General features: G+C 42.3%; 2 protein-coding genes across 2 annotated transcripts; one reads left to right on the top strand and one right to left on the bottom strand.

The window, feature by feature from the left end:
- The first annotated feature begins 1,204 nt into the window (after nt 1-1,204).
- On the top strand, nt 1,205-21,679 carry pdlim7 (PDZ and LIM domain 7). The gene is made up of 17 exons (XM_068740789.1): nt 1,205-1,302; nt 1,473-1,488; nt 4,664-4,815; nt 8,160-8,187; nt 8,976-9,172; nt 9,705-9,750; nt 11,236-11,252; nt 11,718-11,759; nt 12,349-12,503; nt 12,874-12,910; nt 13,308-13,373; nt 16,333-16,385; nt 16,624-16,867; nt 17,288-17,468; nt 17,596-17,716; nt 19,693-19,808; nt 20,084-21,679. The coding sequence occupies exons 1-17, from the start codon at nt 1,205-1,207 to the stop codon at nt 20,168-20,170; spliced, it is 1,656 nt and encodes a 551-aa protein (XP_068596890.1). The 3' UTR covers nt 20,171-21,679.
- Nucleotides 21,680-25,252: 3,573 nt separating this feature from the next.
- unc5a (unc-5 netrin receptor A) lies at nt 25,253-138,899 on the bottom strand. Its single transcript, XM_068740084.1, has 16 exons — nt 138,812-138,899; nt 78,518-78,733; nt 61,806-61,949; nt 60,194-60,297; nt 58,855-59,035; nt 55,933-56,100; nt 49,810-49,974; nt 42,317-42,547; nt 41,282-41,581; nt 39,281-39,368; nt 38,734-38,902; nt 36,334-36,567; nt 29,655-29,804; nt 27,700-27,864; nt 27,371-27,549; nt 25,253-25,418 (listed from the first exon to the last, which is right to left on the bottom strand). Exons 1-16 carry the CDS (start codon nt 138,897-138,899, stop codon nt 25,253-25,255), a joined length of 2,748 nt encoding a protein of 915 aa, XP_068596185.1.
- Between the last annotated feature and the right edge of the window lie 5,280 nt (nt 138,900-144,179).

The following is a 144,179-nucleotide window of genomic DNA, read 5'->3' as shown; positions in this document are numbered from 1 at the left end:
GTTGAGTTTCCTGTGCCGCGCCGGCAGATGTAGGACCCGCTGGTGCCCCCACAGGCCTGTCTCCCTGGTTCTGTTGCAGAGGTGGATGGTGCGACTAATCTAAGCCTGGGCAGTGCGACGGCAGAGGAAATTAGAGATCCTGACATGTAAATTGCTTGGCTGACCGGGGTATAGGTCGATCCATCTAGTAACCGGTTCCCTTCCACGCATCATCAGGATCGCTGGCACTCAGGGGTCTGACAGTTTTATCTAGTGAAGTGAATAATTGGAGGTCTTGGGGGGCCAAAATGATCTCGACTCAGCCTCAGACTTCAAATGGGCAAGAAGCCTGGTTTGAAATAAAAATGCAAATCACAAAATGTTCAAAATCCGGATGATTTTGTGAAACGGGCCCTTTTTGACGAAGCTGATTTTCTGAGTCAATCGGTCTGTTTTTTATAATATAAGATAAATCTTCTGCAAAATTATCGTGAAATACCCAAAATCTTATTTTTGATTTGGTCACTCCAGGGCCGGGGGGGGGGCTGCTATTTATAGTGAAACATGAGGGCAACTACAAAGATAGGTCAAAGTAGCTGATAAGTCACGTTGATGTGTACACAATTCAAAAGCGGTTTATTTTATTTTAACTGTTGTGATTACGACATAACAGCTTCATGGAAGGACTGCCGACTCCCTGAAACCTTTGACTTTAAGAAGTCAATATTATACACAGGACACAATTAATACGAAATATATAAAAAAAGTATGCTGAGAACATGAACAGAAGTTGATTGTCTTCCCATATGAATGTGTCTCGTCTGGGTTCAACATCCAGCAGGCCCTCTTCAAACATTTCCATCAATGAAAGCTGACCTCTGAAAATCTTGAGACTGATGTGATTTAAATCCTTCCTCCAGAAATGTTGTCTGTGACTTTATCCTTCTCAAAGAGTTCTTTTATCATCTTTTCTTTTCTTTTTTCTTATTTCCACATCTGTGACCTTGGAAGATGAGATCTGTAAAATTGTATCGCTGTCGGCACATCTTCCCAGTTTCAACCAGGAAAACCCAAAGGTTTGGGAGCGGGGCGCCGGCGCCGTCTCATTTGAATCACCCCCCCAGTGTGGAGCAACGCTGCAACTCGTCGGAGGACTTCTTCAATAGATCTGCCCCAGATCTCATGCCATCTCAATCCCATCAACGTTACAGTTTCGTAACCGAACATGCCGGGCACCATCTGGTTTCCGTTGGCGACCGCATGCTATCATCCTGAAATCAAGTGTTTGGGGGAAGTCACGGATGATGTCATGTCGATACATGAGTGAGATAATTTCTGAATCTCTTTCCACAGCCACAGCTGGATGTGTCTTCAGGTCTCTCTCTCTCTCTCTCGCCCTTGTCAGAGGGGTTAATTAATAATTCAGTACTTTACTGATAGATTACCCACAGGGGACATTATTGTTGGTTGCGAATGTGTTGTGTTGTGATCAGGGCAGCCATGTTTGAGGTGAATTATTACTAGCTGCTTCATCGCAGTCTTTATGGGGGTGGGGGGGGGGCACATGCTTGCAGGTTCAGTTTTCCATTTCTCAGAGGGATATTTATGGCTTTGCATCAGCTGCGCCGTGTGAATGATGTAAGGACAGACTGTCTCTCAGCCCTCAAATAGCCGTGGAAAGAATAAAAGGGAGCTGGTGCCGGAGTTACACGGTTACTGATGACCTTTCGTGCCTTCATAACGCAACAAAAGGAAATTGGCTTGTCTGGACTAAGAGGCCTTGGCACACTTCAGTAACGTACAAACACAGTTCTGTACCTGCGGTCTGCAAATCAGGCGGACCTAAACGGGAAGGCTGACCGTGCAGTTGCAAATGTCTTGCTATTAATGTGATGCGACGTACCCGATTCGTATTTGCGCAGGATCATTTGTAACAAGATGCGTCTGCTTCACGGTTGTTGCGCGTGTCGGATGAATTGTCCACATCAGAACGCCATCTCTGCCGCCTCGGCGCTACTGTCGACCGCGGCCGTGCCGTCACGTGATCTCCCTGCTTGTTGAGAACGCTGCATTCAACATATTTTCCGATGTCCTTCGGCATATTGACAAACTTCTGGGGGGGGTATTGGGTTTCTGTCGGCCCCCTACCAACCAAAGGTCTGAGCGCAGCAACTTTAATTGCTGCCTTCTCAAGTGAGGGAGCAGCTGCACTCTGAAGCCGAGCCAGCAGCACAGGTGTCTGCGTCCATCAGGCGCTCGGCTCGGCTCGGCTCGCACGCTCTCCAGTCCGTGCACCGTCTGCAAAGCTCTTCCTTTTACCTCGTGGAGGTTGAGGAATAGAGTCCAGTAATGGTTTTCTATTTTATGCGCTCTCTAAGGCTCAATCTGTTTGCCGCTCAGACAACTGTTCATTGATTTTAGTGTCTTTATGATGGTGTGAGTAATCGCCATAATCTCACGTAGGAGCTGCCTGATGGTTTTCCTTATTCACCAAACCCACGAGAGAGAACCTGTGGAGGGAAATATGGAAATGCACATTCCGGTTTTCCTCGCTTTCCTCTTTAGCATCCTATTCCTTTATATTTCTGTAGTTTAAAAAACAATAACAGCTTCAGCGTTTTCCCGTTCGCAAGATTACACAAAAAACTACCAGAGACGTTTCTAAAAGTTTGTAGTGAGGTTTGGGGGATATGACTGGAAAGAACTTACCAAATTTTGGAATGGATACAGATTTCATGGAATTGGAATGGTTTGTATCAAATACAGACTGGGTATTTTTAGCATCTCCCTCTTTTACGTATCCATTACTTGAAGGATTGCCATTAAACTGGGTGGAAGGGTGGGGGGCATGTTCCGTGGAAGAATTCATTACATTTTGGAGTGGGTCCAGATAAAGGGACCAATCCAGGACCGACTGATACTTCCACTGAAAAAGCGCTTTTCCAAAATGTTTTTCACGTATATAAACTACAGCACTTCATGGATTTTTTTCAAATGTGGTGAAAAGTGGGACAAACATGTATTTTTTTTTACTTTACAGAAACCTGAGGACAGCTGTCGTTATTGTGCGCATATATTGTAATTAGCATTCGGGTTTCATTTTAGAAGCACTGTGGAAGTACGAAATTTATTCCAGCTGTTGGTAAAATAACGAGGTACTAAGGTGTTGTACCAGGGGTTGGCAAAGTTTTTGACTCGCGGGCCACAATGGGTTCTAAAATTTGACAGAGGGGCAGGGCCAAGACCAGATGGATGGAGTGTTTGTGTGAGCTAATATAAATGACATGTAAAATACATTAAAAGATTTGGCATTTTACAGGTAGCATTACAGGGAAAAGGTCAAATGAATGAGGTTTAATTATAATAAAATGTAATTTAATGATATAATTTGGACAAGTTCGGCGGGCCGGATTAAATAGCCCAACGGGCCTGGGTTTGCCCATGCCTGTGTTATACTGTAGTCCAGTACAAATATTCCTAGTCTGTGAACCCTCACTAACAACGATAATAAACTGATTCTGAGTACAGCAGTGAAAAGGTGGCTGCACTTCACTGTATTTAAGATCATTGTCATTATGCCAGGGTGTCTCCTTTTTTTTTTTTTTTATGTCACTCATTTCCATTCACAGTTGCTTTTCAGCGACTTTTAAGTTTGTTCCATATTGGAGAAATGCTCTTCCTTAAGCCTCCCAATCGCTTCCATTGTGTGAAAATCAAAGGCAAAGCTTGAACTTGGCTGTAATGGAAGTGCTCGGAATGCATTCCCCCCCCCTTCTGTGTTTTCATTCACGGCAGGCCCGTCTTTGTTTCCTTTGGCGTGCAGAGTTCTGAGCCAGAGTCTGAGCTGTCATCAGTTTACAGAGCATATTACCTCCCTACTTTATTGTTTAATGTGCAGAATCAAAGCGGCACGCGCGATAGCTTAGCCGAATATGGCAGAAAACTATTTATTGAACCCGCCGAGTCTTGGGAGCTTTTGATGAGCTAACATTTTCAGGGATCCGTGACAGCAGAGTAGTCCAAATAACGTGTTTTTAATTTTTTACGGTGAAATACACAATGTAGCCTTAACACGAATCCAGACCTTTGCTCTGATTCACTGTCTGCAGAAAGGATGATGTCATTTTCTAAGTGAAACTAGTCAATGACTTACCTGTGCCGATGAGGCTGGAAAGGCCATTCCGGTAATTCATGTGATTATTTGGAACATATGGCCCCCGTCTGCAGCTCGCGAGAGTTCCTTTTACGTCTGCAGTAAATCACATGCTGATGACGGATGACATCATGATGACCTATAATTCCTGTTCCCGATAGAGTTGAGTGAAATATCTCGGCTGGCTTGTCAGATCCAGACACTCAGACTCTCCCAGTTGATCATTAAGTGGACTTAAGAGACTGTGCTTTTTTTGTGAGATTGTATTTCCTGTGTTTTGTGGGAAATTGCTGATATGTCAAGATTATAGGAGGTGATGCAGTCACACAATGAAAAGTTAAGTACTTTGTTCCATCTTTGAAACTTTCTTTTTGCGACCTGGCCTGCCAACGAGGCAACTAACAAAATAAAACGTTTATATTGCAGAAATGTAAATGTAATATTTTTCTGGACTGATTTAAAGGATTGTCATCTTCTTTCAGGTACCTGTAACCTTTGTCTGGTGCTGTCCCCGTGTTTTCTTTTCTCCAGCTGACCCCCGGCGGGAAGGCAGCTCAGGCTGGCGTCGGGGTGGGAGACTGGGTGGTGTCTATCAACGACTCCAATGCAGAGGACATGACCCATGTGGAGGCGCAGAACGAGATCAGAGCAGCAGCAGACTCCCTCACCCTCGCCCTCAGCAAGTAAGTCACCAGCAATGCATGATGCAACAAAACACTACATAATCGCTCACCCTCCGTTTTTATCTTGGTCAGACGCAGCCACATAAATCACCAAAACACATATCCTCCTTCGTTCTCTAGAGAGATAAAATACCTTTAATATCCTTGAAATGTCTCTCCGTATCACAGATTGTCCCCAAAACACATTGGTATTCAAGTTATCATCACACACATTACATTATTTCATTCCTCCTGTGACTTAGATGGATTTTTGCCTGAGATATAGGCTTGAATGTATTTTTACACACAAGTCACAGTCCCAATACTAAATGCTGTCATAAAGTAATTATTTCCACTGGTGAAGGTTTTAATCCTCTTCGTCTCATTGCCTGTTACAATAGTTACCTCCGCCGAGGCGAGACAGCGTTTGTCTGTCTGACCAATAGCAAGATGACTCAAAAAGGTCTGGACGGATATTGGTGGAAATGTCGGGAATGTTAACAGGAACAGATTATTGCATTTTTGGTAAAGACCCAGAAGAGATCCTGGATTCCAGATCGCTTTGAAATTTTTCGTTAACATTGCAGTCAATGCAGCTTCAACATTTGTTCCGTATTAAAATAAACACAAGTGTAAAAAAAGAATGTCTCTGCCGGGGAGCAGTAAAGTATCATAAATCTTAAATAATGATGGTCATAATTAGTAAACCAAGCAGCATGAACGCTCTCCAAGCTTTTATCTGTGTCAGTGAATGTGTTGTGGTGTGTTTTCAAATCATTACGGACGCGTCTCGAATGAAGGAAATGTTTTGCTGCATAGGAGATACCAAGCGACTGCGTTTCTAGCTTGGTATTACAACAGTACCCACAGCCTTATATTAAGATTCAGCTTTGTAGCAAAATGAAAGCAAAATGTTTTCCCTTCTTTGTTTTGAAGAATGAGTTTCGGCGGGGGGGGATCAATGTCCTTAATTCACTGGATAACCTTCACACAGGCAGCCGAGTCACTCGCATGATTTCTGCCAGAATTTCCTGACTGCTAAATTACCTGGAGTACAAGCTAAAGCGTTTTCATCAGGAACGTAATTATAAGAAGTGAGGTTCCTCTGATGTCGTTCAGTGGCGCTGGATTATTGCATCAGTGCGCCACAACTCGCACGAATGTCTTTGGAGACGTATTTTAGTGTACATTTTGGCTGTAAAACAAGACGCTTTATGTCCAGTCAGCGCGTCTCATTTTGATTTTGTGACACTCTAAGGTGAAGAGGTTGTGTTTACAGCTGAAGCACCTCTACTTTCACATCGCCTTTATTACCTGGAGCCTGCCCAGAGACTGCTGTTTAATTCTGACACATCTTCTTTGTTCATCGCGACTCAAAACAGCTGCAGGATATTTACGGTATTTCTGGGAGACCAGCCAGAGCGTAAATTGACAATGGCAATATTCTGATTATAGGTTCAATTGCAAATCATTACATCCTCCTTTATGGTTTATGCCATGTTTTTTTTAATATATTTTTTGCAATCAGGGTTGTTTGATGTTGGAAAAAGGCGAGTGTTGTTTTTCCTGAAACACTTCCCAGAGGAAAGCGATTGTCAATTTTATTTATTCCTGCCATGGCTGCAATCTTTTTTATTTTTTTAACATCTGTAGAGGAGGACAGCTGCACGGTGATAAGATATATGGTTTAGTGCTTAGTTTAGAGCCTCATTTTATTCAGTGCCGGTGATCATCCTGTCATTGTAAGGATACAGTTTAGATTTATCCAGAGCCCTTTGTAGGGAGTGGAATGTAGAGAACATGGGGGATGGGCAGGAGGTTGTGTTCCACCTACAGGGACACACCAGGTCCACATTTCAAAGCATACTGCAATTTTCTTCATTGCAAAAATATTAGATTTTTTTATCTAGCATCAGCTCAAAGCTAGGCCTGCATCAGCTATAATAAGCGACCCGTGAAATGAGGCAAGCAGGAAATGATCTCAGAGTATGGCTATTCAGTTTCAGCACAGCTCAGACTTGCTCCAAACAAACTCATTTATTCCAAGAAAAGGTGACTTAATCAGCCTCATTTTTCATGCGAGGCTGATAAAATAAATACAGCGCACAGCAGCTCTCACGCACATCTGTTTTTTTTGTTTGTGTGTGTGTGACTCATCGAATTGTGAGGTGACGTTAGCCGAAACGTTGAGTGTCATGTTTACTCGTCTTCCCAAGAAATGTGACGTGCACCGACGTGTCTGCATCCCTTCTCTTTGCTCCCGTCTGTATCTATAGAGCGCCGCTGTCATCGCTCCATAGCGTCGCTCTATCAGCGCTTGAGCAGATACTCGTCCAGCGTTTACTCATTTGTCATTGCCACAGGAAGCTTCCATCGCTTTGTGTGTGTGTGTGTGAGACAATGGACTACTTACTGCAGGGCTGAGTCATCCTTCCTCGCATCTTTGTGTTGCACGCAAACGTTCATCGGGTCCTGGTAGCGGCTGATGTTTACACTTGCTGTGAGCCAGCAGCAATGTGAAGCTTCCCGGCTCCATGTTTTAATGCGTAAAGACATTTTAATGAACCGTCTGTCGTCTTGTGCCAGTCGGCGAAGTGAATCCAGGGATTAGAGTTAAGAAGCGTGCAGCGCTGTGGCACTTGTGGTATTCCTATCCCAGTGGATGAACCAGCCGGCGGTGGGAAGCTGGGAGCGTTTGGTGCTTCTAACGACACCACAGAGAAATGATCGAGCTCTTCCTGATTCAGTCCTTCTTCTCCCATCGCTCACGTTGAGACGTGAGCCTGAGAGGATTGTGTGTTTGCACTTGTTCTCAAGCAAACAAGTCTAGTTCAAGTTAAACGCCGGAGCCACATGTGGAGCGCAGATGAATCCAACAGTGCAGTTTGCAGGGCTTCAGCTCATTGAGCTTTCTGATGCATCGGATGACTTTGTATAATGATATCAGTCAGTAAATTACATATTGAGTGCTTGTATCTGTTTAGTGTAATTTTATATGTGTGAGCCCAGCAATTTGTCTCTGTGTGATATGAGTTTGACAATTTACATACACACAGGTGTAACCACATCTTGTCATTTTAATTACAATTAACAAAAGGCATAATTATCTAGAGTGTGTGAGAATTGTGTTGCAATATTTATTTTTGTAAATCTGAATAAAAATTTCAATCCTGCTTTAATATTTAGATTGTTCTATATAAAAACACACATTATTTTGAAAGGACACTTATCTCAAACAGCCATGCTTTTCCACTGAGACGGTGCAGACTATTTTTCTTTTTTTAAATGTCATTGCCCTGTTTCGCATGTTAAATGAGATGCGATTATTGTATCTGCTAATGACGGCCCGTTTCTTCTTTTCACAGAGCTTTCAAAGCAGGCGAAGACCAGAAGGTACGACTACATTCATCCCAGACTTTGCGCTCTCTCCCCTGTGTGAACACTTTGGCATGGTGACTATAGTAACACTGATTAAAATGTCCTTTAACCATTGCTTACAATCGGCCTGAACAGTGTGTTGTGGTTTGTGTTTCACCTGAGTCCCCCACTCACAGGCCATTAGCTAAACCAGTCACCAAATAAGTCATTAGCTCGATGGAGTGAATATTGTGTTTGGAATATTTTTTAGTGAACAATCTCTAACACCAGAGTCACTGTGTTTATACCAAATCAACAGGATTCATTGTTAGTACTCTTAAGAGCCCAACTGACTTGAACAGTACAATGATCATGAACTCCTTTATGCTTCACTGCTTTAAGAAAGCCAGCAACGAGCATAAAGTTGTTGTTCCAGTTCATTGCGTGCTCTTTTGCAGCTCTTTTGCACAATGCTCCGTGTGAAATCTCACCAGTGAGACGTGCCAGTCAAATATGACAATTTCTCACTGAGTCTTACCAGAAATCGCTGATTACTTTGGCTATTCTGTGGCAGACTGCCGACACAAATAAATTCACACTTCTTACTGTCCGGAGAAAATCCAACAGGCTTTGATAGAGCAGCTGCTGCAGGCCGGAGTAATTTTTTTTACGAGGAAAATATTTGGCCAGACTGGAACCTCTCTGAACAAAAAGCTCGGGATTATGCAATAGCTGAAGGATCTTAACTTTTACTGTGTCCGAAACGTCTCACTGCATGTTGTGCACTGTGCTGCATTGTCTCCCTCTCCCACGCCTTCTTGTAGGACTCACTTGGTCCAGCTTCTGCTCAGCCAAAGTACTCCTTTGCTCCCAGCACAACAATTAACAAGCTGGCCAGGCCCTTTTCAGCAGGGGCCGGGAGTGACTCCTCCGGACCTCCCATTAGACCTGTGGCCTACTCGCCTAAAATTAACGCCGTGTGCTCACAGGGCCGTGCCGGCATGCAGCAGCCACAGAATGGGTAGGTGGAGAAATAAATATTCTTACCTTTTTGTTAACTTTGTTTTAAAGGTACAGCCGGTCCTCACTTAACGACGGAGTTACGTTCCGAAGACCCCGTCGCTAACCGATTTCGTCATTAAACGAAACCCCCGTTGGCCGACACGTTGCATGCTCAAAAAAACTGTTTATATTTGCATACATGGATGCCATTTATACTGTACATATGTACGTACTCACTCACAACGCTGCAGCCAGAGCATTCCGCTCGCCGTGACGGCGATTCCTTGTCACTAAACGCGTACTTTTAAATGTCTGGAAGCCCGTCGTAACGCCGAGTCATCGTTAAACGAGCGCGTCTTTAAGTGCGGCCCGGCTGTGTTCAAATTAGAATCCACAGGATTTTCGCGGGTTTTTCCATAAACTGACTGTAATAAATATCCGCCGACCTGCTGCCGAGGACAACTTCATTACTCTCCCGTTTGTCGGCGGTTTAACAGAAATAATTTGACAACTTCAGTATGAAGTTGTGCTTTTTCTTAATGCGCTGGCAGTAATAAGTCTCCATTGTACTTTGCCTTGATAGACATCAGCAGCAGCGTAATTTAAAGGGAACAGGAGGAGTTTGTCAGCCTTTTGTCAAAACAGAGCTAATTAATATAGCCGCCTATTATCAGAGAGGAGACGGCAACCACTTTGTTAGCACAGCAGGGTATGTAGATGTTGTACTGAAGATCCCACCCACCCCCGCCTTTCTCTTTTTGCTCCCATCATGCTCACTATGAGAAATAGACAAATATTGAAGTGATAAATTAATGTTAAATGGCAAATACAGGATGACATTCACACTTTGTTTTGAAACAATCCATCATATTTCTCGGCTTCTACAAACGGTTCTATTTTTATTGCACTTGCTCTCCAGGATACATTTAATTGTACCTATCTCTTGGATGCATTTGTCTTTGTGGCGACGTCACCATAAATTTTCATCCTATCTCAAATGTATTTTTCAGAACCGTCCGTTTTACCAAACAGTAAAAGGTTATTTAGGCCATTGCTGCAGTGATGATGGAAAGTCTTCATCGTAGTACAACTTCTTTTTATTGAGTTTTTTTTAACCACAGTTGGAATAACATTTTTGAGAAACATATTTTAAAGTGATGTCGTGCCGGCTCTAAGATTAGAGGCCTTCTTCTATGTTATCATTTTAGTCTGTTGTGTTGGAGAAACGGAATCTTGCTTTTAAAGCTGCTATCTTCTTTTGTGTGTGTCAAGATGAAGTTCATGGCTTCTTGACCACTTTTCAGGTTTTGTGAAGATTTCTAGGACTGGATCATAAACTCATTTGAAAAGATTTTGAAAGTAGTCCTATAGTTTGGATCATGGTAGCGGCCTTCCTGCTTCCAGTGGTGAGTTCCTGTTCTTGGCCTTGCTCATAAATTGTGTTCCTACCCTTCTGCTGAATTATCGAAGCAGGCTTGCTCTTCGTTCTCACGAGGGAACTCGCATTGGTTGAGAAGTTTCGGTGCAGATGGCCAAAAACCACATTCCATCTCGGCGAAGGCAAGAGCGTAATTGTAACTGCCAGCTGCCTATTGATGGAGACATTGTTGGTTTTCTCCAGAGAGCTCGCGGTTCGATGCAGACAGCATATGTCTAATGTGTCGAGGCCCGTCGCGTTGAAACCGGTTTCGCGTGATCATATTTGTGCAGGGCTTATGCTGACAGCTTGATGCATCTCTGCCGCAAATCTGCAGAACATAAGCTACAATTTAATTGGGGAAAATAAACAGTATTTTAGGTAAATGCTCCAACTAGATTCACAAAAGCGTTCATTTGTGAAAGCATTCATGCTCATCCACGAGAGGAGCATTGGTCAAAGGATAACTGGGTCATTTTGGGTCAAGGCGACTAAACAATGGGGTGTTTCTCTCACACTGACAGCATGTCCCGTGCCGCTGCTCGCATGTTTCTGTTCTCCGACAGTCCTTTTGGTTTTCTGTTGCATGAAACAGGTTTCGCCTCTGTTAAACTCGCAGCTGAACTCTGACCTCTTCTGTTTCCTTTTCTCCTTTACTGCTGCAGATGGAAACTCTCGACAAGTTAGTATATTTACTGAATTCATTCACAGTCCAGTGCAAAAAGATGCTGGTTTGTTTGCCTTTCATTCCATTTCTTATTGAATTACAGAGGCTTTCAACCTTTTGTCTTGTGTACTCGTGAAACACTGCAGTGTATTAAACCTTGTGTGGGTTTCCTGTGTTTTCCACAGGGTATTCTAATAACATGTTATTATCCAATAAGTTACATTTTTATTTGTTTAATTTCTCTGTATCATTAATTATTTTGTGATCCTTTGTGGGCTGGTAAATACTGCTCTGCAATAATACACGCAAGTATCCGCTTGTAATTCAGATACGGTAAATGTAATGCCGTCGCATATATAAAACTAGTGACGTTACGACTCCTAAAAGCTTTTCTGCTTGCGAATTCTTCTCTATTGTCTGAGTTTTCTCTTTCGATGTCATGCAAGCTGTCTTCCTTTCTATCTCCAATCTGTTGTGCAGGAGTGAAGGAACTTACTATGATGATGTGTACGAACAGTCAAAGTAAGAGGCAGCTGCATGCGGGCTGGTTTGCCAGCTTTACTGGGTGAATGTGACTCGAGATGGGAGCTGATGCTTTTGGAGAGATTCAAAGATCGTGCTTTCACAGATGCTAATTCATTAGCCCTCGTTCCGCCTTTCATCCTCCACTTGATTTTTTTTTGATGAATGCGCGCCACGTTTAACCTTCAACTGGGTTGAAGTGATGTGCTGAGTGAAAAGCCTTTTTTCTGTGCGGCTTGAGTTGTTTATCAAATCAAATTCAATATGAAGTGAAATGTTTTCACATAATGTAGCCTGACAGAATTTTCCCCATCGACTTTAATGACAGTTAAAAACGCGATCGCTAATGCGGTAATGCTCATTTATGGGAGTTTATAGTGCTCCCATGAGAAATCTTAGTAATGGGTATCCATTAGCTCTCTTATTGCGTGAATGTGATGCTCACCGTTAGCTGTTGCATGATTTGCTCTAGATGTCCTCTACTCTCAAGGTCACTTGATTAGTTGGGTTGGTGTAAATGGGGGGTATTCCCTAAATGGGGTTGTTAACCTGCACCTGCCCTGTGCTGCTGCCGGGGGTGTGTGTGCAGGCACAGCCTCAGGGTGGAGAGCCTGCCCTGTTTTATCCCCAACGACCGCAGCAAGAAGAGGCTGATCCAGGATACTGAGGACTGGCAGCCTCGGACCGGCACCACCCAGTCCCGCTCCTTCCGCATCCTGGCCCAGCTCACAGGCACCGACTTCAGTAAGTCGGGGTCCAGACCTGACATGCTCAGAGTGAGGGGTTCAAGGGGTGGGCTTGTCTGGCCTTAGACTGAGCAGCTGATCTGATGTGATCTGTGAGGCATGCTAAAACGCTGGATAACAATGTCAGATGGGGGGGGGGGTCCATGTTTCAGCTGTGAAAGGGGCTTTAACTGCCTGCTGCCTTCACTGACATCTGTTTGGTCACAACCTCAGCCGATCTGACAAATTGACCGCTCATCTGTGCTTTGTTCACTACGAGAGGGGCTGTGTCGGAACGGGACCTTTTAAAGATGTTCCGTTTAGTGTTGTGGTTGGTTTGTGGTCCATCAGTACGACATGCTGATGTGTGTCTCTGCTGGATCTCTCAGTGCAGGACCCAGATGATGAAAACATGAAGAAGTCCAGGTAACGACTTGAGGGTCGATCATTTGTTGGCCGCCTTGGTGTTTTGTGTGTTTGTCCATTCGTGTGTTGCTTAAAAAAACAAATTCTTGATAAGAGGATTGGTTTGATCCTTGAGCCAATGAGCCTTTTCCAGCTCTAGCATGTGTGTTGTGATATGGACGTCCTTTTGTGTACGGTCTGTCCAGTACGTTCTGGATAGGCAAACCCTTTACCTTTGTGCTAACCTAAGCTAATTGGCTGATGCATGTTACCTACATATTTAAAAGACAGATGAGTTGTATAAGTTCATAATATCCCAAAAAAACTACACCTCTTGGTCTTCGCTGCTAATTCATTGTCTCCCCTACAATCTATTTCCTTCCTTCCTTTCTGTCTCTCTCGCATCTCTCGCCATCAGGGAAAAGTTCCTCACTGAGATTCAGAGTCCCCGCTATGCCCGCCTGAGAGATTGGCACCATGACAGGTCTGCTCGGGCCCTCAATATCAAATCCTGAGCGGCACCCTGGACGCCGCGGCATGCAGAGCCTGCTAGTAATAGCCTCACTGTGACGAAGGCGACGAAGATAGCCGGCCGACCAATGGCAGTTAGCAAATTCACCTTTCAGATTACAGATGGGGTGATGAAGAAGTTTTTTGGGAAAAATAGAAAAGAAAACTAATAAAAGTAGAGGAAATGTAGCTTAGAAGACAAAACCCAAAGTGGAACCTTGCATACTGAGCCGAAGTATAAGAGCGCCCTCTGTCTGGCCTGATGATTGTTGACTACGCTGTGGATGGGAAGGGAAAGGGGGGGGGGGGGGGGTCTCTCTGCGTTGGGAAATGTCTCTGTGTTTCTTATCCTTCTATGAGGTCGAACCTTCCTTTTGTCTCTGCCTCCCTATTTTCTCTCTCTCTCTGCCTCTTTTCATTTGAGTTATTCATCCCTCTAGAGTTTTCATTTCTGATCTCCCCATCTCATAGTCTTCTCCAACCATTACGAAAGAAAAGGAAGATAAATCTGTACTTGTGTTTTTTTTCTGCTGTCATCAAAGATATAAAACGTCTAAAAAAAAAAAAAAACAGCTCTTGCTTCGCTGTCCGTCTGTGTTTCCTTTCTTCTGCTTAATTCAGTATTCAATCTTAAACTTCTACTTCCTCTTATCTAGTTATTATTTATCTTGCTTCTCTTTCTTTAGCGGAGTCACAACCTACCTGGGAACTGAGGCCCTTCTCAAAGATCAGGGTTCAAAGTTACTTTTATTGCTTCTGAGAGAAGATTGTTGTGCATTCAGGCATAAAAGCATCAAGTAGGCACACATGAGGTACACATTCATAAAGTCCAGAGGTGCACAGTGAGAACAAACAGCCTTTAGTCGGTTTCACTTGCATTTAAACCCTAATTAAGTGACCAACATTAACATAAGTACTATTCATCCAAGTGCACTGGAGCCCTGTGACCCTCATCTGACAGAAAGATCATAGAAAACAAAATGCAAATGTTATAATGATAAGGCAGCATGTATTACCTTGATTTATACAAATGTACTTTTGCTTCCTTGTATCTGCTTTCATGATTTTTCAATACTGAACTACCAGTCATCGTGAACAAGTAAAGAAAAACAAGTCTGGTGTCTCAGGGAAAATGGCAGCAGCAGGGATATGGGAATCAAAAACTGCAAATGTTAATAGAAAAATGATCAAATATTACTTTTACAGAATTTCCTTCGGGATACATAAAGTATATTTACCGGAATGTATCTTTCAGCATATTTAACATTCATTGCCGAGTTTTTGTTGTTGTTGTTAGTACAGTGTACCTTGTGTATTAAAAAACAAGGATGACGGGAAGAGTTTGTTGCGTACATAAAAGCAGCGATGCCGCTCACTGCGCTCTCTGAGCTGTGACATTTCATCAGCTGTCAGATTCAGCCTCCTGCAGAGCTGCAAAACTTGTACCCTCCTCAGTGTGGAGGGTGACGCACGCCAGCGTCTTCTTGCTCCGTGCGAAATCAAAACCGGCTCCTCCCGGCAACAAACGTCCCCTTTTGGCTCAAATTGGAGGCATCCCAAAGGAGAGGAAGGCAAAAACAAAAGTAAGAAATGTGGTGAGTCTAAAATGTGTGAAAAGAATGGGGAGTTGATCTGCTGCATGTCCAACACCCGTTAGAACAGCCATTAAAGCTCCATCCTGTCCCATCTGTGATGACAGAATGCAGACTGGGACTGAGCCTCTCATTGAGCAGGTTTGGGGGGGGGGGGGGGGGGGGAATGTCAAGTTAACATCATCCAGGTTGCTCCATGAGGGGAATAAGCTTCTGTAAAGAATGCTCTCTAATTTGCACCTGCAACCTTCACCAGAGCGAGGTGCACTCAAACAACCCTCAAAGGTGTGTGAGGACGTGGTGCTGCTGGCCTGGAGTCATGTAGGGCGTGCAGCCGGGGCTGCTGCTGCTCACCAGGATGTTCTTTGAGCGTTGTTAGGGGTCCCTGAAGGCAAGGCCTGCTAGTGTGTGGGACGGAGGGCAGCTGACCCAGGATCTGGGTGTCAAAGAGGCTGAATCTGGTGTGTTCTGCCTTTGTTTGACACAAAGAACCGTCTCATCCAGCCTCTTCTCTTTCCCTTTAGTCTGGCATGCGTGGGATGCCTGTCTTTAATCTAGAAAGATTCAACTTCCTCTCCGTGACGAGACCTTCAAAGCCGTCTTCTTGCTGTACAGACTGTCGTCAACTTTTCTTGCATTCATCTTTTTGTTTGATTGCTCAAAGATCCCCCCCCCCCCCCCGGCGCTGTGGCTTGTGTTTAGTTGTTTGCCTACATACGGGTGATAATTGACGGGATACGACGTTGCTGTGGAACAAAGCTGTTACAGGATCATTTGTTCCTCATTTTCATCTTTTGCAAATGCAAACTTATTTAATCATCTTTCCGTAGTATATTTTCAATGCCACAGTTCAATACGGAAACACGATAAATGCCCCCCCCAAGATTAGACGTCTGCAGAGCGCACCGTCTTGGCTCAGAAGTTGTTCTTCCATGTTGGTAAACGGTTTGAAGATTTTCGGAGCATTGTGATTCTTGCTGTGGGTAATGGCACTTTGAAATATAGAAACAACTCTTTATTCCACAACTTCTGCACATGCAAGCTTGAAGCGAAACTCTTCTGCCGCCGATTCTGACAGCATAGAAAGTTTCCAGTTTCACGTCCTCTAACTTTGCACGTCCATCATTTGGAGACGTGCGGGCGCGTTATTGCAGAACCGTATTGATGCGTAGCTCGAATGTCATGCAGAACTCACAACGAGGTATCCGTTGCACAGCGTTGATCATTTGAACCGAATAATTGATTTTGTCTCACAAAGACTCAATGTCCCATAAATCAATTCAAATTCTATTCTGTGTCTTTTCTTCGACATACACCTGAATGGAACTTTTCTCTCCACAGCGTTGAGCCGGCTTCCTCACCTGCTGAGGCCCGGGCAGCAGACAAAGCAGATGGTGAGTTTCTGCTCCCGCTGACGCATAAGGAGATCTCAAACAGCATCAAGTAGAGTTTTGTTAATGGAATCTGATTAAGTATCAATACATGAGCATCAGCAGCAACAACATGACTGTCACAATGTACATCTGGCACAACCGTGTGTCTATCTCCCGTTGTGCACTTAATCAAAGTCGCAGCTTAGTGATGGCAATAAAAACCATCCTGTTGTTATTTATTATAATTTTTTTGGCTCAGGCTCCAAGACTTCGGCCGCTGCAGCAGGTCGATCAGGTCCCTTCTGTCGACCACCCTGGGTCACCGACCCTAGTTTTGCAGACCGTTTTCGCCCCGACAAAACCAGCACCGTTGTGACCCAGCACCAGCAGCTGGCCCAGCCGACGCCCATGCAGAACCGCAGCTCCATCTTGCAGGCAGCACAGCAGGCGCCGGAGCACAGCGGGAGGACCCCCGTCTGCGGCGCCTGTAACAAAATCATAAGGTGAGCCCACGGCGATTAGTTGTGATTCATTTTAACAGAATAAAATACTCAAAAGCACGACAAGAAAATAATTGAAGACAGTTAATAAACTCAATGACAGACTTTGTGTCAGCAGTATGCACAATTACACAGTTTGAGGACAACTTTTTTCATCAAGCATATCACAGGCAAGCAGGATGCTGAATTATTTAATCTGATTTCAGATATACAAGAGAAACCTTAGTACACAATTTATTTCAGTCACAAATGGTGGAACTTGAAGGTACAAATCTTCCTCAGTGTGAACTCGCATTTCTTTTTAACTGTTTTTTTTTTTATATATACTGTATATATGTTCAAGTGAAAAATTATGAAGCAGCTTTTGATGTGCTGAAGTGCTATTAACGTGTGTGTGTGTGTGTGTGTGTGTGTGTTTTCCAGGGGTCGGTACCTGGTGGCGCTGGGACGTTCTTGGCACCCGGAGGAGTTCACATGTTCACAGTGTAAGATGGTTCTGGAGGAGGGGGGCTTCTTCGAGGAAAAAGGGTCTGTTTACTGTACCAAGTGCCACGACAGCAGATACGCTCCAAACTGTGCCAAGTGCAAGAAGAAGATCACAGGGGTGAGAGCTGCGTTGTTGTGTTTTACAAAATCAAAGCGCAAACAGGAAACCTGGAGAATAATAATCTTACAGTTCATGCCCGAGGCTTTTTTCCCTCCCTTAATCTCCCTTTTTCTTCCCTAATCAGGAAATCATGCATGCCCTGAAAATGACCTACCATGTTCAGTGTTTCAAGTGTGCAGCCTGTAAGACTCCCATCAGGAACCAAGCCTTTTACATGGAGGAGGGAGAACCCTACTGTGAAAAAGGTGCGAAAATGAACCCCTGCAGTTAATGCATTTTCTTCCTGATTGACTTTGAAGCTTGTTTTTATGACTGGTGAAAATCAAACGCTGACGTTCATTTGGAAGCAGCACAACTAGTTCAGCACTCTATTTATTCCAACTTTAACAGAGAAAATATTCAATTTTTGCACCAAAATCTATGACTTTCTTACAAATTATGATTAAACTGAAAGAAAAACCTTCTGCTAGAACACAGTGTGTTAAAAGTGACGACTGGATTAGTCAGCCATTGTTTTACACGTAAATAAATCTGGTGCCCAGAATTATTGGCCCATTCAAATGCATCAGGCGCTCGTGTCGTGAATCGGTGTTGTTACCTAACCTCTCTCTGAATGAGTCACTCGAAGGAGGCTCGTTCTCACATTCTCGCGTTGCCAAACGTCATTTAAACGTCACTTCAACAATGTCACTGTGGCTGAATGAAGATTGGCACTCTCAGAAATCTGCACTAATAAAGATTGTAAATTCAAACTTGAGTTAAAGGCAGTTCTTAAAGACCACACCTAAGCATACAATATGAATCGCTTCTCAAAAGCCTCGGTGTACCGATCTAGTTCCATGTCACACTGATGATGCCAGGTTTATATTCATCTGGACTAGGCCTCATAAACAAATCGAGCAGACATCATGATCAAGTTAATCAAGGATTGTTGGTGTCAATGGATGCCGTCGCAATTATAGTGCAATTCATCATTTAATTCCAAAGCTGTGGTGCAAACCTCCAGGCTGCAGCCACTCAGAGGTCTTGCTGGGTCATGATTAGGCTTAGATGAAATAGATATGAGTTTAGATTGAATAATGACTACCGTAGTTTGATAATGGAAAGACAAAATGTAAAGCTGCCGTTTTACAGCGAGATGTTTGTTGTTTGCCAGTATCAGAAGAGATGCTGCGCATTCCTGATGCGTGGATTTTAAACTATTCACAAATAACATTTACAATGATTTGTGTTTCTATTAGTCCAATGAGATGTGCCATCTTATTAAGGCACTGTTTTGTGTTGCTCTAGCTTCGTCTTGATATTCTAAACGTGCTGTTTTACACTGGACATTATTATTCTTTTATTTACAATCTATCCTTCTTTGCATTGTTCTATTGTAGTTATCGGGGTTGTCACAGGCTTGCGTCATGAATCTCATGTCACATACACCAGCCAATCATAGAGCGACGTTTTCATCTGCTCTAATCAGTTTAGTTCCAGTTTCTCTGTTACTTTTTCTAAGAGGCGCTCGCTCTTCTACTGTAGTGTCAGTTATTTAGCGGTGCAGCGTGTTTTGCTGCGGCTTCTGAGGCCGACTCGGATCGTTGAGGCGAAGCCAGAACCTGAGTACTCATATTCTGAATAATGCCTTTAGCTCTGATAAACATTGTGCTGCCTCAGCATCTTTTCAGGGATTGTGCAGCGCTCACCCACTCCACTCTTGAGAAGCAGCATTATAACCTGACACTTTTTCCCAGAGTCCCTGTGATGAAAGAGTCTTGGCAAATCCAGTTAAGTATCTGGAGCAATTTTACCCTCATCTTAATCCCTCCCACAGACTCTGGAAAGGCACTAATGTACAGTGGGTGGACAAAATTACTTAAACAGCAAAGTATCGAATGTGCAGCGAGAAGAGGAGTCAATGTTTGGCTTCAAAACAGCTTTGTTTATCTTTATTGCCATCATTTAAGTCCTAAAGTGTGTAGTCTGATATCACTTCTACTTAAGAAGAAAAGCCTCCAGTTCTTAAAAAAGATGAAGGAGGTGGAAAACCATTTCACACTCTGTGCTCCAGAGCGTCCCATAAATGTTAAGTGATGTTTACATACGGTTATTGTCGAGGCCACGGAGGATGCTTGACCTGATCTCCAGGACGATAAAAGCTTTTTCAAATTAATTTTGTGGAGTTATTGTGACTGTCATCTCACACGTGTCTCTCCCATCCACTTTGTCTCTGCAGACTATGAGAAGATGTTTGGCACCAAATGTCATGGCTGTGACTTTAAGATTGATGCTGGGGACCGCTTCCTGGAGGCCTTGGGCTACAGCTGGCACGATACGTGCTTTGTCTGTGCTGTAAGTCATTTTGATTGAGGCTCTTTTTGCCCAGTGCCACCTGAAAAAACCCTGCCTCCATCTTTGGACCTCCAGCTTTCCGTGTCGCTCTTCTTTTCACCTGTCACCTGTCGTCTTTCTCTCCATGTCAAAACTGAAAATGCATGCAGAGGAGTGAATAATTTGTGCTTGCTCTGGCTGGTACAAAACTGTGTGTATTCACATCGGTAACGTCGAGGTCTGATATCTGCTCCGCAACCTGTCTGTGACTGTCTTGTCTCCTTTCATCTTTCAAGCTCTGCCAGATCAACCTGGAGGGGAAGACGTTCTACTCCAAGAAGGATAAACCCTTGTGCAAAGGCCATGCCTTCGCTCCGGTCTGAGCTTCATCTTCAGAGGAAGCGAGGCTCGCCTCTCTCTCTCTCTCTCCCTCTCCCTCCTCTTTACCTCATTCTGCCCTCCGGTCCGCGCACACACACCCGTTTAAGTCTCATCTTCACCAATCACACACCTAATTTAAACCTTTTCTAACCTGCAGACTTTGTTTCTGTATTCGAGGCGTCGTGTTAGCTTCATGTACTGTTATTCTACTCTGCTGTTAGTACAGTTAATATGATACTGCCTGTAATACCAAATGCTATGCTGTATAACTGGAAGTAGTCAAGGAATTATTCATGCCATCACTAATTTAATGACGTATAAGTGACTTTGAGGGCGTCAAGTAGCACATTATGCGCTGTACTAAACCTCCTCCTTGTTCAGTCTGAAGTTGGTATCCTGCAAGTTGAAGACGCCACTGATCCTCTAATATCCTCACGTACTGCAGCAATAATCTGCCGCTGTGCATCTGCCAGTGCAGAGAAGTGGTGGCCCCCATTCAGGCCCACTCACCAGCTCTTCCTGCATGCAGTGCCTATTAACATAATAGGGGTCTCGTTGAGTAGAGAAGGTGGTGTCCCTGCACCTCGACACAGAAACGTTAACTGCTCATCACTTCAGGTCTGGCAAGTCGACGCTCACACTGCAGTTAGTGACTGTAACTTTTGTGTCCCGTAATAATCCTTAATTGATCCAATTTTAATAGTGACGGAAAGAAAATGGATTTTTGTTTTCTTCTCCCACATCATTCTATTCAAATAAAGTGAATTGTTAAAGCTTTATCATTTATTGGACATCAAGTAGAAAACAAAATCTGAAAAGATTTTATGCATTTTATCCCTTATGCTACGATGATGTTGTGATTGTTCCTTAGATTACTTTCAGTATCTTGTTTAAGTATTTATGTTGCTTCAGAATGAGTCTGCAAGTGTTTTTAATCGCTGCTGGTCATTTGAAATAAAATTCATCCGTATTTTTGTGTTCTGTGGGCCGATATCTGTACTGAAGGTGAAATTATTTGTCAGAATTTCTTTGAACGGATGTTTTAAGGCTATCTTGTGTGTAGTATGTGCTTTAAGTCACGCTTCACACAGTCAGCTTTACTGCTGCCACAAAGATCCCACAAATATTACCTGGGGTATGTGTTTGTCTCCTGCTTCTCGTTGAATCACTGGAGACGCAATGATTACATTTTTAAAGTAGCTCCTAACTGGGAGAGTTGGGAGAAAGACAAAAAGTTAATGAGAGATCACTGGTTTTACTAGTAATGTAAAGCTTTGGTGCAAAGTGGTTTCAACACGAAGATCTGCTCTAAATCAGGACAGGAGTGAGATTCTGTTTGCAAGTAGCGGCAGAGATGCTGCGCAGTCCTGTTGGGTGGATTTTAAAACTATTAAACTGCCTCCAGAATCACAAATAACGTTTACATTCATTTGTCTTTCGATTAGTCCAATGAGACGTGGGATCTTATTAATGTACTGTTTTTGTGTTGCTCTAGCTTCGACTTGATATTCTAATCGCGCTGACCTTTTTCTGAAACTCCCCAAGAAAGTGATGAACAATATTTTCCTAAATGTCAGACGATTCATGTGAAGTAAATATTTTAGCACCAGACTCGTGTTAAGTCTTTGAAGCTTAACCTCACATTTAGCAGTTATCCTTTTAAAAATGAATCGAGAAGCACCACACCGTAATTACCAAGTAAAAAGATTCAGTCCTTGAATTAACAATATATAATTTATTTACAACAGTTCAGGCTGAATTACTATACATACCTTTCTGAAATGTCATAGATATATATATATATATTATACATAAGGCCAAGTAAATACTTGAAAGCACTTAGAAACGAATTTCCAAAATTCTACCCACAAATCCATATCATTGTCCAAAAAAGTACAGAAAACTTCCTTCAGAAGTTTTTCCATTGCCACAAAACGTTTTGACAACAATTTACATTGACAATAAGGAACACAAAAGGTAAAAAAAAAAAAAGGATTAGACAATTGCATAAGCGTTGTGGCATGTAATAAATACAGCATTTTGACTTGCAGAAAGGCAAGGAACGAAATAGAAAAAGTACGGACGTCTACTGTTCTTAGTTCAAAAAGAAAACGGCTCAATCAGTGATGGAGAATTCGATCATTCACACACACGCTCTCAACACGAAATAGTGATAAGTGACAAAAGTACAGGAGAGATGTAAGAACCCCCCCCCCCCCCCCTTAACGTCAGAACCGTTGAACAAAGTGTTTGCTACTGACGTGATACAGATGTGAGGCCAATATTTCATTGTGAAGGGCACTGTCTTCATCACGCACACACACACACACACATAATTGCAGATGTTTTGGAGAAGATGGATGGTGAACATCCTGGCGGCTGGTGAATTACATTACTGAAACGTGGTCAGACAACAAATCCCAGACAGTTAGGCGGGGGGGGGGGATACGAGTTTCACACACGCTCCAACTGTACAAACACACTGTTAACACTGGCTTGTCTGTGTCCACGGACTGACATCCTCACTCGGCCTCCACGCAGTCCACGTGTAGTGATTCACTAAGCATTAGCGACTATTTCCACCTTTTTAAAATGCTTACAGTTCAAGAAATAATCAGAAACGATATGCAGATTAAGGACGGACAAAATATGTATAGAAACTTCCTGCAAAACAGTCTCTAAACCTTTAACACTGCAAAAAGGTCTTCACCGCTAGATCGCCAAAGAACAGGATATAGGCAAACACGTCACTGTTTAGACTTGACAAATGCTGCGCCACTTAAGTGTATTTTTTGTTTTGGTTTCATATTAAAATATAATGTACATTTCTTTACAAAGTGATCAAATAAACGGACACACATCACTGCTCAAAGACAAAAGCGAGGGAACGAGATAAATGATTTAGACTTCGAGTCCACAGTATAGAAGAGACGGCAACTGACTGATTCTATATTCGCTGAACGTAAAGTGATGTTGAAATAAGATTACATGGATAGAGTTTGAGGATTTTAGTGGCCTCAAATGATATTCATAAAACTTTGGTTACCAATTCTGTCGATATACCATATGCCAAATGACAGCACAAGTTACAAAAAAACTATTTACATATTACATGTGACGAAGATCCATTTCAACATGAAAAGATTGATTTAAGGTGAGATCGCCATTTTTATCTGAAAGGGCCTTGATCCAAGGGTTTCTTAAAGTGAATTAAAAAGGTAACTTTTTATTTCATGGCAACTCTAAATTAAAAAGTACAAGAGTTTGTAAAACGTTTTTCATGGGATGGAGAATTTCAACGATGTTTAAAAAAAAAAAAAGCTCACTTTCTTCTTCCACGGCAAGAAAAGATATGAATACATTCTAAATATGTGACAATCATAAAATAGGCTCATGTTGGTGTTGAAAGTTGGAGCCACAGAGGACGGGCTGGGCTAACTGTTTGAATAACACGGGATCGACTGGAAAGGGACTCTGTTTTAAACTTTAACAGACTTCAAATGCAACCCTGAGGCAGGCAGAGGAACTATGGCTAGTTTCGGATTGCTCGCACCTTTCAAATAATAATTACTGAACCGCTGGACTTTAGAGATACGATGCGCATTTCATATTGCTTGACCCCTACAGAACCTTTCATAATGACAATAAAAAAAAAAAGATGCAAATGATTACAGACTAGCAGTGAATTTGTCGTAGGAATCTGCTGGATCATTTGTGCCAGCCTGGAAATAAAAGCACCAAAGAATGTTTCAGCTACGCTTAACTTTGAGAGACAGGCGCTTCTCTGATGTGGAAATACTGTTTAGCCACACAGAAAATAAAGAATCCCAACTGACATTGCTTTATAGATGACAAAAAAAAAAATCCAACTGAGCTGTACAGCCAGCCTTTCTACACCACTAAAGGAATTTGTTGTCAGATCCTCTGTGGGGAAAGTGCTCTGCATTATTCATATGGGATAATAACCCTTTTTGGTCTTGCTCTGCCGTCACCTCTGCGACAGAATTAATGTTATCAGGTGGAAAATGTCATTTTAGAAATGAGTTCTGATGACATTCAATGTTGGCGTAGCTGCAAATGCCTTTCGGCCCTATGGCTCCTTCATTAGCTGTGGAATTTAAAGCGGAAAAATGTCACGATGAACAATTGGGGCAGCGCACAAGTATAGTAATAAACTGGATGGATCATAATCTCACAATGTCCACAGAAATGGGCAGTGAAAGTGTTACTCCTGCAAAAAGAGTTCAAAGAGCTCAAGCTTTGTATGCTCAGAAGCAGGAACGCTGCAGAGCCTCTCACTGAGTTAAGATGTTACATTCACAGAAATGACACCAATACCAAACACAGGACATACAAACAAGTTGAAACTGGTTTCTGGGCCTCTGACTTACAATCTAGTTTTAACCCCGCGGGTCCCGGATGTGCTACAAGCCGTGCATTTATATTTTTAACAGTATGATGACATACAGGAGACGCCCGTCTGTGCAGCATCACTGAATTTGGTTGTGGACGGATGGGGATGCCGACAGACCCCGATGACCTTGTTGTTGAAGATGTGCTCAGTGTCTGAGATGACGTCGTATCACAAACCTGCCAGTTGCATACTGTTCTCCTGAACCGGGCACTCTTTCTGTCGCCGCCCCTTTTCATGTGGAAAGCATTTTCTAGGTTCCAAAATAATTCATTGAATTTGCAAGATTGGACTTTAGTACTATGCTTGCATATTGCTCCTCATTAGCCTAAATGGGCTATTTATAGAAAAGGTATCCACTTAATTTAATGTCATCTTTACAGTAGAACCATGGCGCATGATGGATTTAGCTTCAACCTTTTGATGAAAAATAAAGGGCATTTTCTTCTAACGAGTTCACGGATACATTTCCTCGCACGGCCAAATGCTTCCATCTCCCTCATTTGGTCTGTTTAAAGATTTTTTTGTTTTTTTCTTACACTGTTTGATGGGAATCAAATTCTTTACCATCCTCTGAAGTGAATAAAGGAGGACATTGAGCCAGCTCTGCTTTTTGATTCCTGCGGCAGTTCTTGTTTTGTGTTCCGTACTTTTCCTCTTCTCCTTTTCTGGGTTAGCACTCGCCATCAGAGACCAGGAATATCATGGCTTCCTGTTTGCCAATGTCAGCCATGACCGTGGCCAGCTGGTTGATGTTGCCGCTGTGGAAATGCTGTGCTTCCCACAGGTCCAGGATCACAGAGGTTGGGCTTGCTTTGGATGCAAAGAAACTCATGTGTCTGAGGAGAGAGGAGTGGAAAAAAGAACTGTGAGGGGGAGATGAGACATTTTTATTCAATCAGCTTTTGTTCACATATGAAAACAGCCTCTTATTCTGTCCTCAAATCGTGCCAATGGAAAGCTTTTCAGCTGGTGTTTTATTGCACTGCTGCCTCTTGTAACTCTGTCAATGTCAGTTTTATTGTGCTATATTGCTGCATCCAGATATGCTGTGTTGGAGCACAAAGTAAAAAAACATGATAAAAAAAGACATAAGAGACCAGTTCAGCTCTTCAAACCATCAAATACAGAATCTCTGGCAATTTCTATCGGAAGCTTAACAGTATAAGCTGCATTTCGCTTGTAGTTGATGTCAGATTTCACCCTAAATCCACCATATAGTAAATCCTATATGGACTTTCACAGTCAAGTCGGAAGTGACCTTTTCCATTTTAGGAGCAGAACCTTTATGATCAAACCCAATCAATGACAACAAAGCGGCGGCACCTGCCGGCTGCATATTTGATGTCGAGAGGGACTCGATCCGCGTGGTACCCGATGACGCTTGTTTGATTTTAATGGCCTTTTTCTGTTCTCCAAATGTCTGGGGCTTTAGCCGTTATGTAGAGTGCACACGGCATCAGAAGAGAGAGGAGCGTTGACTCCCGACACAAAGCGGGGTTGTGCTGCCTGAGTGCTCTTGTGCCGATGGGATGGGGGGGGGGGGGTAAGACAGGGAGCTCAAATGCCACCGAGTCCCTTTCACCTTGAGAAAGGTCAGAGGGCCATTACTTCCTTGTCTTTTCTGTTTGCCTTAGTGAAGCATTTTGTCGATGGTCACAAACGTGGCCAGTGCACAAGGACCGGGAACGCCGGGGCAATTCTATTTTGAGTCAAATAGGTTTTAAAGCGCAAACGGCACAACAAAGCAAAGTGTTGGTCAATAGACAGTCCAGGAACATTCGTCTGTGTCATTGTTTAGATAGAAAAGGCAGAGCTTAGTGTCTGACGTGTCAGCCCCGCTTACTCACCCCGGCGTGTGAAACACAAGCTTATCTCATGTGGCTCAGACGCAGCCATTTGCACAGTCTTAAGAGAAGCAGATCAAATGGAAAGGCACTTGGCATTTTAAGTTTTATTGATCGGTCTTGTTCCGCCTGGTCTGGACACTTTTACACACACACAAGAACCAACGCAGGAACAACAACATGACAGAAAGCCAACGATCCGCTCCCTTTTCAGGAAAGTATGTTGTTAAGGACAGCCCTTTCCTTCTTGATGGTAAAATGAGAATTGATTATGTCGAGCAAAAAAAAAATTTGCTAGTTTAACATGAAGTTAATTCAATTTGTGATTAATGCTGGTAAATAAAGCTGATTGAATAAATTAAGTGTACCTATTTAATTTCATTATGAGGTGAAAAATGGAATCGGAGGACAAAGGATCAATGCCTGGCTGCTCTCTGTTGCAGCTCGTCCCGTGAGGAAGTGCAGCGACTCTCTGTGTTTGGCACCCGACCAAACCTACTCCATATTTTTTCGTCGTGATGGGCAGCTATCTCGGCACCTGTCCAATTACAACTGTTAAGTGGAATGTAACAGGTACATGTTTCGCTGCAGACTTTAAGCTGCTTACCTGCTCCTGAGGGTGAAGAAGGAAGGAGGAGCTTGTGTTTTCGAACAGAAGTTATAGCGGCATCCTTCAAGTTCCACATAAATCCCATAATGTCTGCTGTGTCAAATTGGGGATTAGCTTGCCTCAGCAGATCCTTGTTTACCCAAACTTTAGGAAATGCAGACTTTAGTGATGCAATTAGCTTCCTATGAACCTCTATTGTCTGTGCATATTCATTATATGTACATATACCACCATGCTGTTTCTCTGGCCGGTAGCATTAAATCCTTTGTGTGTGTGTGTGAGCTGCCTGTTCCTCAGATCACATAAGGCTTCATAATAATGCGCACTTCTTTACCTCTCAAGTTTAAGTCTTTGTGCTAGCATTCTCCAGTCAGCTCCATTGGGGCAGGGGGCATCCAGGCTGCTGCAGATCTTCTGCCTGATCAGGTATGGGATCTGAAAGGCGCTTGGCCCCGCCAAAGCTGTGGCGTTACTGTCCATTAGCATGAACTCGGCGTCCACAGCTCGGGTGTCCTGGTTGGAACAATCGCCAGAAAGCACAGCCTTCAGAAAGCTGACCCATTTCTCAGCGCAGCTTAGAAACAATTCCTTTATGACTCATGGAAACGCTGAATAATGCACAGCACTGCCTTGCTGCAAACAAGCGGTTCTGCTGAACATTACCTTGGCGATGTTAAAGTCGAGGCTAAAGCTCTGCCCCTCCCCCTCCACCTGCCACACGCAGAGCTGGCAGGTGAGCTCACAGGTGCTGAGGCTGAGTCGCTCCAGAGAGAATGTGCAGTGCAGGTACCGCTGGGACCCATTCCAGATGTGGTAGAACGGGATCTCCTGCAGCAAAGAACATACAGCATGCAAAATGTCGGTAGCGGTATGTCTGAAGCACACCGTAACGAGACTGCCTGCCTGGAATACACCAAAAATAGCATTATTAGAGTGACACGAGCTGCCATTGTCATTTACGAATAGTTAAATGCATCCAAGATGTCAGACTGACAACATTCAGCTGTTTAAGGGAGAGAATGTGACAAAGGAAGTTAGAGCATTACCTCGTTGTGTGACACGATTACAGAAGCAATTTAACTTTATATTTTTAAAGACAACGTCGTATCTTTATCTCTCGTATGCATTTTCCATTCATGCTTTTTTCACATCCTTTCTTTTAGGAATGTGCTGTACACCCCTTTTTGCACAGAGCGACAAATGATGCATAATAAGACGTAATGCCAATTCAATATATGAATGCACAATGACAGCATGGTGGCGCAGTGTTAAGCGCTGTTGCCTTATACGCAAGTGGAGTTTGCATGTTCTCCCCGTGTCTGCGTGGGTTCTCTCCGGGTTCTCCGGCTTCCTCCCACCACCAAAAACATGCAAATTAGGGGAATATGTTACACTAAATTGTTCGTAGATGTGAGTGTGTGTGTGTGTGTGTGTGAATGATTGCCTGTCTGTGTGCGGCCATGTAATGAACTGGCGGCTTGTCCAGGGTGTACCCCTGTCTCTGCTGTCAGACTGCTGGGATAGGCTCTGACACGACCCACGACCCGGTAAGGGATAAAGCGGTTAAGAAGATGAATGAATGATGGTTTTAAATCGAACGACTGTATAGCCCTCGCTGCCTCGCAAACACCGACCTGAGTGAGTTAGAATTTATTCAAAGCTGACAATTTCTACATCTTCCTTTCTCTTGCTCCATATTCATGCCTCATTTGCATGTCCCAGGAGAAACGGAGGGGGTAACTCCTCACTTCACCCTAGGTTTAACAGCTGTCAAGAACTTCAGAGAAGTGGGGCTGCAGTACACACTGCCAACCAAAGAGGGGCGCTGTTACTCAGGGAGATGGATGAGGGCAGCAACCGCTTGTAACTCAAGAAAGTCTGGGGCCCTTGGAGACCAAAAGCCTTTTTTGACCGCACTGCTGAGCGGGGAATAACGCTTCCAAATGAACAGAGACAGTCCAGAGGAGTAAGCCTCGGTTCTGGGTGCGTTGTTGCTTGGCACGTCCTGTATGGTTCTCTTTGGGGACCCGGTGCTCAGCGCTTACAATAGATGTAGCCAGAACATTTTTCTAGTTCTCTTTGAACAGCCCACTTGTCTTTGTTGCAGGGCTGCAGTGCAATGGCCCATACAGGTTGGATGGGTGCAGTGGTAGTGGAGAGGTTCCAGATATTTACATACTGCTCCGTACTCTATCTGAGTTCCCTTTGAGCGAGAGAGGCAGCTAGGATAATCAATCAGTTTGCAGCACTGGGCTGGTGTGCAGAAACCAGCTTCCATACAGGGTGTACAACATCTTGCAAAAAAAAGCACAGCCTGATCTAAGCGCTTCACTCTTTCCAAGAGATGCAAAAACATTTACAAACAATAGGAAGATTATTGGACTGCAGAGTTTTGTAGTTGTAGTTTTGTAGACCGATAAATAGAGCATGAAGCCTCATTAAAAAAAAAAGTTGCTCCCAAGGAGCTACTTGGAAACATCACTTTTGCTGACATGTACTCCATTTTTCTAACCAAAGACAACATGGACCGTGCCCAAATCTGACGCCCATGCATGCACTCGTATTACATTACTGTGACACCCTGTTCTTGCAACCCCTGCGAGGGCCGCTCAACGCACCTGGTAGCCGGCGAGCAGTTTGCTCCTCCAGTGGGCCTGGGGCATGTCGTGGATGGACAGGCGCAGGTTACGGTAGCTGTCTTTGAAAAGCAAGATGTGAGGCTCATCAATCAGCCGCCCTCCGAGCTGACGCTCCATCTGCATCACCTCCTGAAGACGGAGAGAGAGAGAGAGAGAGAGAGAGAGAGAGAGAGAGAGTCATCAGTTCTCAGAGGAACAACATTTACACACACGGACAGACATTCACGCAGCTCGAGCTGGAGGCAGGGATACAGCACATCTTACAGGAAGATAGCTTCCCCGCATGCAGCTGCAGCGGGTTGGACCAACTCGTCTCCACAGCGTTTAATGTCACCACAAGGTTGATCCCCCCCCCCCCGCCTCAGTGTGTGCTCCCACCTATCAGCAATTGCATTTGCATGCATATACAGCAGCCATCCCAGCCTACTAGCTACCTGGGCTGTGATGAAGCAAGTGAACAAGCCATTAGTCAGCTGCTCATTGTTCTCGCATGGCGAATCCCCTTAATTTCATTTTTGTTGTTGTGCCAGGAGAGATTTGTAAATGCATGCTTAATGTTTTAATCTCAGTGGGACTTACTCGGTGGACCATTTGTTGCCATTTAAATGACCATCTGGAATGGGATAATAATATCTGCTGCACTTTGTTTTCTGATCTATTGCTTCATTCTTAACTGGATGCTTTGTGCTGAGTCTTTAAGAATCGAATACTTTGGGCAAAAAAGGATTTCCACATGTTTTACCTCCAACATCAGAGCAGTGCATGAAAATGGAGAAAAACAGTCTTACTGAAATTAGTAAGAAATAAGCAAGCAAAGAAGCGCGATATGTTCTCTGAATCTGTCTGACGGAAACAAGATGGCAGAAGGCAGTAAGAACACACGTTGGAGTCTCTGAGACGTCTCAAAGTTGCCAGCTCCGAGAGGGAGGCGTGTGTACTGATAGCGGCCATATGTTGGGCGCTGCACGCCACTATGGTTGCCCACGGTACGATTTCAGCAAAGACATCTAATTAAGGTGGAGAATGGCAGGCATTTCTCTCTGCACAGTACTGATTTAATGCGATGCCCTCTTCCCCAGGAATGGCTTCGACTGGTTCCAATTACAATGGAGAGGAAGCTGTTAATTATCCACCTGGAATCTCTACCTGTTTTTTTTTTTTGAGATTTGACATGCTCTCTGTTTTGCAGAATGCATGCTTTCCAGTTCAGCGTGAGAATTTAATTTCCATGTTTGCTCAGCGCTCATCGTCTTGTTAGCATGAATACTATGTCGCCCCGCGATTCCCCGTCTCAATTCTTGCATGTGCATTGGTTTATTCCTGCCATCCAAATGCCACGGAAGCCAAACCTGAACAATGCCCTGACTGTTTATATCTGTCTGATATATATTCCCATTGTACTGCCATACCAGAGCCTCGTGGCGCTACCCAGCTCACTTATTCGGAGTGGGAAGGTCAGACAATGGCACTGAATCAAAGCGTCGAGGTTTAATGAGTTAATGACGGGGGGGGGGGGGGGGGGGGTTAGGGTTAGCCCTTCTCTAATACTGTGTTACACAGGCAAAAGGTCCCATTAGGAGGGCTTCCAGAGAGGTTTATTTAAAACAGTTCCTTAGAACAATTATTTGCTGAAGGTGATTAGCATTGCAAATCGGGCTGTTGGACTTTGATCGGCTATTTGACCTATAACAGCAAATCTATAGGCCTGCTGGCAAGAGAGAGCCCAGAATGCCAATTATCTTATTATCAACATACAGCAACACAAATGAATACTAACTGCTGCGTCTAATGGTTTGTTTGGCCTCACAGCTGACGTGGTGGGATTAGGATCAAAGGGTCCAGGACACGGAACCGCCTACTACCTGACAGGGGCAATGAAAACGACACGACATGCAATGACGCACTTGGATAGCGTGTGTGCACGTGTCCTCACGTTTGAATGACACAGTCTCAGCTGTGTGAGTCTATTAGTGTGTGTTTTAGTGTCGGCTTTCGGCATATGTTCTGGACCGCGAGAATAATGGCCCTCTTTACGGCCCATTATCCTGTTAACAAATGACAGCGTGAGTGAGCTAATGGAGGAGATGCTAAATTTGACCGTATTATTTACTCGTTCTGGGGGAAAACAATGCACGTTTTTGAATTAGCTTATCAAATCCGATATGAAGCATCAACCCCCCCGAGTTAAATTGCGTTTCCATTTGAGTGGCGATAACAAGAGCAGCTTCCAGAGACACCTTTTGACCCTGTACAACTGTGGAAACATTAAGATGCATGAGATGGGGGGGGGAAAGTTCAACTGCTGCTAGAGAGCAAGACAAAAAAAAAAAAAGCAAAACCCTTTTGTTCTGTTGGAATTTCAGATAGCCTGTGGTGTGTGTGTGTGAAGACTGTGAATTTGGAGTCAGGCTGAGCCAAGACCTGCCCGTGACATTCAATGAGGCTGGCTAAAGAGAGTGAGAAGGAGCAGGGAGGAGTAAAAGAAGAACAGGAGAGACAAGAGATGGAGGCAGCTTAACATCCGTGTGTCCAGGTCAACCGAGTGGCCGGCTTCAGCGGGAGAGATAACAGGATTACTGCAATCATGGCCGCAGTTTTATGACTTCAAGCCCCTTCCCACACTCACTCATCTTCCGCCCCTATCCTCGCCCATCCCCTCTCCCTCCCCGTCATCCTCTGAGCTTGGACCAGAGCTGGAACTGTGATGGACTGAGGCCGGGCTCCACCGGGAAACACGAGACACTCCCACAGCTAATCTCTTATGGCTGGCGCTGACAGAAGGAGGTTAGCGGCTGCACCAAACTCCGGCAGCCAGCCATCGGAAGCAGGGCAGAAACACCGTGTCACAGTCTGAGCAAACAGCAAGGTCAGACTGCTACACGTGGACTTCAGCTTGGTACGTGGTGAAAGTGATTAATTCAACCGGCTCTGATGGGGATTATAACCAGCATTTGATCAGTTAATTAGTCAAACCTACACGCGATCTGAGGCACGGAACGATGCGGATGCTTTGATATCCTCACCCCTCCACTCTCAGCAACGCCGGGTCGTCGTGCGGTTAAAAATGTGCATTCATAACGACGATTCATCTTCAGACCTGCTTTTTTTTCCCCAGGCAAACGCATTTGTTTAGAGAAAGTAGACTTGGCTATGTGTGCTTCATAAATCTGTGTATCTGTCAGCAGGGGGTGACAGGCTTTTCCTCTCTGACTGAGAGTCTATCAGTCTGAGCTCCAGTGGGCATGCCCGCTACAGTCAACTCTGATTAATAACTACAAATAGAAGGGACTTGTCTGCTCAGTTATAAATTGGGACAGTGCTTTGCTAGGGAAAAGAGGAGAATTCTGCCTAATAAATCACAGCGCAGGACACGAGAAAACAGCAGCTGGGAACATAGAAATACAACGAGGAAAAGATTTCTCAACAGGACTAAATGATAAAGCTGACTGTCTTTTTTCTATTAAATGTCAACAATTACCATTAACCGCTCAGGTGTAACCTGTTTTGATTGCACTCCCACGTGCACTGACTTCCTCCTGTGGGGAATACAAGTATAAACTTCCTTCTCTAACGTTCCTTGCTGCTCAGGAGCCGGCGAGAACGCTTCACAGTGGAGGAAGCACATAAACAGTTTACGAGCCCCTTTAAAAGCAAATAAGAATAATAGCTAGAGGTCAAACGATGTATAAAGCGATCCAGGAGCTGCCATTTAACCAGTTAGACATCAATTAAACGCCCGTTTAACATTGGAACATACATTTTTACAATCAGGAGACAAAAAGGTGAATGTATTGGCCTCATTACATGAATATTGATGAAAGCATAAATTCCGTAGTCTGTAGAAATACAACACTGGGAGCACAAAGGTAGTTAACTCAAACATTATCCCACCATTTGTGCAAAGAAATTGAATTTGGAAAGATTTAAAGCTACAAAATGTCACTTAAACACATTACAATATGATAAAGGCATCTACAGCTTTGAGCTAAACGCTAACCGGCATGCTCTTATGCTGCTCCCATTGACATTGCCAACAAGCCGATGTGGATCAAATATTATGCCCACTGTGATAATCACCTGCATGTCACCATCCTAACATTCACTAATTAGCCTGATCGGTTTGCCTTTTTCCTTCTTCAGATTTTCAGTCATAAATCAAGCTGAAATTCTGACCTGGTTTTAACAGAGAAAATCAGGAATCATTGATCATCAGTGGGATTCCTAGCCCTACTATTCTAGCAATGACGGCGGTCCTCAAATCCCACAACCCCACAACAAATAAAAGCTTGCTTTGACTTCCACCTCTGTCAAAAAAATAAATGTAGCAGAAAGTGGGTGGATTATAAATTATTTAACATGTCTTTTAACCTCTACAAAAAAAAACCTCCACAAACTTGTGGGCGTAATAATTATCAATGAATGGCAGAACATTTTTTCCATTGCTTTACTATTCAAATGTGGATTATTGCTCAGAGGAAAACATTCTAGATATTAAAGCTGCACGCAAAATATAAAATCAGCTGCAAGCACATTCCACAATCCTGGAAAAGACAGCTTTGCCGGAACCCCCCCAGTTGAATTAGCTGTGGTTGTTATGTCTATCTCTGCTTGGAGTCAGAGCCGTGATTCAGTGCAGGTGTTTCAATCAATTCTGGGATGGCAGAACATCAGTGGTCCTCTCCCACAGGTCTCGCTGGGAACAATCGAGTGCACAGTGAGGGCACTACCAAATGCCGATCATGTACCCTTTGCTGCTGTGCCAGCCTTGGCTGGGCCCATCAAGAGTGGGATACATACTAAATATTAACTTAATTGGTCCCGGCAGAACCCTGATAACATACGGCAAGCATCAAATGGAAATGTCACTGTCTCCCCAGAGCCCCCCGCACACTTAGGATCAAAGACAATAACATTGGTTCTAATCTACTTTAATTGGGAGATAAGAGATTGCATGGTACAGCATGCACAAATGTAGTGTGTGCTTGTTTGTGTATGTGCATGCAAGTAATTCTCGCTGACGGGAGCTTGTAGGAGACTGACAGTCGGCAAGGCGACTGGAGAGGAAATCTCAGCATCACATTTGGTTTCTTTAGTTCCTCTTCCTGCCAGCAGAAATGCAGGGAAAGGCTTTTTTTTCTCATCTCCCATCAAAAGTACAGCCTGTTTAATGCATGGAAAGTTGACTCCTTGTCTGGAAAAATGAGGCGCAGTGCTTTAGCAAGCTGCAAGCCCTGTCATAAAATCCCTCAGTGCAAAAGGGATACTGTACGTCAACACGCACGTAAAAAACGCTGCTGTGCCACTCCACTGCACCACCTACTGCTGCTCCACCACTGTTACACGCCACAATTAAATTTAATGGTAGCCATAGTGAAAGTCTAATCATAAATGGTACATTTTAAAGACAGCGATTAGTGATTACGCCAAACCTCTCCTGGGAAGTTTAATCTCCACTCAAAGTGGTTAATGTAGTTGCTAAATGAACTGCTCCCTCCGTAATGGCACCAAGAGCAGTGTGAAGTCGAGATTACTAAACAGTTTGGACCACATTCTAAATCACTCGCTTAAAAACTACAAAGCCCTGGAGATGCCGTGGCTTACCACAGGCCCAGGTTGTGTGAGACACGGGGAGCTAATGCACTCCAGGGCGTCGAGGGAGTTTCAGAGTGTGGCAGCACAAGTGCTGGAGTCAACAAGCTCTGATGTGCTTTTTTTTTTAATTTTTGTTGTCTAAGAGAGTGGGAGAGAGGCAAAACACGAGCCAGTCACAGGGACGGGCAGAGACAGATTCAACAGGAGCAATCCTGCGTCCGGATTCACTCTTCCGCTTGCCACATTTTACGCTTATTTCTACAATAGAAATAGTTTAGTGTCAGCCAGCGATTTCTCTGAGCACACCTGCTATCACGCAAAAGCTTTCAGAAGCCAAGAAATATAGCAGCGGGGGGCAAACCGATCCACAAATATATGTAAGCTGGGAGAGTATTCCAGAGATTCTCTTCACACAGCTGGAGCATGTGCGAAGAATGGGAGGACGCTAATTTCACCCTGGGCCCACATTGACCTCCAGCGTTTATGTCCCATATAGCTATCCGTAGATCGTGCCGTCGGAGCGTCTCTGCACAAGGAGGGCAGCCATTACATCCTGCAAAAGTGGACTTGAGTGGGGTCACATGAAGAGGAACGGCTTGAAGAGAGAGAGAGGGGTGCGAGAGAAAGAAGGAGAGCACAGGGGTTGGTGTGAAAAGATTAGGGAAGACGCTCCTTTTAATTTACTAATTAGCCATGCAAATGTAATCTTAACAGGCTACTCAGAGGCATTCCTCGAGGGAGGGAGGAAAGCATTAGTGCTTGATTATGCTCTGTTTAAAGAGAAGCGAAATATGCTATTGAACAAAGTGATGGGAAAGTTCTTGCCCACGGCAGTCGAGCACGACTACTGACGGCGTGAAGGGAGAGAGTGTCTGCAGCCATTCACGCAAAAACACAATCAAAGATTGTACTGTATGTAATTATTAACGTGGAAGCGTGCATTGTTTCAATGGACACGGGGGGGCAGCTCCACAAATCACACATATGTTAATAAATCCTCTAAACATGCACTGATCCCTGCTAACATTTCAGTGGGAAAGGCAAAGCTGCATTTGTCGTGATTTACCTTGAACACGTCTTGTGTGTCATCCATGCAGTAGACCCTGATGTTGTACTCCAGTGTGGAGCAGTACGCGTCAGAGAAGAGCACCAGCCTCAGGCGCTTGGCAGCCCCCATGTGCAGGGACTCGCCCACCAGGGCAAGGGTGCCAAGCTGTTCCGAGAAGAGCCGGCACGCTTCGGCCTCGAGCTGGCAATAAAAGGGCTCCGACACCGACTCCTCCCCCATCAGCAGCACGTCCTGGAGCAGGTGAGGGTTGGAAAAGGGGGGGGGGGGGTGTACAAAGTGTGACTGGAATGATATTATCAGAATCAGAATATTTGTATTGATCCCTGAGGGCAATTCCGTTTGCAACAGTGCTCCACTTAACCGAACTGAGAAGGAAGAAATTAAGACGACGCGCGCAGTGGCAGAAATAATAGAAGGTTTACAATGATGCATTGCATATATTTTATTGCCACAGGAACGAAAGACATTCTATGGTGCTCGGTGTTTTAGGGTGGTGGTCTCAGTCTGTTTGCCCCTGTGTTGTACGCAGGGGATGGGTGGCTGTTGTCCAAGCTGCTTCGTAGTTTCAGAAGCATCTTGAAGTCTCTAAGATAACTTTACATACTAGCCTCAGGCAATATTGTTGATGGGCAATTATGCTATGATGCTAACGATATGGATCTAAATGACCGTCTCTATCAGATACAGTTCTTGCTTCAAATTCTCTTTTCAGTGCAGTGCATCTTGCCCATGCTGACATAAAGGCACATTCCCTCACACAAAGACACACATCCTATAGAACACCATCAATTTACTTAATAATGTATGAATGAGGTACTCAATTGACATGAGAGGAGACTCGAATAGATTCCTGGCAAGAGCAGACGGTTCTGGAGAAAGAAAAGACTGTGGAGGTGCAGCAAATATTGGATTATTGGGATTTCCAGATTTTCCTTCAGCCTTAGAGATTTGTCGAGAAAGGCGAAAACAACGTGCCAATTTATCTGCAAAAAAGAAAAAAAACACTGCTGCTGATGGTGGGTGGTGTTAAAAACCTCAACAAGCAGAACACGAATTAATTGGCTCTTTAATTTGCAGAGGGGAGAAAAAGACACGATTTAAATGTTTCATCTTTCTTGCTTTCTGCTGTTTCACAATTGCATCTCCAGTAAAAAAAAAAAAAATGTCAGGCACCAATATCCTATCCCATCACAGTGTGGCGTAGGTTTATGAGATAATTCGGCTGCTTTCACGGCTAATTTGATGGGATCAAATTGAACCCAAGGTGACAACATTTTCTCTAAAACCCCGTCATGCCAGCAGACTGACTCTTCTCATTAGCCAATCAAGCTGAAGAGAGCATTTTGCCAAAAACACAGCAAGACTCTGGGATCGATTCGACCAGACACCATCTACATCAGTTAGTATTGACAAAATTCATTTACTATGCATCTACAGAATACAATGGCGTCTCACTTTTTCCTCGTCCTAATAGCTCTTTGGCATGAAGCAGAATGAAGTGGCTCAACATCCCACTGAGTGCAACTGAATGTTCATGTTTAATCATCTGATTCTGATTCTGATCCGTCAAAGGTTCTTTCCTCAGCTGTATTTTCTACTTGTCCATCCTGCCTTTCGGTTTTGTTACTGTTCATTTTTCTTCTCTCCACAGTCTGTGGTTGCTTCTCGTCTCAAATCGCTTCGTCCACCTGGGTATCTTTCCTTTGGTGGACATGCAGTCGGGCCAGTCAGGCTATATTTGGTCCGGCCGATGATTAAAAGTGCCGGTCTAACCTCTGCCTCGACAGGCCAATCCATCCCACAGACACCCCACCGCCACCACGCACGGGGAGGCTGAATAATTTATGCACAATATCGAACATGAAAGAAGACCTACTACCACTCCAAAGCCCAAGCAGCACCCTTTCCAATCTCTCTGGATTGTGTGCCTCAAAGCTTGCTGCTTGCAGCAGGGTGTGTGTGTCTGTGTGTAGACTATTCTACCGTGGACTCTGGCAGCTCTGGCTACTTTCAAATTTCATGGATAGGAAAAATGGGGACGGAGCTTTGTAATTGGAAGCAGCGGTCAAAAATGGTCAAGGAGCACTCTGAAGAGTACTTTGAGCGTCAGTAAATTGCTTAGATAATTTCTGTTTCGATGTTGCCAAGCAACTCTTGAGCTGCGTAGAACCGGTTCTTCCAGACCGTTTTTCGTGTGCAGTGATGGTCGATGCTCTTAAACGCCGTGATGCTGATGGGAGCTGGGCCCGGACTACCACAGTTTTACAGCACTGAATGCTTTCTGGGGCAAGTTTTACATTTGTGAGGGGCAACTTTTTACTCGTAAGCTCGGTAAAAGAATCTGCTGAGTGGCAACTTTGTCTTCCTGTGGTGATTTTGTGTTAAGTGTGGCCTCACCTCCCAAGTCCCCTCATAGGTCTGCTTCTTGAGGCGGATGGCCCAGTTATCCAGGCATGCATCGGAGCAGTGGTCCACGCTGAGGATGACTGGCCGGCTCAGGACCACCCCTGGGGGGCCACAACTCACAACGGGGCTGAGCAATGTCTGGCAGCCAGCCAGGGGCAACCTACACCAGGGAGCGACGAGAGCGAGGTGGTGATGAATGGAGATGCTGTGGTTTTACTCACCTAGTTATTACACACAATTTACTGGTCCCTTGTAATCAGGATATAATGCTGCCTGCTCGACTCCCGGACTAGCCGACGCTACAGTGACTTCTCAGACTGAATGCAGCGGTCCAGATAAACAGCGTTATCCAAACAATTAATTTAACTTAAATAGTGCACATCCTGGTAAAAAGGCTACGTTATTTACGTGCACCATTCCTCCACAGCGCTGGCACGGACTCTTAAGCCTTCCCTAATGGAACAGCAGAGCATCAAAACAAAACAGCCTAGTGGCATCAAGGGAAGACCGCCAGTTTGGCAGCGTTAAAGAGACCCACCTTAAATCTTCCTTCCTGTGAACAGTGAGATAAATCTCATAGATCTTTCCTCTGGGGATGGCCTCGGGAGGAATGAGCAGACTGATTCCTAATGCAAATAACAACAAAGGGAGAGAGGGGGGGGAGGTGAAGAAGATGTGGGGGTGGGGGGGGTGGGCAGGCTCATTTGTTCAGACGGAGCAACGCTTTTGTCGTCTCACAAAGGGACCCGGCACGCTCGACAAAACTGTGCGACTGCAAAAACAAAAAGCCGATTTATTCTGAAGGTCAGAGGCAGCCTCCGTCAGGTACAGTAGATGCAAATCGCTGCGCCGCAGCTGAGGTGGCACGCGTCCCCGCGATCAACAATTAGCTGGGACAAAAGCGCACACTGTGTTGCAGTTTAAATGTCCTCCGTCTGCCACCGAGTAGATAATTAAGACTGTCGAACAGACGACTCCGGGAAAATTGTGCTACCCCAGGGGAGTGTAGGAACACACTTCATGCCTGAAGTGGATGGAGTGTTGTTGCTTTTGTCTTGAAATACACATGCCCAAAAAAATGATACACTTAGAAACCTATTTAAAATGTACAAACAAAGCAACACAATCTTAACATTCTCTGGACTGTAAATGGAGTCTTTTTCAGTGTGAACGCTGAACACTCACAGCCTTCTCTGAATCTTCGTCGTCGTTAACTCTCAAACTGTGCAAAATGACAATGAGTGGCTGCATACAAGATCAGTCTCCCGTTGGCAAGATGGATGTCGATGCGGGGTATAGTTAGTTGTGTTGACTTTATATTAATCCAGTCATTAAATATCTTTAAGAGGGTGGCGGAGGGAGTAAGATTAATTGGAATAATTTGTTTTAGGTTTTTTATTCAAAATTTGTGAAATACATTTAATGCACACTCTTGATTTTGAAATTATTCATCTGCACTGAACTGTCATTTTGTGTTTTTTTTCTTGTATTATTTTTTGCTGCCTTTACGTGTTGCATTATTTCCTGTGTTCTGTGTCTGACCTCTTTCCCTCTCGTTGTCACACCTGCTCTGATTGTCACACCTGCTCCTCATTCCCTTCGTCACCCGGCCTTCTTATCCCTCCCTCAGTGTTCGGTCCTCTGCCCGGGTTGTTGAACCTCACAGTCACGTTTCAGCCCTTTTCTCACGCCACAGCCATAGTTTCTGAGCTTTTGCATTTTGCTTAACGATTTGGTTGCCTTTGCTGCTTTCTGAGCAGGTACAGAATCTTTTTTCTGGGTTAAACCCTTCCGTTCCTCTGTCGTCAGTCTGTGCCTCTGCACTTTGAATCCATACCGTCATGTTCAGCGTTCTTGACATTTTTTACTTGTGTGTTTTCAGATCAACAAAGAAACATTTGACTCTCAGTCTACTTTAATCATTCAGCTAAAACAAGCTCATCATGCATTTTTTGGGCATCTCGATTTTTTTTTTTGTTATTTATAAACCATAACAATAAAGTGTCCTCACAAAGCCATTTTGTATGAAATACTGAAACCCTTTTATGCGTATAACCAGGGCTCTAACTTATTAGGCAACCCACATGCATGAGATTTAAGGGTTTAAAGGGTTCAGGCCAGTTTCAAAGAGTTTTATGGGACCCCTTAGTCACTGAAACTCTCCTTTTAATGTCAAATCAGATTAATCACGTCGTTAAAGAAAATGTAATAAAGATTTTATGCAACGGTAAGGACAATGAATGAAATATGCAAAGCAAAAACAGACACTTAGGTTCACACCATGTTCCTGGAACTTTTCTTGTTTGTTTGCTTCACAGTGGCAAACAGAACATTTAACAGAGAATAAATTAAATCCCCTTGTTTAGAATGCTGCGTCTACAGGAACAGCGCCAGAATGAAACTGCTTTTGCAGTCTTACCTAGAGGTGTTTTGGGCGTAGCCATCTCATAGGTACAGCACAAGGTGCCACCCCAAACCAACTGACCTGATCTACAGGTGTCGTATCTGAAATTTAAACGAACCAAACTGAGGAACCCACCTGTGTTAGGGATCGTCAGCCTCCCTCCCAAGAAGTTGAAGGTCCCATACGAGGTATTGGCTACATCACGAGGCAGCGTTTTGAAGTAGCTTTGAGTGGACAGTCTGCTCACAAACTCGTTGTTGTCCGAGTTGAGCTTGCCGTTGTGCAACGTATGTGAGCCGTTGGGAAGCGGATCCAGCAGAGGTCCGTTGGTCATTGAAAACTTAGCCGTGGCATCGTGGCGAGGGCGGAGGGTGCCTTGGTAACTGGTGGTGGTGGTTGTTAGATCAGGCTGAATAGTCAGCAAATGGGAATTCTCTGTTTAAATAATGCAGAAAGGGGAAAAAAACAAAAAAAAAACAGACAAAGGCAAATGTGTGAATCTCCATCAGTGGCAGTCACGGTGGCTCAGACATCACAGACAGACCACACACTCTAAAGCTGTCGCAACACACCCACAAGCCTGAAACAAACAGAAAAAGACACATGGTGCAGAAAAAAAGACACACACACACACACTTTCTCTCTCTCTCTCTTGATACATGCCAAAACACACATTTCTCCAGTGGAAGCCAGTCTATTCTCCTCTCCGTTCTCTATTTTTGACGTTCTGTCACTTTCGTAAACACACAATCAATTCCAAACAGAACTCGGATGCAGCTTAGCACTCGGAATGCATAAAGGCTTTTTTTCACCGGGAATCACAGGCACTGCAACCCAGTTCTCCATCTCCATCCAGCCCAGACAGTTGTATTTCTATTACTAGCTGGTGAAGCTCAGAGGCTCCACGCAGACTGTAAACAGAGTGGGCAAATGTTCTGACAATGAGGTGGCGGCTAAAAGTAATCTGTCATGCAGACAAATAAACAGCTCCTGTCCTACACATCCACAAACACGCACAATGTAATAAGTCTTGTTTAGAATGCAAACCACCATAAACAGTCACACCACTTCTACAACCACAAACAAATACATGTAGACGAGCGCCGCACGGTCACGGCAGGCAGACGGACAGACGTACAGAGGCGGGTAGAACAAAGAACAGTGTCCTACTGCTGTGGGGGGGAGGCCTGTGTGGCCGTGGCGCCCACACACCTGGCTTGCTGGGCTTGATGCCCATGGGCTGGAAGCCAGTGGTGAGGATGGAGGAGTCTGCCACGTCAGCATCCAGGCCGTCCTTCTTGCGCCGGTAGACCAGGACCACCACGATGAGCAGCAGTGTCAGACACAGAGCCACAGCCACCATGCCCACATAGAGCGCCACGTCCTCAGCGCCGCTCACGGCTAGAAGGGGAAAATGGTGGAATAATAATTAATCACGTCTGGGTGCTGAATGACAAAAGCAGCAAGTGCTGCTCTGCAATCTTTTAGCATCTTTGGTGTGAATGTCTGCCTTGAGGATCCGTTTAATAACATCCCTGTTGCCAACTGATGCATCCTTGCTTTTATTCCCTGGTTGTTTCCTGCAGATATTACATTAGCAAATACTATTAGCTGCCTTGATTTTTTTAAAGTCGAGCTTCAATGTCAACCTGTAGGCAGAGGGAACTGAGAAGGAGGCAATCTCTGCAGTAGGTTTTCAGTATTACCTTACTTCATTCTGTGCTGGATAAATATATCTTGTGCCACCGTGTCCTTTCACTCGCCTCTCTTTGTCTCCCTGTCTCTGTGTATGCAACACCCCCATGAGAGACAGCAGGAAAATTAGGGATTTGCTTATGAAATTCAAGCATGTCTTCGTCTTTCCACTCCCTCACCCACCCTTTGAAGCATAAAAGCACAATTCCTCCCGAAAGTACAGAATAAAGACGAGGGTGAATCGACAAGTGTATTCATTTTTGTGCAATTATTGTGCACGTGTGTGTGTTCGCAATCAAATGTGCCATGGCCTTCATCCAGGACTGGGGGAATTTGATGGCGGAGGTGGAGCATGCTTCTCGGGCCTTTTGTAGGGGGCCGTTGTCCCAGGGAACCGACCAGGGGGTGTTGTGCTGTCAGCTGAACATAGACGAGGAGGGGACGTATCGAGCTGCATAGCTTTGAGGGACGGCGGACAGCAGCAAAGGTTACAGTGCTGCAAGGGTGCGCTCATGGAGTTCATAACGATGGGACGGAAGCAGCGAGAGAAGTGCAAACATCAACGGAGGGAAATTTTTAATTAAAGAAGAACAAAAAACAGAACAAGTGTGAGACAGATTGTGTCCGAAGAGTTTGTTTAAAAAAAAGAAAAGAAATTGAGCTGATTAACATCAGATTCAACATGTTTTGATGAATATCTGCAGACTGTCATGGTGTTAGTTCAAGGCTGTGTAATCCTGCCACTTGACAGGAACTGTGTTCAACCTTGAAAAAAACAGATTTGACAGGTTTTAATTGGTGTTAGTAAATCTGTGACATGAGAATGGCACAATTAAATGAGCAGAATGCTTACAATGAAATTTGGGGAGAATCGTGTCTGTGTTCTACTATCATCTCTATTTGTGTTTTAGCTTCTCCTTTTGCCTCATGAAATCAATTTATCTGGACAAAACCACTGACATTCCCAAGTCTTTAAGATGAAGGCCAAAATCTATTTCCTGGGTGATTATCTCAGTACAATCTGATACCTTAAGTAGCGGGATTATATGCATCCAAGCGCTGCGGCGGCTGTTGTAATGCTCCAGATCTCTCGTCTTGACATGTAATCAATTGTGAATGACTGGCTGAATATAAACAGGAAATTATGTGTTTTGTTCTTGGAATGACACTAAGCGTTGGTTGCAAGACATACTTATGGCATATGAAGGCTCAATATACAATACAGATATGGCAATAACCAAAATACTGCAATACAGCAGTCGCGTGATGACCGCAATGGGCTTGAGCTCATTACTGTCACAGTTTTTAGTCAGTGTGTGTTTCTTTTTATGCCAGTGAAGGCTGAATATGGTGCATATGGTGTGTTCAATGACACACACACAACTCAACTGTCAGTTTAGTCTCCAATCATGATCTACCTGTTTATCGCGGTCTTCCTCATGGGCCTTGAGGGGTAGTGGGAATAAATAGCATGATAGTATAATGTGTATTTTGCATTTCTTTTCTTTTTTTTAAAGCTGTTATTTTACCATTTACTTGTTTACTCTGGTACTTTGCGCTGTATGAAGTGCTTTGCAATGACAATAAAGACCTATTCTATTCTATTCAATACTATGTTCAAGGTCTCTGGAGAGACAAAAATTACATTTATTATACTGGCTTGAATATTTGCTATAACCACAGAAAATGCTCAATTGCAAATACTGTGCAGCCAATATACAAACATAAAGGACAGAAGGATAAAGTACAGCTGGCATTGGCTTTTAAGTGCGTGTTTCTAAAGCAGCCTGTACAGTCGATGCTCGCTGATGGACATTACTGGACTCGGCATTGATCCTCATCAGTAAGACGAATGCTATGTATCGAGTTTGGACACATTTTGAATTTGAATCTGAAAACAAGGGGCAGCCATTGAATCTGGATGAGGCAACATGTCCCATGTCTGGGGTGGAGTACCTGCGCCAGGATTACTTAGAATTAGTTATCCTGCTGCAGGGCTTTGATAAACTTGTACTCCCGACCAAAACTGCTTCCCTCAAAAAGGGAGTCCTGAAATCATCTGACAGACGGAGGGGATCCTTCGGTGTGACAATGGCGATGTAGATGGTGTCTCCACTGCTGGGGGAAAAAGGAACAAGTGTAATATCTCCCTCTCCTCCTCAGAAACAAAGCAAAAAAGGTCCCGCAGACTTTTGCTCAGAACATTGCTACGGTTCCCAAGAGAACCACGCAGACTTTGAACTTCTAAGGAACGAGCAGGACGGCTCCATTTGCCTGCTGGTGGATACTCTGGTTCGATTGCCTCCCTCGGCTGTGAAAGGTTGCCAGAAATTATAAGAACGCTACGAGCACTCCCTCAGAGTGAGCGTTTAGTGCGGCTGGCAATCTTGTCTCTCCACTGAGAGAGCGCCTGCTTTTAACCAGACAAATTGAACATGTTGGCATCCTGGCAAGAGACGCGCAGAACAAAAATCCCTTACCCAAAGACAACCCCATACTGACACTCTAAATGCAAGTTCCATTTGTTGCACTTCGTTGTTGTTTTTACTGACTTACATGCCACTCCACTTGTAGGTATTCAGTATTCATGTTCCCTATTTATTAAACATGGACGGATGGTCTCATCCTGTCAATTTACCCGCCTGAGCTTCTCCCCCCTCAAAGGCCTGTGTCCGTCTCGCTCCTCGGGGAAGCATAGAGGTACTTAACTGTAAGCAGCGTTGCTAAACATTCCACCTTCCACAATGAGCTCTAAAGGGGGCGGGGGGGGGGGACTTAAGCTGAGCCTCTCATTAAAGTCCTTAAATCCAGTTGTCTTAGCGAGTCAAAGGCCACGCAAGACTCCGGTTGTTGGACTTGCATCTGGCATTGCCGTCTACCGAGAGAAGTGCAGGCTGACTAAAGGCAAAACAACGCTCGTCAGCAAGTGGAGGGGCCGACAGGGTTCTGTTAATTGGATAAGCATAGCCCCTAGATTGGCCGGTTGATGTTTACCTTCTAAGGTCAAACCAACGGAACCCGAGCAATCATCAGGACCAAAGATCCAGTATCTCTGCTCTTCAGTTTTCATTGCGCACGCCATTCTTGCACCCGGACAAAAAGGCCAGCCAATCAAACGGCTCTCTTTCTCTTTCATCCTTCCTCTATCCCTCTCTCCTTCCTCTCTGTGTGTAATCTCTGGTGGCTTATCGGGGCATCTGACCTACTAGGTGTCACAGCGAAACGATCCCAATGCTCGTTACAAACCTGACCAGGGACTGCTCTCGGCTTCCGCTGCCCCTCGCTCATTGATTTTCATGATGCCAGCCGATAATTGAAAGGACATCCATCACACTTTAACTGGCATAGCTAATCAGGTTTTATAATTGGATGGGCTTTACTTTTGGCTCTGCTCTTGTTCCTTCTTTTTAAGCATACACTTGACCCATCTATCTCTCCTTTCCCATCACTCCATCGTTCATTTTCACCTGACGTTATTGCCGGTGAGGAACTCCAGATACTCCATGACTGACACCTGCCTCCGGAGAATCCCTTGATGCGATGAGCTGATTTCCGAGTTGAAGATGGGATGGAGTCTCTTTTGCTCAGGCAGGTTTGAGGTTCCTCAGAGTCACCCCAGGGCTCCCTGGTTAGGGATGAGGTAAGCTCATTTGTTCTCTTGTTCAATTTTTGCAAGTTTCGAACACAACGTTTGCACCTGATCTCTACCTGATCCCTTTTCTCCCCTCCGCATTGATAAATAAAAGCTTTGCAGCCTTCTTTGCCTCCTCCCTGGACATTTATCAAGAAACCTGAGAATATATTTCATCCCATGGCCAATTCCAGTCACTTGCCCGAAGATGAATAACATTGGGGTTCTTAAGGTCAGGGAAATATAGCTACTAAAACTCTCAAAGCGAACGTGACCGTTACTATCTCCACAATACAGTCGTCCCATCCCTCAGCTGGTCCCAGTGAAATATGGTTCAAAATAAATGTTCAGCCATTTTTCACGAAGCCGGTGACTCCAGCTCTGACAAACAATCTCATGACAAAAAAAAAAATATGTTAGCAGCCTCGGCACTAAATTAGCCCTCTAATTCAACAGCTAATAGTTTGATGGCCTCAGCAGAATCATTTGTAAGACCCTAAAAATAAGATGCATCAGCAGAAAGTTCATTGCCTCCATTACACATTCATTCAAATAATTGTTTTATGCTATCCTAATTTCCTGTGCCTGAGAATGCGGGGAGTAATATAAACCAAGTTTTGTGCCCTCTAACATCCATCTGCCATTTAGGTTCTGGCTCACTGCCAGCACATTTACCATTTCCCCAGACAGATTTTTGCATTGAATCAGGCTTCACATATTTGCTTTACTGAAAACAATCCCGAATGGGTCAGATCAGTTTATTTTTTAAGCTGTAGCATAAAGTCCTGATTTTCATTCCAGCAATAGCCAAAACAACAACTATTCCAGTTTTAAAATGTCTAATCTCTTTCATTAACAGAGGACATGCATCTTCCGTGGCGGCAGAGTAACTGCGACTCACTCTACAGATGCAGAGTTCAATTACACTGTGGTGTGTGTCTTTTGTTTCAGGGGAAAGTTCTTCATCTCAGCTAATAGTCTGCAGACACGGTTGACGTATGAGAGTTGCTGACAAGCTAAAACCATCTTGCTATTTCGCTTCTTATAATACTTCACACAGCCATTGTCTATGGAAACGCATCTGCTGCTAACAGATTGGGACAGGCGTTCTTCAGAGGCCAGCGCTTCGCTCTGTGCAGTCAGTGCATTAAACACTGTGTGTGTGTGTGTAACAATGACTGGCGTCTCTGTGTACACAGTACATCACGCCTCTGTAGGGAGGAGCTGCTGACCTTTGATGATGGGCTGGCCGAGCTTCTTGGTTCACTGCGCCGGCCGATGTCAGCTAATGGCTGACATGCATATGCATGCACACACACATATCGCAAATGTAGCCCGATCTACCCCAGCATGAGTCTATGTAATCTCATCAGTAAGTGCATAATGCATGATTCAGTTTCTTTATTCAATGTCTGATGCCAACTGAATCCTCATTGATATGCCTTGAAAAGCAGCCAAAATGTGTTTTATGTATAACATGTTCTCTACGAGATGCCAGCCCGAGACTCATCATTTCTGCATGAGAAGCTGCAGCGTCTTTCTGTCTTGGTGAAGGAGCCCTCCCTACGTGTCCATCTGGTCATCAACGAACTCTGCGGTATCACATTCCACTCAGCTGCAGGCCCAGGCTGCACTAGCTCTGCTGTTTCTTATCCTGACAGTACCCACCAGACCTATTAATGACACATGGGAGCAGCAGCAGCAACAACGACATGGCAACGTACTATTGCAGCCATATTAATGTATTACCACAGAACAGTCCCTGCACATATTCACATTTGCCGTATGCCTTCTCCCTCAGCTCTAGTCGGTCAGGCATCACGGCACAAGCACATGAAATCATAGAGGCATCCAGAACAGCAGTGTTTACTAAACTCAATGAACTAAAAAAGGTCATGCAGGTGGAGACAAGTGAATAATGGTCATCCTGTGGGAATGATATATTTCATTTATTAATGTTTGCAGCATTTCCTAAGCTTCTTTCAGTGACGGCACTTTGTCAAAGAATGCAAAACCTCATGTCACCCTGAAGTAAAATGTATTTAAAGATTTTTCCATCCTGCATCTGACAGGCCAACACCGTCTTCATTGAGAATGGTTGCAGAATTGCTCGTGCGCCACTTGACACTGTTAGGCCCTTCTTCCCCTGAAGATATCCAGAAGCTGCACAGAGCCTGTCTCCAAATTTTCTTTTCAATGTGCACTCCTGCGACAGCCGTGGCAACTTCTCCTCTGACACTTTTGTACACTTCATTATCAGCTGCACTGTTTTGGATGTGCCAGCTTGTTTAAGTACTTGAAATACTGCGCGACCTTGCCGGCTCGTGCATCAGTTGTCTTAAATTTACGCGTAGCCATCGTTTGGTTTGAAAATACAACACGCCATTCACATCGACAGAGGGCTTGACCACAGGCAAAGTAGCAGTCGTCGACACGCCGTCATGTCAGAGTCTTGCTACCGGCTTCTATTTCAGTTCGGCTCCCGCTGGAAGGTGCTGCAGATGGCTGAGATGCAGATTCGGTCTCTTTTTTTTCCCAATCATTTGCATAGTAGCCACGCAACACTCCTAAAGCATTTGTGAAGAAAGTTGTAATACCGCCGCACTGATACTTTGAGATGGCCAAAGGCAAATGTAGCTATAGAAATCAGGTAATTATCTCCATTTCCATAAACAGTTCCCTGTTTGAATCAGGCGATGATCCACATTTTGCTAAAAAAAGAAAATGTCATACTCCTGTCAAAGCCAAGACAGCACCCCCCCCCCCCCCCCCACCCCCCGCTGAGAAAGGCGTTTCGAAGGTATATTCAAGATCTATCACTGACAGCTGATGCCTTACCGAGAGAAAAATGTTTACTTGGTTTGAGAAAAAGAAGAGCGTGAAAGTAATGCCTCCTCCAAAAGCAGAATAGAATAAAGCTTGATGGAGAAGGCCTTTCTCTCCTCAGCCTCTTACCCTATCTTCTTGGCGCAGAGGCTAATTGATTCTAATCCTGTACACTTGTATCACATGCATTGTTGGATATCTGCTTGTTGGATTTGATAAAGGTCTTGGCCTCGAAAGTGCTTCGCTTCTTTTTTTTTTTTTTTTTTTTTTTTTATGAAATAAGTGGTGATCGTCTAGCCACAGCTCTCGGGTGTTGCTTTGAGCACATTTATTGATTTAAAAAATGTCCATTTGCTGCTCATCAGCTATTTTATAACAAGCAAACGTATATCCAAGCTGCATCCCATGAATCCTTCACACACATATACACAAAAAGGTTTTTCCTCTTGTCTCACTGGGCTGAACGGTTGAGTGTGTGGTTTTGCAGTGTTTTGGGTTGCAGTGCACTCACTCTGTGGACACTGCTCACTGGTACAGTTGAGCGACTGGAGGTCGAGTCCCTGGCACTCCTTTCCTCCTGTGCCAGGTGAAGGCTGTGTGCACTCCCTGCTCCTCCACATGGAACAGTCTGCACCACATGCCGACCACTTGCTCCACTCGCTCCAGCCTCCGTCCACTGCGGACACACAAATACAAAGACATTCTTTCAGCACACACACAGGCAAAGCAGCAAAATGATGCAGAACACCTCTATTTTATTTCACAAGAACATCTTTTGATTGGAAAACATGCTAAAAAAGGCTACAAGATTGTAATAATAAAACTCTCAAGCGTGGACGTAACAGCAATGGTGTATTTGCGTGCAAGATGAGAAGAACTGGTAGAATACTCTGTTGCCATCGTGTGCAAATCCACTCGCTGTCAAATGGCAACCTGGTAGGGAAAGCGTCGTAAAGACATGCAAATCACTTGCGCACATTCAAATCCAGCAGACCCACGGGGAAACCGATGCGTGTAAACCTGCTGAGGAGAGCCATGTTATCTCTGTTCTGCTTTCTGTTTATATCCAACATGGAAATCAGATGCAACTAAGATAAGCCCCATTATTAGGAGGGCGCTGTGGCCTTGTAGCTGTCAACAAACTAAACCTGCGCAGGGGAAGGATTTCAACCCCAGGATGCTGGCCCTCTCACCTGATGTCAAACGCTGATGCACACGCAAATGCCCCTAGTTGAACATTTGTGAGAGGAAAATGAATCCGCTCATTTGATTTGTTTGCCAAAACAAGCAGTCACTATGGAAACGTGAGCATCGCCTGTGTTGTATTTGAATGCATGACACAACACAAGCATCATCACTCTGCACATTACTGTAGATGACACTTGTGCCCATTTGTGTTGACCGTCGCTTTAAGAACACACACCAGCAGCAGGAGCAAAATGAAACAAATGGAAATGGGCTGGTTATAGTTCTGAGGGGGCCTGCAGCAAGGAATATAAGCAGCTTTACCCCACGCAGAGAAGGGAGTCCATTTTGCAGTGATGGGGGGGGCTTTGGCACCGTGGCCAGGGTGGGGCAGTGGCTGGGAGTCATACCGACGATGACACACAGCCTGGCCTGGGGAAGGTTACCATAGGGCTAATGGGAAAAGGAGCAGTAATGAGCTCTCATGGGAGAAAGACACCAGCATCTCGCCCTCTCTCTCTCTCTCTCCCCAATGTAAGAGGACCAGGCAAGAATCACCAGAGCGTGCACACACACACACACGCACACCCACACATGTAAACCTCTAAGAGAGCAGTAACCCTCCTCCTGACTGACCTAGGGCCAGGAAAGCCTTAGAGCTCATTAATCCTAGCGATGAAGAGTGCAGAGGGCCTGACCTTGTAAGAGCTGCTGCGGGTCAGCAGCTTCGGTTAGTGAAAGTGAAACGTTTCTCAAGGTGGGATACCCGTCACCGCACAACTCTCCCAAGAAAAGATGATATTTTGTCTGAGAGTGAGTCGCAACTTGAATCTTGAATCTTGAATAGGAGCTAAACCCCACACAGATGTACATGGTTATCGATTGCGTGACCTCAAACAATTGCTCGGGATATGAACGTGTTTTTGCCTCTCTTTGTGAGGTTATAATGCTGACGCAGCAAACGGCTCTTTGCAGTCAGATTCTTTTGGCAGACAGAGCAGAACCAATCAGGTAAGTGTCCTTGTTTGGCATTGAGTGGACCCATCTCTGGGCCAGCAGGTTGATTATCCAGGATAGGAATGAAAATGATTGAATAGTGAATTACATCCTAATGAATATATTATGTTGCTTCTCGGTTTTTCCCACACCACTGTGAAATAAAGGGATGAGCTCAACATCTGCACTGATGAAATTCTGCTTTTACCAAAAGCCAAGGACTAATGGCCATGCAAATAAACTTGTCAAACAAGCAGGCTGCAGTGGAACACAGGGTGCTGCTCAGGAAATCTGTATGAGATGCAAGCAATGTGACCCTGAGGCCGAGGAAAATCAAAGGAAGATGGAGATGAAAAAATGTTCCTGATCACCTGTCTGACTCTGAACACATGTTGCAAATAATTTAGAAGCAGACAAGGCTTTCCTCAGAAGCGTACACCAGGCGGACCAGCAAAGAAAGAAAGATAACACTTGTCTTGATTTGCTTCCCCCCCCCCTCACACTTAAGGATAAATCAGAACCAAAACCTCACCCTCTTACTTTGTCCGAACACTCACGAGGAAATTGTCATCCACAGCCACAGCGCTCCTTATGAAATCCCCAGAAAGAGATTGTTAGTGCTGCTGCAAAAAAAGGGGTGCACAGCGGATTTTCAATCATGTAGCACCACAGGTTTTAGGTCAGGCACGTCTCTGAGGAGGGACACTGATACAATAGCCCAGTGGCAAGTCCCCATTTTGCTATTTTGTCAAGGGCAGACGCTAAAGGAACCCTGCCATTCTCTAACAGGCCAGTGGGAGGTCCTGTTTGAGGCTTTGCTGTTCCAAACAGCTATGGCTGCTGCCGACCATAGTCGGGAATCATCAAGCGCCTATGATTTTTGTGTCCTTACAGGGAACACAAAGCAGGAGAGACCAGCAGGTTGCCCGACTGTCCTGTCAACACATAGCGTGCACAGTAACCCCTCACAATATGTGCTCACAGGCTACATAGGAAACCACAGACTCATGCCAGGGGCAAAACACTTAGCCAAACACGAGGGTAATGCAGGCATTATTCTGCATTTACACGAAATGTTATAGTATTAAAAAACATTTTTATTGGCTGTTGTAATATAGTTTGCAATCAGTGACTGAAGAGAGCTGAATTTACTCTGTAATGGAAATGAAACCATGAGAACTAATTAGAAGGCAAGAAGGCAGAAGGGTGAGGCTTCTCACACCAAATGAATGTTTATCTCGCTCACATTTATTAGCCATCCGCTTTATTTATTCCTTGGACCAAATGCAGACTCTTTCTGACAACCCAAAACTCACAAATGCTCACTTCCAAAATAGAACTGCACACTTGCCTGCAGTGCAGGCAGCAGACATACGGGTGATAGCTTGCACGTTGAGGCACGTACATGCTTACAAGTACGCACTCACAAATAGCCTGAAGTCTGTTTGTTTTCCATCTAGTAGAATTCTCACGACTCCTCTGGCAAGCCTGAGGGATCAGCACGTTATTTAAATAATTCACACGAGTTAGAAGTCTTTTAAAGGTGTTTGCTGGTCTGTAACGTATCAGCAGCAACTCCTTTCATCCGTGTGGGGTAGGTGTCACTTCCAGGGTGGGGCTAACTATTTTACGTACAGCGTTTTTCACCAATGTTGGCATGTGCTGACATTTCGCCTCAAACGATGGCACTGGATCTTGAGTCGGTACAAGAGTGAATTGGAAAAGGATGGATTACAGATTCTACTGGATACTTCGACGGGATGTGAAGAGGTAAAGACAAAAGCAGAAAGGAGAAGATGGAGACAGGAGAGAGAGAAATGGAGATGAGCTCTCGCATAGTTTGACTTGAGGCCTTCTCAAGTGTTGATCTGCTCAGCTTTGAGCCTCAGGCTTTCGCCTCGATCCGTCCTCTCCTCCTCCTCGGCTGCCTGCGTCTCTCCCAGCATGGGGCCCATCTGATCTGCCACATAGGCCTCTGCCAACTCTCATTTAAACACTTGGGAGACTAACGCAAAAATACAGATGAGACTCTCTAGCTTCATACTTTCCAGATGAGAGGTGGGAGCTCACATTAATACACAAGACTCATTGTGGATATGCTATGCAGGACATGTAGAGGGGGCTACTGCCAAAAAGGCGTCTGTAGAAGCCTGTATGAATGGAAATACGTATCTGTGGCTGTAGATAAGAACTGCTCCTATGAGCAAATGTTGAACGACAAATGGCCAATGACATTTCAACAAGCAATATATATCAACTAAAGTGGGCAGAGACAATTACATGTTGTTGGTTCCAAATTGCATCGATTTGTTCCTTGGGAATATTCGTTAGGCAGGATTTCGTTCTTCTCAAAGGAGGAACACAGAAATATCTGAGTCATCGACGTGTTTTAAATAAAACAAGCACTGGAACTGTGAACTACAAAGAATAAGCAGCCAAAAAAAAATCCAATAAATGTTTCTTTTTTTGTAATCCATTTCAAAGATCTAATGCTTCGAGTAAAATGCACAAGAGAGCTAATAAACAACAAAAAATTCAAGACTAGATAATTAATTAAAGTCTTGAGACAAGACCAGCATTAGAATCATGCAATTTTAAATGCAGCTACAAAACAAGAGACACTGCAGAGGAGAAATGTCTCGGAAGGCTGACTTAAAAAAAACAAAGACGACTACTTTTGAATCTAAATGTCAGCCACGTCTAAATAAATAACACGATGCCTTATCTGCAGCATCACAGCTCCCCATGTAATTCATTCTCCAGTCTCTTTCTTCAAAATAATCTGAAATCAGCAGCTACTCTGCATCTAGTGGATTAGGACCTGCAGAGCCTGATGCTCTCTGCCCGGCTGCTTTCCCTTACCAAACAAGACTCGTATGAGAGCAACTCGTTCGGGCTGATGATCCACACATGCGTTGGTCAGATACGTGATGAAACCAAATCCTTCAGATGCAGTTTTTCTCGGTGGTGACGGATAATGCAGGGCAGTCGGTTCATCTTGAGAGGCTTATCCGTGAGTACACTACGGAGACCAACGGACACTTGTGACTGGAAGAAGCAGCCGTCCCCCCCCCGCCCCGGCTCTGGGTGTGACTCCGTCCTTGTGGGATCCCACAACTGGAGCCGACTGTACCTCTCAGTGTTCTTTCTTTTCCAAAGTCTCTGCAAGCTGTTCACAGAGCACAATACAATTTCTGTCACAGCACCCCAAGAGTCTAAATTACACTCGCTTTCCTTGTGGGGTAAGAGAAAGCGAAAGGAGGGCGGGGTTCAGTCTAACAATAGCTGCGTAGGCTGACATTAATCTCTTTAAGCTCATGGAGGTCAGCATCCTGCTTTGCTGTGGGGGAATGTCAAGCATCCCCTGACACCTCCTCTAATTCCATTATTCACTGCTCCGGCGCTAATAATTCCAAATCCATTCAGATAGCGTCCTGATGGAGAGTCATGCATTTCTGTGTTTTCCTTCATTCTCTTCCTCCTGCTGTATCACGACGGGCCATGTTACTTACATTCACTCTTGACATCGAGTGACGTCTGTACACGGGAGACGCGTAACCCAACACGCGGATTCACCGAGGACGATAACCTCCGTTTAAAGCAAGGAGAAGCTGCTACTGCCAGAGGTGTTGGATTTCCCTCTCTGCTATTTACAGAGTGTGGGAGATTTCTCCTGCGGTCACCTCGGCGCTAACGGCTAGATTTAGAATATGCTCCGGCTTTCTCGACTTCTGTCTCCTCTCTCTCACTCTATTCCTTGTTCCTGCCATCCTTACACTGTATCTATATTCATCTGTCCATCCCTGCCGTGACCGTAGATGCGACCTTTCAACCAATCCCACCGCTCCTGCTATCCACCGTTCCCTTTTCAACTTCCCTTTGGTCTAATGTGGAACTGCAAATGAAGCAGCTTGACTTCCGTCTCAGGCTGAAAAGAATCGATGCGTGTTGCTCAGTATCAGGAAAGACCCTCTCTGCCACTCGGATGCTCTCTCACAAGGGAGAGTGGAGCAGACAAAATGAAATGTCCTCAACTCCTCCAATGCAGACATGACAGACACGGGCTGCCATAATTCAGATTTTTATTGCACATAGTTACTACAGCGCTTGAGCAGCAAACAATAACACATGTCAATGTCAAGGCTGGAACAGGTCTCTGTTTATAAAAGTAGGGTCTGTGCAAAGCCCAGAAGATAAAGAGATTTTTGAATGATTCAGAATGAGGCACTGTGAAGAATAGTAGGCGCTGGCATTGCAGTGTAAGCGGCCTAATTGCAAGAAAGAACACAAGCACTGACACTGACTAAAGAAAAAAGGCTTGGGTGCTGGTACAAAAAGCAGCCAAAATAAAGATGAATTGATGACTTCTAGATGCGAAAAAAAAAAAAAAAAGCGAAAGGGAAGCCACACGAAGCCAAGCACCACCGGACAAACAAGGTTGCCTGGGAGTTACCTGGACAGGTGGCCACACAGGCACTTTTCTGGACGTTCTGCCCCTCGCACGACGTGCCTCCATTTAGTGGTGTGGGATTGGTGCAGGTCCGACTCCTCTTCTGCCAGCCACGCCCACACACAGCACTGCAGGACGACCAGGTGGTCCACGTGGACCAGCCGCCGTTGACTGTCAGACCAGCGCCAGTGGCGATGAATGGGGGAGGGGGAGGGATGGATGGATGGGGGAACAGAGCAGCCAGGATTACCCGACATGCAATACGGAAAGGTGATGTGTTGGCCAAGAATAATTGTGACTGCTGTTGTAGTGTTTGGCTCAGTGCTGCGAGGTGAACCAATGAAAGAGAGCGAGAGAGAGAGAGAGAGAGAGAAAAGGGGGCTGCTTCCAGCGTCTGAACCGGAATCGCAGTCAGCTACAGTGAAAATATGGCTTCAAGAGGGAGCAGAAATAACATGACAGCTTGACATCTTTGATCTCATCTCTGAGGAAGATGCAGTCGCAACTTAAACACCTCCAAATTTCAGTAAATCCATTCATAATATAGTTAGAATGTATCCTTGAACCGGAATGCTTTGCAGTGATAAGTGCATAAACCGTATAAAAAAACAATGTGTGCTCCGAGCAAATGCATTCACGACTGAGAAAAAAAAACATGCCGGCTGTCCCATAAATTCAGATGATGTCCTTCACGTGTCCTTCACGGATTCCACATCATTACATTTCGTTCTTCAACGTCCACAGTTCTTAGGATTGTAGCGAACAACTGTATATAAGCTATTCCTTTTTATATCTGAACATAATGTTCAGGCACAATTTCCAATTGCAGCGATGTTATTGCAGCTACTTGCCGTACCGCTGCCCGTGCTCTGAACCCGAACACTCCATTGGAACATAATTTATTACTCAGCGATGGTTGATGATTACATCAAATTGTGCTGGTTTAATTCTAATCATCTCCCATTTCCTGTTTCTCCCATGTTTGCCTCATCTTGCATAAAACCGAAATTCCTGATTTATTGACAGTAACGCTGCAGTCGCTCCTCCTGTGTGCGTACTCTCTTCCTAACTTCCAGTCGCTCCTGCTCTTCCGTGGCTGAATCATTTCCTTGCCTTGTCTATTCGATCGATTGTCCGTCACAATGAGGTAAATTGCCAAGAACCTCGGCCCTTGATTACCTCTTAGCACAGAGTGCAGTCACACCAGGCAGGTCTTGCTAAAACACATCACCGGCCCCCCTGCTGAACTTGCTTTGAACATGCTGGTTATTATTACTTGCCAGGGCTAGCTCGATCAGCTAGCATTGTGGAAAGCAAAGCGCTGTGTTAGATCACTTTTTTCTATGTGTTGCAGAGTCAGTCGAAAAAAAGGGTGTTTTTTGGATAAGAGTGCTTCTATTGTGATTTAACCTCAATTACAGAAACGGTGATGCATTTGCCATCTTTCCATGCAGGTAGATTGACGAGAAGGAATAAAATTGCACATGAGAAATCTCCAGCAATCAGTTCACAAATTATAAGGCCTGAGAGAGGCAAACAATTAGAGTGTGAATGCTCCTGCCTCTTCAATCTTTTGAAGTCTTTCCACAAAACGCCAATCAATTATAATCAACAGTAAGAATAATTTAGCATTTTATTTTCTCTCGCTGTACTCTTGGAGGGGGTCTATGATGTGTTTTGACTGCATGCGCCAAATAAAATTAAAAGGTGAAACGTATATGCTTCAATTGTCAAACACATTTGCAGTTCAAACTTGAATTCCCTCATGTCGTTAGATTACAACATCAGCCTTAAAGGACAAGGATTTTAAATAATATCTATTTAATATTGATTTGAAAATGACATATATATATTCTTGATAAAATAAGACACCCTATTAGTCAAATGGTAATGGAACAAATACAGATGCTTTCTCACCTCACTACATCTGTCTAGTACAATGTAATTTTATTTTTGGATGCGGTAAAGATAACATTATTTTTCCTTGATGCATCTCTAAAGAAACCTGTTCTGGACTGTTCTAATTCATCCTACATCAAACATTACATTTTGATCACAATCCACGCTACAGTTTCACAACGCTCTGGCATTCTGAGAGTAATGTCTATGTTTTTTCATATTTTAAAGAAATACCTATATTTTTTTATTTAAATCTTGTCTTTGTTTTATAGATCTGACACAAAACAAGCTGACATAAGTCAGCAGCAGATCCAATTGTGCAAAAAAAAAAGATGAGAAAAGAATACACTTCAATATAGTGTATAATTGTGGCTTATGGTGTGTTTTCTCCTCTGTTATGTTTAATATACACAGTAGCGGCACATAATGATATACAGTGGCTTCCATGAAGCATTCCCACATGATTTCCATTTTACATACACAAACACGCGCACACACACACACACACGCAGTGTTGTGAATGAGGCCTGGCTGTCATGTATCCAAAAGCTTAGTAGTGCTAAAACCCAAGGAACCCCGTCATAGAAAATATGACCTTCCTCTGCATCTTAATATAGATCAGTCTGTTTCTCAAGCCAAGTCATTATTTACAGTTTGCTGTTAATTTAATTTCTCTTCTCTTATTGGATCCAGTACAGAAAAGGAGAAGGATGGCGGCCCCGAGATTGGAGACGTGCCAGCGATGGCTGCCAGTAACATTTTAAGTTGTGCTAATCATTGTGCAGATACACCACTTATTTTATAATGTTATTCATGATATGTAAAATAGAGCTGACTTGTGTTTCCACCGTGTGTCACGTGTGTGTAACACTGCATGTTTATGTGTAGTCTCTGAGTCTATACTCCAGCTACCTGACAGACGTGTACCCAGCCACCTTGCATGAAAGACAATGTGCATACATTAACATGAATATGTGAGATAAAAGTATGCAGCTTTGACACCTGTTGAAAGCGATCATCACCTACCATAGACCAGGACTGTGGCGGAGGTGCTTTTGCGGCGAGCGACGATGTTTTTGGCTACACACGTGTAGTTGCCAGTGTCCGCCAGTCTGGCTTTTTTGATGACGAGATTATAGTCGGCCGTGATCAAAAAGTTGGGGTCAATCACTGGGTTGATGACGTCCTCGTTTCTCTGCCAATCCACCTGGAAGTAAGTTTCAGCATTCAGAATACATTTCAGGTCTATTGAATGGTCTCCACCTCCCATACAGCTCTAAACACTGTGGATTTTCATAAAAATAAAAAGTCTGTTTTGAGGCGATCAAAGTGGCAAAAAAAAGACCAAATATAGCTTGGCATGATGTCGATTCTGATACGGAATTATATGCCCTTCCAATTTTATGACTCAGTATCGTTTTATATGGGGAGCGAACATTTCATTTCTGTCGCTGCTGGTGGTCTGAGAGTGAAACGGATCGTGATTTGAGCAGTTTTGGCACCCGGTTGCAGAAGCTGAAATAAATTTTATTCCCCTTTCGATGTACTTTCAGATTCATTTACTTGTTTACTCGGTCTCCTTTGACCTTGGGCCATCTCCAGAGTTGCTATTGTGCAGCATCGTTGTTGTCGGTATTACTGCCAGTTGTGATGCTGCATGTAATTGTAATTCTTCTTTGTGTATGATATCCTCGTGCGCTCCCATAGTGACTCCTGCTATGATGTTCTGCTCTGATGAACTGCTCTTTACTTCCTATTTCCTTGCTAACGCTGCCCACAATGTTGGGATGTGATGACGTTGTCTGCCTATCTCTGGGCTGTCTGAAAGGCTGGCCAAAGCTCTTGTGTTGTTATTAGGGCAGTTAGTGCCTATCTGGGACCGGGAGGAAGCAGCAGACAAGGTGAAGCAGCTGGCCTCGGGCTGGTCCTCTAAACACACACACACACACACACACACACACACACACACACGTGCACGTGCCACTGAGACATGAGCGAGAGCGATGCTGAACAACAGTGTGCGAGAAATGCAGGTGTGCAGAGATGGCAGTGAGACAGAGAATGAGATAGGGAGTGACTTGGGCAAATACGGCCATTAATTATTGATGTCCCTTTACGGATGCCAAACGGGGAGTGAAGCCTCCAAGCCTATCCTTAGTGATGTGACGAGACGATGTGATGTACGACTTCTAAGAGATGTAAGAGAGATAATAAATCAATAACACGGAATAATTAGAGGAGTAATTTATCTGTGGAGCAGGAGAGCTCATCCTGCACCATTTTTTGCAGTGTGTCCTGCTGGTGAGGAAAGGGTAAATGGATGCTGGATGTGCACCTATAAATATCTCCTGTATCCGTGTCTCACCTCGGCTTGTGGCACTCCCTCGGGGGGGTGGCAGCGCAGCAACACCTCCTGGTCCAATGCCACCTCTTTACCCTGCGGCTCCTCTTCAAAGTTCTTCCTCAAGTCTGAGAGGGGGAAAAAAAAAACCATATGGTGTATACGCAGCCATGTAGAATGTTTTTTTTAAAGAACATGTGAAGTTTTCGTATTTCTAGCCACATAACTTCACTTGTTGATGCTGCCCTAAATTAAATAACATTTTCCACTCTTGAAATGCCCACCCATGGCCTCACTGAACGTGCCGCACTCCAGTTGGCCCGTAAGCCGCACAGGGATTGGTGGCACCGACCATCTTGCTTATTACAGGCTGCCTGGCTGGTTCAGAGATGCTTTTCTGCTGCCAGAGGGGACCGGCATCAAGCAAAAGCAATTGCATTATCCCTCACTCCTCCCTTCCCTCCCACTCTCCAGCATCCGCCAGCTTCCAGCCTCCATCTGTATGAGGGGTTGGAGCAGCCACACGAAAACATAGCCCTGAGGCGTCTGGACAAGAGCTGCAGCAAGCTTGGCTGACTGCATAGGGCTTCACATTGGGTTTCAGTGAATACTCTTTCTGCTGCACAAGTACTGCTATATATTTATCCATAAACCCAGGCTGTGCAGTACAGGCTGTTTGTATCTGATGAGCTAGACAGGTGGCTGATAGCTGGCTGGTTGGTGCAAATTTGATGTGTTCACCCCTGCCTTTAACCAGGAGTGAGTGAAGCAATGCCTTATTGTGAGAGACTGAGAATGCTTCTGGGAGCCTCTGGGTGAAATCCTTTAAATATATGTTGAGCCTGTCCTGACCAATCACAGCAAGAGAAACATTAAGGCGAGCACTTTTCATGACATTCAATTTAATTTAAGACAATACAATGTGACTGGCTTAATAATCATGGAAGGCTGAAACATATTCAAGTGCATCCGTGTGTGTGTGTGTGTGAGTCCCTATCTTACATCCATCTGACTTTGTGGCGCTTTAAAGCAAGGCTGGATAATGAATGTGTGTTCTCAAAATGTCTGGTGGTTTGGAGACGCATTGCGTTCGACTCCATCTAGAATAATGCATATTTATGTGGGAATGAATTTTGCAGAATGCTTTAAAATACTCAAATGTAAAATGCCTTCTCCTAATAAAGCTTTTGCGGCTGCAGCGAGGGATCTGTCTACGTTCCCTAGACAGATTTATGATTGCAGCACGGCAATGAATTTCAAATCTGTGTTTATTCCAGTTACTTTCATAGGGATCATTGCTAATGTATTGAATCTAGTGGAAAAATATGTTCATGAATACTCAAATTTAGCGCCCCACTTTCAAGCAGAGGCACCTCGCTGTTTCTCCCCATTAGGGGAGTGGATATTTTCTTCTTCGCAGGAGGACGATTTGACTAAATTGTAATCACAGTAATGCTGTGATGCACTAGATCTCACCAGGCTCCGGGCTAATTGTTGCATCCAAGTCAGTTCCTCTGAAACCACCCAATGCGAAAAAAAATTGTCTTCTCAATATCTCCTTGTTACAAACTGATATGCGATATGTAAACACCTTGTTAAGCACAGTTGCAAGCAACGGCAGTAATCGTGCACTCACATGCAATTCTGATGTAGGCTTTTTGGCTCTTCTGGGTACCGGTGGTGCTCCAGGCGACACACTGACACCAGTACTCGTCGAGACCAAAGATCTTCTCCACCTGCTGCCTGGTGATGTCAATCTTCACCTGCATGATTGGCAGCGCTGCAAAGCAAACACAACGATAACTATTAAAAAATGGAGAATCCCAGAGCGGTGTGCGCGCAGCCTTATCCCCATCAACCCGCTTGATGGCGAGCGATAAATGAAATGAACATAAATATTTCTACAAAGAAGGAAAACACATTAGCTTAAATGAACCCTCCAGTGCATTTTTCTACCTTGAACGAAGCCGGCAAAGTAATTTAAAAACAGGGAAAATAAACAAGAAGAGAACCATAATCATATATAAACAGAGGACTTGTTAACTGAGGAAAATGAGAAGAGAGCCTTCCAGCTATCCTTCCTGTAATTTGAAGGGCTTTAAAACAGCAACAGTTGGGAAGCAGCAAAGAGGGGGTTCCACAAACAAAAAAATCCCCAGCCAGGCCTCCTTCTATGGTATAAAACCCAAAAAGAGTGGTTCACCATCTACGGAGGATTTTCCGCAGTACCGTTCACACGAGTGATGCTGCTGTCGAGCAAGGTAAAACCAGCTTCAATACTATTCAAGAAGCGAGTAAAGATAAGTCTTCTCCGAACAATCATCTCAGCAATAATCGGGACGAAATGCATTCTTCAAAACCTTCCAAACAATGGAGTGTTGTCAGACTCTCTGTTGATATTTGAGAAGCATTCCCGTGTTTATTTTCCTTTGACCTTTCATTTGGGGATCTGAAATCCAGCGACGCTTTATTTAATACAACGAGCTACGACCTTGATGCCGACCGCGTGCCCTACTTTCTCTTCCCTCTGATGAAGTGATCGTCGTGTTTTCCCTTCAGCTCACAGCTCTCTTTCTCATCGTTGTCTGTCTGGGGTCTTCAGGAGAGGGGTGTTAAACCTTTCATATGAACATATAACATCTCAGTGTCACAGAGGACACATCCCAGAGACTGACAGTGTAGCACGCAGATGTGCGTTTAAGTCTCAACGGAGAGCCTCTCTCTAACATGTCATTTATACATAAAAGGCACTTCGTGACGCCATCTTAATCCATCTGCAATGATCATTTCCAGCTCCAGACTGAAGCTTGAATAAGTGGCCACCTATCAAAGTCATCAAACCTATGCAGTTACGTAAAGCACTTAAGCATTCGTCAGATCAAAAATGGGGATGCCTTTTCCATAAACTATTTGTGTATTGGTCTGCAGAGGCATGTGTGATTTGACAGCAGTGACATGAAATGTCTGGGAGGATAGCAAAGTGGCTCCGTTGCTGAAGGTCTTACAGAAATAAGTGGTGTAGAGGGTCACTGACAGCCCCCACAACCACCACAACCACCACCAAATGTATTAGTTCATAAAAGCAGTGGATTTTTCAATATGCAATCTGGAAAATGCAAGTATAGGTGAACTTTGTGAAGTCGATCCATCCCCGAGGGGCCGCGCTGAGCATCAGGATTACCTTCGGCTTGTAGAACAGTGAAAGGATGGTACAGATTGAGAGAACACCTAAATGCTAAAACAAATAGCTCGAGTCAGAAAAATGGCCACTAATGGAAACGAACAAATGGAGCAGAAGAATCCTTCCTTGGTCCCTGTAATGTGCAGCATGGCGGCGTTTGAATCTCTCCTGACAGAAACAGAAATACGACCACATACCTGGAAAGGTCAGGATTTTCTACACATGCTTGCACATTCTAAACACAGTTGGAAAAAAAATGCATAAATGCATCTATTGTTTTATATTTCCATGTATTTCCAAATACGTTCTTTAATTTATTTTATTTATGTGTGTGCTCGCTATTATTTGTTATCTGTGTCAGGTCATGGTATATCATGAAGAGCAAATCAAGAATAATCGACTGGACTTGTTCAAGTTTGATCGAAGACGTTTCACCTCTCATCCAAGAGGCTTCTTCAGTTCTGAGAGTTTAGACACTTATACTCTTGTTAGGGCAGAAAACAAGGAAACCAAAAAGGAATTTGGTGTGTGTGTGTGAGAGAGTGCTTTTTTGTCTTTTATGTGGCCCCGCAATGAGCTGGCGTCTCATCTGGGGTGTTCCCTGCCTCTCGCTCGTAGCCAGTTGGGATAGGTTCCAGCAACACTCATGACCCGCAAGGTGGATAAAGGATAAAGTGACTGTCGACGAGACGATTGAAGTCATCTCGTCTACAAGAAAATGGATGGATGGATTGATATGAAAAAGTTCTGACAAAAGCTTCAAAGACAGATGGGTAAAATCTGAAGTGTGCCTCTGAACATAAACTTAAATGAAACATGATAAATGTTAAAAGCATTTAATGCCTCTGGTTCAGAATGGCCTTGCAGCAGTTCATATGCATAAAATTTGAGAAATTACATTTGGAATTTGGCAATAAGCTGCATCGGGTGTTTTATGTGGCTGTACTTACAGATGAAAAGGGTTTGATTAATGCAAACCTGCCATCTTCTTTAAGCTAAAGGGTGAAAGGAATAAAGATCAGTGTGGAGATGCAACGCTTGGACAATGGAAACCCGAAGTGAGAAATTTAAAGAGGAGCAATTTGAAGCTCTGCTTGCCGGAGTAATTGCATTCGGTTTCCTTATCTCCTCCTGTCTCTATAATTACCTGCTTTTGTGCCTGACACCTTCCAGTTACACTGCTGTGAGTCACTCTGTCCAATTTCAATCCAATTAATAAGTAGGACAATAATATCATCACTTTGTGAACAAAATAGAATTTCAGTATTGGAGCACTTGATAACCAACGGGCAGGATGTTTACTGTTGTTTATCAAACTCTATTCCATTGGGAAATATGGAAAGTAAAACAAGACTCAAACAACTTCACTGTTGAATCGAATGAGACAGGAAAAGCGATGTGGTCCCGATATAATGAAATTATATCTGTATTGATTATTAATGGTATCTGCCTCCAAGGTTTAAGGAATTAAAAAAGAAATGTGCACTTACTTTCCTTCAAGATACCGAGGTTGCACTTAACATTCCTGTTAAACGATAATTAAAGCATGACGCAATTCCCCCAGCCTTCAGTTTGATGTGAAAGCGCGTTCAATAAACGAGCTCACATCCCAAACCTCATTAAATTTCTCTGAATTTTAAGGGTTGATTATGTGATTGACACCACATGAATCCGAGGCTTACAGCTGGAACCCTGGTGAGTTGGTATGGATAGTATTTAACCATACTATCGGAAAACACACATTTCCGATGCAGAACTGACAAACAAACAGAAGTATGCAGGCTTGCACTTGGACATGCAGAGAAGTAAACATTATGTACCATGCAAGGCGGATTCGAACCTGTGACCTTTTTGCTGTGAGGTAACTGCGCTTACCACTGCGCCACTGTGCTGCCCCACGTTATGTACCAGTACCATTTAAATCAGTTCCCGATAGTTTGATATCTATTGACACTCAAAACCCCAGTTAGGGCTCATGAATATACATTACATGTGCTTTTATGCGCTGACAACGGTCGCCAGTTGGACGTTAAGCCCCAGCTTTGCAGCTGCAGTCCAAGACATGAGCATCAATAAAAATACAGAATTAAATCAGACCTTGAAGTTATCAAATAGTTGCAGATTCGCTCTTTGTATGCGGCGGTTGCTATAATGCTTGTGACTGCATAGATGTTTCAAGAAGTATGAATTCCTTGTCTTAAGAGTTCTCTTCTTCACATGCACTTAATAGAATTAGTCAACAACTAAACTGAAGTTTAACCTCATATTCACATACCTGAGAACGAAACAAGCAGAATTGGCATATTTAAATTGCTGATATTTCCTGCAAGGTCAACTCTTCATCCAATATTACTCCTTCATACTTTGCATTGTTGCCCACCACTTCTTTGTTATTTTTCTTTTCTTGATGTGTAACTGTTATTGACTGTATAATTGCCTTTTACTCTTCCGATGAAACCATATCCTTCCTTTCCCAATCCTGCCTGTTGCCACTGATATATTGCATTTTGTGTATTTTCTGTCTGTCACTGCTGACATTTTCTGCCTGTCTCTATTGTGGCAAACCTGTTTCACCTTTGGGAATAAATAAAGTTCATCTTATATTATATAGTGATGGAATATTACCATTTTCCCATATTCACAATACAGAAACTCTAAAAATCTCTCTGGAATTCAGAAAAAGAAATGTGGCTTCATGAACGCAATTCTGGTTTGGATGAGCCACATCGATGATTTGTGTGAAAGAAACACGCAATACCTGAAATGACTGATACTTTTATGCATTTTTAACAAAGATATTCTATCGAACCTGTGGTGGATCTACTCCACTGATGTCTTAAGTTCCCCATATAGCAAAGTCACAAAAAGCTCCTTGCATTATTCCTCATTCTTTGCAGCATGATTCACCTAAATTAAGCTCATCTTGGTCAGTTTATGTGTCCCACACAAACTGTTTTGCTGCAAGACTTCCTCGGTTTTAACAAATGAAATTGAAGGAAGGAAATACGGCTGCAGGAAATACAGAGTGGCAGAGTTCATGAATTCACTGACCTTACTGTGGCAGGATGGAGCTTGTTTTGCAAAATCTTCAGCCAATGAAGTACAATACGAGCGATTTCTTTTGCTATTTACTATACGGCTCTTTATTCTAACCTGAGAAAAGCAAGGGTAGCTTTTAATGAAAAGGGGAAGAAATCACATTGTAAAAGCCAAGAATGCAGACAATGTTTGTGTATGTGTCCAGGATGAGTTTTCCTCTGAGCCAACAGGGGCTCAACACACACAGAGTAAACATCAATGGACTCAATCCCGGGTGAGTCGATATTGGGCTTGTCTGAGTGTGGGACTTTATTTTTCTCTCTCTCACTCTTGTTTTCGCAGACTGTGACCTCAATTCCATAGGGGTCATTTGCCTATCAAAGGCAGAGACTGGAACTTGCTGGTCCTGAGTGTGTGTTCATTGAAACCAAGGAAATTCAATTAGACTGCATCCCTACTGTGTGTGAGGAGGGATCCACGGGTGGCTATAGAAGGATTGGGGTTTGGTGACTCTACAACAGGTGATCGCACCATTTCAACAGAGAGAGAGTGCACAATGGTCGAAGGGGAAGATCAGCGATGAACACTTTCATGAATGCACTGGCTGCTCATCCGATCAACCAGTCAAAAGCATGCTCTTACAGTTTCATTTCCTCTAGTGGTTCTTCTTTGTATCCAACGGTATTAGTGTCATCAGCAGCACCACAAAAGCGTCTGGGGCCTCTTTTCAATTCACCAACAATTCAATGCAAAGTGCTCTGCCTCAGACTTGCTATATCACCCCAATGAAGATAGGCCTTCATATTAGGGTGTCTCTGCAACTTTGAGGCCAAGCAGACTGTTGAATTGCATCTGAAAACAAAGGTGCAACTTGCAGAGCACTATGTAACTGTAAATAATCCAAAGTTAACCCTCGGCCACAGAACCAAGGGCATACATGCTTTATCATCAAGTCTCCAGACTTCCATTACCATGTCGAGCAGCGCGGTGATGGGTGGTCCGTGCTACCTGACGCACAAAGCTGAGAAAGGCATGTGGCGCCACGAGCGTCTGTCTCCAAACAAGGCTAACGTGGCCTTCTGAGTGAAGCATGGCTCTATTAAAGAGCAAGAGAGATGGGAACAAGAGAAGGAGGGGGAGGCAAACAGAAGCCCAGGGTTCAGCAGTCGGGCCTCCCATTCAGAGTTGCTGGTGGAGGTTGGCACTCGTGTCAGTGGGACAGCGTTCTGGGTCAAGGCTCTGCCTCCGGTTATGACAAGCTTTTCGAGAGCTTCTTTTGATTGAGCTGTCCATGTTCCACAATGAATGCACGCTGCAAGGCCCCTGCTGACGCTCTGAATGTCGGTACAGATTATTCATGGCTGCCAAACAGGCAAGAAGGTAGCGCTCCAATCAATCCAGTGAGATTCAGTTCAATGCCACTCCAAGGAGACTCAGGTGGAGCCACAGGAAGTAAATGGTGCAGACAGAAGAAATACTGATGAAAGTCATGGGCTAACATTGCATGACAACTGTGCTTCAGTTACGAAGTGATTGGAAGATCTCAGTTTCAATGTAATGGCCCCATACATCAAATGTTTATCAAATTAGTTTATCATGACATCAAGTAGTCCTTTTTTATTTTTACTTTTATGTTTATATCTTTCTTATTTTTTTTAAATATATTTTTATTAAAGGGCAACATGGTGGCAAGCTGGGTAGTGAAAGTCCTTGGTTTGATTCTACCTGGGGTGTCGTCGTCCCCCCCGCCCAAGTGGCCCTGCGATGAGTTGGTGTCTCATCCGGGATGTACCCCGCCTCTCACCCGACAAATATTAGATTTATAATACTTTTATAAACGCCCACAGCAATGACCAGTGCAGTTATCAATAACACTTTTACAATGAATGGATATATGTACATTACTTAATTAATCGATATCAGCAATCATAATTGTTGTTATTACTATTATAATGATTACAACAACAGTAAGAACAATAATAATAAAAATACATATAAATGAAACCTCAACTATCTCCAAATAGGCGATTCAATCTTTAACCTTAACTGGAAAACACCATAACAAAGGTGGGACTGAAAACTGCTGCGGACCCAGGAAATGTTTTGTGCTTTCTTAAAACAAAGGGAATAAATAATGTGCTTTAAAAAGTGAGGGTCAACAGATCAAATGTGACTGAATAGAACTTTGATTAGAAACTGTTCGAGGTTAATGAATAATGGGGTGTACACAATTTGAATCCTGACATCTTCACTTGACACAACGCTACACAAGTATGCACAAGATTCAGAAGGATGCACTTCATGGATACATTAATGACACGCAGTTTGTGTTCTAGTTGCAAAGGGTTTAGAATGTGATAATTAATTATTGCACAAAACTTTAGAAGGGCGTCTCTGTGCTCTGTGAATGCAGATGACTCATGACATTACACTGGCTTAAATTTATATTTCAGTTGATATTGTTTATATCCGGTCACCATCTGCCACGGGAGAGCCACCACTGATTACATCAAGTGGACATTAATTCAAAGCAATGGATTATTCTATTTACACTGTCGCCCCATAATTAGTTTGCCTCACCTTTCCTTAATAGTGCACACACACAAACACACTGCCTATCAATTCTGCTTCACAATGATAGGAAGAGCCGACGTCGCTATGAACGCTTGGCCGCCACAAGCCAGTTATCCGTGTGGTAACTTTTCTGACGCCTCCTGCTTAAAACCCAAAAAGTCAGAAGGATCATGAGGCCCCGCTTTCACGGTCTGTATTCATACTGAAAATCAAGATCATGCGAGCTTTAGCCCTTCTTCTTCTTCTTCTTCTTCTTCCACGATTTACCACAGTGCCTTCACCAATGTGCCCTCGTTGTTGCTCAGTATCCAATATCCTGATTGGCAAGAGCGGAACATTCTATATGTCACAGTCTTCAGGATGGGAGTGCCTGTGACCTGTTTCTTTATCTCACACACACACCTTGTTCAATGTGGGATCGGGACATGGGATGGGAGGCGAAGGCTCTGAGCACTTTGCCTCTACCTCCATTAAATTCTGCAGAGTGGGACGATCTGATAGAACATTACCCACATGAAAGCTCTGATCATTTGCTCAGGCTAACGTGTTTCTCTCCTGCTTGTCTGACATGGCTTTGGGCTCTAAACTAAATAAGGAATAGTGCTTCAGGTACGTAAGCCTGGTTCCCATCTGGTTGCAGTGTGCTATGCACCATTCAAATTGTATTAAGGTGTTCTCCTCCCCTCTCACGGTCGCTTAATTCCTCTTGGGCCTTTGGACTCTGTGTCTATTCCTAGTTCTGGCAGTACAGTGAAGTTGAGGTCTGATCTGACATAGATACACACCCCACCCCCATGACGGTCCCTGTCCTTCCTGATAACAGTATATCCGTTGATCACGTGATTCAAAGGCAGAGCTGTTTGGTAATCCAATGGACTGAGACTATTTCAACAAGTACCTTACAGTAAAACTTTAAACAGTTCCTTCCTTAGCTAAAAAATAATTATTCTGTAGCATCACTGTGAATTCTTGCCTTGCAAATAACAAGGGAAAAAAAAGGTAAACGTCCAAGATGGATAATGAAAGTGTCTGCCATGTCCACATCATGCAAGCATCAAGAGAAACCTCCCGGTAGTAAGCACCAACTGTTTTGCTGCGATATAGTGTGTGTCTCACAATGACTCTTTCCTGTAGCTGTGGAGGACAAAGTATTACAGGTCCCCAAGGTTTAGCTACTGTGAGTCTCGAACCATGACATGCAGGAAGTTCTCCGGCAGCTGAAAAGGGACTGAAATGAATAGATAAAATAAAACAGTAACTGATGACAGAAAAGGAAGAATAGCAGGATCCTAAAAGAATAATACCTGGAAAATGTTCACAGCCCCGGTATGTAATCTGTTTAACTGCCTGCTGTCACCAGCAGTCACATGAGGATGACTGTGAAGTTTCCATTCCGATGTGAGCCTTGCATTTGAGTCCAACTACATTAGAACACAAGAGGACGAAGTGCTGCAGACTGAACACGGATTGAACCTTTAAATATTAATTCCTTTGTTCAAATGTGACTCTATTCATTATTTATGCAGCAGATGCAAGACAGAATTGTGGACTTTATAAATAACCTGACATGGAAAACCGAGAAAGTGGAGAGAGAGCACAGAGTGGACCACTGAGGCTGGTTTGAGATCACCGGTTCCAAACGATGGGTCCCATTAAATTTAGAGCGCGATCCGGATACCCGTCTGGATCCTTTTTTTTTTTTTTTTAATTCTGAATGCTTAAAAAAAAAAAAAATCACATCTTGTAAAATATGCACTCAATTTATTCATCAAAAATCACAGTCATAAAGGGATAAACTGATATGCACAACATAATAACAATAGAAAAGAAATTTCACACTATTTCTGAGTAATCTGATGACTTTTTCTGCTTTTTCTGAGTTAAGTTTTAAAATGTCATGAATATTGAGACATCAAGGGTACAAATTTACAAAGTTAATATCCAACCAGGAGTTCAAAGATATTCAGTACCCCACATAACACAAAGAAAAGCAGTAGATCATCATTTTGGAAGCTATGACCAACCAATATTAAGCAATTTTCCTTCAAGATACTCAATTAAATTTAAACAGCCCACTTTGAGGGGAGGTGCCAACAATAGACACCAGTAACTTAAAACTTGCATTCAATTTTCAGAAATATACATCGATTTATATGGTTATTAAATACCATATCTTATCTATTACACTTATAATTCAGGCTGCATCAATAGAACTTGAAAGATAGAAAAAAAAGATGAGCATTTTCAGAAAAGAAACTACGGTGAATAAATGTATTATTAATTTGAATTGTATGAAGTCCTCGTACTGCAGCCCGCTTGCTCCGATGGAACACGTGCAGCGTCACCTACTCTATTTCTATCTTGTGTGTTTGCTGTTAAGGCATCTGAGCACACTGAATATAGAAGTTATATGTGAGCTGCAACAAAATTACTTCAGTGTGTAGAAAAGTTTTAATGTACATTTTAAGCAATACAGGTTTAGCTTTGGATGTAAAAGCAATATCCCAAATGCAGCAGATATTTGTGACACAAGCAGAGGATACAGTGCGTGCACCTTTCATACTTTTCACAGCACCTCATGAGGAAATTAAACATATTCTTCATCCCTCACCACATAATACAGTCTTTCCACGATGCAGCCACTATCTCATACCAGGACACCCCGCAGCTTCTACTTTAAAAGGAGGCGAGCAGGCAGTCGATGTTTGTACGAGTAGTGTGTAAAATACTATACTGAAAGTCTTCTTGGGGCCAAACTTACAAAGTATTAACTGTCAGCAACCGAGTTCCTCTGCCTATCAAACACCTCCATGGACTATTTAGCTGTCAGCTCTCTCACTGCATCTCCTAGCTCCACTATTTAGAAATGAATTTAAGCAGAGCAGGTGTTGATTGACACTGCAAAACTCCTACTCCCTCTCTGTCTGTCAGCAGAACACTGGAGTTTTTCATTTCCAAGGGAGGTGAAGGTAAGTTGAAAGATAAAATTACATTACAGTAAGGAATTTAAAATGAGAAAAATGTCAAAGTTCATTGGCTACAAAAAAATAAATAAATAGCAGAAGCTTAGCATCTTTTCTTCACTCCACTCCGAAGTGCTAAAAGGACACATTTGGAGGCCGGCTGAGGAATACAAACACATTTGCAACTTTGGCCTCTATTTGCTCGGCACAAGGGCTGCACACGTGATGTGGGGGGGGTGATGTGGGGGGGGGGGGTAAAGCATGTGCTTAGGGTACAGAAAGTTTAGAAATACGTTCAGCTGAATCCAAGCAAATCTTTTCATGTAGCTTTTAGGCCAACGCTGCTTTCCACAAAAAGGCACACAGATTAGTGAAAATTACCTTCATCATTCTTGTTGCAAAGCTAAAAAAAATCAGGATGATGACAAACAATTATTTCAAAAATGAAAACTTTTACATTTTCTAATCATTATCATACTCGCACTGCAGACATAAATTACAAATGCATTAACTGTCCTGACAAACCCAGACATATCAAGTACCTGTCTGGGTTTGTCAGGACAGTTAATTATAAAATAACTATTACCTCTGAACAAACAAGCCTCTAAAAGTGTCAAATGCTTTCAAACACAATGCAAGTTCCTGGGTTTTGTGAGGCTGATGAACATCCCGGAGAAAATAATGTAAGATATGTTTTGGTGGGAGGACAAAGAGAGTGTGTGGGAGATCGGAACGGCGAAGTCCCTGTTTGACAAATTGTAATTATCATTCACTTTTGTTCAACTAATTGCAGCTATTTTGAAATTTCATTCCTGCACGTCAAAACCAACTTCAGAGGAACAGATCTCATGGGCTCATAATATCCAAATAAAAATATGACTTACTTACTCAGAGAAAGAAGTGTGGCATTTGTATTAGTGTATTGTCAAGATCAATCCAACACAGCTGCTTACGTTTTAAAATCTGCTCGTCTCACTTTACTCCCACTGCTCCAGAATACACTAGCAATTGTCTCCAACATGGGTTTCAATTAAATCCACTTTGGCTGCCCTCTCACACTGAGGTGTGTTGCTTTGCTTAGAAACAGGTCTGCCTGCCCAGACCCACCACACACACGCACACACACACCCACACCTACACACACATACACAACCGAATGCACTCACTGCTATGACCTGCCTGAGAAGTCGAATTGAACTCCCTGGCAGATGAGTCACGGGAACAATTCACCTTGCCATCTGCTTTTTGGTGCTTCATTGCAAATACGCTACTCTCCATCCAGCAATCAAGGACAGAATAAAATATAAATTCCATTATGTGGATGCAGCTAATAATGCATTATCAATTAGTCCCCTTGGCAACTGATCGATGCTTAGCAGGTGGTACCACGGCCATTTTATTCATTCAGGACGGTATTTTCCTCCTTCTGCCTGATTCTTTTTCCGTCTGTTCATTAGTCCCTGGCTCTCAGGTCTCTCAGGCTTGGCTCAGACTGCGGGGCTGTTCTTCAATATTCCATTAGAGATCATGTTTAATCACTGTTGTCCAGGCCCGGCGCCATTAGGAAGAAAATGACCTCGAATCTCCTGAAATTTGATGACAGCAAATGACAGCGAACCGCTGACTGCCTTCAGATTTGACTAAATGCCGTTCATGCTAAGGGACCACCTGTGAAGCTGAAAGGTATTTATCTGCATCCATGCTGCTGACCTATACGGGATGACAGAGGAGAGAAAAAAAAAGTGGATGACAGCCACAGAGAGGGGGTGGAAGTTGATGTGAGAGAGGCGGTTGGCTACTCTAATACCATGGATGAGTACTGAGGTATTAAAATAAAGGTTGCAGATCATTTCAGCAAAGCCTAGCTTATCTCCCCCTCGGATCAGAAATTAAATATGTCATTGCATTACGATCCAGGATCTAGTCAATCAGAAAATATATATTTTACACAAATGAATCCTGGCTGGTTGGCAGATGCCGGGGGTTAGCCCCGTGGTGCCGTAAGACAGTATTAGGTCAGAAGGTGATAGATGGCTTTAAAGATTTGCTGAGTACGTCATGCGTGGTATTTAGACTTCAAGGGATTGGGGATGGGAGCTAATACTGGATAACCTGGTCAAAGTAAGGGGTTAGAAAATATGTGGAGCTGTAAAAACATACCGGTAATAATGATTTCAGTAAGGTGCAGCTGACTCCACGCTAAACATAAGAATTCACTTTAATCAAGTCGAAAGGCAAATGAGTAGCAGCATTTCCTTCATCATCATCTTCTGTTGTCATTGTCAACATCTGCTTCAATCAACATAAAATAAAATAAAAAAATCCTCCCCATCTTTATAAAGCAGTTTATTGAGGTTCATTGAAATAGAAATGTGAAATGCATGTATTTTCCACCTGAGCGGTTTTGCTGCAGAGGTGATAATGCCACGCACGGATAAAAATCGCTCCCATCATCGCTGGCAGGTGAAACGCAAACACAATCAAATCATTCTGGCCCATACAACAATCCTCTCCAACTGCCAATCTCACTTCTCCTCATCATGTGTCTGATGAGAAATCATCGTGTGGGAGCATCTCCTGATCTATGCAAACACCCCGTCAGCATTGATTTGTTCGGAGGGGGATATGTCTTTATTAGCACAGACATCTTCATTTTCCAGTTCTGAGCGATAACAGAAGCGGTCAAACACATGGCAATTGAGATAAGTTACTTGGGATAGGTAATGAGAATCGATAGACTTGGATGGATGGATCGATATCGGACATTGATACCATGAGGGGAAGGGTAAAATGTGGCATCGCCTTTATTTTTCATGTTACAAATGGTAGCTGCGCCGTACGTAGCTGGAGCTGCTCGTCTGTCTTTCCACCTCACCTGGCACGGCAGTGGTCACGGCTGCTCTAGATGATTATCCACATTTTGTTTTCTCATCTCATGGATGCACTTCAGACCTGGGCCACTCATTAATTCAAACCTTCTAGTTACTGCGATGTTTAACCGAGTCTGCTGGGACAGAACACGCATTGGAACTCGGTTAATATTGTCCCTGCTGTGGAAGACCGGACCAGTTAATTTAAAAGCAGCCATATTCGTGATATCAGTTCAGTTTGTCCGCTTGATCATGAAGGGATTATTGATTAATGCTTCAGCTCTCTTTGACTGGTTGCTTTACCTCATCTGATATCCTTTACCAATGCAAACAAGCACAGAAGTGCTTCGACATTTGCAGCACAGATTGCGATTGTAGTGAGCGAGTGAATGTGGGTGGATTTCCTTTGTGCTGCTCGCTCTGCCTGAAACCATCTACAGTGACTGCGGATCTGTCGGGTGTTGGTTTTGTTTTGTCCAAGTCATTTTCAGTATTTTATATAACTTTTTTCCTGATTAAATCTTTAATGAAATATTTTTTTTTAGATATTCACAATTATTTTTGTATTTATTTATTTGGCCTTTTTGTTTATTGCCTTGATTGATTAAAATATCGAATGGAAGCAAACAATTCTCTGCTCTTATTTCGGCCTGACTTGTTTTTCTGATGATGAAAGATAATCCTGCAGCTCCAGGGTTTGTGAGACAATTTCAGAAACAATTAGACAAGCTAAGAAACCTTGATGTGGGTTACTGAATAGCTTTTATTCTTAAATCTAAAAGAAAATTCTGACACAAGCAGACATAGCCCAAAAGCCCAGTCCTATATAATAATAATTGCTTTTCCGGAAGACTATGTCTGTGATGTAGCAAAATATAGAAACAACATTTTGACATATTAGAATTGTGGCTTTATGCTTAATCAAACTGTCTGCATGCAGCATTGTTGAAGCCACTTAATCATCGAACATGGAAAAAACAACAACCTCATCCTGAACAGATAACGGCAGATTAATGTGGATATCCTCTCTGATCTGCTTTCATGCCATTCTGCTGTATTATTGTTAGAATTAATAGCACTGGTTTTATCCACAGTTCATCTTTTATTTACACAACAAAGAATCAAGGCTCCTGGATGAAAGTCTCTATCAGTTCTAAGCCATTAAAATCACGGCTTAACTCTCACACGCTTTTTGACTGTTGTTGGCTTGTTCACAAAAAAACGTTCGATTTGTTAGCAGGTATATTTTATCAATCAATTGTTTGTCAACTTGGGCATGTCTTCTTCATTTCGCGCTCTCCAAGACACGACGTCGATACCAGGAAGCTTCCGGTGTGACTGAAGTCCTGGTTGCCTGGCAACAGGTACGACCGTGAGGGTGCGAGGACAACCTGACACGTCTGCAGTGTGCATGTAAAGACATGCAATCACATCTACTTATCTGTCAGCTTTTGGGACATTAATTTACATTCATCCTGCTGGAAACTTACCGAAGATGACGTCAAGGAGACCTGTGTCATAAGACAGGCAAGGCAATGCTTAAGCATCCAGATGCATGTACCCGTAACACACACACACACACACACACACACACACACACACACACACAGAGACCTTTAATGCGGTTGAGTTTGTGTGCCTCATATGTTTTTTTCAGGAAAAGGGGGATTATAGGGAGCCATCAGTAACCTCCTCTGGGCAGTGCTGACATTAAACAGCACCAGTGTTTGAGAGATCGATGTCGGTGCCTCGGAGCAGCTATATCTCCAGACAACCACGTGGCCTTCATAGCTACACAGCACCACATATGACACATGCATCATTGAAGGCCTTGGAACTTCACAGAGTTTCTAAAGACGTAGGCCGTTCGCTGCTGCAGGGATTTGAGACACTCTGGTATGACAGATTTGTTTCATAGACAAATAAATGTTGATTGTAATGGCTAATATAACCACATGGCAAATGGTCCATCATCGTTAAATGTTGGCAGAGCAGCGTTTTGGCAATGTGATATTGTCATAAACCCCATCAGAGTTTATGGGGCACATCATGTTCTTGACAAAAGTTACTGTTAACAAAATGCAATTCATATTCATTCCAACTCCTTAATTCCCCTCTGCATAAAAAAAAAGAAGCACAAAGACCGTGTAACAGAGCAAATACTACGCTAATGGTTTTAATTAAACTGTAATCCAAATTCCACTACATGTGCTACATCAAAATGGATGCACTGATGTATATGTCAGGTGAAAAAAAGGTTACACACAGTAATACAAACCTGGTCCAAACTTTAATTGTCTTCTACCACAAAGTTTCATGAACACCTGTCAAGCATTTTGTATGTAACCGTAAAAGATCCTGGAGAAACCCCAATCTGAAATGCTACAGATAGGAAGTTACAGAAATTATCTCCCTTTATCTATCTTTTTAGTCTTCTTCCATGACACAACTATTGAAAGAAGTTTTACGTAACCCCCCTTGAGTAGTTTATAGGTAATAATTAGCGATATTGGAAAAAAAAGGCCACCCTTTAGTCTTAAACAAAAAATCCTTAAACTGATCTGGATCAACTTCTACATTTAATGAGACGTCATCTGAGCATTCCTCCCAACACGTCTCATGATAATCTGTCTGTTATCTAAAACACTGTCTTTTGATTTAGATTCATTTTAGACCCATGTTCAATAAATCATGTTTCCTTTCATGTCATGCCATTACTTTGCTGTTATACCTTTTGTTAAAAATGCCATTGGATAATCCCTCCTAGAAGGATTGTTGATATTGGTTCCTCCCACGTTGACAACTATGATAAGCAGTTAATAACTGTTTATTATTGCCTTATAAAAGAGAAACTCTAGTTACAGTTTCATGCCTTTTATTTACAATATTTCTAAGAGTATGAATCCAAAAACTGTGCCTAATATTAGAGGTGGAATAAATCTAATAAGAGAAAACTGTGTGGGAGCCACGACAACGTGCAACACGATTCTTTTTTTCTCCCATGTGTACTCAACAGATACTTGACTGTGGGGACAAGTGTTCATTCACAAAATAGATCAGAGATCCTCACCTATGTGTCAGCTGAGTTGTCAGCTACTGGAATTTTCCTAGACTCTTTATGCCAGTTGCCTAGTGAGCAGCTGCATGTCAATTCCAAATGCTGAGCACCAGATGGATACGTTTTAGCACGTTGAGCTCTTTATCTCAAACAAAGGCCCAAGGTGTGCATTTGAATTGATACATTCCTGCTTAAATTTCGCTTTCATTCTCTAAACGTATTCCCTTTGTCTTCTTGTTGTTGGGAACACATGCAGACGCTGATATGTATTTATGCCTTCTTCAATTCAAATCCAATCCTTCAATACTAGGGTGTGACTACGTGTCTGTGTGCTCCTGTTGTCCAGAAAAAACATGCAATTTCCACTGGTCTCATCGGCAATCAGTTGTCAGGCTGTAAAAGGGTGGTTTACTGAATCACAGATCAATGTCATACATGTTTGTGACACCGATGGTGGAGGCAGGCGATTACAGCACAACAAAGGAAAAAAAACAAACAGGTCTCCAAGGTGATGAAGATGATTTCTGAGGCTGAAATCAATGTGCTTATTATGAGCCTGACAGGCTAAAGAGGCTGGATGATGAGCTAAGAGCCTGTAGGAGCACGGTAATCGCTGGCAAATTGCAAACATTGCTTTCAGCATGCATAATATTTTGCATGTACCTGTGGCTGGGTCCACAGTTTGCTCAATCAGATGGTCGTCCTGGTGAACCCACTCGCCGTTACACTTGAAGTAGATCTGCGTGGCTGGGGTGGAGCGGCAGGTCAGCGTCACTGGCTTGTTCTTCACGATGTACTCGTCCTCGGGTTCCACAAGGAAGTGGGGTAATAGGTCAGAGAAGGCAGCGGGAAGAGTGGCTGTTGCGGCATGCTCAGACCCTTGACAGAATAAAAGAGGGGTTTTAGAGAGATGTCAAATACAAAACATAAATGCTTTGAAGTTTTCAAGTTGTCACGAGCAGGATATTTCCACACACCCGCAAAAACATACATAAATTACAGAATCCGATGCACAAACCGAACTCCCTTGGTGACTTGCGTCTCATCCATATGGACATTAATGGGACGACTGAGAGATAAACTGACACTGAAAGACAGAGACGGGCTTGTATGGAGGAAAGTTGGCAGACACGGCGCTTGGCCTCGTGAGCTCTTGGCTGGGTTTAAGTGGTAGTGGACGCAATGTCTTTACTCCAGCTCTACATCACAGCCCGTTAACATTGCCGCTGATGGACCAGTGGCCATAAATCCTTTTTCAACGACTCGACCACTTCACTCTGTGCTATACATTCCCTTAACCAGGACTCTACCGACGAGCCGAGACGAGGGGGCAGAGATAAGCTGACAGCCAGATAGCCACTCAACTACAATCACCTCCTATTTGAAGGGAACCCTGACTGTTTTTACAAATCGGTCTAAAACAGACCTATACTATGTAAATACATTGAAAAAAACAACAACAACTTCTTAAAAATTATCAAATCCATTTTGCTTACAACATAAATTGATACATGGTGGCCGCCCAGAATGCATTGCAACATAAACTACATGCAAAATAAATGTATGCAATAATATGAAAAACGGAAAATATTTATTACTCATATAGTTCTTATTTTGACAGCATAATAAAGCATTCAGAGCTAACATGCCATTATAATCAGGGATCCCTTTAAGGTGGATGTTGTTTTATTCTGCCAATATCTTTTGGAAAATAAACATAAATATATGTATACTGTATATAACATACATTGTGTGTGTGTGTGCGTGTGCATACAAGGGCTGTCCTTCGGGGGGGACAAGGCAATCATTTACAGGAAACCTCTCGCCCGCTGAAGAAACTGAACACAAATTCCAAATGACACAATGGAGCCCACAGTGCACACATCCTTTCCCTACGAACACAGCTTCTCTCTCTCTAAACATATTAGCCTTGTGTGAGAAACAGCATGAGGACACAGAACAGAGTTGGAAGCGGGGAAATAACCTCTTTACGCCGCTGACACTCGGGGTAGGTCAGTAAATCCCAAAATAAAACCCCTCTTAAAAGGAGAGTAATATTAATTTACAGCCCTCAATCCAATATGGCTGACAGACTGGACATTAACGGCCGTTTCCGTCACTCCCTGTGCAGCAGGAAAGGAAGGGAGTCCGGATCTCTCATAATGAAACGCAGACAATCACACTGACCTTTCTCTCCTCTCCTCCTATATCCAGGCTTAGTTCATCCTTGCAGTCGGCTGATGCCCGGGTCAGGGATATTATTACGTTGCATCATAAACACCAATCGTTATAAGGACATTATCCGTCAGTTCCACCCCCACAACACATTATATTAATGTCTCGCTTTTCCTCCTGCTTTTCTCGTACCCCTGTGTGCTGAGTTGCTAATTCATCAGATGAGATACGGTGAAGCATGCCACTGCCACTGAACCCCATTACTGTTTCGTGTACATGTTTAACTGTTAATGAAAACTAAATGTTCTGTGTCCAATGAACGACATAGATCACTTCCTGACACTTTTCCCCTTTTCTCCATTTTCCAAGCACATTTTTTTAATAACTACACATTTGCAAAGGAGAGAATGTCATTAAAATGGCAGCTCCCTATTCAACACAACAACGCCCGCCATTACTTGCAATGGATGCAAGTGTATTTTTCCTCCCCTTGTGGTGCTGAGAAAAGGCCACAGTTCATAATGAATAGTGAGTATAATTGCTCTAACTAGGAGCCAAAACTTTGTTAATAAACAGTGTGGGACCAGTAGGTCAGGTTGCTTGAAAGTGTGCTGGTCCTAATGATGGCAGCTTCTTCTAATGGGCCAGATTTGTGACTGCAGCGATTACCCGGCTGGTCTGACCTTACGCAGCCCCGGAAGACTGAGGCAGACGGATCACGAAAATGGTGGGTAAGACTCAACTCACACCTGGCAGGTTAATCAACTCGTGGAGGACAGTTGATGCTTTAACGGGAGAGAAACAAGGCCGTCTGAGACGCTGACAAGTTGTTAGCTTGATGGGCTCCTGATGTTTTTAACTCGCTGCGGGATTCTCATTTGCAGCGGTCGCACGCAACACGAACTCTCAACTTTTGATGATGTTTTCCAATTTGTGTTTGTAAGTGTGCACGGTTGTGTGTGTGTGTCACAAGGGGCGGGAGTTAGTCTTCCAGTTTAGTGCATGTGCTTCAGGTTAAACACGTAATTTCTTCAGAGAAGCAAATTGTCATTTAATGGAAGGGTATTCTAGTCCCGCACTGCTTTATATCAACCTATAATGGCGGGCTGATGAACAGTAAATTGGCTTAGACTATTGTCACGACACGATAGATCTCAAAGTCAGCGCGCACCTACGTAGACACATGCACTCTCACACAGGGAGTATCAACCACTTAAGAGACTTCTTGCAGGTCAGTGCATAATCAAATAGACATACAGCAACACTATAAGCACTGCATTAGAATCAACTGAATGTAATTGGTTAAAGCTGCCATTAATTGTTCAATGCATCTGAGCCCATTGCCAGACCACTTAGTGAACTCACGCACACGCACACACACACACACGCAGATGGTAAATGCCTCTCTTGTTCATTTGGCCAATAAATATCATTTAATTGATGCAACATGCTGGATGTGTTGCCTTGGTCTCGTAAACATTATGTAACAGTCTGCGTCCCTCATGAAAAGAATCCAAAGTGGAGATTTCACTCTTTCAGAAACACATCACAGGAAACAACAAAAATATTTGTCTGCAGCTGCTTTTCTCTCTTGAGACTGTTCAAGTGGCCTAAAACCCATAAACAGCCACACACACTTATGCACAAGAACGGCAAGAGTGCACCAGGTGTCAGTGTGCAGAGCGCCAATGTCCTGGGCAGATTTCCTGCTGTGTCCTGACCCCATGTCTCATCTGCCCAAGTGACTGCCCCAAGTCCCAAATCAGAGACCGGCACATCCGCAAGAGGAGATGATGGGGCTTTTGTAATGCAGAAATATATCCAAAGATACATTTAAAAATAAGTCTGTTATTTTCCTGTAAGCACTGTAACTATACCCAAAGCAACACACTAACACGGTTCAAAAAGCACACAGGATTAGATTTTCACAAGTGTTGCAGCTTTGCAAATATCTTTTGTTACCATCCATCTTCAATATTTTGTAGTGATTTTTCCTATAATGTCTCTTACTGTATCACTTTACAGCTGCAGGTGTCTTTTTTAAGTCTTATTGTAATCCCCCCTCTTCCATGCTTGTGTCAACTTCCCATAAACAGTGGGCTTGGTTTGTTGCCATTTGTAAAATAGACATTCAGTTTTTAATTTCACTCATGTCTTCGTGGAAAAAAGAATAATTCAGTGTGAGCATGTCAGCAGTGAGAAAATCTGTAGCTGGAGAGTAAATAACGCTCCTTTGTGTTCCCCGCAGAAGCACATCGCTTGCCCTTTGGAGCCAATTACATTTTTATTTTTAAACAATGTCATGTCTCCAAAGGAAAGCATCATTGAGCAATCGCTGGGCATGATTTACATTAGCGATATGAACAGCAGCTATAACAAGTGTTTTATGATGCCATCAGCGCCTTACAATGTCCTCTGAAATTCAATTAAAATTACTGTCCATAATATTAAACCATTTCATGTTTAGCTGCCTTAACAACAAAGTCAAGATCAAATATGTCACAATCACTTTGTTGGTTGATGCTCTTCAGAGCTCTTGAGATCCTTTCTGGATTAACAGTGTTTGGCAATTAAAATTAACACCCCCCCACCACCAACCCACACACACACACACACACACACCTAGTGCACTCGCTCTCGCTCTCTCACACACACAAATAATTAATTTGATTAATACTTTTCCCAATGTGTGCACACATAAAGTGTATTTCTGTGTCGGTTCTCAGTCATCCAGGTCGAGGTAAGTCAAGAATCAACTGGACTTGCTTACGGTTGGCTGAAGGACCGACACGGTTAGATAAGGCAGTTAGATAATAAAAGCAATGTTTGTAAAATGTTCAGCAGAGCTAATACTCTGCATGCGGATGATGACATTTTTCGTTACAAGTCTTTCTTCTTTTTCGTCTTGTTACATTGCTGTTTTTTTTCATATACTTAGGTTCATTTTTAATTGAATTGCTATTTCCTGCCATATGCCCTTATTTTAATGTGTTAACCTGCTGCAATGGCAAAAATCATTACTTGACTGGATTTGCAAAAGTCGAAGAGGGGTTGATTTCTATGTATGTGATCCTGTGTCACCTGTGTTGAGTGTGGAGCTGCACAGAGTTGTGAGTCCAGCGAAAACACAGCAATTTATTGTGAATTATTTGAGAGAATATCCGATTTGAAATGAATTTAAAATACAATCATTTGAAGTTATTTGTTCCACTCTGAGTGAAAGCCAGTCACCACAGCAACTATTTGAAGTGCGCTGTCCATTTCGCGCCATCTCCTGCCTGCTCATAAATAATGAACAAACACACAAACATAACACGAATGGAGATTTTTGTTTGTTGCCAATAATCCACTTGTTCGGTGGTGATGCCTACTGTTTATCCAGATTTACCAGTGTAAAACAAAAAGCATGTAAAATAAGTTATTTAGAAATGAGAATTTATAAAGATATTAATTTGAATTCTAATCACCCAGCCCTACACTTTAAATAATAAATAAGTGAAATTAGGATTCTGGGAATAAGAGGATTGGTTCTTTATAGGTCAGAAACACTTTTCTGGTAATATTAACACAGCGAAAGAAACCGGATGAGCTAGAACATGAAAAACCCTCCATCCACCTTCATATATAATCTAGCGCACGGCTGACTGATGCATGGATCTCCCCAGATGACAAATATTTTACTCCTCCACATGTCTAGGTTTCACGACACATTTTTCAACAAGACAACCTTGGCTCTACAAGCAGTCCCTCAACCTCGCACACTCGTTCTCTGTTAAACACACGCAATCCTGCGTAGTAGACACACGTAGAAATGTGCATTGAGCTGAAGCAAGCGCGAAAGATGTTAAGAGAAATAAGAGCACTCGTGGCAAAACAACAGAAAAAGCTGCTCACACAGAGCTTTTCTCTCTACCAATAAGAAATCAATAAAAAATGATCAAAAAACTAACACATTTATATCCTCCCCAACTCACTGAAAATGTAGATAGACTTGTAACAGCTCAGAATCATTAAATAAACATGGAGGACAGGTGGCACCGAACGAAACCCAGAACTTAACACTCATGTCAGCATCAGCGGTACAGAGTGGAGACGGGAATGAAGGGCAGAAGGAAGGATGGGAGGGACTTGGGAGGAGGGGATGAATAAGTAAATCAGTGGCACACATGCCTCGTGTGACATTATTGCAATCTTGTCCAATTTGAAATGAATAGAGAATTGGCTGCTAAGCGTGTGCGTCCATGCAGGGCTGTACGTCTGCGTGCACATATCAATTCAGAATGCTAACGCCACGCAGCCTACAATGCTCCCTGACGAGCATCTCTCCATGATGGATGCCCTCCGAGAGTTAAGGTCACATCGTAGGGAGCTACCAGCATCATCTCTAATCAAACTGGCAGCACTTTGAATTATTAAATGTGGCTTTCTGAATGTTGTTAAACTCAAGACAAAAAGGTTGAAGCACTCGAGTAAATAGCTGCACAGCGACACCATTAATGAGCTGACACATTGGAACATCAGCTTGCACTTTTGCTTATTCTGACATTCATTGATTTTCATTTGTCATCTGTTTGGAAGCAGCAGACCGGCAGGGTGGCGCAAGCAGGGAAGTGACTCTTTGCTGTCTATCTTTGCCTCCAGTGCTCGACACCATTGCTTGCCTTTCAAGGTGATGCCGTATCGAAAGGTGTATTTGCCTTGAGACCATTTTAAGTTGCACATCATCCTCAAAGAACTCTCATATTGAGAAATGCGTTAAGTGTGAATATATTTGTCTGTGCAGATGAACACGTAGTGAATAAATGGCCCGGATTCATGTTCAGTACAGCAAGACCACTGAAATGAGTTGATTTGAGACATTACGTCTGATCTGTGGATACATTCATCCTCGTGCAACACCAGGTTGTACATCAAATTGAAAGTTTGTTCCCTTCCTGCGCCACATAACACATGCAATCCACACATGGAATTAATCAGAGAATGGGACAGAAATTAAACAAAAGCCTGGTTCTATTCTGAGAAGCATCATTAAAACTTTGCAGACTGAGGGTCTCCAGATTGGATATTCATCACATGTGAAGTACCACAGCTGATGCTTTGTCCCCATTCACCTCCAGATGCTTCCAGAGGCTATCCAGTTTCATGGCTGCAACAGCCTCTCAAAATCAAATCAGTTTTCTATAGCAGCAGTTTAATCACTGGCTGGGTCTCTCCAATAAACTTTGGATCCTGCTATGCGTAATTCGATGTCGACACTAACTTGTGTATTTTATAAAAGTTACATATTTGTATCCCCCTTTCATTACGGATGTCACGGCATTCTAAATTAAGCATGAGACCATTTAGCTTCTTTATAAAAAGAAATAAACTTTTGATCACAGTCTTGCGTCTTAGTTTCAACTTGGAATTCTTAATTCCAATCCAGAGGATGGCAAAGATCGAGCTGCACTATTAGTTAGAATTGAGAAATGTTCTCCTCTTGTTTGCATCTAAAAATACTTTCTGGTCTTCAAAACAGCATATTAGGCAGAGGGAGAATCTTTCATGCTTGCATAATATCTCTGCTTTTTGAAATGTATTTTGCTTATTTATTATTATTAGGTCAGGTCACCAAACAAAATACTCCTCTAAAAATAATAATAAAAAAAGGGACCGCTTCAGTACTTGATTGTTGTGTGTAGCTGAAATCTGGTGTGGAAATGAAACGGATCACCAATGATAACATTTCAGTACTTGGTTGCTCTGTGTACCAAGTTTTGTGAAAAACAACTACTTTTCTTTCCGAGATACACTCCAGAAATGAACAGTGGAAGAAAGACGGATGGACAGAAACCATTCTTACATCTCTTTCATGATGGAGAATAATTAGCACAAAAGTCCTTAAAATTCAAGAGGACAATTCATATAGACCGTAAAGCCTGTGCAGACACGAGGAACACGATAAATTCATCTTATTTTTGAGCCAGATTCAAAATGCCTTCAGTTTAAATGCTGCTGATTTTTCAAAGCTTCACCTTTTTGCCGTTTCAGAGCGTGATGTTTTTCAAAAGAGTCACAGCGATTTAAACACATTTGACTTAATAACTACATGCAATCCTCAAAGGAACTGAAGACATGCTGCGCTGTCAGGAGGGGCAGACGCTGTCGCGGTCTTCGCCATCCAAGGCACGCACATCCTCCTGAATTTGTTGTACCCTAACGCTCAGCCGGAAACAGGGTTATCCAAAAGCAAGCTGATTACTGTCGGCATGGGAGGGAGAAGAAATAAAGACAGAGGTGGCACGAAGGCATTCTTACATCTTTGAAATGGATCTTAAGAAATAATGGGAGGATGGAGGAAGGAAAAGACAAGATACAATTTAGATTGCCAAGTTAATCCTTTAATTACCGGATGCGCCTACAGCTAAAATGAAACGTTTCACACACTGCATTTTACAACTGTGGAACAATTTGAGCTAAAGCAAGCGAGGCAGACTTCCCTAATGATCAAGAGCCATAATCATTAAAATAATGAAATGTATATTGCTCTTGATGCTGGAAAACACAACAAATTGCGTATCAGAGCTGAAACTAAAGTCACTCTCCATCCCATTTATCATAAATAAACATTATTTCTTTGAGAGCTTTACAATTACATAAAACATGCCTGACAATCCAGCAGCCAATGCACCAAACAATCACCAAAAATACACATATCTGTTCAGACTGTCCAAAGAAACAGGTTCAGTTTGTGGGACTATATCGCTGCTGATATTAGTAGACATCCTTAAACTTATTCAGTATATTCCAAAGGCTTTTGACATAAATCTTTGTAAACGTGAGCCCCTCCTGTAACACTTTTCAACAACGTCACCCACCGAGTTCTCTCTCTTCCTCCACCCCCCTCCTCCTCATCTCATCATCGATTCTCCTCCCAATAAAGTCCCGGGTAGAAAGAGACAGGGGGGGAGGGATGACTTGGTTTATCTAATTAGTGTGACGGAGCGAGGAGGCTCCTCAGCACCTGACAGAGAATTAGAACACAACATGAAGAAATGATCCATAACAAGGCTGAGATGAAGCATCACCTGCTCAACTCTAATTACTGTAGCAAAATGCTGGAGCCAACTTTCTGATTTAACAAGCCACCAGTACTTCCAGTAGTGCTGACACTGTGCCACTGGGCTCATAACAGTGTGGTGGAAAGATGAAAGAAACACATGCTTAAACATAGAAAGAAATGTCACTGCCTGAGACTTTGAAACATTTCTTACCAATAAAGCTGACTTTTTTACAGTTTAAATCTGGCATTAACGTGAGTGTAAGTCCTCATAGCAAATTGTGCTGGCTGAATTTATTTTTGCTCAGGTAGCGAGACATGAAAACAAAAGCACATAATTTATAACATCATTTTCTGCATCTTTTAAACTGCAGAGACGAACAAAACATTTTAATTTCTGCCTCTATGATTGAAAACAACAGATTAATAAATACAAGCACGCTTAACATGTCGACAAGCGCATCAGAACAGAGGCTTTGGACCTGAAAGGTCTGTCTCGAACTAAAAGACAGTCCATGCTATCTGATACGACTTCCCCTGCCAGCAATCTCAAATCCATATGTATGGGTACCAGTGAAAGGTGGAAGCAGAGAACACGGGAAACTCATTTCGGTCTGAACAACTTTCTGATTATTCTCTATTTTATTAATTCATCTCCTTCCAGTTTCCTTGACATAACAACCCAAAGCAAAGACACACGGGAACCTGTGATTTAGCTATGCATGAATACAAATCAGTTTTGGGAGAAGCGCCTCATTCATTACTCAAAACCAACCTTCTCCTCCATTTCAGGTAAATCAGCCTGAAAAAGGAATGGCTTCTCTTCACAATTTTAAGGAGGCAAAATATTCCCTCATGTAAAACCAGCAGTCAATTAAAAGCTGGGCCTCTAAAAAAATGTTGGCACAAAGGTCAGCTTGTGTATTATTTATTTTATTCTGCTTGAAACAAACAATAAACTAAACTAAACTAAAAAAGGAAGAAAAAACAGGGGTAGATAAAGTCATGGCACCTTTCATATTACATTCATTTAAGCACAATGGGCATTTCTACCACATTTTAAATACCAGTCATTGTTTAACACTTAACAATATAATCAGAGTTTTAACACTTTGTGCTTATTTGGATAGTAATGAAAAGAATTATGATTTTACTCCAGTCATTGCTGGTGGATAAAAAAAAAAAAAGACTAAATTACAATAGACAGCAGTAGCTAAATCATCCATCAATTTCCTATATTAAGATACGAATTATGTACACCCCAGCTCATCACAGTGTCGCCACATATCGAAGCAAATATTTCTGTGGGCATTTTAGACTGTGGATGTTGAGAACAGGGGAACCTCGCATAGAGAGATCCCAGGTTAGAACCTTACAGTCGTAATGAGTGTCTCATTCAGTTCTAGTGATGGTGAAACAGCTTAGCACAAATTTGATTTCAAATTCAACGAGACATCTTTGAAGTACTGCTATAAAGAGGAGAATTCATAGGAGAAACCACAAGGCACTCTGACACCGACCCAAGCAGAATCGGTAACTGGAAAGAACTGAGCCGCTATGTTGAGACAAGGTTTCAGAGGTGAGCTACTGCGACTCAGTGTCGGACAAACAGAGTATGAAGATCAATCATTTAAAGTAAAGTGCAATGAATGATGCAGGAAGATTTTTCTGGCTAACAGGGTTTAGCTCAGGGGCAACGTACGGCCCTAATTGGGCTTTTTAATCCGGCCCGCCGAACTTGTCCAAATTATATCATTAAATTACATTGTATTATAATTAAACATTCATTTGACCTTTTCCCTGTAACACTACCTGTAAAAGGCTAAATCATTTCATGTAATCGCTTTTACATGTTATTTATATTAGTTCACACACAAACACTCCATCCATCGGTTCCTGGCCCGGCCCCTCTGTCAAATGTTGGAACCCATTGTAGCCCGCGAGTCAAAATGTTTGCCCACCCCTGGTTTAGCTACAAAGACTTCAATGATGCACAAGAACCAGATCAGCTTTCCATGTTGGCAAGATTGTGAGCTCTAAATGCAATTTAGCAATCTATCAAGACATCGCTGCAGTGACCGAGAGTGTATTCTGATGTGATTTGGGTTCTCACTGCCTGAAGCAAACTGGATAAGAATGAGAACGTCTTTGTGGACTTTGCAAACTGAGATGAAGACAGTCTCATTATCATCATCGTTATTTATTAACAATGCGGTTAATATCGGGCCAACATGACATTTTATGAATTTAGATTTTTCCTGATGGCGAGTGTGTACTGAAATATGACAAGTTACTCTCATACTATTTAATGCAAAACTGCAGTACCCTTAGAACATGCTTAACAACATACATCTGTGGATAATACCCAGTCATTGAAAATAGTTTTGTAAAAAAAAAATGGCCTGATGATAAGTCTGGCTAATAATTGAAGACTAAATGATACAAGATCATAAAACCTTATCAAAGGCAACTATTCCCTCCAAACAGCTCTACCCACAAGTTTGCATTCACATTTAAATTTTTATTATTTCTATTCAGCCAGCATGAAAATGTAGAGTCGTTCTAGAACTTGGATCATTACAGAACTGTTGACATAGGAATCTTGAATCATCAATTTGACTTCCTAATTAATCTGTAAATAACATTTTGAAAGGGCTGTTGTTAAAGAAGGTGAAAAAGCAAATCATGGCTCCGTCCCACAATCCGGATCTTCCTTTTTGGGATGATGCCAAATCCTCTCCACCAAGTTTCACTGAAATCTGTCAAGTGCTTTTTTTTAACAGACAAACAATTGGAAAGGATCATTAACCTCCCCAGGGGAGATAATATCCTCTTCTTAAAATGGAACTGATGGTAGTATTAGTTTTTCTCCCAGGTAGTCTAATTTCATTGTGCTTTAACAACACTGAAACTGGTATAAAAAAAGAAAAGGAACTTAAGAATGGTGCTTGTTCTGCCTTAACCCTGCAGATCAAATGTAATGCTATAGGCTTTTAGCTACTTTGGGCTCAGACTGCTGATGCCTACAAAATGTAATTCCTCATACCAGTGACAGAACAACTCCAAGTACTTTGTCTAGAGAAAATACATGCTTATATTTATTTATTTAATAATACATTGATTTAGTGAAAACTATTTAGCTGCGGTTTCAAATTAAAAATAACTTTCTTTTACCGCTGCCTTCACATCCCTGGTTTGCTGCCTTCCTAGCATTCAAATCTTTGCATCAAAATAAACTGCTCCTCCTTTTTCATACCCTCAGTGGATTCAAGACATAAACCCAAAGATAAATCGGCACGCCACTGCTTTCACTGTCATGTCACGCTACATTCCTGCGCCATTCATTGCAGATCAAAATACCTATATACCTTTTCTTTTTCTTTTTTAAATCTCCTGAATTCGGTCATGTCCTAGAATAAAAGCAGTCTTTCATTCCATTCATCATACCTGCATGATGGATGTGACACTGAAACTCTTGAACTCGACACATTTTTTGCTCAAACTGTAGGGTAATGAATAATCAGAAAGTTGTACTTGATTTGCTTTGCAACATTTTGTCTTAATTATCAATATTGCTCAAATAGGTTGATTTGATTGTGGGAAGTCAAAATCATTAAGGGAGATTAAATTGTGATTAATTATGATGCACGAGCTGGGGATATTTTATTTATTCAACCCTTAAATAAAATTAAGATGAAGATAAAATTATTAATGTCACAAATATGCATTTAGAGTTGGTAAAAATGATGAATGATCTCCTGATACATCTAGACAGTGTAGTATGAGGTTAAAGTACCTTTTAAATTACATTTGTTTAGGATTACTTTCAGATTGGTGAGTAGTTGTGAGCCAAAGATTGTCAATGTGACTGACTTAAAATATAGTGTCCATGTTCGTTAACATGTGGCTGACAGCAATGGTTCTCTACAGCACAGAGGGAAATGCAACAGTGTACCAGGTGTGGGATTAAAACAAAAACTCAGCAGATGAAGGAAAGAGAAATTAATTATTTGCAAAATGACATTTTCGCAAGGTGATCACCAAATACATAATAGAAAATATGAAAGTAATCAAGAGGTAAGTGTAGATTAAATGATCTGTGAAAGGAAAAGTCATTCTGAATACAGGCCTTTTTTAAGATACTTATTATTGATGAAGGACAACAATATTGTAACACGTAAATATATTTCACATTCTGCTGGACAGTTTAATATTCTAGCTATCAATATATATGTTTTCATATATTGTGTTTTATATATAGTCTTATTCTGTGAAGCAACCATAGACACTTGGAGTTCATGGAAACAAATCTTTTAGCAAGATGTTAGAATTGAAGTGTACTCTGCAAAAATCAAATATTTGTACACCTTCACAGAGCAGTACCTGAGTACAATGTTACATTTCTTTTTAGTTCCTTCCTTCCAGCCGGTGTCTCTGATGCAGACTAGCAGCACACAGGAGCCGAGTTCTCGTACCGCGGCGCAGCTGATGATCATCTGACAGACGATGGGATGAGGTGGGACAGCGCCGCGATGCTGCTAATAACACCTCACCTCAGATAAAGGCTGAAGATCTGATAACGAGGACGCTGCTCTCATTGCATGAGAATCTTCAGTCTCTCTTCTCGTTTTCTGCTCGACACTCTCATTGCATGTAATTTTATGAATCACCTTTTGAAATGTACATGAAATGAGATGGCATGATAGGCCTACTCTAGATGTTGCATTTTGTGGTCATCCTGAAGAAATTTAAAACGTCATTTTTCAGTTCTTTCCATGGGTTGAATGGTAATTAAAAATGCAGCATTTTTTTTTTATTTTAACTAAAATATGTCAGAATACATATAGCATTTAAAGAAATTAGTAGAAATGCATTAACCTCTTTACAGATGTGTAAATGAGGTGAGAATGATTTAAAAGCTCTTTTTTTTTACAAAGCCAATAAAAAATTAAAATAAAAAATTACCACAAATGTACTTTTCTTCTTAGCTTTGCACTGTTGTAAATTTTCAGTCCTCAGTACAAGAGACTGATAATCCTGGGTTGTTGTATTAGGAGCACTTCTGTGTGTAATTTAATGCCATCCACACACACACTTCAGCACACACAAAATAATGGCTTGGATAAAAATAATTGTACGTGTATTATGTAGCGCAGTGGGTAGCGCTTTTGCTTCACAGCAAGAGGGTTCTGGGTTCGATGCCTTTCTGTGCAGAGTTTGTGTGTTCTCCCTGTAACTGGGTGGGTTCTCTGAATTCATGAGAAATCATTCAATCATTCATTTATCTTCCGAGTCGCTTTGTCCGTTACCGGGTCGTGTTGGAGCCTATCCCAGTAGTAAATGGGCGAGAGGCGGGGCACACCCTGGACAAGGCACCAGTTTAATGCCAGTTCAATGCCTATGGGCAATTTAGTATAACAAAATCATCTAATTTGTATGTAATTGCTGGTGGGAGGAAGCCGGAGAACCCGGTGAGAACCCATGCAGAACATGCAAACTCATCACAGACAGGCCAAAATTCAGAGTCGAACCTGTGACCTTCTTGCTGTGAGGCAACAGCGCTTACCACTGCGCCACCATGCCGCCCTTACTACAATAAATGTTACACACAAAAGAAAAGCTTAATAGAAAATAACTCAAATACATTTGCGTGTTATTTATATGCCATTTGGTGAGACCAGGATGAAAACACAGTGGCCGAGCTGCACTGGGCTCATCAGACGCTGAGGAAAACAGAATTCATCAACACAATGGTCACGTTCTTTTTTCACCTCATTCACATCTGCAGAGTTATGACTTCATGAGCAATACACAAATTCTCACAGCCATCCTTGAGCTCCCGTTGAGACTGGAGCCTTCAATCTGTCATCTGTGTATTGTGGATGTCAGAAAAACACTCTGAGGACAAATTCAGCATGTTTTCTTTGTTACAACAACGTACATGTTGAGAGCAGTAGACATTCTTCCAGAGTCCCCGCAACAATGTTGTCGATAACTGGTCTGGGCTTTTCTTCCTCACTGCTTTTCTGGCTCCATAAAGAGCCTTGATGGCCACGTTCTACATTACAGAGACAGAAATGGCTTCCACATCCAACCCAATGATGTGCATGAACACTAGCAGACCATTAGGTAACTGGCAATAAATATGCGAAAAAGAGACCATTTCCCCAAGGAAAATATACAAACAAAAGTCTTATGGAGATGTCTTATCAGACCTAACAACCAATGGTTATGAAGGAGTGAAGAATGATGTGAAGTGCTGAAACCACAAGAATGGAATGATAATCATCTCAATTAGAACAACTTTTAGAAAGTGAATCAGCGCGTCTATTTATTCTTTCACGTACAAAGTACATGAAGGACTGTAATTGGGGCTCAATCTACAGGTTCACGCTGTGAGCATTTCAATGCAATTTGAATAATGCCGTTCCATTGAATAATAATGGAACGGCGTTCAAGGTTATTCGAGAACTGCTTTCAAGTGCAAGGAAGGTGACGACTCTGACAAGCCACAGCCGGAAGCACCACCTGGTGAATTTAGCTTTAAAGACGGGATCGGAAAATAGAAAGTATTAGTCGCATTAAATCTGGAATGACAGGCCTTATTTCACCTTAATAAATACTCTGTCCAAATTCTACAGTACATGGTTTGATTTCAGTGTAACTGCCTCACAGACATTGAAGGAGATGGGAGCAGATTAGGCTGGATTTAAGACAGAAAGGAAACAAGACGAGAAACAATCATGCAGTGTGTTTTTTATATGTAGCGCTGAACTGTGACAAATGCTGTAACCGTCCACTTTCATTGTGAAAATGAAATTTATTTGTCATAAAGCTTTCAGTCAAATTGTTTGTCACTGTTAATTTGTCAAGAGGCCTTTTTTTTAAATTGCCTTTTGCCCCAGAACAATGCAGAGTGAAACTCCCAATCAAAAGACAGAATTGCTGAATGCATTTAAGTAAATGAAGAAACAGTCTAAGAATTAGTGAGAAACTCCCTCCCTTGAATTGTGCTGCATCCACTTTAAGAATACCAATGCTGTTTGTTTATCTGCTTTGCTTAGCCCAAAGACAGCAAGTAGCGACTAGTAGTAGTAGTAGTAGTAGTACAGTAGTAGTACTGCTGGTCCATGCCTGCTTGATGGAGACGCATCTTCCATCAACTACAAAACCGTTTCTTTGGCAGATCTCAAAGGCTTCAAGATAAGATGAATGTTTTTAGTTTTAGTTCAATTATAAATTGACCCACGTGTGTAATCAACCAGCGAATTGAGAAGTTCCATTTAACTAAAATTACAAACTAAAAAAAAACAAATTAAAATGTAAGAATTGATTGATACTGCTCTTTGAGAGAAGAGTTTGATCAATAGCTTTTTGCTTTGAGAAAGGCAGGTTGAAATGTGTTTTTTAACATCTTATCAGTGTCAGTCTCAGTGATTCTTCACAATTTATATATTCATATATGAATATTCATCAGCATTATGTGGTTGACTGCTCCATGGTGGTGGACATGCCGAAGAACAAATGTATTTATTTTACATCAGATCATGAAATTCTAACAAATAACCTTAGATTTCATGATCTATATTGAAATTAAATAAATTACCTGTTCTGTTCTAAATATGAGCAAAAACAATGCCTTAACGCAGAAGAAAGAAAGAGCAGGAAACATTAAAGTACAAAATAGGTTCCGAAAGAATTTCAAAAGCTAAACTATCATATTTTCACAAATTCCAAAAGCCTCTGGAGAAATAACTGCATCTCTAAAGCACTTGTCACTGTGTTTCAATTATTAAAATGTTTTCTCCTTCAACGTTAATGGAACCTCATAGATTAAGAAAATCTGTTTTTATTTTGCTGCTTCAGTTCTTAATTAAATCTACATTTCTAATAGAGGTACTGTGGTTATTGTCTTTGCATACATTTAGTTGCCAAGGTAAATATCAAGAGACTTTGATCTACTTTGCTATTACAACAGTGTGAGTATGCACACTATCATTTATTAACCTTTTTATCTAACTATTCATTTTAAGATACTAGGAGGAAACTGTGGTTGAAAAATTATTTTGTGCTTCAAGTTTAATGGATTTTCTTGTGGAAGAAATCAGTCAGTAATTGATTACTTGCATTTTATTTAAAAATAAATGTTTTTTTCCCATGAGTTTTACAACCCTGCTCTATGAGAGATTATACAAGATCAGTTCCAAAAAATAGATGTGTTGATTCCCAATGGTGACTAGAGATTAGATATATGAGGAACATTTGACGCCTGGCGCTGTTAAATGGATCTACAAATGAGACAAACATTAAAAAAATATCTGCAATATATCTGTAACATGAGCACTGATCCAGAGTTTGGGCATCGATCTTTACAGGGAGGCTGAGCAATCTTTGGCTGCTCCCTGCACTTATTAGAAGGAAGCGCTGCTGGTTCAAGTTATGAATGTTTGCCATTGTGTAAAGCAGCTGAAGGATCAGAGTCCTGATGTCCGGTGGCAATCCAACAGCCCATACCCGTGCACGACCAGCGGAAAGACAGATTGCCTATATTTCTATCACCTGTGCTGGGGCCGGGCCCACGACACCTGCTAGACGGGCTCGGTTTCGTGCGCTCCTTGTCAGCTAACGTATGGGTCTATTGATGTGCTTTGACTGGGCCGGGCTGAGCCCACCCTACACACATTAGTGCCAGATGTTGTGCCTCATCTGTCTCTTTGTGTGCCCCGATAGTCACAGACAGTAAACACAGGCTGCTCTGAATATAATGCCCCTTCATCTGCCTCCGCCCTGCGTCCCTCCGCTCACAATGCATTCATTCCTCTGCCCCGGACTAAATGACTACAGTGTCGGCTTTAATTGAGTCCAAGAATGTGGCTGATGGGGAAAAAGTAGATTTACTGCTCTCGGGTAATTGCAGTCTTGATTACACCCGTCTCAAGCTGATTCGAGACTGTAAGGTTTAGGAAGGCTTATTAGCATGGTCTGCAGGATCGCAGCCAAACGATTCAACAACGTGAAGTAAACACTAGAAAGTGAAATGCTGCGATGTTCGACGCCGATGATTAAGGTTAAAGAATTCAATGATGATGACAGTAAGGCCATAAAAACAAACGCAAGACCTTGATCAATAAACGTGACAACCAATCCAGACTCATTAAAGTAATCAGATGGAAATAAATCATTATCCCAATCTGATCTAGGCCTTTTTTTAACAAGATAAGTTGATCCAACAGCAGCAGAGACACGTGGGAACTCTACCCACCCTGTTAAGAAAGATGAGGGAGACGCCCTTTTCAAAGATCGAGCCTATGAACTGCTGAAATGTCTGTTCATGCCCCTGCTGGCTTGAATAATCACCCCCAGCTTCCATGTAATGTGCTGCAGATGATATATTGGTCCACATTTATTACTGCCCCGCTTCCACCTGGCTAGGAGCAAAGTCCCCCATTAATAAGAAAAGCCAGGCCTGCAACAGAATTTCTGCATAACCAAAAGACTACAGCCTTTGATCCACTGTTAAGACAGCATGACCTATTTGGTATAGAAATTAGAGTCAGCAACCATTTTACCTCAAACACAGCAGGACATAGAATTTCCCCTTTGGTTTTTAGAGTAGGGGCTATTCAATAGTTCCGGGCCACTTGTATTGCTAATCCCAGTCTATCACGTCTTTCATAGTAGCATAAGATATCTGTCATCTAGCAGTGAGCTCGCCACATTCCAAGCAAGAAAGATCCAGGCTTTAGCTATTGGAAACACATGTAGAGCATGTTGGGAATGACTGAAGATTAGCCATGCGGGATAACAAATTCTTCTTTGAATGGGATTAAAATTGCAAGCAGTTGGCTGTGGTTCTGTGGGATTAAAATGCCATTTGCATGTCATCCTTTTCCCGTCAAATTAATTGCACAAGTTTGCCCTTTAGACAAATATGTCAGACGGATGACTTAAATACAATATCATTGGCTTCTGAAAAACGGTCCATGCCGGAGTGTTCCAAGATGTTTCTTGGAGAAGGGCAGATCTTTTAAATACAGGCTCGGGACTTTGTCGAATCAGGAGTAAATCAAACCATAATGAACAGATTGACATACCAGAACAGAAACTCAAAGTTTAAAGTACGATGGAACAAGGCGAACGTCTGGCAGAGTTCGTTACAATAAAGTTGTAATAAGATATAATGTCACAAACCAGAATATTTGATAAATAAGTAATAAGATTACATTTGCACTGGGTTGAAGCATTTCGAGCAGAGCAGCGCAGCATTGTAGAAAAACACTCCAACATATCTGACAGATATTTGGAGGCTTTCACTCCAGTCGCTGAAGGTTGCTGGTTTTCTTGATGCTGTTGCTCTCTGTCCTCCTTTCTCCTCTCCTTGTGATGCTATAAACGACACCTATTGCAAAGAGGATTTTTGAAGTTGATAAAGGTCAACCTTGTTAAGCATCAGTATACATGTAGAAAATAGCCCTTCGTATTTTATCATCTAATTCTGGTGCAGGGAGCCTCAGCTTCTCTGTATTCAGTAACAAATGCTTGGCTGTAAGCAGAGAGGAAAGTGTTGCCATTGACCGAACCTGCAGAGTAAATAATATGTGTGCAAATGGTGTTTGTACATCCTCCTGCGTGCAGCGTGTGTCTGGGAGCGCATGCGTGCCAAGAGGCCGCGACGTAAATCAATTTAAATCTATATTCTACACAGAAATGACTTATTTGTCCAATTTATTACAGTCAGTGTTCCATTCCATTGTGAAAGGCCCCGAGAATTCGCATGCCTCTTGATTGAAATCATTGCCACCGGGAGAACCGAGCCAACACCCTCAGAGGAGCTGCAATTCAGAGAGTGAGTGAAACATTGATTTTTTTTTAGCAGGAAATCATCAAGACATATCTATGGTAAATGAGAGACTGGAAATGTCAAATGGTCTAGTTCAGCAGGATATTCAGTTATCGCCACATTCTTTCAAAGACAGACGATGACGTCCAGCTTTTTTGAAGTTGTAGTTAAAGGGGACATATTATGAAAAAGTCACTTTCCCCGTGTTTCTACACTATTATGGTGATTTTGGGTCCGTATCAACCCCAAAACAGCTAAATAAACCATCAAGTCAATCCTTTGTAGTTTGCGTAAGTTTGTAACCTCCTGAAACACGTCTGGAAGAAATCGTGCCTGGCCCGCTCGCCTGCCCGCTTGTGCACAAAAATGTGCACAAGATGTCTCTACGCCATTTGCCCTGCATACATTTTATTTTTGGTAGTAATATTCCGGCCAAAATTGCCCAAAATATTTTTGTGTGTGCTGAAACGTCACCTCACGGTTTACCACGGTAGCGTGCATGTATACGCGCGCTCGCCATGAACGTACTTTTGCTTCTGCGTTCAGAGCATTTCTGACAGAGCTGTTTGAGACAGAAATGACGGACACTGTCCTGCAGCATCTGTTTACCATTTTGACCAAAGACTGGCACAGATATTTCATAGAAGTGCCTGAGAACTGCGTTAACTTGTGCAAAAAGGGTATAATATGTCTCCTTTAAGTGAAGACCAGTCACACTTGGAGAAAGCCTGTTCCTGCACTTTAGTGAAGTGCAAATGGAAAGCACCCTAGAGTGAGCAAAACTGTGCATGAGAAACCTTGAAAGAAATTGCAGTCTTCCTTAAAATAAAAAAATGTGACAAGAAAAGCAATAAGATACTAAACCAACAGAAACTATATTGTGGTTTTGGATTTGCTTTGATGTTTGATTAAAAATATCCTACTCTTCTGAATCCCGTATGAATTCCTTGAAACTCAATAATGTTTGAATGAGAAGATTTAATAAAAGGGCTAAGAGCGAGCAACTACGGTAGTTTGGGTAAAATGCACAACATTTTGGGTGGGTAGAGATCTTCCTTGTGAAATAAACAGCTTCCGCTGTGGTTTATAATTATTCAAACAAAAATGAAGGTGCAATTTGATTGGGGGGAAACGTGCCTTTGTGGGATAACATATACTTCGTCTGAAGAAAATCTTTTGGTGTCAGGGAGTCCAATAAATCAGATATTTTTCATTTTATATCAAATGCCAAATTATAAATATCGCAAGGAAAACACATCAAAAAATGGCAGAACATGCAGACTTGAGAATAAAGTGTCTGTCTCTGATGATGCTGACAGCGAGAGACGAACATCAAGGCAGAAAAACCACCTCGTTCTGGGTGTGGGTGCCCTGAGCGTGGAAATGCTTTTGAACCAGAAGCATCAAAGATGATAATGGGTATAAAGAATCGTTCTCATGTGACACGTGCTGCTTTTGTCACTTGGCCTTTTTACACCCAACTGACGCACAGAGAGGAAAAAACAAAATTTGTTTGCTCAGACGACACAGGAAAATGGCACGCAGGGGGGAATGACAAGAGTTAAATGGTCATGTGAACGATCGGTCGTGCAGTGTAAGTGTGAAAATATGGTCTTCGCAATTGTGATCGTCTCGTGTGCTGCCGCTCATCTGCCTTGCGTTGTCACAGATCCCATCTGACTACGGGCGGAAGGAGGGGTACACCCCTGATGAGACGCCAGTTCATCGAGGGGCTAAACGATTTCTGACCTTCTGACTCGTCTGAGGCACCAGCCAAGAGGAAAGCTTTACAGACAGTGCTGGAGCAAACTGCACAGCCATCACTAATGGCCCGAGTATACCAATAAAACGAAGAGCATTTCCGGCTGCTTTACAACTTGATATAAAAACATTACGACTGGCATTTTAGATGAATCATGACTCATCTTAATCATTGCTGCATTGGCCTGGAACAACTTGAGATTAACCACATGATTGACCTGGATTTCCTAAAGTGGCTTGGTGGGCTGTGTTGCACCTGGGTCAGAATCTGACAGGAAATGTCCAGCATGTCAGGATGTCAACCTGCTTTGGTGCATTTTCATGTAAAGTAAGCCGTTAACAGGACAAAGAACTTGGTGCTGCGCTGCTCTGTGGTTTATGGCCAAAGCTTGTATGGACAATATAAAAGGCTGGCACCATGCTATTGCGTGTCTGTGGTGTGTATGTACATCTGAGGACATGTGTGTGACTGCATCTCTCGAGCTGCCAAAGTGATAAGTGATAAGCAGTAGAAATGGTGTTCGGCTTCTCACCGGCTGCTGCAACGATTGCTGGAAATTCATTGCTCCGTCCAACTGTACGGCGGAAGAGGAGAAGGGGGAAGTGTGTTTAAAGGATTTTCACAGTCTCTAATGCTATTTATTACATCTCACCAGCTGCAGTGAGGAGTGTCTACATGTAATTGCAGCCATAGATCTTTTGGCCTCAGGAAAACCAATCAAGATAGATTCCTTTTTCCATCGTTGGGATTGACCATGAGCGAATCCTGTGACTTAAGAGATAGGACATTATTTAACATGGACCCAGAGTGACATTAAGGAGCATTAGGTTCCAGGATTGTTAAAGCACTTGTCACACTCCAAAGGCATCCATCTGCACAATGCTGGCTTCAATCAATAGATAAGTAATCGGCTGCAATGAGAGCCAGCATGGTGTATTATTCACCGGCTCTGTCCTGAATCAGCCCCGCCGCCCAGTGAGCAGGAGAGCAGAGAGCCTGCTGCTCCTTCATGAAGGAACTTATCTTTCACCGTGCGCACGACGCCATCGACGGCACCGAACCGAGAGCAACTTCGTATTGGCAAAAATCACTCAGAGGAATTGTTCTTTCATGCATCTTATCTGCTACAAAGTCAACATAGCAAAACAGAATGTGGAGTGACTGTTCCCCAGCAATGCTTCAAGAAGCTCTACAATCAATTGCCTGTACCAAGTACTAAATGCTGACCTGCAGTCCTACTTGAAGTAGAATAGATAAAGCGGGCTCCTTGTTATTCCATTTTCTATGAGGGGCTGTGAGGTGCAGCATGGAACAGTTGCTGCTGTTATTAAAATTTGAAATCCAGCCTTGAAATTCAGTTTAGTCTCCCTTTAAAAAAAAAAAATTATGCTAAATTTATGTGCCCAACTAAAAAAATAAGTACTGGTAGTTTGAATAATATGCCGAAATATATGCTCGAAATAATGTCAGCATTTGAAACTTCACATTGTTTATTCTGTTTAAAGCTAGCATTTCAATTAGGCCAAAGGAATCAATGCTCATTGTTTACATACACATTCAAACTAACCATGAGAGGAGATTACTGCAATGAAACCAAGAGTAGAACAAAAGTAATTACGGAACCCTAAGATTTGTTATGTGTGAAATGGGTTTCTGGACAACCTTTATATTAGAACCCATTAAATAACACTCCTGGTGATCTAAATAGAAGCTACAGACGAAGCTACATCCTCATCCTCACACTTGTGCAGAGCAGTAACTGCGCGGAATTGGAGAAACGGAGTTAATTCTTAAAAAGTTCAAAAGACTCGCTCCTCTCCTCCGCTTTGAACATAAACATTAAAAACCATGAATCAAAAGACGCAAGACCCAGAACTTTCATCGTGACTTTTATGGAAGGGATCGCCAAAACACAGCAATTTAATATAAAAAACAACACTGCTATTAAAGCGCAAGAATGCACTTTGGCTGACATGATTATTGATTGCTTTACTGCTGGAAGAAATGCAGCTTGTGCACCAACCCTCTAAGTTTTGTTTAAAATTTGGTCAACCTAAACATATCGAACAGTAATATCTTAAAAGATAAATGACTGTGAAAAATATAAGCGCATAAATGTTAGGAAGGAGCGGCGGTCTTGATAGATGGATAGCCCTGCAAGTGTTTGAAGTAGCGTTGCCTCGACACACCACAGCTTTCTTTGCAGCTTCATCTGTAGGACGAATTGAATCTTATTGACGGTGAATGTCAGCTTCGTGAAAAAAAAAGCAAAACCCCAAACATGAATTTGAGAATCAAGGGTTTTAAAATGTTCTGAGGGGAAGTTGACGGTTGCCCGATGTGCCCCATCGTATAAGAATGCAATCAGTTTTTGCATGCAGTGCATCCCAACCCTCTCACCTACAAAAGTCATTCCTACAATGGGTGAAAGTACAGTCTCTGGCACGAGACCCCCCACCCCCAGCTGATATCAAAGTGAGAAACATTTCAAATAGCATTAAAATGCCCAATCATGCTAAGTTGTTGTCAAAATTCTTTTTTTTGTTTTTGTTTTTTAAACACCCTCTTCAAACAATGCATTAGCATACACCCATGCCATAAATCAAATTAGTACCGTGATGTTGATGTGCTCTCCCGCTGTGGTTTCTCTCAACCGATACGGACAATAACACAGCTGGGAGGTGGTATACACAGCAATTTACTTTCTGCACAACAAATATATGCAGGAGGTTCTCCACTAAAAACATAAAAAAAGAATACTTAACGTCTCGTTTGAGTGGATTACTAAACTCCCTCAGTTATCCATGATGCATTTAGCATTACATACTAGTGTACATAAATCTGTTCCTTAAAAAAGGAAATCTTAGTCTGACTCCTTTTCAATAAAATTGGTTCCATAAAGAAAATAGTTTATAGCTCATACATTAATCATGCCAAACACAGTGAGCTTTCTATTTATGCTGGATCCATCCAGCAGTTTTTCCTGCTAACCATCAGACAGACGGCATCAAAAACCTAAAATGTGTTGGTTTAATTACATTAAATGTAAGGTAAATTAATAAATAAAAAGCCGGCTGACAAGAACACATAGGTAATGACACTTGAGAAAAAAAAATAATGTGATCAAACTTTAGACATGCACAAAGCTCTAAAAATAATAATAATAATAAAAATTTGTGATGACAATGGAGCTCCTCAAATCTTTAATCTCTGGATGTCTTTAAATGTATTATAAAAGACTGAAACACAGTTGACATCAAAATGTTCACACAAGGATGACCACATAATATGACACATCTTTATGAAGTCAAGTACTAAAACTTTACACCAGACTCAAGCCCTCTTTATGGAAACTCATGGTTATCTGTTTTTGGTGCTTGTATATTCAGTCATTCTTATGGGGACAGTGGTTTCGGACTTTGGTACAGACCTGCTTAAAATTTCAGCCTTACACACGCTATTCTTGTTGCACTTAATAACTGGTGACTTGGAGCAACTGGAGAAACCACCACCACCAAAAGCCTCTTGTTATGAACTACTCAGCTAATCAGCATGATTTAAGCACCTCTTTCCATATGTTGCAGATATTTGATTGGCTGCCATTTTTCAGCTCATTAATGTAGACTTATACTGCATTTGTAATAAATGTGTCCTCGCCGAAACATGATCAAGTTTCTGGCCTTGCTGAGTGCTTTCAAATGATTGCTTTCCCCTTTGTGGTCAGTTTCATTGGTATGGCAGAAGGAAGCCACTGTAGAAATGGAGAACAAAATGGGAACTCTAGCGCAAGAACCTAATTACAAAAGGATTTTTTTGAAATATTATACAGAACACGTACAGGAGACGTAAAAATGAAGAGTACATTTTAGATTTGATGTACTGATTACTGTACAAATCTGTACTATTTCACGGATACCATATGCAATGCATCTTCATATAGCACAACCCAACCCAAATTATCAAACAGAAGATCAAGTTTTCATATTTTCCAACAATCACGGCTTGTACCAAAACTGTTCCAAATGATCTCCTAAAATTGTTTTAATCGTGGCTCTTTAACGTGATGCAACATGTGTGCCATAGAAGCCATAGTCAAACATCCTGACACCTTCAGCCAAAATCTGGCTGTATTCAGACTCTGCAGATGCGACTGTCGATTCACATTCATTGGGGGGAAGGATATGAATGTTGGCCTCTCTTTGCAGCCTTCCTCTCAGACCCCCATCACTCTGAGCTCATTGTCACCCACATGTACATTAATTACAACTTCTGACACTCCTGATTTATAAACCAACGAGTGAGTGCAGGGCTTCTCTTTTTTTAGTGAGTTTTCAGAACTTTGTTACCGATATGTGCAGTGTTGCAATATATTGCAGCATTCCTGTTTTGACATGACATGCACAGAAAATTGAGGAAATGATATACTTTTATATTAACTTTTCTACAATAACAAACTCTGGCAATTCCTCTATACTATTCTGTTTCGTGAAAATAAAACACTTCATTTTAAAGTGAAATATTCTTAAATATTCTCCTGACCTCTGCTTGTATTATGGTCAAAGTGAATTTGTGAACTCACATCAGTGAAGAGTAACTTGTAAGCAGCAGCAAATGTGACATCACACAGTGTCAGGATACATGTTTGTTTGAACATGTTTAAGGCCTGATATTTGTTTATTTATCTGCTCTTGAGATTTGAGACTTGTGATGACTCCTGTCTTGGACTCTTATACATACATGCAATTATTTATGGGCCGAACACATTTAATTCTAACCCTTGAAACTTTGTCCACTTCTGTGGGTATGATGAATTTGATTTGTATTTTCCAATGTGATCTCATGTTTTATTTGACATGATTCTGTGCTCGAGCACTCAGGGGATGAGGACCGACAAGGTTTTTAAGGTGACTTAGTTGATGCAAATGGGATGTCATATTTCCACTCAAGTCTTTCCATTCCATCTTTCAACTTTTTTCCAACGGCTCCAGTTTTTAATGATACACACATTATCACCATAAACTGTGATGAAGTCTTTTGTTACCTTTTTTGTACAAGTGAAAGTCATCTGGGACAAAGATGGAATTTAGTTTTCAGAATGTACTAGATGTTTTTGTGAAATGTGACTATGAAGTTGCTACTGGTACATATCTCTTTGATCAAAGACTCCTATTATAGGGGCTAAATAGCAACGTGATTACTGTGATAAGCCATTTTTTGCATTTTATTTTCACTGAAAAAGAGTTCTTGAAATGATGAGATTTTTGATTCCTGGGGTCTGTAAAAAATAAAACAAAACAATCCCTTCTAATCTTTAAAGTTTTACTAGACATTATGCAGGGTGCTTTGAACCCTGAAAAAGACATCAAGATCGCTTAATACCTTTGACAAAAAGCATTAGTGCAGGTTAAAAGACTATCTGCTTTCTTGGTCTGTTCTGAGAACACTCATTTGCAACTGTAATTCCACAAATGGATTTCAAAGCTGTGTTTACAAGGGACGAGACAATCTGAGCTGTGACAGCTCAAAGGTAGCTTCCTAGTAATAAACAAATTAATACTGCATAATCAAGTTACATGGACAATAAAGACTGGTGAAAGCTCATTATAGAAGGCCATGTCATTGAAACATGTTATTAAAAATGTATCTGAACTGTAGCTTTTCCATACATGTGTATGTGTGTGCAGTATGTGTTACAAATAGCATCATGCACACTAATGATTTTTACACTGTAATAGAAAATGGTTCAAGAAATTACAAATGGGAGTTGACTACACATGTTGCACATGCTTTGTGAATCACCATTCACTGCGATGTTGCTGCTGGAGCCAGAGTATCATTTATTCCGAGGCTTTGGAAAGACTGGCCGAAAGAAGAATTTCTCAGTGAACAACACTGTTAGTAAATATATCAACAATTGCCCCTGTGGCAGGACCCGAAATAATACAAGACTATTCCGTTATGATTGCCATATTCGACCACCCCTGTTTTCTCAATTCTAAAAGACCAATGAGAGCGGGGGTCGAGCCGGTGTGAAGAATTTTTTCTAATAAGCGTGAGTGTCTGCGTGGGCAGAAGAGGCACTTGACAGAGGCGCTGAAGAGGTGTTGGCATCCCAAGCCGGAAAAGTGAGGACATTTGCAGAGCAGCAAGAATTAGTGGTTCCCTGTTGGGACGAATGAAGGGGCATGAAGAAAACGTTGTGTGAGGAGGGGGGGGGTTGCATATTGGTGGAGAAAAAAAGGATGGGTGGTGTGAGCGTGGGGTGGTAGTGATGGTGGGGTCCATCGGGAGAGGTGCAGGGAGGGATCCAAAGCCGGAGCACCTTCTCCAGAGAGCACAGCTGTGAACACTTGGCCCCTGGGAGAAGGCTCGCTGTCGAAAGCTCTGCATCTTATATACCAAAGCCCGCACTCTCTTGTGCTGCCTTAACCCGGCACAGGTCTGCAATAACAAAGCCAATTAAGAAGCCCATGAGAGAAGCTAAAGCCGCCTCCGAGTCTCCTCTCGCTGACGTGGCAACCAGACTTACAGCTCAAGAGTGTACGGTTCAACATCGAATAAAGAAAATGCCAGCAAATGCCAGCAAATACCAGCGAATACCTGCCGTTTCCAGCGCCATTCCACCGAGCTGATGCAGTGACTCATAAAGCCATTACAACTTCATCCCAAATGCATGCTGACACGGCACACTGAAATAACAGATGCGACATCACAACATTTTGTGTTTAAGAGTAAAAGTTGGTGGCATTATTATTTAATTATCTGGCTACTGTGTTATTTACTGTACATGACATTTCAGGTGGCATTTGTTTCATCTCCACACACCGGATGGCATTAATTCAGATTCAGCTGTAGGAATCGATATCGTGCTATCGTTCTCGGAGAAGTGCTAAACTGACACGTTCATCCCTGCTGCACGTCCTCTATTGTCCAGGAGCAGAGTGACATAAAGCTGCCCTTACCCTTTGATATATGCAGCCACATATATTGCAAAGAGCAGTCAGAGTTTGTTACCCAGGCAGCGATTGCTGTATAGAAGTTCAGGTCACAATACCAGTTGTCATTTCATGCTACAGCCCCTCTGTTCCAGCAATTGCTTTTCAGATTGTCTTTTTGTGTTGCGTGAGAAGTGATCTCGAACACTGGATGCAGGCTCAGATGTTTCTCATTGGGCGGCCGGCCTCTTGCTATGTGTTCCTCCGCATCTGTCATCTCGTAGATTTGAAATCCTTCCCCGATCGATTGTACTAAAAGCCCTAATCTAATTGTTAAAAGAGCTGATTTGACAAAGCTGTTATCAAACTGATTTAAGCACCAATCAATACTGCATTATGTCTGGGTGTCTTTTCTCTTTCAGGATTGTGGCAAATTTACCAAGGACTAATTCAGGAATGTCCTTCACCTTCAAAATAACCTGTGTGGTGTAAAATGCACAATTTCATGTAAACAAAAACTTTGATTTGACAGAATATATATAGAATAAAATGAATAATGACATATGTGTAAATTTAACATTGTCAGCCCCACAAGGAACGTCATTCCTTGTGGAGGTTTAAACATTAACTGTGTGTTTGCTGAAACTGGCTTCAAACCCTCCTCTTTGTTCTCATATGATTGCGCTTCTCAAGATTGTGTAATGATCCATGAAGGGTTGTGTAGTCCCTCTGAAAGGATCATTTCTCAGAGAGACTGGGAATGCCCAAAGATGGCAATTTCAACTCACTTTCCCTCCTCTATCTTTCTCCATCTTTGAGGATTCATTCCACACACGTAGCCAACATTAGAGTGCAAATAAATTGATTGCAAGCATATAAAGGTGCTTATCTCCCAGTGAGTCAGTTTTGCACTGGAGACCCTCAATACCAAAACCGGAATACACTTCATTACGTTGATTCAGTAACAAAAGATCAGAAGCTGGAACGACACAAGCGACACATGGCTAAAACACACCACACAGTGAGACCAAGATGGAGTGGGACACAATGATCAAGACCTCCGGGCTAAATTGTGTTCATTAGTGGCAGTATCGCAGAATGAATGAAGCCGCTCACTTATTCTGCAAGCATCTTAGTTAAAGCGAGCAGGCAGGAAACAGAGCTAGCCTTAGCCTCATGCTTGCTGGGGTAGTGATGGCCAATTAAGCCCCTCTCTGATGAGCCATGCAGCGGCCCAGCGAGCAATTAGGAGGCCGGAGTCTCTGCTCATTACTGCTGCAGAATATTGAAGATCGCCCTGTGAAACACACAACTGAGGGCATGCCGTTCCAGAGCTGCCTACTAGATGTTGGTTTATATCATCCAATACAAATCAAAGAGCGATTGCCTTGCGATCGCTGTGATAATGAGCACGTTACTGTAATTACATCAATGGAACAATATGAACAGAAAGCTCACTGCATTTGGCATTCGCTACCGTTTTTTCAGACCCGATTTGTCAATATATGCTGATAAGCCCTGAGGGAGCTGACACACACACTAATGCACCACCACTGACGTCACCATTTGACTGAAAACCTGCTGCTTCCATAATTGACTGAGTTTAACATCGCTGAATGGAGTCAAAATCAAGCTCACACAATCAGGAAGCAGAGAGAGAGAGAGAGCATTATACTGGCAGTGGACAAAATGGTTGGCGAAAGCATTGTTGAATAAAAAGAAAATGGAAAATAGTCAGGTTTTACTGCAACATTTGCACTCAGATAACACGATTTATCTTCATTTAATAACATACAACAACTCGGTGAAAACGTAAGGCTTCATACTGCACCGTATCTGATTACATCTTAAAAGCGGACAAACTTAAAACATCAATTGGCTGATACTGTTTTGAGATAAGGATTTTGTGGCTTTTTTTTTTTTGGAGCGCAAAAGTATAAGCGCAGTAAGTGCACTAACATCCCAAGACAGGAGAGGATGTACACACATGCCAGATGGTACATGGGTGTAAAATAATCATTCAGCTTTAGTGCAAGTACAAAAAGTGTGCTCTGTGCTCATACGGTACTTTAAGAGCATTATTGTTTTTATTTTATTTTAGAGAATGGGAATAGATAGGATGGATGAGATCTACAGGAATGCTAACTAACAGTAATGAGCAGTGGAATTACACAGAGGACCAGAGAAAAACAGAACCCTGTTAGAGTCCTACTGGTGAAAAGCATGCGTTTAAGTTGAAGCTCTCCTGTGGCATCCTTCCACAGCGATCTGGAGTAAGTCCATTAAGTCAGTTTGGAGAATTTGTGATTTCCTGCTCTCTTGGAACACAAACCTGCCAATCCGTCACCCTCCCCATCCAGCATCCCGCTCCCCAGCTCCCCTGGTAAGGACCAGAGGCAGGTGGCACTAAGTGCTAACCATATGGCAGCTCATGTAAGAATAACAGTGAGGGATCAGCTCCAATGGGCACTGAGATACAAGACAATGGAGAACAATGATAGCTATTTATCACCTGAGGACGGGCACAGTCCGGGTGCATTCGTGTTTACGGACACCACTTTACAGCCGAGTGGCGCATACATAGAGAATGTACCGGTAAACTCAGAATCATGGAAAAACACAATGCATGTGGGTTCCGCGATAAAGCCCACAAACATGAATGAATGTGCAATTTGATTGGGCCTCTGGGAGTAATATGTGCAGAGAAGCCATATGTGAGCTGTGGAATTAGGCTCATTCTGCAAGAAATGCCTCTTATCCTTTCAGGGTGATTCACCAATATCCAACCTGTGCCCGGCTTCACATACGTGATCCTGCAAACACACACACAGGTGCACACATACATCGAGAATACACACACACACACACACGGTAGGAACAAGGCGGTGAAGTGGATGTAAATACATTCTTAAATGTATTTAAGTTATTACGTACAGCTATAAAACTCAACTTGATACTTGGAAGAACTCTTGTGTGTATATTCTGCAGGGGGCTGTCACTGCCCCAACCTTCCCTGCTATGTTCTGATGACTACTGAATGCCGTATGACCGAACAGCAGCTCTGTGTCCAGGGGAGACCAGCGCTGAGCGCAATTAAGAACATACGGACGTTAGCATAAGCTGTCGGTGTCCTGCTTGCTCTCAGGCTGCGCAATGGGACTGGCCCACCTGATGTGACTGGTTCTGGTTGGGAAAAAAAACCCACAAGACGTTGGCATTGATCCAGCTTAGACCGGATCGCTAAAGAATCTGGATGTTGGCCAAGGTCATTTGTGGACACTTCAGTTAATTAACATGTAGTAACGGCACACAGCAGAGTGACGGAGGACACTTAACTAAAAATAAATGATGAAGCGGGACACTGTTCAGTCTCCAACATAATAGCCGCCATCAAATGCTTGAACAACAACAAAGTGTTTCCACTCATAATTAATCCTACAAACCAAGATGACCTCTAAACTTTAAAAGGACATTTCTGACAAGTACCAGCACTAAAACAGCAATGTTTCCACGAGATGGTGTATTATTTCTTGTCCAGGCCATCATCACAGGCAGTATTAATATTAGTACAAAATATTTAATAAATTCCTTCCAACTGCATGGTTGCTGTGCAGATAAATAGAATGCCTCGTCAGTAAAAGAAGCTTCCTTGAAACCCTGGTCACTTAATATCACAGTACTTTATCTGAGATGCTATTTACTGTACTTAAAACTTTCAAAGTGCATACAGGAAGATCAGAGCAGAGGATGTTTCCATTCTTATTTTAAGAATAATTATTAATGAAAAACAGCATCTCAGACTGAACGTGAAATTATTGACTTCCTTTCCAACTACAATGGATGGTTTTCATGCTCGTGTTCATGCTTCCCTTTCACTGGCTGAAAATCTTCCACACAAAAATCAAAGTCAATTTAGTCTCATCTCACTACATCCAAAAAAATGCAACCTCTCCTAATTTGTTTCTCCCTTACATAAAACAAAGACCTCAGCCTGGTGTGTCTGTTAATAAATACGTGGCCTGAAGCAAAACATGCAACATCTCTACTTTTAAACCGTGAACCGCCTGCATATGAAACGCCACGGCTAAAGCAGAAAGGTAGTAGAAAATGGATGGATGGAGAGAAAGGTAGTAAACAATTCACTGCTTTCATGTGATAACTTTATAAACCATCATTGGAGCTCAAGGACGGATTCTGTCTGTGTAGGTAAAGGCTTTCGTACCAATCAATCCTTTGCGTTCCGGTTTAAATGAGTCGGTTAAGTCCGAAGCATTGGTGTTTTGTAAAAAGCACAATATTAGTGAAAATAGGGTAAATATCCATCGGCACATGGGTTGATAACAGTTTTCTCTCATCAGTTCAATATGACTGAGGTTATAGTCATGAACGCCACGAAGCGAATCGGCCTCTTCCAGAAGCAGGACAAGTCGTGTCAGTGTGGTTGTGGAGATGCACAATGATCCTGGCATTCTCCTGACAGAAATGTCACAGTGAAAACATCCTCCGCTGCGTGCATCTCGTGAATGCACAGTTCTTGTCCAGAATGTAATATTTATCTTGCAAATGTCTTGCACGCTCTGCTTCCGCATCTTACCCTTCTTGGTATGCGTGCTTAGCGGCACAGCTAAGCACGCAAGCACCAAGCCAGGCGGCCCATGCCATACACACACCAACTTAACTGTAGACATTTCAGCAAAGGCATTCCAACATCAGAGAGGAATCCAATCTGTCTCGCAATCGCTCCGTATGATGCTGTGCTGCCAGCAGGGCAGAATAAACAGACATCGCCCTGGGCTTGAAGAGCGAAGGAATATTCAGTAGCACATAAAGACTGAGGTGGCAAAAAGCCTGCTTGGGGTTGATGTGGCTGATCAACATCAAGCTGACTTCCCTCGTCCTCCATTAAACTAGAATCCTCTACAGTACCAAAGACAGGATAATTACATTTCACTGCAAGAGCGCAGTAACGGAAGGACTTACAGGTCAAAGGGAGGAGGTAGTTAAAGCTGCTTTTTTCATGCACCAGTGTACACAAGCTGACTATCCCGATTATGATCTCACCTCCCTCTGCAGTTTCTCCAACGCAATTGTTCAGTTTTGCATGTGGAGGATCACGCCGTCTTCCAATGTCACCGAGGTGTCATCCGATGTGCACCTGCACCATGCAACGGATATGACTAAATGCTGGATGTGAAGCCTGGATCATTTTAGATTTACATTCCATTAGATGGCTTGATAGAATCCACCGGCCCTGTGCTCCCATTCAACCGGGCAAAGCTCGGCTCAAGCCAGCTGTAGGGGACAGATTGGGCCCATCGAGCGAAACTAAATGTGATGAGTAAAGCAAATATGCTCTCTCAGTGACTCCTGTGTGACCAATATTATGCTGTGCATTTACTTTTACCTTTCCCCTCTGTTGTGAAAAGTCTCTGTTCACTGCCTGCGACAGAAGATTGTGACGGTCATGTATAAGGAACACAGCTCAATAATAGAATTTCAAAAACCAGCCTTCTAGTGCGAGTTCTTCTAGCTATTAATCAGCCTGGGATGAACCCTTCTAGTACAAACAGATGGTTATTTCACGAGTGACAATAGTTTTGTCAAGTCTGATTGCTCTTCCGTGAAATTTGCGGAAAAAAGGCAATTCAGTCTTTCACCTCGGGAAACTTTAACTCTGGGAATTACATTTTTAATAACACATAAAGGTCCCACTTGCTTTTTTTCCTCAAGGGCCAAACTCAATTTATTATGTTCTTGCACTATTTGATAAGACACTTAAGAGGATCGGCGCCAAGCAACCGAGTTTAACCTTTTCAAGAATGGTATTGATCTTTCTTAAAGATTTGAACTCGGCAATATCATTAGTTTCCATGTGGTCCCAGGTTCTGTTTGGCCCGAAGGATAGAAATGTAATAACAATTTTGATATTTAAAGCCACGCCATTGTCACTTGTTAATCATAATCACTTTAGGCAATGCTACATATTTTTTACTGGATGAAGGCTTTTAACTATTTGGATCTTTAGTTAGCTGCTGCCCACAAGATGTCCGGTGTACGACAAACAGATTAGTAACATTAAGCTATTTCATTCAGCGGGGTTTAAAATACTGGGTCCATTTCTTGAGGAGAAGAGGAGATAATTCCGCTCTCGGTAAAATCCTTGAGAGCGATGAAGACCATGCTATAAACAAGCCGAGGACCTTGAAAAAAAAGCTGAGCTAACATTAGCAGCAGCAGCTTGGCTCGCAGCCGTTCCTGTTTCATCGCCCACCAGTCGGGCAAAATCTTCCCCGCCTTCAGTTTGTCCAACGTGACTATATGTTGCATTTCCCCGGCGTCAAACTGAATTAATTCCGCTGTTTATGTTTATGTTTTTTCTCGTATTATTTTTGTTGCTTTCACGCCCTGCCTTTAATAAAGCGTTTGGATTTATGTGTTGCCTTGCTATTTCCTCTTTCCCTCTCATTGTCACACCTGCGCTGATTGTCACACCTGCTCCTCATTCCCTTCGTCACCCTGCCTTCTTCTCCCTCCCTCTGTCGTCAGTCCTCTGCCAGTTTGTTGAACCTCACATGCCTTTTTCCTCACACCACAGCCTTGTTTCTGTTTCACGCTAGTCCCTTTCTCCGTCTGGCTGAGCACAGTTTGTCTCATTAATAAAAAGAATTATACGACACAGTAAACATTTTTGAGATGATGTTGGCAACACATGCATATTGATTAGGTCAAAAAAACATTGAAATCTGACATGACTGTAACAAAGCAATGAGACTGAAAAGAATCTGGTTTAAACCACTGATTTCCTCAGGTTGACGATAACTATGTTATATTATGTTCGGTCATTATATTGTTTTAATACCTGCTTCCTTTGACTCATATCAACCTTGAGAGTCCACGTAAATATGTACAGTAAGTGAATATACCTGCCTGGTCCTAATAATAATCTGAAACCCTTGAACCAGTTCCAGGAGCTCAGAGGATCCCGCCGAGGGTCCTGATCCTTGGTTTTCCTCTGTGGGATAGGAGTATCACGGTCCGCACGACCCGGGTAAATGTTTGTGCACAGAGGCCATGCATGCAAGACCATGTTCATAACTGTGGTCTCTGATTTACGAGGTTGGATTTACTGCCCACTGAGTGCAAATACATTCAGCACAGACAGTGTGCAAACAAAGACTGAGACAGCAGCCATTTTGTGCTCTAGATAATACAAATGGTGGCAATAAATGGAGCTAAATCAGCCAATTGTGACAGGATAATAGTGTTGATTGCTGTACGTATATTACATTCAGAATACATTTAAAATAACACACTGAATACATCGATGTGGTGGCATCATATTCTTTAGATGTTATCGCCAAAGCCTGTCTGCATTGTCAAGTACTAGAATAACCAGAGCACATATTAGTCGTATCAATAAATCAATACACAGCAAAGAAGAAAATGGTTCTCTTCAGATTTGAGAGCCATTTTCTCTGACGGAACCTCATTGATTATGTATATCGTTGATCATCTCTGGTCGAGACTGAAACACAGGAGCCTCTAATTATGTTCCAAATGGATGCTCTGATGTTTCTTGTTTCTTCTTCTTCTAATTATTATTATGGGACACTGTGTTAACATCATCTGTTCGGTGGGGAAGGAGCTGTAGAAAAGTGGAACGTTATAAAAGTAAAATAGGGTATTACATTTAGAAAGTCCGGTGAAACTGTAATGTTTGTTGGATATTACTCAGATAAAACCATCACACCCTGAGTATCACCTTAAAAAACACATTTCAATGGAAATAACCAGACGTGCTCCAGAAGGATTACAGTCAGTTTATGTTGGTAAAAGTAAATTAAAAAAAAATCAATCAATGAGGTTGTTGCAGTAAAACATTATAAATAAAGATTGTTTTTATGTCCAAAATTACCAAAATATAACTTTGTTTTATTGGTTAAAACATTATTCGGAATTAAGTTTCTACATTCATTCGTGGATACCTATTTTGAATGAAGTATGTTTTTACAAAGATCTCCAAGGTAAAAACATTATTTCCCTGAACGCTGTTTTGAAATCTAATGGCAGTTTCCGAATAAACAAAATATCATCTCTTTAGAGAGCCTTTTGCTTATGTTGTCAGACACTGAGAATAATTACTTGAGCCAGTCAGTGCTCTTTAAGAGAGGACATCGGACACAACATGATTTGTCAAATATACAAAACGCAGACGGACCCTTTCACATGGTTTACAACAGGTCCAGTAAAGACCACACACACACAACATGACGATGTCAAAATCATACAAAATACAGTTAATCTGCTGGAAGCTGAGATCAGAATCAGAATCAGAAGTGGTTTATTGCCATTGTCAGTGAGGGTTCACAGACTAGGAACGTTGCTCGGTGAAGTCGTGCTACATCTAACATTATCTTTAGATGACGATGGTAGATAGAGACATTTATGTTGGTATCTGCAAACAAACAGAAAAAACAACATATTTCCTTCAGGCGATTAAAGCATGCAAAGATTAAGCATAGTATATACTAAAAGTCTTATCCAAAACATGTATGGTTTTATTTTAAAATTAACAAATGGCTGAAGTATGTGATTTCTTTTTTTTTTTTACATTTTCTGTTATTTCTGGAAATCATTACATGACCCACAATTGGTGTCTCGTGACCCGGGGTCAGTCACATAAGTGGAGGACACTCTTCTAGTTGTAGGTGGTGGGTTACAGAATAAAGGCTTGAGGACTGGGAGGCCTCTCAGGCAGCGTGGGAGGAGGGTTCCTGTCAGACAGAACAATTATCTGCACTGTGGAATTTCAAAATGTTTAACCTGCACAAAAAGACCATGAGTTGGTCGCTCTAAATTAACCGTAGGCATGACAGAGTGGGGATGGGTGTTAGTCTTTCTATGTGACCCTGTGATAAACTTATTCAGGGTGTAAAAGGCCTCTTCGCATAGTGACTCGGATAAGCGGCTAAAGACGAGATGATTACTGATTGTCTCTTCTTCAAGAAAAGAGACCATGAGACCAATAACTGAACAGGGAGGGTTGTCCTCTTTATATCTATTTATTAGTTTCTGGTAAAGTAAATTGTGGCTCTGAAAACCGGTAGCACATCTGAGGAGCTTCCTCGAGCTCTAATTTTTGTCAGAGGAGGAAAAAAAATCCTCTTTGAAAGTTGGAAGAAAAAAAGTGGTTTGTGAACTTTAAAAAAAAGGAAATGTTCCACATCATTTGATGGGGATGAAAATTTCCATCAAAAGCAAAAAGCAACAGTAGAGGGCCCTGCTCCTGCTCCTGCTCCTTAAGCTGATTGAAATATGCTGCCCATTAGAGTCCATTCACAAAATTCATGAGCAGTACGGACGACAGCTGCCTCATCTATAGAGAGGTCCCCTCTATTAGCAGATAGCCTAACTATTGTATTATGTAAAATGACTCAATTTAACGCCGTCTTCATGTGAATGCAAATGTCACGAAATCAGCAAGTCCAATTTATATTAAGTCATTTACTATAGTTGCCTAAGAAAAAAGTAACGTAATCAATAATATAGTACCAGAACCAAGAACTTAAGGATGTAAATGGGAAGAAAAAAATAATCAGACATGGGCAAGAAATATTATAAGCAACAGGAGACAGCACCACTGTCACAGCGCGTTTTAGGAATGGACAATTTTAAACTTTTGTCCTTTCTCCTGACGTACAGCCACAACGATCACCTACAACAGTATCAGAGTTAGACGAGATTAAAAGGCACAAGTGTCCTTCTTTTATCGAGCACCAAGAAACATGTACTAATACGTAAGTCTCAACAGAAAGGACATGGAAACAATTCAACCTTAGTGCAACAGCAGGGAAGCGCGAATGCAGAGAAGATTCAAAGTGGCTGCAGAATAAAAGGAGAAGTGAGAGATTTATGCTAAACGTGAGCTGACTGACAAAGCAACGTCTTCCCAAGGCTCTGTGGGAGATCGGCCCAAATCCTTCTCATAAATTTTATATTAATGCCAGAGGTAACCAAGGTTGTTTTTCCCCAGTATTTCTCCAGGTCCATTAAACACACCTAATATATTTCAACATTCTCCCATTTCCTCATTTAACTAGCTCAGCTGAATTTGCGAAACTCGAACACAAGAGAATGTTTACTCCTTGCAGAGTCTGATGTGACTTCAGCGGCTGTGATTTTATGTTATGCTTGACTGGTTGAGAGATAAAAAGCTAACACGCTCACCTTCCCGCGCTCCTGTAGGTGCTGTAACCTTGCAATTGCGGGATATAATAAGATGAGCTGTCTAAGTGGGGAGAGGAAAGAAGGAGCGAGCGTTCTCAGATCTCTCTTACTGCTGTTATAGTCTATTCGTCAGGAATAACAATTCCACTTCACAACAAATCACAAAAGCCTTTATTCCTAGAAAAATGTGAGAGCTGTCGATCAAACTTTTGCTTTAAGGAAAATAAGCGAATCGCATTTGTGCAATTTGTAAGCTTCTGAGTAAGAGCCTGAGCCGGCGATGCCAAGTTTCTTCTTTCACATCTCTGGTCTATTTTAAGATGTGGATAGCTTCTCCCTCTTAAAACCAGTACAACATAGTAAATCCCAGCGCAACAAATTGCAGCCACAGCTATCGAATATAGTTGCTGCCATGGAAACTCCCCAAAACCTCAGCATAAATATACCAGATTAAGTAGCAGGTAGTGAAAACACTAAAATAATCTATTGGGCTCACTGAGTCATTAACATAATGTGCCACATGAATAATGGTCCTACATACAAGTAATGAGGTCTTTGTCCCTTAGTGAACAGATACAGTGTTCTCCGCAGTTGTTCACTGACGCACCGTATCAGCAGATCACTTAGTCTCTGTGCAAGAGCTTTTATTAAACGAAAAGATACTCAAGCTCAAGACAGCAAATTAAAAGCCATACACTGAATGGTGAGAAAAACATACATTTTTGCAAGGAAAGCAGAAAACGTGTCCCAGCGAGACAGAGAGCAGCGGCGACGAGTTTATCCCTGCCCGAGTGCCGCTTTCCAATCATCACAAAGCTGTAAGAGAATATGTTTGGCATTTAACAGCCATGAAGTACAGCTGGAAAGGAGAGGCCGACTTGAATCTGAAACGTCACTGTCTCAGTTGTCAAGAACATGCTGAAGGGCAAAACCTGCGAGTAGAAACACACACACACACACAATTAGAAAAAACAGCTCTGGAGACAGCAGACTGATTGTTTATCTGCATCATAGCGTACAGAATTGAAATCCTCAGCCAAAGATAAGACATCAATCTTCCTCACTGGGCTGCGTAAATAAATCTGATTACAGACAGAATCATTTCCCCTTCAGAATTGTTTTATCTGTTCATTCCCTGTCTTAGCACCAGATAGCTCAGGGAGTGTTCGGCACCATGTGGCGACTTGTGCTTGTGGAATTATAAATGTTTTCATTCAAACCTATCCGGAACAGAAAAGTAAATCTAATAGTCCATTCATTTTTGTAACACATTATGATTGTTGAAAAATGACTAATTTAAGTTCAGGGTTAATCTGTCATGCCTCTACTAAGGTCCTTAGACCCATTTGATTCAATTATTCTGAGCCAAATTGCAAAAAAGAAGAAGGAAGAAAAACAAAAAACTGAATTTACAGAGCAGAACACACCCCTAAAATTATATTTCAGTCTGGGGGAGTGAGATTTTTATTTGAATCGGCACCAAGTTTTACACATTCGTAGATATTAAGATCTTGTAGTAAACGTCTCAGAGACAGGGTGAGAAGCTCAGTCATCCGCGAGAAGCGAGGAGTCGAGCTTGTTGAAAAATTATTTACTGCACGAGAGCAGTTCACGAATTTAATGTTGAAGTCTTAAACATGTTACTGAAAGACTGGATCAACAGTCTTCATAATAATTCATAAAGTAAATGAACGTGAAGAAAAGTAAACATGACAAAAGTGATCACAATGATAATAAGACACAGCGAGGTGAATAACTATGGATTCCCCTTATAGAACAGCTCACCATTCTGATGCATTTCAAGATTCTTTATATTTTATGCAGCCAAGGAGAAAAAAAGAAATCCGTAAAGATTTGGATTAATGTCTTGGTGTAATTCTGGAGTCTAAAGGCATTTTACAGTGTTCAAATGTGCCATATCAGATTCTTTATTTTCATATTCCTCCTTTTAAAAGGAAATCGGTGTGAAGTAATTTCACTGTGACCTGAATCAACATTGACAGCGCCTGACAGTGAATTCAGGGGAATTTGCTCGCACATCTATGTTGCATGAGCATACATTCAGCAGACAGGCATGGTGACAATGCATTCCATTAAAAAATACAACGGCAGATAAAAAGCTAATTTGGTTCAATTTGGCGGGAAGGATGTTTATCTTTGAATTTAAATAAGGTCAGAACAGTCACAGAGTGAGTGACAAGATAGTGGCTGAAAAGCAAAATAAACCTTGTAACCTTTCTGAAAATGAGTTATGCCCAGGGTCCTCGAGAATGTGGTTATGCCTCTTATGAATCGAGGATGAGTCACCACAATAAAAGGTAAATAAATAACTTGTGAGGGCAATAAAAAGGAGATGCAGAAGTTAGGGTTATCATAAAAAACAGTCAATGTTTACTCTGGACAGACCATGAAATGAAAATCTGATTTTGATAGAAATAATAAATGGAAATCAATGGAATCTTGGATTGGCTCTTAACGTAGTGTACTTTGGTATAATCACATAGCTGCTGCTTTCATATTGAAGTAGTGAGAATTTTGAAGGAAGTACTTTCTCTTTGTTGAAGTAGTGAGACATCTTTCAGGATTCATCAAACAATTTGACATTTATTGTCAGGAAAAGGACAGAAACTGAGGACTTATAATCTAAATGGCTCTTGAAGTTGGGCTTCCGTCTGGCCATCGACGAGCCAAGGCAGAGAAACTGCACCAAGAGACAGGAATGAGAAATGTGTGTTTCCATCAGCTTTCTGTTTCGCCTGTCTTTAGATGAAGGGGAGAATGAAGGATTGCTGTAACAGAACTGTCTATCACTGCATCCCATAGAACAGGAGCCCGTTCAGGAGACAGGATGTGGTTCACAACGCTCTTTAAACACAGCTGCTCATCATCATGAATAATCACTGAAGGTGAACAATGGCTGAGTTATTGACGAGGGAAAGATATTTGATGTAGGGGCTAATGACTGATTGTCTCACTGGAACCATTTTGTTTAAGTATGATGCAAAGACAATTATATGATATTATATTTTCTGTAATTAATAAACTCCGTTAGCCCATACTAAACTACTGTTCACCTATAAAATGAGATAACTAGCTCATAACAGCCCCACAACCATGCTGTGTAACCTGTCAATGACCTTTTCTGATAATCAATTACTCACATCGTCAATCAGATGTTATAAAATGCTGGAGCACTCGTCATAATTTCTTTGAACCCAAAGTGATATCTAAGAATAATTCTTTATGTCCAAAACAACTTTCCAGCTTGTTACATTTAATAGCATCCAAGATTTGAATGTGCAGGAAAAGACAGAGTCCAGTGATTTTATCGCGTGACCCTTGCAGTCAGGATTGACATAACCGATGACTTGTGATTTGTTACATTCCAAGAAAACTGCTTGGATGCAGGGAGCTGTAATATTCTCAAATTATTCGCGCACCTTTGAATCAATCAATGAAAAAATAAGTATATTGTATACCGGTAATTACAGTTTTTCTCAGTTGCTTTGGTACTTTTCCCACATCACTATTAACATTTGCACAGCAGTTTAGTGCATTTCTCAAAACAATTAGTGCAAACTGCAAAACCTAGTGGATAACCTGCAAAAGCACATCACTCGCCCAAAATGGATAGTCCATTCCTCAAAAGCAAGTGAAACGTCCAGTCATCAAAATGAGAAGTCTTGGCACCATCGTATATGAACAAGAGAGTCAAATGGCTTTGTCATGTTTTCATTATTACAGTTTATTCGCTGTGTTTTCCTATGCAAAAAAAAGGTCAGACCTCGGTGACGCTACCTGCAAATGCTCAAGACAACACTATACACTACTTGTACAGCCATTTGAAAACCACAGTAAAGTTACACCTTGCTGTAGGTAGGGGAGTACAAGACACTGAATATGTATGTTTCACAATTTATTTTACTGTATATGCTCCTTGGAATTTTACCGCAGTGTGCAAAAGAAAATACACTACAGTCACTTATTTAGAGCAAACATAAGAAACACCCTTTTGGTAGTGATGTGCACAAATGTGAACAATATAACGGTACACATTGTAACTGGACATCGGTAAATCATTCTGGCACATCCAGATGCTCCTGTCTGTCTGGATAACGTATTTTCATCTACGTCACAACGGATATCGTCCCTTTCAATGCAGCAAGGAAACAATCTCCTGGAGTGGCGAATCCACCCTCTGCATGACTCTGCTGTGATGTCGTCACATGCTGCTAGGCTGCTGGCGGGGCCATAAAGTGCATAAAGAAAGGTATAAAATTTGCTCAACAGAATTTCATAACTAGTTCAAGAATTTTGTATGTAATGGATCAAGCAATGAAATGAAGACTTATTAGTTTTATTGGGAACGACTACTCAGCATCCATAAGTATAGCTCATCAAATGATGATGTTATAAAACAGCAGAGAATTGTATGAAATCAACCGATACATGCCCAAAAGCATTTGCAATTTGTTCAGAGGAAGGAGAAATTGCTGCTATCATGACAAATGACTAAATGTTGTGGAGGGTGAATGGATAGTTATGAGAATTTTCATTCTGATCTGAGAAAAGCACCAAAGCGACTGAGAAAAGCTGTAAATAAATCTTAATAACACAATTATAGATGTTAAATCTGTTCAGTTTTTGGTGGCAAGGCACTGAAAGTAATAAAACCTGTGTGGAGGCCCACAAACTGATTAGAGTGCAATTTCCCCTTGTTCTGAGACGTCTGTGTAACACATGAAGCAAACACCAATGTATGGGGCTGCCACACCATGCATAATAAATGATGATCATGTAAATGACTATATGCCAAGAAAATGTATGAGCAATACCTTCAGGCCCTGCGGTCATTTGTTTTGTGATTGCCAAGGGCGTGAGTAATAGGCACCCTGTGTGAGTAAGTCTGCTTTGCCCTTTGCGTTGCGTTAGCTGGCTGACCTGTCAGAGTTTTATCACAGGAGGTTTATTGGATTCAGAGACCGGCCTGTCGCAGGTTGCACCTACACCATCACGGATCAGCATCTCCTGTCAGGTGTGTGTGAGGGTTACGCGGTGTCCTCTCACGTGTCTGTTGTGATGGAGAATGTATATTAAATGTAAACATGATGATGCAGTGGGAAAGTTAATAAAATAATAAACTGGGACATTTCGCTCCAACATTAAATGGTATCTGTTTGATCAACGAATAATTCTGTAATCAAATCGATATTGTGACGCCAGTGATGGGGATGTGCTCTCATTCAATCACAAGAGGAGAGTGAATCTGTCTCACAGTTGGTCGCAGCTCATTCCAAAATTGTACGGCATGATTGGGGTGTTTATGTCAGTGAAGGTATTCAAGAAGGGGGGTCTTCAGAATGCATGGTGCTGCATTGCTTGCAGCAAGTGAACAGATTGTTGTGTTTTTTGCTGATACTGTTGTTTTCTCTGAGGACATGGTGGAAGGGTTAAAGGCCAAAATGGATCAACGCCTTAAACTGGAACTACGGGGCTTTGCAAAAATTCTGGAAAACAGCCTCAGGAAAAAAAATATTACAAAAATAAAACGAGCATTTGTGCATATTTAATATTAATATTTCAAATTTGAAATTTGAAATTAGATTCCTTGCAAGACTCAACTGAAGTGGCATATTTTTCAGGGCCACAGGTAAGCTGCTTAACTCCACCTCTCATGGTGAGACTACAGAGGGAGGGATAATTCAATAAAGTGCAGTTCTTGGAAAGATCATGCAGTCTGGTACCCCCCCCCCCCCCCCCCCCTCTCTCTTGCAAAGCCACAGCACTGCCTGAAATCTACAAAACTGACATGTTGACTATGGACGTGGCATTGAGGAGAATCAGGTCCCAGTGCACATGCTTATCCCAGCGTTCCCGTATCATTGCAGTGACATGACTCAGGAGCCGAGGGCTGACATGAGGGAGACGGGATGGTAACATTAATGCATCATTCATCAGCGCTCTGCACCCGCCTCTACTGGAATATGAAAACATAACTGTAATGAAAATCCTATTGATCGGCGTCACTTCCATTTTGACAATTTGCGCTACTTTCTCTGCCTTTCAACTGCTTCGGAGGGATCCATGGAGAGCAAAGATGAAGTCCTTGGAGATATCATGGCCATGCGCCATCATGTTTCGTGAACCTTCGCTCAACTTTAGCTACCGTACACACTGAGCCTTCTGTATACACAAGAACTCACGATTTTAGACACTAATTACCACACATATAATACACTACTAATCATATTCAAGGAATAACTTGGTCAATCAACATTACGATGCAGCATGCACCTGATTTAAGTCAGGAAAACACTGCAGAAACAGGTTGTTAAGATAATGAGTACAGCCTGTGCTGGTCTATTAAAAGGGGATCTTCCTGCAAATGTCAAATGCATAATTCACCATCATCCAGAATAAGACCCCCCCCCCCCTCAATCCTCCTATATAATTGTGCAGGCAAGGGAGGCCTCATGGAAAGAGAAATCATCTTTGCTTTGTTCTATCGATGCCCCTGCAGAAGTGTCCTTGATCATCAAGATGCGGCTACAGGGAGGTGCTCCTGGCTGCCCCTGCGTGTTCTCCACTTTGCTGCAATGCAAACACAAAGCTCTCTGAAGGAAATATGCACACAAGAAAAGCTTACTTTAAAACACCGCCAAACTCTCGTTGCGATCTCTCACAACTCAACTCTTGGTTCGTTAGGCCTCCAACGTCTTTGTCTCAGAGGCCCTCAGATGCATCAAGATGGAAGCATGAAGGAAATATCTCTGACATCATCGCAACTATCAGCGTTCATTGGAGAACGAACAGACAAAGAAAACTATTTTAAACTGCTCCCAACACGGCCAGCAGACAGTTCTATTGTCCCAAAAGAGGCTTTTGCAGAGCTAACATGCATGCAGTGACAAGACAGACAAGTGGATAACCATCTTAGGCGTGCAGTCTTCCTGCATTTCTAAATTAAAGATGGGGAGATAATGCAGGCACAATATCTGCTTGAAATCTCATTTTCTGCTTAACTAAAGGAACATGAAGCAAAGAGATCAATGCAGCGTCTCAGGGGTCAAGGGTTTATTTAATGAAATCATATCAGTAGTGTTCGCCTCATTGTGCTACCACATGATGATGTTTTTTCCCCAATGGGCTCTTCCTGTGAATAGTGCCTGCACTTACCTAAATGACAGTTTAATTATTTGTACCAACATACATTAATAACGATCAGATTCTTCCAAGGCTCGACTTCAGCGCCGTTGTTATGGATGTACGTTCTGTTCTGGTTCTCTTCGGCCCTTGCATCCTCTCTAGTTCTGCTCAGGTGTTCCTCGTGGAGAGATCAGCAGCACCACCTGGACTGAGACAACCGATCCAGCTCTCCAGTTCAGCTTGAGAGGGGGGGAAAGTTTTCGAGAATTGGGAATGCAGATTGTGAAGCCTCATTTTTCCATCACCTCCTCTCCAGTCAGACCACTTTAGTTGAAAGTGTTTCAGTCGTCACATGGTTAGACGAGGCGGTTCGCACAGCAACAGCTGACATTCAAAAACCAGCCGACTTGGATGACTGTGGCGATAAACTTAAACTGAGAAACCTCTATTTCTATTGCTGCACGACCAACTGTTCATGGTGAATAACAACATGCGTGGGTGCGGACTGTGAACAATCCAGTTTCTATATGGAACACGACTTTGAACTGACAAATATCGAGAGGACTTAAACCTATTTTAGACTTGGTAGGCACATTTGCATCTTTGCCACAAGAACACAGAGCTGAGGTGGAACAGCGGACGCACGCTTGCAGAGGGTTCTGTATCAAAGACACAGAGCTACGAAGGATAGAAAACATATGTTTGCATCTACTTATGTGTGAGTGTGTCTGTGTTGTGTTCATCGTGACATAGATCACTGAAGCCATCAGTACGAACAAGAAATGGAGCCAGAATTGAGGGTAAACTGACACAGGAGCGCTGATAGCAATAACCCATCATGCAGGGGAATTAACCACGGCTGAACCTGTGGGACTCTGCAGCTTCTGTGGGGATCTTTGACCGGCACACATGATGCAACCTGGGGAGGGTGGAGGGATAACACTACTCTGTCGTTAAAGCAAACAGATCAAAGCGTATGTTCTAAATAGCTTTTGTATGAGATACATTTAAGTAACTTTGAATTCCGTTTAAATCATAAGCAACTGCAGCCTGGAAAAACAACGTCTTCTTTTTTGACACAGGGAGGCCTTGCTTTTCCAGACTCATGTTTTGACTCAGGGTGTCATGGAGACAGAGATTTAGTGTGACAACGCTGATGCCAAGTGTTGCACTCCTGCAACGCTTGGCAAAAACACGGCACTGACTTCACACATCAGAGAGAAGAACCAGAACCGAAAACACTTTTCTGGTTTAAGAGTCAGCGTCGGACAAAAACAGTGAAAGGCTACCAAAGATAGTAGATAGCAGTTTGAATACATCCAAATGGTGCTTATCTATCAGGAACTTAGTTCAGGCCTGTATGTGCTGTTTATAATAATGATAACAAACAATAATGAAGCAGTTTTTCCTCAGAGAACTTGTCTTTAAATGCAATTAGCTTTGGATCGATCAAACAATGGCAATTCCAACCATTAGCATCAAAAGCAAACGAGAAAACAAAAAAGCTGCACTTAATTGAATTTTATTTTCCATCCATCCATTTTCAACCACTTATCCGGTGCCGGATTGCTGAATTTTATTTTACATATTAAAATTTACCAAACGCAATTGTAGATTGACAACTGGCAGGAGAAAGCAAATTCACACATATGGAAAAAATAATTCAGAAGCAAATCAAGAGCAGGAAAAATACATTTGCTCAATTAATTCCGTTTATTTACAATAATAGTTGAAGGGAAAATTGAAATTCCTCCAATTAAGATTGCGGTTTGTTGCCATTCTGAACACTGACTGAGGTGCTGACTTTTTCGCATTTAGCGTGAACAAAACAACAAAGCTGAGAACCATAATAAATTAACATTTATATCCTTATTCTGGCTTAATTGCGTTAACAACGTAACACACAATAAAACATGGCTACATGTATGTGAGTGTACAGTGTGTGTGTGTGTGTGTGTGTGTCTGTGCTATTCATTTGACACTTTTTTCCTCCCCATTGTTGAAGAAACTAGCATCTTAGCTTGAAGCACATCACCCAATAATTGCTCCTTGGTTCATATCTGTCATGCCACTTCTATAGGTCTGCAGCCACTGTCACGAACCTTAGCCTGCAGCCCAAAAGGGGACGCTCTATTTTTGCTTCAGTATCACACATAACCAGCCTTTGTCCTTGTGGCACAATCTGGAGATGCCATTAGTGAGGACATAGACAGTGATGTTTACTGACAGCCAACGACTCCTCTGGTCAAGAGAGTGCCCTCGAGTCACCAGTGTCACACACACACCCCTCCAGAACGCCTCAGCACCCCCATATTTCACCTTTGTTCCAGCTATCTGAAAAGCAGGAAGCTAATTGTGTGACAGAGGTCGTGGTGGGCAGCACCCGCGACAGCCTGAGTTGTGCCACTGCGTACAGCTGCCAGGCCTTCTTGTCAAACACACTGTAGGAGAATCCTAAAAAAAAAAATCAGGCGAGAGGCGGAGGCCGTCGTTTTGCAGTGACTGGCAGTTTTTTTCTTTTTCTGTCTTTGTGCTCTGTTCACGACTTTTGTCACATTCCAGGCTGTACTCTAAAACATGCAGAAATTCTGCAAGCATCTGGGTGGGATGATAAGAGAGCAGCAGCACGGCCTGTTTGGAGGTGATAACTTAGACTCAGCATAAATGAAACCCTTTCTGGTGATGCAAATATTTTGTACAGTTTGGTGTGACGCGTTGAGAATTAGTAGAAGAACCCAGAGCTAAAAACATATCATGCCTCAATGCACTGAAAGGAAATGCTGAAAACTTATCGGATTCTATCTTCCATGAGAAATGCTTAAGCTGTGATTTACCAGCATTGCTGCATCATATTCAGCATATTTCTAGTTTAAATTAAGTGCAACTGCAGAGTCTCCAACTTCCCCGATGGTCTTCCATTCACAAATGCGGAATTACGCAAACACATTTTATTTCTTCCACTAGTAGGCGCACGGCGAGCGGAGTGGTGCCATCGCTCTCCTGCGGTTATTCGAACATAGCCAAAAACAAACAATAAATCAGCTTGCGCTTCATTTGCGGAGAGCGTCATGTGGAGACCACGCCACAAACCACTCTCTAGGCAGTTAATAGCTTTACTTGGCAGCGTCAAACATGTGGGACCTTGGGCCCTGCTGTTTGCTTTAGGCACTGACGATTTCCACCAGGCTGGGGAGGCTCTATGCATCAGTGCTGGCTTAACACAAAATGGCAGCCTGTTACAGAGGATGGGCACAGATAATGTTTGGATTGGGAAAAAAAAAGAGACGCATGAATCGTCACCGAAATGTGTTTCATTATCTAGTTGGAATCCGAGTTGTCGTTTTAGGGAGATAAAGCTGACATAGAGGAGTAGACAAAAATCATACTTCCGAGTGATGTACTGTCTGTCATCTTCTTACCCTCCTCTAATGAGTGAAGAGACATTGACTAATGTGATGAAAACTGAAGGGTAAGACAAGAAAAGCTTGATAAAAAAAAAAAGAAAGCCGCTGAGGCAAGAAGTAAAATGAGCCTTTGGGAGATCTTAGAAATTTCATCTGAAAAGTAAGAAGTCCTTTTCTTACACATCCTACTCGTTTGTTTCACCTCATTTTATCTCCATCCTGAGAACTCGAGTGGGGAAAAAAAAGGTCCTCTTTTTAAATTCTGTACAGGGACTGAATGACTTCTGTGGTGCACGGCACAAACACAACCGATTTGTGTGTGCGTAGCAAATGGTTTTAAAGGATCTTATGTGAAGAAGCTCAGGATTTCACAGAGCAATATTTCTGTCGGACAATACTAAATTATTTGGGCAGAAAGGTTTAGCGATGACTCAGCTAGTAAAGTTTTTGGTTATTAAAAATTAATCGAGACTAAATAATGGAACAAAGTTGCAAGCTGAGATATTAATAAGACAATAAGTTGCATTGGCTCAGTAATGATTTATTTTAGTCATCAATTATTGCGGTAAGATGTACTGCATGTTCAGCAATAGTAATGTGCAAAAGAGAAAATAAGACTATTTAAGTCTCTTAAATGAACAACCAATTGTTTATATTTTTTTGTAATATGTATTTAGTTTATTTCAAAAAAGAAAAGAACTACCGTATATTACCCAACAAAACTTGGTTTTAAATAAAACACGTTTGCAAATGCAAATCACTACTCACCGTGATTGGATTAAAACATACCTGTTGCATTTACTGGTACATTTTTAGAGCCCAACTGTCAGCTTGTGGCTGTTGGAGTCTCATGGTTTAATGAATTGCTTGCAGCATTTCACTTTCTGTGGATCGTTTCAGTCAGAATGCCATGTTTCAGCCTGAAAACATCTGTCCTGGGTTTCAGTCAGGTGATAAAAAAAAAAAAAGAATCTTAGTGGCAGGTATATAGATGACTTGATGTGAGAAAAATAAAAAGGTAAATTAATCTAGGCCTTAGTAGTGGGAGCGTTGGGGCTCATCCCAGATCGGTCCATTCGGATCAATCTAAATAACGAAGATGAAATAACACTCCCTCTCTCCCCTTCCTCTTTAAATATTCCCATTTGCCTTGTTAGTTTTTTTTAGCTTTCTTTCGGCTCCTCATTGGATACTAATGAAGAAAGAAGGAGACAAATCTCTTGCTCACACTCGGGAGGGTCGAGCCCCAATGCAAGCTTGGCATTGCTTACAATACGAGAAATGCTCTTCCAAACCCGGAAAAGCGACCAATCGTTGTGGACTAATGTTCTTTCATAAAGTTTTCATGTCTGTGGAGAACAAAAGGGCTCGAATCTCCCTCGGTTCGCGTGTAGGACCACAGCAGTCTTGCCCAGTGAAGCCCCCTGGTGTCACAGGAAGTGGGGATGCCAGCAAAATTCTCTGGCAGATACAAGACGTTAATGTTAATTATTTTATTTTATTTTATTTTTATGTTGTCTGAAACATGTGCGTCTGTGTGATGGAGGTATTCCGAGAGCAGTTTTGGTATGAATATCTCTGGTTTGGTGGTTTCTGACAGAACAAGGCTCATATTTCCCTGTTCAATGACAGTACAGCTGAGGACACAACAGTCCTTTGAAATTCAAAAATCCAACACTGTGAGTTACAAATGTCCTCACATTTGAAGTGTTTTAAGCAAGGACAAATTCTTTTGGGGTAGTAGATGCACGTGATAAAAGAGAACATATTGTAGGGCTCTTGACTTGTCACTAACGCAAAAGATCACAGCTTTCATTACTGCACCTTGGCCAAAAAGGCTACAGAGGAAAATAGCTAGACGTGAGTCCTTATCAAGCTCACTGCAAACTCCACTGGCTATTGTCATCACAATTACATTTATAAAATTTGGCAGGAACTCGAATGCAGAGTGTCTTACAACGGCATTTACAATCTGTGATTAAAACTAACACGGTAAGTTTGAGTGAAGTTTTGAAATCATCCTTGACCCTATAGGACTAATCAAAGTCCGAGATGTCTGATATCAAGCTAAAAGCAGTTTATCTGGGCAAAACAAAACACTCAAGCGTTTAAATCTCAGACATTGTTTTTGACTCAGACACCGCCCCATCAGCCCTCAACTGGGAATGAAGGTGTGTCTGTCAGCAAATGACAGAAACACCAACTAGTTAACCATCACTGGCAAACTACTTAATATGAGGTCCAGGAAAGATGAGAAATGAGAAGTCTGAAATGTTGCTGTTTACTGCTTTATTTATCCATTCAGCTGCAATACAGTGCAATGCAGAATTTGTTACTCTGGTGGAAAAAATATTAGTTAGCTGTTGGTAGCCAACAAGTCGTGCAATATGGTTGGTGAGCAGCGCTACCAGCTAATGGAGCTAATGATTTAGACTTTTAGAGCAAGCCTGAATGTAAAAACACAGGCGGTCTCTGTTCGGAGCAGTTCAGTTTACAGGAAATTCATGTAGGAGTAGGAGTGTAGGAGTATATTTCAAGGTAAAAGTATGTGGAGTTTCAGAGACTGCATGATACAACTTCTGAAAGACATGAAAGAAGGTTTCCCAAAAATAAGCAGCAGCTGTGCTCTGGTTTTAGGGCACAAACACCTCAGTGTAAGGACTGTTAGAACTGAGACCAAGAGAAAGATCTGCCTTTCATTTCTTTCACTTTTGTTTTTTGTCTCATTTTGTTTTAACACATGTTTTAGAGAGTTAAAAATCTACATGATTACATTTAATTTTGCTTTTATTAAGGCAATAGTTACCAGTACTATATAATTACTACATAAAATGCTGTTAAAAAGAAAAAAGATGAAGAAAATCTATGGAGATTTTGGGCATACATGCAATTGTGATTTCCATTTTTAATTTAAGCAATTGCTTCAGATGTTGCACCCATATGTGATGTTGTCAAAAGGATGGTAGGCTATATTTTAGAACTAAGTTCCTGCAAATGTTAAAGTAAAAAAAAAAAATGAATGAATGAATATGTTTAACTGAACAAATAAAATATGCATATCCCATAATTCATAGCATTTACAGTTTAATACCTGAGGACTCCTTTGTAACTGAAGACTAAGCAGACAGCGAACATTACATGCAAATGAATGCTAACATGAAAGAAACAGGAACAGCCAGGTTTAATGTTTCTTGATTGGCCAGAAATTACACCATAATCAGCTTTTCAGCAACAACTGCAGCGTCAAATCTGGAGTAACTGAGGTGAATAATTCTCTAAGCCTCTTCGGTTTACGAGTGGAATATTCTGAATTGCAAGTCACATTTGCCACAGTGACTGAAATGAAGGCTGGGTCAGTCATTAGAGGAGCTGTTAACAATACTCTGTGAGCCAAGCTCGGTCAGAGGCCAGCATCCATTCAATCGCTGCTTGAAATTGGACACCAACTCAAATTCATTAGATGACAGGCACATCAAACAGATAGCTTCGTACAGTGTTCTTTATTGGTAGCCAGATGTCTGCCCACATGTTAGATCAATTAATTAAAATGGCCACATTGAACGGAGCTATTTGTTTTTACTGAATTTGTAGAACAGTGCCAACTCCCAAAAGACACAAATACGATCAATAATTTGTAAAGACACTTTCAAGTCTGTAAATCTTAGACCAGCAAATACATAATTAAACTAAGGCGGCATCTGTTCGACCAGAGTGGAGTCACTGCAGTACGGTGGCATCATACTGTCTTTTTGACAGAAGAGGCCTGAACGTGAACAAGAACTGCAATATATCTTCCTTCCACTCGCACCAACTTTCATACCGTTGTCAGTTCATATCCACCACTTTGCTGCACACAGCAGAGCGAACCCAAAACCTGCTATGTACTAATGAAAGGTATATCAACATGCTGGGTGCATGACTGGGGCTGTTTAATTAAAAATAAATGGAACATAAAACTTGCTGTACATGTGAGTGTCTTCCCTAATGAGCAACACTTTGTGTCTGTTATCAGCACACGATCAGCCTGTATGCAGACATCTACAAGCCATTATTTTAGAAGAATGTAATTCAAATCCAGTGTAAGTAAGACCCTGGAACAAGGTTACAGCCACCCACCACAATAAGAGCTGAAGGATGATTGCAATGATGATACAAATAAACTATAATGGCACTCAGTAGACCCAAGGACCAACACTCCCTTTAATTTGATCAGGCCTGATCCAAAAACCTATAACCCTGTGAGCATACTGTCACCTATGAAAATACATTTAAATCTGGTGGATCTGGATTTTCATTTGATCCAGCCCTAAGTGCCAACCCCTTAATATCCCTGTTTCTTGAATTGCGTCTTTCTTTGAGGCATTAAAGAAAATGTCGAATTAATTCCATATCTTGTAAAATTGTGGATCCAATGCTACAGTATATCCAGATCCAGTGGTAGTTTATGCTGGCCCAAGATCCATTCTCCCACAAAGTTTCATTGAGACAAGGTTATTTTGTAGTCTAGCTGGCAAATCAAAAAAACAAAGAGACACGTGCAAATATAGCCTCTTTCACCAAGATACGAATAACTTCTGCTCAAAATCATTTGATGGAGCGAAAAGTAATCGGACTTTAAATCAATGTTTCTCAATAAACACTAAAACGCATTGAAGTTCAAACTGCTCTACTCAAACCAACTGTGTTGTGGCTTTCATGAAAACATGCAGGCCAAAATTAAAATGGCACAAAGAAAGGCAAAATAATATTAATAATTAAAATGATTAAAAAGCTATGAAACCAAATGTTAGGACTAAACCAACAAATGAAAAGACACCTGAAGTAAAAGCCAGGCTAAAAAAAAAAAAAGATGTGACTTTGGTTTTCTTTAAAAATGTCCTCAGGGAAGGATTCTCTCAGATCCTCAGGCAGGCTGTTCAGGAGACTATAGCAACAGTGGCTTAAGGCTGGCTCCCCATGCATTTTCTTTTTTTTAATCCTTGGGAAAAGAGAACGCTGGCTGGAGAAGATCTGAGGGATCTGCATATATATCCAACATATCTACGATGAATAAATAGAAAGCTTGTGTGAGAGAGGCCACAACGAATACTCTACAGCAACTGTAAGCAAAAGCATATTGTAAAGACTGACCAAACCTGTTTGTTTACTTGAGTTCACTATTGATGAGAGAAAATAGTCCTGAATTGCTGCAGTGTCACATAATCACAGATAGCCGCAGGAAAAATGGGCACGCAAAAGAATTCACAAGGCAGCATTTAATTTCATTTCTGCTCATTTCACCCTGCGGTAAGAAAACTGTGGACATTTGTGCCAGCATGGCATTAACTACAGGTACATTACTAAAGCTGATTGGGTTTATAGTATAATTACTGATGTAAACTAAAAATATATATGTAAAATTGCATTTTTTGGATGCATATTAACATACATATGACATTTTAAGCCCCATTTACTTCCTTCAACATGCAATTACTTCAAATCCTAAAATTCCTTTAATATAACTACACCGTCTCTATATTCATTTCACCTGACTGAGCTAAAAAAAATGTACCAAAATGGGCCCATTGTTTGAAATTGTAAATTCAAGCACTGGTGAAAATGCCTGTGTGATAACATACTTTGATTCCACATGAATGCATTGTCAGTGGATGTTTGAATCCATAGAAGCCATAACAAAGGGTAAGGTGTGCTGCAAAAACAGAGAATGTTGAGCCTCAGTCAAAGCTGAATTTGTCATGATTAATTCTATTGCAGTAAGGGACTTGAATGTGTTTTCCGTGAGCTCCGTGCTTCTTGATGGCCTTGCCAAGAAAATGTCTTGCTTAGCTTTAAGCTTTGAATCAGTAATGTTCAGCCCTCATTTCAAATCTGGGAATGGTTTATTCGGAGAAAACAATAACACGGAGACCTACATAGATCAGAGAGGCTGTTTCCTCGCTGCTACACATTTCGGGCGGAAAGATAAATGGTTTTGTGCTTTGTGGGACTCGACGTGCATAGCATAACATCGGAGTTAGCTTTGATGATGAATTTAGGTTAAAAAGTATCATGGCACAAAGAAGATCTAGCTTGACCTTTAAAGTGGGCTCCTTTAAATATTTAGAACGCATGGAGTGGCACCAATGTCATTAGTAATGCTGTATCAATAATGAATTATTAACAAGCTTGCAGCTAAACCCAACATATTCTAACCTTACATCCCATAGCATGCTGTCCGGGCTTAGAATGTGCTCTGAGAGTCAATGCTCTGTTGACTCGGTTGAATTGCTTGCCTGAGGCATCAGTGCCTGGACACATACACATAATTAGGAAAGGTCACTGTGCCTCCTGTCTTGTCAACAAAATCACTTCAAGATGACAAATTCTGGCTCAGGCTGAGCCAGACCTTTCTCAGACGCCCTTGCCAATCAAGCGCCAGCAGGGCTGCCTGGGTAGCCTTAGGTGATTTCTAATGATGTCTTTTACATGCCATACTAAACAGGCCTGAGCATGACAATGAGCCATTTAATTGGTTGGAGGTGTGTTTTCTCTTCAAGGTTGAGGTAACAGACAAAAGTGTAATTATCTTGTAACTTTAGACGACACACGCTGTTGAAAAATGGCCTTGTGAAAATTAGAGCAAAGCCAGTTCTCCGGAATATTACATCAAAGCATTGAAATGTACCAGATAGTCAACTGCGGAGAACAACAACGTTTTTATTTAAAATTTATAATCCTCACAATAAAGTTCTGCTCCTACAAAATGCAGTGTGGACTTTCCATCCGGTCCATTGAATGAAGACGTGGAAGTGGCTATCACATCGCTCCCTGGTGGCCTTGCTCAGGAACTATTAATCTATTCCTGTCCATATTGCATTCAGATCTGCTTTCTGCGCATCCACCAACCGGCATGGCGTAAAGGCCAGGAAGGGACCCAAAGGAGTGGACACTCTCTTATTATGAGCTGCACTGAGACACCTCTGGGTTTCTAAGCTCTTCCTCTGACAGTGACTGATGGCCAATTATCCATTTGGAGAGGAGTATTGATCACCTGGAGAACAGGAGGAATGGAGAAACATCTTCTCACACACACGGCGATTCTCGCTGTATGACGTGCACCAGCTAGTCATGTGTCATAAAAACAGGCACCACTGGAGAAGACAACTACAACAGTGTGCCTTTTGGCATCATTAGTATGACATCGTCCTAAACCTTTGCTTGTTTTTGCTGAAATATATATTTTTTTCTCGACGAGAAAACGCATTGGGCATCCGAGGTCCAAGGTCAGCACTGCGTGTTCCTTCTCTCCATGATAGTGTAGAGCAGGAGAGAGATTATCCCAGGAAAAAGAACATTCGATTAGGCCCTCCAGGAAAAGACTCAGTGTCCAGGCCAACAAGCTCATCCAGACTCATCTTTGGTGGCGCTTTGAGAGGCTATATGAGAAGAGATGATACGATAGTGCTGGCACATGGCGGTCGGTAGCAACAGAAACAACAGCCTAGATTGAAGGCGATCGCCCAACTGCTAATGCAGCGTCGGATACTGTGGTCGTCGATGAATTACGGTCCAGGTTCTCATTGGGACATGGGGAAATCTCATCCTCGGTCGGAGAAGAAAGGTCAGCTTTAGAATACTTAGAGAAGCACAGCTTGTGGCTTCGTTGAACAACATTTCAGCGAGGGAACAGCCCGCCTTAAACCCATGAGACCGCTCACATAGAACCGAATCATATAGAAATGTAAAAATTGAAATAAAAGGACAGACTTTGACAGAGATGCAGTACCTGTGTGAGGCCTCGTCACGGAAGACAAAGAAAAACGGAAAAAAAACACACTCAACTCCTCCCTTCTGCAACGTTCACCCTCCATGTGTCCTCGACACCAGCCGTGTCCTTCCTTTACTCCTTAAGATTGCCTTTTGCAAATGATAAGAGCAGGGACATAGCCTTCTGAAAGATAAGGTGCCTGGACATTTGTCACCAAATGGAGCGTGTGCCTCCATTGTTTAAAGCTGACCTGTGTTGACATGCACTGTTTACCTTTCATTCATTTATGCTCAACTATTATCACTGCCTTCATTAATCACAGTAATGCAGACTGAAGAAATTACACTTGGCCAGCCTTAGGCGGGAAGATGATTCATTCAAGTTTGTCTGTGTTATTTCTTTTATTAGAAAACTAACATGATGGAAAGTCAATACATTTTATTGTTTAAAGTAACACATTTCTCAACTCTGTCCTGCTAATAAATAATACCAGGTCTCTTTGTAGTCTGCATATCCAATTCTAATTCAGCAAACAATAAGCATTTATACTCTCGAGAAGTGACCCCCCCCCCCCACACACACACACTATAATTTCTCCTCCTTATGTATATTCTGTATTTGCACATTATGCTTTTTCACTCCGAGTGTTAGTAGTTCGGAAAATATATATATATTATTTTCCTGCCTCCAGTCCACAATTCTCCCTGTTGTCTGTGTCATTTTGATTCATCTCCCATGACTACGGGGAACAATAACTGTTTCTGCTAATAAATTATCTCACTTCCCTGTAAAAGACCATATCCCCACAAATACATGGTGATCATCTGCCATGCATTAGCAATAGGACAGATATGAAGTGGTTTTAAATTCCTTAACCCAGAAGGCAATTTCTCCCAATAAATTATGTTAATTTCATCTTTCACTTTCCTTATCGCACCCTTTAGTGAGTCAATGAGGAGAGACAAAAGTGGCTGTGAGAAAGACAATGGGATGCTTCCCATTACAATGGTGAGGCATCGGACAAAAAAAACAAAAAAACATTTATATTTTTCTTTAAGGAAATGAGACCTCACAAATGACAGTAATATGCAATACAATTTGATCAGCCGTCATTTAATGACCAACTCCTTCCATCGTCACATGGTTTACACCTCGCAGAAAGTGCTCTGAGGTAACTGTGCACACAAGTAGCATGGCACCTAATTCCCATGCTCCCCATCTTAACCAGACAGCAATTGCTTGGCAACACTCATTTGGCAGATGGACAAACAAAGAAAACAAAATCCACGTTTGAATAAATAGGAAACACATATACAACACATGCATGTTTGCGAATATTTATGGAAAAACGCACACTCTCTCTCACACACACAGATACGCAGTGGTATGCACACAAGCAGGCAAAGCAGTACAGTTCTTTGTTCCTGAGGCTGAAAGCATACCTACCCCCTCTGTCCAGCCGTCAGATCACTCACAACACAGTGAAAGGAAAAGTGCTTTGCTAGTTCAAATCTAGATTGACAGGCCTACCTTTATTACCGACTGCGTTATGTTCCTCTGCAAAAAAAAAAAGACATGTCGGCTTTTGATAAAGACAAATGCCGAGTCAGCGCTTCGCCTCTCAACGGAGGATAGCTCGACTGATCTCAGATAAGACTGTATCAGCGCTCATGTAGAAAGGACCGGATACCAAATTACCTTAATAATCCATTTATGGGGCTCACTCCTTAAAAGAAGCACGCATGCTGTGAAGACCCCATGAGGATGTAAGTATTGATCTACATAACAGAGGGACAAACTGTAACAGGGACAGAGGGTGTGGGGGGAGGCAGATTTTCAACTGCATTTTGTAACTGGTTAATGACTGCCCAGGGTCACAGAAGGACTGGAAGCTTCATCCCATCACAGAATGAACAAAGTAACAATATTACACCCATGAGAATCCACAAAGAGCTTAGTAACATCCTGCTATGAGGAAGCAGCTACTGCCCACTAATCCACCCGTATAACAGAAACCCAATCACAGCACAGCAGTTTCAACATGCATCACAAAATGAACTGTAAATACCACTGCACTGCTACTTACTTAGCTTGATGTACAACTTCCCCGGAGCATGATTTTTTTTTTAATCCTAATATATTCATAATTATACAGTCATTCATGCAAAGAAAAGGCCTTTAATTCATCATCTCAGTATCCTTAAGCAAGAGACACAATTACACCAACTCTAACATGTTTGCCTTCTGTCCAAAGCAAGGTTAACACTTTGGAAACAAGTGGAGGGCAAATGATGCGTGAAATTCAGCAGTGCAGTTTTTTGAGGGTGATATTTAGAATCAGGGAAAATGAGATGTGGTTTGTTTTTAAAGTCAAAAGGCTGAACTTGTAGAGACATTGAGGGAAATGGGACGATTGATTGTACTCATTAAATGTGATTTTGCATTACAGTAACCTGCATTATTGAGGTAATTGGAGAACAGTGTATTGTTGTATCAGCCTAAAACCAAAAATGTTTTTCCCATGTATAACGTCATTTTTTGGCTGAATAGAGCTGCCGCGATTCATCCATAAATCAAAACAGATTATTTTAGTGGGAAATGATGTGGAACATTTGCTGGTTCTTCGTATATGTACGGCTTTGCTGCTGGTCTTTGCAATTTAAGACTGCATAAAGATGAAGGAAGAGACTTTTGACAGTAATTTTGACCAAAGGAAGCAGTTCTGTGAAACAATGGTGGCTAATTGTTGTATTTTCTTCTTTTATGGACTGTACGATTAATTGATTAATCGTCCAACTAAGATCAATCGATAATGAAATGAATCATTCTCCATACGATATGATATGATCCATATGATATGCGATTTATGAAATCGATTGAGGAAATCTTATATTCTGAGTACTTCATTTCAGGTCGTTTTACAAATGGTTTATTTGGACCAGCCGAGGAAAACTTATCCCCAGTCAGAGTATCAGCTCCGCCACACAGTCGGTGGTTGTTTTGTGCATCATTTGCATGCAATCGGCACGATCCATAACTCAGACGCATCTCAACGCGTCCCGCAACTCCGTAAAGCTGTCACCATCCTGCCAATGCAGCAGGGACGAGGGACGCGGGACGCGTGGCGTTCATGCGTCCTGCTCGCAGCCAGATGGCTGAAGCCGCGTTATGAATGAACCCAGGCCGCTCCCACGGATAGAAACCAGAAGGATTAACGAAGCGAGATGGTCTTATTTGAATTAGACTTGTAAAGATGCGCGCTGGGGGGGGGGGGGGGGGGGGGGGGGGGGGGGGGGGGTCCGGTATCAAAGGCGAACACTGTTAAATGCAGGTGTAGCCTCAACTTCCCTCAGAGATAAACACGCGCTGGAGACGGTTTGGTTTTAACCTTGCGTGCGCACACACACACATACACGCACGCACGCACACACACACACACACACACACACACACACACACACTCGTGCGTAACCTTGATGTTGCGGCTAATTGATGACTGTACTTTAAGTGCGACCGAATGAAATGACAGTTACCGGCTGCCGACAACGTGCTCTCTGTTACGCGCGGCGGTATATCGGTGGGAAATCGACCCCCCCCATCGTTGTTTTTTTTTTTTTTTTTTTACGCAAACACAATTATTTAACATCTTAATTAAGATAAATTGTCACAGTGTGAAACTCACCCGTGCGGGCGAAGCCAGCGAACAGCCAGATGACGAGGAGCGCAGCGCGGAACCTCCAGCGGACAAAGGGGCCCAGAAGTGAGCGCATCTTCTCGTTGTTGTTTTATTATCACTTAACTTTCAAAAGGCAAGGATCGGAAACGCAACACTGGCACAATGGGCTCGTAGAGGTCCGCGGAGTTTCCTCAGTAGCACTTAAAGCCTTTCTCACAGTCCCTTTTGTTTCCCTCAGCACGGATCCTGCCGCCGTGCCACGGACATCAGCATCCCGGTCGTGCGTCTTCGTTGCTCAGAACAACGCATCACAGGTGTGGTTGCCTAATGAACTGCTTCCCTGCTCGGCGGCAGCTTCACTCTATTTCTCCCAAGCCGCTATCCGCTCCCAAGTCTCCCCCCCCTCCACCCCCCTCCCTCTCCACCGGCGAGATAAGGAGCGCAGTTGTTACAGCTTCTTGCCACTTTTGCGGTCTTCCCGCGAAAGAATACTATCTCCAAATGTGAAAATGGAAGGAATTGGCACCAGAGAAAGAACATCTGCTTGCACAGCAGCGCTGGAGCGTTCAGGCAGTCGGGATACACTGCGATGAGCGGAGTGGCAAAACCAGGAGCGGATCCTGAGTGGGAATGGAGCGTGCTTAGCGCGTCCTGCTGTTATATCCCTTTTTTTCCCTTTTTTTTTTTTCAGGCAAAAATTTGCGTATCTTGAATAAGCATAACTTACCACATATTAGTAATGCACGAGAGAATGGAAATGATTTAATCCATTTCCTTGTAAGTGTTTCCTTTCATATCCTCTGCCTTACATGGAAATGATTGATATGACATTCAGGCCTGTATGATGGGAGTCAGGTCGGTGCTTTGCATACGAATTCACTCGCATCACATCTGCATCTCTTTGCGTTTCTGTTCAATATGCCTCTGCTTTGTCTCGTGCTCTCCGTTGTCTGCTGCAGCACATCGGCTTCGGACAAACACAGAGGAAGGAGGCGCGAGGATTAGCGCTCCCGCGGGAGCGTACACCTGTCAGCAGACTCAGGCCCACGATGTGACTTATGCTGCAGAGAGCTTCGACTCACTTTCTGGGAGTGTCAGTGGAGTGATTTCCCAGACTGTTCAGCCATGCCTTTTACAACAGCCAGAATTGACAGCAGATTATTAATACAGTTCACTGGGGGGGGGGGGTGTTTGTTTATCCATTTCCCCCCCACTCCCACATAGCAGTCTGAGACACAATAAGAACTGGACTTGCCAGCTAATTATGGGGGCTCATGTAGATGAATGATTCCTCACATGATGCTCAGCTATTACACAAACTCATTAACTGTTCCCTGCATTCAGCGTCCCCTGTGAAAGGTCAAAGTCACCATCACATTGACAGCTCCAAATTCAGACACGTGCACAGGGCGCACACTCAGAAAAGCGCGATCCCACTGCCGTGCACTTGATGATCCAATCTGTGCATGCGGATGTGAAGTGGTACACGAGGCAGACACGCATCCAAAGAACCTCAACAGAATGGCTCAGTCATGGTCACTGGTGAGGTCGGCTTAATGGCCGCTCTCATTCTGCTAATCTGCTCTGTGTCCTGCCAGGCAGTGCACGCCGGTCTCCTCCACTTACAGGATGTGTTGTTGTTTTTTTCCTGCAAAAGAAACCAAGCTATTTCCATTACAAGCGAGGATCTGTGAATACGTATGCCTTCGGTAGATGCATCGTTACATTATCCTCTAAAAGGAGGCCGCTTAGCTTTTGCTGTCTCTAAATGAATTACCAGAGCGTGTTTCCTTGCTGCGATGTGTTTGTGGAGTCGAAGCAGGGCGCAACCTCTTCAGCAACCTTGCCTTCCACTGACTCCTCTGGGTCCATCATCCCGCTCAGCTTCTGCTCCCTCAATCAGACTACAATGAACAATCGCAGCTCTTTGGGGAGTTGACACATTCAGTTGTTCATTGATTGGTAGTGTTGTAATTAATTTTCTCTCCCTCATTGGCTCGAGTCACAATATCCTGAGACTTGATGCATACTTGCCCGCCCGCAATCAATCATGAAACCAAGACAGTGCAAAGCCTTTCTCTGGTATCATCTTGAATTATTCACGCTGGCTATGATCCAAAGAGAGTGGACTCGGTGACCGATGAGAATTAAGAAAACATGAGGCTCATTTGTGCGTTACGCATACGGCTGTTTGCGTTCCTGTGTCCTTTCATAAGTCAGCACAATTACACTCATGACATATGCAACCTATAAAGTCGACTGATTCACCTGGTCGATGAATATCGATCCAGCGGAGGCGTCCGGAATGAAATTAATATTATGTATTGTTTACAAACAGCCCAGACTGTCCCTGGAGGAGGATGCAGCGCAGCCTCCGAGCGCCTGCATTCCAGCACAGACTTGAGGCTGAGTGAGAGCGTGTGTATCAACTTCCACCATGGCCACAGCTTCACGGGCCTTTGTTTTGTTTATATCAAATTAAACTGCAATGCTACTCCAGAGAGATATAATTGACCACAGTCTCATATTAAATGGCTGTAAAGATCTTAATAAGCCATCAGCGGATTGCATATTACATTTCAAACCACTTATGAGGATGCAGTCCAATGAGAATGAAACTGAGGTTCAGATTTGCATACAGCAGCATTTTTTTTCATTAAAGGCCATGCAAAAATGACTGTACAACCATCAATAGTGTGTCAATTTAATTAAACATTATTGATATGGGGGTTAGAAAAATTAGGAATATAGGAAGGAGGGGTTACATCCTGAGCTGTAACATATCCAATGGGTCCTCCACTCTCTTTTGTAGAGTGTAAAAAAAACTTTACACACACACACACGATAAATAATTGTTCCTTTTGATTACATGAGTTTCATTTTATATTTTATCTGTGTAAGCATGTTTCAGGTGACACTGAAGGACTTTCGCTTCATCAGATTGCACAAAATCTATAGCTCGCTCGGTTTTTTCATTGAAAAATGTTTCCAAGGTGTGTTTGAAGGTTCCCTGGAGCATTTATTCATTACAACAGCCATCGAGGATGTGTCGTATACCAATGAACTTGAGTTGTTGTACCTTTTTGCCGTGATGGTGGTGGTTGGTGGGTGTGCGATTTTCAGATGAGTCTTGTTTGAACGTATTTTCATCTTTAACTCCAGGTTATTGTACTCGTATCGCTCAATGCGCTTAAAAAATGGATATTCTGCGAATTGCTGGGAATTTAATTTAATTATGTGGCATGCCGGAGATAAAACAAGAGTGAGCTCACTTGTGCAGTTGAGTGAAGAGCAAAACCAAAAGGAGAATGAGAGATAGAGGATTTAAAAAACAGAGGAGAAAGTTAAGAGGAGGATGAGGGGTAGATGAAGGAGCCCACTGAAGGGTTCTCTTTTCCCCAGCACAGACTGCTGATGAAGCTGAACTTCCAATATCCCACCACTTCAGCTCTGATGGTTTCTCAATTTTACAGATATGGCCCGAGAACGTGATTTGATGAAAATGTAAAATGGGATAACCACAAAATCATATGAAATGGACTGCCTTTCATGACTATAAATCAAAACTAGTCACTCTAAAAAATTAAAGCTGATTTCGTGTGTTTGATTCAAAGCGCAACACTCCTCTCCAGGGAGGAGGAAGGAAGGCCTGTCCTCCTTTAAACTCATATGTTTTTTTTTTTTTTCGTGCAGATTCTTCACTTTCTTCATCCAGGCGAGGTGTGATACTCCGGGAGATGTTTCGAGAGGGAATGTTAAACAATTTATTCATAGGATGTGTTTCCACTCCAAATAAGTTCCCCTAATCTAAAACATTGTGCGAATGTTTTTGGATATGATGATTTCATTTTCTCCGTGTCAGAGTCATAAATACATTTATGTCCTGTCAGCAACAGCAGACTAACTGATGTGTAATTCATCAAACCCAATATTTAGCATCTAGAAAATCCAACACTGGAAACCGAATCTAATAGACGAGGAGGAAGGTTAAAAAGCACTTAGATTTTTAAGACTTCATTAAGCAAGAAAATGAGTTATTGTTTTCTTTTTTGAGCAAAGATCAAAAAAGATCAATTCATTCATTCATCTTCTGAACCGCTTTGACCGTTACCGGGTCACGGGGTGGTGCTGGAGCCTATCCCAGCAGTTAACGGGCGAGAGGCGGGATACACCCTGGACAAGCCACCAGCTCATCGCAGGGCCACACACAGACAGACAATAACTCTCACACACACTCACACCTATTAACATGTTTACCAAAATCCTATTTACTCCAAACAAAACATATTCAGACAACATAACAACAGTTAAATCAGCTGAAAATGACTCTGATCTGTTTCAGATGACAGAGGTGGATGCGGACACTGTCCTCAAGACCATAACCCACCTAAACAACTCCTCTGCTATGGATGTGTACACACTAGATGTTGCTTTCCTTAAGAAGCACAGCCACGTCCTAGTAGGTCCTCTCACCCACATCATCAACACCTCGATTAAAACTGGTCAATTCCCGAGCGCATGGAAGAAAGCACTTGTTAGGCCTATTTTTAAATCAGGGAACACTCAGGAAGTAGCCAACTACAGACCAATCAGTCTCCTGCCTGTCATGTCCAAAGTATTGGAAAAAATTATCAAAGAACAATTAATAGACCACCTGGAAAGCAAAAATCTATTACACCCTCTTCAATTTGGTTTCAGGAAAAAACATTCAACAGAGACAGCAGCTTCCCTGCTTCTAGAACAGGTCAAAGAATCCCTCGACAAAGGAAATACAGTTGGTGCAGTGTTCCTTGATTTAAAAAAGGCCTTCGATACGGTGAACCACAACTTGCTCATATCAAGACTCGCATCTTTTCATTTCTCTGAACGTGCAGTCTCCTGGTTTCACTCGTATCTGCAAAACCGTGAACAGTGTGCCGTCATAAATAATTGTAAATCCTCATTTCATAAAATCAGAACTGGAATTCCCCAAGGTACAATTCTCGGTCCCATTCTCTTTAGTCTTTATATAAATAATCTCCCAGAGGTCTGTCCAGAAGTCAAGCTACAGATGTATGCTGATGACACGGTTGTCCACATTTCTGGTAAAGACTGTACTGCAATAAATGAAAAGTTGACACATAGTTTAAATAAGATCTCCACATGGCTAAAAGAATCCTGCTTAACTCTAAATACAAAGAAAACCAAATGCATCTATTTTTCCATTAAAAAATCCCCAGTTACCCCCTTGCAGATCAAAATAAACGATGAGTTAATTGAACAGGTATCAGAGGTGGAATATCTAGGAATAATTTTAGACTCGCACTTAAATTTCAAAAGCCACATTAAAAGGTTATGTAAATCCATCCGATCCAACACCAATTGTTTTAAATTA

The sequence above is a fragment of the Brachionichthys hirsutus genome, chromosome 6 (assembly GCF_040956055.1).
Source record: "Brachionichthys hirsutus isolate HB-005 chromosome 6, CSIRO-AGI_Bhir_v1, whole genome shotgun sequence".
In the NCBI taxonomy this organism is placed as follows: Eukaryota; Metazoa; Chordata; class Actinopteri; order Lophiiformes; family Brachionichthyidae; genus Brachionichthys; species Brachionichthys hirsutus.
Note: the sequence above shows the minus strand (reverse complement) of the source record. Positions and strands in the feature narration are given on the sequence as shown.

Bases quoted from the DNA above. Each gene is read 5' to 3' on its own strand.
- pdlim7 (XM_068740789.1), top strand. From the start codon at position 1,205: ATGCCGGGCACCATCTGGTTTCCGTTGGCGACCGCATGCTATCATCCT. The intron at 4,816-8,159 runs GTAAGTCACCAG...TTCTTTTCACAG, and splicing joins CTCACCCTCGCCCTCAGCAA to AGCTTTCAAAGCAGGCGAAG. The intron at 16,868-17,287 runs GTGAGCCCACGG...TGTGTTTTCCAG, and splicing joins GCCTGTAACAAAATCATAAG to GGGTCGGTACCTGGTGGCGC.
- unc5a (XM_068740084.1), bottom strand. From the start codon at position 138,899: ATGCGCTCACTTCTGGGCCCCTTTGTCCGCTGGAGGTTCCGCGCTGCG. The intron at 49,975-55,932 runs GTAACTCCCAGG...GTGTGTCCGCAG, and splicing joins CTGTGTGGCCACCTGTCCAG to TGGACGGAGGCTGGAGCGAG. The intron at 25,419-27,370 runs GTAAAGAAGTGC...CTCTCTCCTCAG, and splicing joins CAAAGACTTAAACTTGAGAG to ACACATGAGTTTCTTTGCAT.